Below are 115419 nucleotides of genomic sequence, written 5' to 3' on the forward strand. Positions count from 1 at the left end.
TCTTCTGAGTCTAGCATGCAAATATGTATTTTTCATATAACATTATCCTTGAAGTCAGGCTAACTACATCATGTGCTCAACCAAAAAAAATGGTCTTTTCAAATGCCATATAACAGAGAGGCAGGAGAGTACATAAGATTTTCACTTCCCTGACTTTCCTGAGCTGTAGCCAGGTTGACTATAGCTGTTGAACAACTAAATCCAGTTGATTGGTTATTTTCTAATGTGGAATGAATGTCTAGACATTCTATTGTACAAAGACATAGAAGTCATAAATCATGCTTTCCAAATTTATGCCTAATCCAAGCTGGGACATAGAGCTAAGACATGTCATGAAGATAAAAACTCAAAAAACCCACAGCAAGACTGCAAGGACCAAAATGAACATGAGAACATTTCATTATAGTCAGAGTTCAGTGCCTGGGTTAGAAAGAATCAACATCCAAGTACATGATGGGAAGATTTAACAATACAGCAGTTTATATACACAGGATTTAGTTTGGAGTTGGTTGTCCAGACAAATCCACAATGTGCAGGGGTAAGTAAGCATCAGGACAAGGGAGGACAGTGTAACTCCACAAGGGCCTTGCTCCAAAACTATGCCTAGACTTTCATTTTCTAGTGTTGAGTGTCTCTAAGACTGGACAAGGAGGATGCTGAGAGGTTGCAGACTCCTTCTATAGAAGGAACAGCTCAGTCTCTGTTCTTCTTTAGCTGAGAAAAGAGACTTATAAAGCACAACAGATATTTTGAAATACTCAAAGGGATCTCACACAGAGGAGGGATTAAATTTATTCAGAGTTGTTCCAGAGGGCTAAACAAGATCCGATATATAGGAGCAGTTAGTTAGGGGGTGGGTGAATTTAGCCTAGGAGGAGCCTGCTTTAATGATTAAAGCTGTCCAAATATGGAACAGGCTGCCTTTGCAATCTCCATCGCTTTACAGATGGGCTGTAGAGGGTTGGGAAGTTGGCTGGGGCCTCCTTTCCAGGTCACTCTTTTTTTTACTGGGACTTTTCTGTCTGCCTAGCTTTTTAAACTAGCCTGCCTATTACTAGCTAATGTCCTCCTTTATTAATTCCTTTGAGGTTCCTTGATCAAATCATCCATCATTCTGAATCATGGTTTCTCTTCTTTTTCCTCTCCCTGTCCTCAATTAATTGAAAATAGCTGCAACCTTAGTATACAATAGACTACTTGCAAAACCCATTCTTACTTTCTTTTTTAACCTTGTTCATGAGTAGCATGTGTAGTTCAATGCACAAAATAAATTGAACATAAGTTTATTTCTACATAAGATAAACTTGCCCTTTCTGCCCTTGGGAGGCTGGGTTTATGCTAAATTTTGGCAACTTATAAATGACAAGTTTCAGAGACACCCACAGGTTGAGGAACCAAGTGCATAAATGGTATGTGACATAGTAGGGGCCAACTCCAAGCTAAAAAAAAAATCACAGTTTCAGTTTAAAGGAGTATTCTAACCTCCAGTAGATAACAGACTTGCAAAGAACAGTCTGGGAGGTGATGACAATGTGGTAACAGCACCAATGTGAACTTCCACATCACTCTTCTCTGAGAAACCTTTAATGCCGCCTTGCTTTTATTTGTTAAACCTGACTAACTTTCATGGCCATTCCCATGAAGCAAGTAGTTCAGAGGCCCTCCTGTTTATCTCGCAAATTGAAAATCAATGAACTTGGGTTCAGCAAAAATTTGTTGAGGCTCCTCCCATGGCAAGGCCCTTTGCCGGTCACTGATGGGTCAGGGTTGGTGGGACTCATTCGTTCCAACAGGAGGTATTCAATAAATGATGAAAGTACACCAGGGACCATCCCACATCCTGAGGATGGACAAGATAGACAAACCCATAGTTTCATGGAGCTTGTACCTTAGTAAGGAGAAACACACAGTGAACAGCTAAACAAAAACACAGCATCACAGATAAATGCCGTGAAAAAAATAAAACAATGTGATGGATAATAAGGGTGACCAGGGGAGGTGGCCACTTTAAGTAGTCAGCCAAGATATCTGAATGATAAGATGGAACTAGGCACCTGACAATCCCGAGAAGACCACGGAGTACAAAAGCCAATGTCCAGAACCCTGTGAGAAGCTCATGACCACACCAGAGGTGCTTACAACTCCAAGCATCCTCACAGCCATGGAACAGAGACCCAAAGTCAAATGGCCAAGATAATTTCCACGCTAGGATAGACAGCGATCCTCCCGCTTGTAGTGCTTCTATTGTTGCTGAAAGAGATGAGGTGAGGCAGAAGCAATGGTTCTGACCTGGTCTTGGAGGGAAAAGAACCAGCAGCCCTCCATTACCACACCCCCAACATGCGATCACGTGTCCCTCCTGGAGGAGGCTCCAAGCCTGTGACCTAACCAGTTTCCACCTTGCTTCTCTTAGCGCATTGCCATACACTAGAATTCTGTTTGTTTATTTTGTGTAGGGTTTTGTTGGTCCTTTTCCAAGTATCAATCAAAACTGCATGCCAGCCTCCACTCCTTGGAAATAATTAAAATGAAACGACGTGCCTGATTTTTTGAGCTGGGTAATGTACTGTGATTTGCATCTGTTGAAGGAATTCATCTTAAGTCCTGAGACTGAGCCATTTGGGACAACTGAGGTGTTTTTTCTCTGCTTTGGCTCATGCCTATGGTACACTATTGCCAAACACAAAAGCAGACGAAATGCTTCATTCTGCCACACACTTCCTTAAGAAAGTCGTTCTTTGTGATGCGAATATGTTCATCTTTTGTTCACGAATACAACGCAAAGGCCCCTTCCCCTGTCAAATAATCTAACTTTACGTAAGCAAAATGCCCTTTATTTTGCTGTTACCTAGGTTTTGCACGGACCTCTGGAGCCAGTCATCTGTGGTTTAAGAATAGGCTTTGGATCAAAGTCCTCCTTTCTCCTAGGGGTAAAGTGGAACCTTGATTTGAATGCCCAAGTGAAGCACCTCCTAGCACAATTCTCGTTATTTGGCAGTTACGGTGGTTCCGCCTGTGACTTCTAGGCTGTGTGGGCTATTCACATTAAAATCTCCTCCCTGCCCCCGCCGCCCCCAGTGGGAGTCCTTGGGTCGGAGCACAGACCCCGCTGGGGAAGGGGTGACGTTGGTGTGCGGTGGGGCGCTCGGCTGGGGGTGCGGGACGCGGGCGGCGTGGGAAATGAACTGCGGGATCCCTCCCCTCACTTCCTGAAGGGGGCTCTGAAGGAGACGGATTAGGATGCAGAGCGCGGCCCGCCAGGCAAGGGCTAGGGGACGGGCGAGCCAAGGACACCAAGCCGAGCGGCGCTTCGGGAAGCCCAGTGCGGACCGAGCTCCCGGGTTCCTCCGCCTCGCCTTCCCCGCCACCCACCCTGACCCCAGGCCGACCCCGAGCGGCAGAGAGTTCTCGGGGCAGCGAGCGCGGGGAGCCCACCGTGAGCCCTCGACCTCTCTGGGCTCTACGTCCGTAGGCGGGCGGGGAGGGAAGACCGCGAGCCCCCGACTCCGCCGCCGGCCCGCGGGCCCGGGCGCCACTGCGCGGGCGCGGCGCCGCGCGCGCAGGCCTCTATCCGGGTTCCTGGGGGCGGTGCGCGGGAGGGGGCGGGGCGTGCGCGGCGGCGTGGGCGCGAGTCGCGCGGGAGGAGGGAGCGCGGGGAGGGGGCGGGGCCGTGCCGCCCGCGCCGCGCTGGGCCCTCTCGGCCAATGAGCGGCGTCCACATGCCGCGGCGGCGGCTAGAGGGGAGGCAGCGGCGGATAAATGCTATTAGAGCAGCCGCCGCGGAACCGTCCCCGACGCCACCTCCCTCTCTTTCGCCGCAGTTTCCTCCGCCGCTGTCGGGGGTGCGGAGCTGAAGGAACAGGGCGAGCGCACCGTGCACGGCTAGCCGCCCTCGCTCGTTCCGCCCTCAGGGGTCGGCCGGGTGCCCCCTCCTCCGGCCCGGGCGGGGCCGCGAATCACCTCGGGAGAGCGGGGAGGGGGCTCGGGGGCCGCGGCCTGCGCTCCCAGAGGGCGGTTGAGGGCGAAGGAGGCCCTCCCTTCTGACGACGGGAGGGAGGGTCGGGAGCCCCCCACCGCCCAGCTGAGCGCAGGGCGTGCGCCGGCGAGGGCCGGGCAGCCGGAGGGGCGGTTGTCTGGGGGAGGGGGCGCGGGGTGATTCAGCGCCCGGCGAGGCGGAAGCGGCCGCAGGAGGAGGAGGAGGAGGGGGAGAGGCCTGTCCGCGCCTGGGCGCCCGGGGTGGCACGAGCCCACGGCCTGAGTGCGAGGCGGAGACGAGGAGGCCGCGGGGACTGGAGGCGAGGCCGGCCGGGCCCCCGCAGCCATGGAGAACGCGCACACAAAGACGGTGGAGGAGGTGCTGGGCCACTTCGGCGTCAACGAGAGCACGGGGCTGAGTCTGGAGCAGGTCAAGAAGCTCAAGGAGAGATGGGGCTCCAACGGTAGGTGGCCGGGGCCGGGGCCGCAGGGGCCTCGCGCAGCCCGCCGCGGGCCCCAGAGCCAGGGAAGATGGCTGACCGGGCTCCACCTCGTGGGTCTGGGCTCCGCGCCCGCCGACGGCTGCAGGCGGCGGGTCGGGCCCGCGCGCCGGCCCCGCGGGAGACGGACTGCAGGCCGGGGCGCCGGGGTCGTGTCTTTGCCTGCTGGACCCCGTGCCTTGAGCCCTTGGCTTTCCCCGCACGCAGCTGGCTCGGCGGCTTGTCACCGGCAGCAGCCGGCCCCGCCGGAGGGAGGGACGAGTCTCCTGCAGCTCGGTCGAACCCTGCGAGACATTTTCTTGTCCCCAGCCAGTTTATATGAGGCGTCGTTGCAGTTGAGAGAGCCTCCAGCCGTTCTTGCACTACCCAGAGTTACACATCTGGCAGAAGTCATGACCTGGCTGAGATGACCCCTTGTTCAGTAGATAGCGATGAGATTTTACGCTTCGGGAAAGACCTAAGATGCTGGTTACAACAAAAATTGCATATTTTCTTGGGGGTACCATTTGGTGTGGTTTCCTTAAAAATGGTTGAGGGGTTCATCTGTCTGAAGACGTATCTACGTCTTTCGAAGACAGTGGTAATTTTAGCAATTCTCTTTGTAAAGGCAATGCTAATTTTTTCCCCCCCTTCTTGACACGTTGCCTGGCGAATTTCTACGTTCTACAGAGTTACCGGCCGAAGAAGGTGAGTAATCTTAACATGTTCTTTTTTTTTTTTTTTTTTTTAATCCCTTTTGTGTGCTGATGTTAGGATGACATTTACAACAAATGTTTGTTCCTGACAGGAAAAACCTTGCTGGAACTTGTGATCGAGCAGTTTGAAGACTTACTAGTTCGAATATTATTGCTGGCAGCGTGTATATCTTTTGTAAGTATAAAGAAACTTATTTTCTCTCCAAAAAAGTAGAGACTATCCCAGAGATGAAAAGCCAAGAAATAAATGGTGTCTATTGGGTGAGAACATTATATTTAGAGATTTAAATGGTATCTCCCATTTTTAAAAAAAATTAGATAGTTGAAAAATCTAAACAAAACTCTTGGAGCCATTTATGTGCAGAAAATTAATGTCTGGCGTTTACAGTGCAGTTAGAACTTGTTCCCAAATGGGCCAGGGTCTTAAAAATTTTTGTGTTTTATCAGATTTTTAATATCAAAAAGTTATTTATCAGAGGGTCTTTTCTGTTTGGGATTCTCCCATTGTGTAAGATCATACTAAGATGATTTGGGGCCCTTTGTAGTCTGTAAATAGAACTTAGAAAAGGAATATTCCAGTTGCTCTCCCTTCCTGGTAATGGCAAGGTGACAGTTGTTTCTGACAGTGACAAGAATGATGACGGCAGTGATGGCACTAGTGTTGACCAAATTTGGTCACTGACCTTTAGGGTGGTATATTTATCTAAATTGGACCCCTGTCTTAAATGATTCCTAGGTAGGGAGAACAAGGTTCTGTATAGTTGGTTCTAGATCTTAAAAGAAAAAAAAAAACCCTTGTTTTTTCTTATTCTGTGAGTGGTTACCGACGAGTCCTGTATGGTTGCTAAGAAACTGGTGAAATGCAAAGAACTACAGCAGAAAAAGGGTGATGGGCTGCTGAGGATATTTCTAGGTTATTAACATTTTTTTTTGTTCAATATTTTTTACTGCATTTTTTCTTGGGCAGTGGACTTCTTGGTAGTTTTCCTAAAAATGGTCATGACTAGGACACAGATGTTCCTAATCCTAACAGCATGAGATGACTTTTGTTCTCAAATTACAGTATTTTATTCTTGTAATAACCACGGTGGGAAGTGAAATTCACCCAGTGCACTACTTTTTCAGGCTTCACAAAATTGACACAGCTTCAAGGTTTCATTTTTGTAGGTTTGTACATATTCAAGCCCCAGGAATCTACCTTAGTCTTCAATCTTTCTTAGTCTTGAAGTCTTACCAAGTCTTCAATAGTCTTCCATGAAGGCTATTTTGAGAACTAAGTAGAAAGGAAGCAGTGGGCACTCCTTTAGGTGAGGGGGAGAAATTGGCAAGAGGTGAGCTTTTTGGAGTAGTACTATATACAGATTCTGACCTGAGACTTTAATATTAATCTATCATGCCATGTTGGCTAAGTGATATGTAAGTGTTAATAATAATTCAGTCCTCACGAATCTTTTCTCTGGTTTTCAATGAAAATTGAGAGTGTTGTAGCAAAGCATTAAGCCTCCTAAATAACTCCATACTTCTTACATGTCTGTCTGTCCTTGGTTAATTCAACACCACCCACTCCTCCCTCCCGCATCCCTCCTAAATGTCTGCTGCTTTATCAATTAAGATAAAGGAGTAGAGCTTTTTATCAGTTTCAGTGCATTGTCGTGGGGCAAAACAAATAATACATTTGGAGTAGTATAACGTTTATGTTTAAGCTACCTGCATAATTCTGAAGTATCCTCGGCTTTGATAGTTAAAATACTGGGGGATCAGTAAGGTTATCAGAGACATCTTAGAGGTAAATCACCTGGTATATTCAAGGTAGAGATAAATTTTTATTGAGTTTTCTGTGTGTGTGACTTAAGGCAGCGTTGTAATAACAGTAGCATTATTTCCTGTGAACAAGCTACTGACTATTTGGGTTGTATAGGATCTCTTTTAAGTTGCCAGTTTGAATGACTTTGTATTAAAATTTGAATTAGTGATGTATATGCTTTTATTTTGAAGTAAGGAATTTGTAGTTTCTAAGCATTTTCAAGTGGGTTTTAAAAATAATTGCTCTAATTTTATCATAGGGTAGGATGTTGGGGTTTTATAGCTTTTTAGAGCTATATTTTGGAATTGAAATATGAATTACTTTTTTGGTAACTACTTGGAGTTAACGCTCAGGAAATGAACTGTGTGACATTTTAATTTTGTGGGTTGCTAAACAGAAATAATAAATGTTTAGGAAATACTGTCGCTTAGTTTGCTCTGACTTGTTTGATCAAGACATTTTGGATATCAAACCTGTTTTGTTGATTTTCTTCATGTGGAATTGGCACTATTACTACATTGTTCTTGACCTTTTCATTCCTCATTTATCTTTCAGAAGGTCATGGAGTCTTTTTTGTGATAGTCAGTTTATTCCTATTTTATAGGAAAATCATGGTAGAATATTCATGTTCTTTTGGAGAATTGAAGAGATAGTTCCTACAACATGTACATACTATATCATCCAGTTCTGCTCAAGTTAAAAAGAAATACTAGGCTTTAGTGATTTATTCCAGATAGCAAACTAAGTGAAATGTTAACTTTAGGAAGCTGCGTTAATGCTTTATACTCATGACCTGTAGGGATAAAGTTTAATTGCAGTATTCACCAAATAGAAATGGTTTTTAAGTTTATTTGGATTGGAAGAAGTAAGCTATAATCTCTTCCACTACATATGAAGTAACTAAAATTCTTTAATTTGACATTCATGACCTTTCACTTTCCCTTTACCTCCTCTTTGGTTAAAACTTTACCCCTCATTTAATATATCATGGTTGCTTACTGGAATACTTGTTCTTTACTCTCTTTCACTGCTTCATTGGGTATTTATTGAACACCTGGACATGCATGGCACAGACAATGGGGATACAGCATTTGAACAAAATAGTCTCTTAATCTGGAGCTGACATTCTAGTGGAGACAGATAATAAAGAAGTAGAATGTGTAGTCTGTTGGACAGTGATAGTGCTATGGAGAAAAAGCAGAAGGATAAGAGTATGAGGAGGTGAATATAATTTTCACATAGGTTGGTCAGGAAAGTCTTCCAAGAAGGTGACTTCTAGAGAAAAGACCTGAAGGAGATGAGTAAGAGGGCCATATTTGCCTCGTTGGAATCCATCAGATCCTCTATGATAACAGTTTGCAAAAGTTGCTCTGCCTTCCATCCCGTTTCCCCACCACAGCTACTTGCATTGACCCTAAAATGCTGCTCAAACTTGCTTAGACCAAGGCACTTCTCAACTTGTTACTTTTATTTAAATAGTTGGTCTTTCTTTCCTACTGGACCCTTTAAAAGGGATTCTTCATTTCTTTTAGAACCTGGGTTAGTGATTTTGATATAATAGATATTTGAGGTGAACTTGTGTTCGTAGCACTTTGAAAATTCACGAGGTCTGCTTTCTTTGGTTTTCTTAGAACAATATAGTCAAGTAGTATTTTATATTTTGTAATGATTTTGCTTTTTTCCCTGTGTTTTCTTTTAACTTCTTAATTTTTTTTTTTAAGGATAAATGAGTAGTTCACTGGTGTAACTAACTTATTTAGAGCCTTTCTTTAAAATGTTTTGAAAGGTGAATGTGAATACTGGGTATTAGGTGTCTGCCTTTGGCTCAGGTCATGATCCTAGGGTCCTAGATCAAGTCCCGCATCAGGGCTCCCTGCTCAGCGGGGAGTCTGCTTCTCCCTCTGCTCTTCCCCCCTCCTCATGATCTTTCTCTCTCTCAAATAAATAAAATCTTAAAAAAAAAAAAAAAGTGAATGTGTATGTTTTGTGTGTATGTTTTTAAGAAGATTGTATTCTCAAATCTAAAATCAGTATTTTTTTTTAATTTTTATTTATTTATGATAGTCACACAGAGAGAGAGAGAGGCAGAGACACAGGCAGAGAGAGAAGCAGGCTCCATGCACTGGGAGCCCGATTTGGGATTCGATCCCGGGTCTTCAGGATCGCGCCCTGGGCCAAAGGCAGGCGCCAAACCGCTGCGCCACCCAGGGATCCCTAAAATCAGTATTTTTAAATAAGGTTTGTGTGTGGGTCAGAAGAGAATATAGTCTAATTCATACTTTTGTTTTTAATGGCTGAAAGAATTTTTGTTTCCTACCCCAGACAATTGTCGTAACATTTATTGATAGTTTTTTCTTTCTTGTGAAATGTTTAACTTCAGTTTCCTCTTTAAAACTTTTTGATGTAAATTTCTCCATCCATTGAACAAGTATTTGAGTACCCAGTGTCCTTGCAAGTTTCTAGGGACACAAAGAGGAATGCAGACAGGTGCCCTCAGTCTTAAAAATGTGCTTATGATCTCTCTCGTGTTCTTTTTTTGGATCTCATTAAGAGCTCAGTACCTTATCCCAACATGTAGCTAAGGTAATAGAGTCACGGAACCATGACTGTCTCCCACTGGAACACACCTTTTTACCTTGGATAAAAGTTTGCTTTTGCATCTCCTGGTTGTCCTGTCAGAAGTTACTGTGATATGCAGAGATAATAAGTCTTACAGACAATTAGAAGATGGTCTCTGCTACCCTATTGAAGCAGTCTGAGTTGTAGTTGAGTATTGTTAGTAAGTGATTACCTTGAATAGGATTGGCAAGTTTGAAACTTTGAATTTTCTGGATTCTATAAACTGCAGAAGACAAATATTGTTACTATATTAATAGTGCAAAGCAAAGAAGAAACACTGTGCCTAAAACCCGCTGTAGTTTTTTTTTCTTCCACTTCCCTTTGATAGTGTTGATGAAGTTGGTTACTTTTTGCTCTAGGTGTTTAAGTTTATTTACCACCCTCAGTCTGGTACCATAGAGGTTCTGTGAGATTTTCATTGACGCCTCTGTATAGTAAACAGTGAGCATGGTCTGTGTACCAGAGACTCTTCTAGGCCTCTGGGGATAACGGTAGTGGACAAAAGGCAATACAAATAGGTAATCATTTATGTTCAACTTATTCTTGGTGAAGATTTCTAGAAACATTTACCCCCATATAAATATATTTTGTATAACTTGATAAACTGTAATTATGAACTGTCTATAATAATGCTAATAAGGCATCTTTCATTTTGGTAGTAATATGTCTGTATGCTCTTCTTCACTCCCTTTCTCATCTTCTGGGATCTTTCATGTGTAAGCATCATCCCATGGACATTGGAGGTTTCCTTTCAATAGAACAAACCATGAAGGACTGCATAATACGATCTGAATGTGTTCAACTGGATTGGTTCTTACCAGTTAACGAAATACAGATTGATGTTCACTTTGGGTTGTAGCATTTTTTTTTTTTTTTTAAGATTTTATTTATTCATGAGAGACACAGAGAGGCAGAGACACACAGGCAAAGGGAGAGGCAGGCTCCATGCAGGGAGCCTGACATGGGACTCGATTCCGGGTCTCCAGGATCAGGCCCTGGGCTGAAGGCGGCGCTAAACCGCTGAGCCACCTGGGCTGCCCTGGGTTGTAGCATTTAATTATTTGGGTTATTTGTGGTTTCAAAATAGACATTTTAAAAAAAATATTCAGGAAATTGATGGTTGTTGATTTTTTTAAATAGGTTCAGCACCAGCCTTTCACCCATTGCCCACTGGTTTTTCATCAAGCAGTAACTAATATACTTGTGGAACCTTCAAATAATTTTTTTGAACCTTCAAATAATTATGAATGCCTGGGTTTCTGACACATAAACATTTGAAGTTTTATAGTGGGAGAAAAGGTTACTGCATTGTACAGATAAGTATTTTTACATGATTGGTAAATTCTACTTGTGTAAAGGAACCACACGTTTTTTTAAAAAGTAGAGATTGGCTCTGAGAGTCCTATCACTATTGCTGTAGTCTTCCCTTTGCTCCAGCTGTTAGGGGATATAACTTTTAAGTTGTTCCTTAGGCCTAGTTGCCAAGAGGGAAGTTCATACCCTCTTTAACAAGGTGTGAAGCTTATCTTACAATTGCTAATGCCTCACTGACCTTTTGGAAAGGTCCTAGTTACTCAGCAAGTTGAGCGATTTTTCTCCCCCAAGAGCTAATTAAGTTTTTTATTTCTGATATGCTCTCCTTGGCAAAATGTTTGAAAGGCTAGTATCAAGCCAGCTGTGATCTTGCATCTATCAAAATTTATAACTTCCTAGAGAAGTTTTCATTTTGGCACTAGGCCTGGCCTTAACACCAGGAATGCCCTGTTGAAAGCTTGTGGCAACATTTATATTCGTTATGGTTTTCTGCTTGTTGTAGTTCAGTAGCTGTCAGTGCTCATTGCTACCTATCCGGACCAGTCCTGGTGTCTCCTGGTTTTTTTTGTTTTTTTTTTTTTTTTTTTTTTTTTTTTTGCTTCTCAGGTTGATATTTCTTGTTCATTCAACATTCCCTTATCTTCCTTGAAAAATTCACGTTAGGCCTTGCCTTACTCACCTCTCTGATTGTTTACTATTTGTGTAAAAGTTCACTTTATACTATTCCACTCAGCATAAACATAGATGGTTTCATTATTACCATGAGTCCTATCTGACTGTATTAAAAAGTATCAAAACCAGTGCTTTCCTTGTTTACTAAATAGTTCTTTTAAAGAAAAGACTTTTGTGAAATATGCAGACATGTTCAAGCAATATTAAAAAACAAAGGCAAGGGAATCCCTGGGTGGCTCAGAGGTTTTGCACCTGCCTTTGGCCCAGGGCGCAATCCTGGAGTCCCGGGATTGAGTCCCGCTTTGGGCTCCTGGCATGGAGCCTGCTTCTCCCTCTGCCTGTGTCTCTGCCTCTCTCTCTCTGTCTATCCTAAATAAATAAAAATAAATCTTAAAAAAAAAAAAAAAAAAAAAACAGGCAAATCTTATCCCACATTGAATCATTAGATATGTTTGAAATCCTTTCTCGATTGGCAGTTTTTCACAAAAATTAGTTTTTAACTATTTAGAAGGCTGTTTTACCATGTTCTTTGTCATTGTTAAAGATTCGTTTCTTGGGTTCTCTTACCACCTTAAGTTTGCTAAATTATGAAGTTTGTCATGGCTCTCTTAACTTGTAGCTCTTACATCCTGACAAGGTTATGGTCATGTGAGCTAGAAATTAATTTTCTGGTCATTTTTCTTGGGCAGTGTTCTGTATCCAGTTATAAGTAACATTTGTGGACTTCTGCCATCTCTGAAGTGCTGTGTTGCTATACTAGATGTCATATGGAGGATAACCTTCAAAATAGATTGCTGATCACAGAACAACCTTGAGTAATTATGAGATGACCTACAGTGATACCCCTGATAATACCAGAACATTATCAGTACTCTACAATTTTGAGTCCGTAATCAAGTGATCTTTACAGTGAATTTATACCTGTTGGATATTGTTTTATAGGAATATTAAGCAAAAGCAAAGCACAAAGTTGTAGATGATTGCCTTTTACTTTAACAAAATTGAGAATTTAAGTTTTATTTCTTCTGAATATGTACTTGTAAAATGAATGGAATTTATTTCCCAGAAAGTATTTTATTTGGATTTCAAAACAATTATTATGTGAAAAATTAAATTAGCTTTTGAAGGGCATTAAGAAGTTGTATAGTTTTGATTCTCAAGAATTACTCTGAACAGGGGACGTGTGCTGGTTGGTGCTGTCATTACATTTTGCGACCATTTGTTTCTAGAGATGATAAGAAGAGAGATACTGTATATTGTAATTCCTTTAGCACTAGCCACTTTTGTTGTCAAATGGCACTAAGCCGAAAAACACATTACGGTTCTAACACATGCCATTTCTCTTTTAGGTTTTGGCTTGGTTTGAAGAAGGTGAAGAAACAATTACAGCCTTTGTAGAACCCTTTGTAATTTTACTTATATTAGTAGCCAATGCAATTGTGGGTGTATGGCAGGTAAGCAAAAATTCTGCACTGCTAGATTTTAGCAATCTATATAAGTGATTTTAAGCTGTGTTAATCTGTTTTTTTCCCTGATGCATTGACTAAAAATATCTTTGGAAAGTCTACGTGTGTTTTTTCTTTTGTCTGTTTATTTAATGGCAATATTTTAGATGTCTCCTGCACTATATACTATTAAAATTACTCATCCTTCATGATAGCATGGAGTTAAGAAAAATGGGTGAGAGAAGCTGTTTGAGAAAAAACAGGAAATTTGAGAACTAGTATCTGTCTTTATATTTCCTACCTGCTTCCTGTGAAAAATTTCATAAACTGTCATTTTTATTCTCCTTGAAATTTTTTTGTTTTGTTTTGTTTTGTGGCTTTACCTATAAAAATTGTTTTCCCTTCAGAGCATACTCCTGGCTGTTTCCCCTCAGTTGCCCAGGCCTTTCCGACTCACAGAATGGAAGCCAGTTTACAAAAACATAATGGGATTCTTACCCTCCCCTCTTCATGTAATTCTGTTCTGTATATAACTAGTATAACTAGTTAGAGAACTTTAACTTTCCTTTTTTTTAACGATTTTATTTATTTATTCATGAGAGACACAGGCAGAGGGAGAAGCAGGCTCCCCACAAGGAGCCTGATGTGGGACTCGATCCCAGGACTCCAGGATCATGCCCTGAGCCGAAGGCAGACACTCAACTGCTGAGTGAAAATTTGAGCCACCCAGGCATCCTGGATTTTAACTTTCCTAAGACTGTTGATTTGTTTGATTTTTTAAAAAATATATTTTAACAGAGACTAATGCTTCAAATTCATTTTGAGTATTAAAATATAAGTATGGCTATAATCACCCCTTTGAGGACTAAAATAGAGTGTATCTACATTTAATGTGGAAACATTTAAAAAAATCCTTAGTCTTGTTAGAGTTATAAACTTCTGGGGTACCTGGGTTGCTCAGTCAGTTAAGCGGCCGACTCTTGATTTCTGCTCCGTGGATAATGTACTTGAGGTTCTCCCTCTCCCTCTGCCCCCCGGCTGCCCATGCTTGCATTCTCTCTAAAGTAAATAAGTAAACCTTACCAAAAAAAAAGTTTGTAGACTTCTGATCTTGTTAATAAACATGAAGGCCTTTATGTAGTGGGCTCATATCGAAAGATGGTCTACTTAGAAAATTTTATTGTGCTATATTCCTTATTTTAATTTTTTATAAATTTTTATAAATACAGATTTTTAAAAGTTTGTTTATATTTAAGTAGAAATGATCCCCTTGTGAATAATGTAGGAAAAAGACCGTATACAGCATTAGATTGTCCTTCTCAAGCCAATAATATATATTTTCCCACTACATAATTTATGCCAGTTAGGAGATACATACCTTACATACATTCCTGTGTCGTTGTTATGTGATCTTTTAAGGCAAATGGTACCCCATTTGACAAATATGACATTGAGGTTCAGAGTGACTTCTTAAAGGCCATACAGCTAGTACATAGAGTATCTGGAGCTTGAATCCAGGCCCAGACTGATCTGAATTCTGAAGTAAAATTTTACAGCAGTTTTTACAGAACTTTTATATTTATCTTAGTTTAAGAAATAACATTCTTGGGATGCCTGGGTGGCTCAGCGGTTGGGTGTCTGCCTTTGGCTCAGGGCATGATCCTGGAGTCCCAGGATTGAGTCCCACGTTGGGCTCCTCGGCTATTGATAGCCACTCAGGCGTCCCTGTCTATAATGCTTCTAACTTAAATGCACCTTTGCTAATTTTGAGTATAACTGAAATACAGTGCTCCTGGGATATTTCCTAACCTTGAGCAGTCTTGTTAAACTCTACCTGACGTGACCTTGAAGAAGGAGAAAAAGAATTAAAACTGCCACAATTAATGGGAGAGGCAGTCCTGTGAAAAAGTAGTTTTAAATTTGACTAATTGAATAGCAGCAGTGCTTAGAATTTATTCTATCTACAGTATTAGTAGCATTTGAACTTTACAGACTTTATAGCAGTAACATTTTATTAGAATTAAGTATTCTAGTATCCCCGTTAATTATAAGGTGATGCAGATAAATTCTTTAAGCAGAACTGATATGAGGTTGAACTTATTTTTATCACAAGGTTCCTAAATTTAACCTATTCTATACTTTTTCAGGGTTATAAACATTTAAAGTGAGGCACATGCCATTAGCTTTCAGTTTTGAGTCTCTTAATTCGCTTTAAGTAGGTTTTGGGGGTTTTGCAACAGACCATAATTCTAATAAGGTAAAAAATGAGATCACATAGTATTATGCACAAGTTCTATCCAAGTAAAGGTTAAATAGAACTTTATACCATCAGAAGGCAAAAAGTGAGAGAGATGAATCTTTTCCTTTGTGCATTAAGTAACCTCACCTGGGTGTATGTTGTGTAGATTCGCTCCTTGACTTCTAATTCTAATTGCTTACTCTCCAGAAGGAGAGAAAACAAATTTGGCACATATGCTTTTTTTTCTTTTTAACATTACTCATTTTGATCTCTACATCTTGTAATTTGGAAAGAAATGCTGTGTGTAACTAAGTTTTGGTATGTTCGTGAATGTGGTATATATGCCACAGGACTGGCAGTTTTTTGGTTTTTGGGCCAGGCTGGGGGTGGAGGTGGGGGAGATGGCAGAAGGAAAGCTAATCAGGCTCCACTCCCAGGGCGGAGCCCAATGGGGCTCAGTTTCCCAACCCTTAGATGATGACCTGAGCCAAAAGTTAAGTGTCAGCTACTTGGAGCACATGGGTGGCTCGGTCAGTTAAGCTTCTGACTCTTGGTTTCTGTTCAGGTTGTAATCTCGGGGTTGTGAGTTTGGACTCGCCTTGGGCTGCTCCACACTCAGTGCGAATTCTGCTTAAGATTCTCTCTTCCTCTCCATATGCCCCTGCCACCAATGCATGTGTACACTCTCTGTTTCTCTCTCTAAAAAATAAATCTTTACAAAGAAAGGGTGGGGGGTGTTGGACACTTAAACAACTGAGCCACTCAGGCCCCAGGGACTGACAGTTCCTGTGATGAGAGTCCAGCCATTTACTGGTCTTTATTACTGCAGAGATTTCCTAGAATTTGTGAGATGTAACTTGGTTTTCTTAATTCATAACTCCCAACGTGTACTGTGTACTGAAGCACAGCCTAAATAGTTTATAAATCCTCACAGCCCTTGAGGTAGTAGCATTGGTGTCTAAGTTTTGTAGACTCCAAGCCTGTGAGTTGTGTAATTTGTGCACAATCACATAGCTGTTAAGTGGAAAAGCCTTGGGTGAACCTAGGCAGTCCAGCCCTAGACCATTACCTTTCATGTGAGACAGAATCCATTTCAGTGGTGTGACTGAGTCTGGAGACGAGGGCCATGTTATACACAGTGGGCTCGGGGACAATAGTCTGTAACTGCTTTTCCTTGTTAGATTTTATTCCCTGTTTAGGCCTGTTAGGGTGCTTATTAATTCATTTTTTTTAAACATAAAATTGTAAGAGCCTGGTGTTTATTTTATGTGAATTATTTGCAAGTGTCATTACTGTGCATCTCTTGTGTCTTTTTTTCTAAAGTTTAGAAGTCTAAAATTTGATTCCTTGGAATCTTTATAAAAAGGGGGGAGGGCAGCCCTGGTGGCGCAGCGGTTTAGCGACGGCTGCAGCCCAGGGCGTGAGACCCTGGAGACCCTGGATCGAGTCCCGCGTGGGGCTCTCTGCATGGATCCCTCTGCCTGTGTCTCTGCCCCCCCCCCCCCCCCGTGTGTGTGTGTGTCTCTGTGAATAAATAAGTAAAATCTTTAAAAAAAAAAATAAAATAAAATTTGATTCCTTCGGCCAAAATTCTAATTTGCAATGGCAAGTATGTCTTTACTACTTTTATTTATTTATTTTTTTTATAGGAGAGAAATGCTGAGAATGCGATCGAAGCACTTAAGGAATATGAGCCTGAAATGGGCAAAGTATATCGACAGGACAGAAAGAGTGTCCAGCGGATTAAAGCTAAAGACATAGTTCCTGGTGATATTGTAGAAATTGCTGGTGAGTTGAGTTTGTCATTTTTGTTTTATTCTAGATTGTGTATCTGAATGCACTTCATTTTTCAAGGCTCATAATTGTTTTAAAAATCATGCTCATATGTATCAATTATATTAACAGGGTTTGGTGCCTTCCAAACAAATCCAGTTTTCTGAATATTTATTTCAAGGTGTTTGTCACCTCCCTTGATGTTGATAAAGTTTGTTTTAAACAAAGTGTTTTGAACTTACAGAACTTACTGCTTTTGGTGCATGGTAGAGCACTACCATCAGTGAAACTACTACTGTCACCCTCACTTGATTTGACAATTAGTTGCAGTGAGCAATTTGGAATACTTGTTAGGGGTTGCATACTTTTCCTTGTTTTGATTCTTGACACAAATGTTTAGTCATACTTGTAACTATCAAATTAAGTAGATGGCTAAGGGTCATTTCATGGCTCTAAAAAGCTCTGCTTTAGGGCAGCCTGGGTGGCTCAGTGGTTTAGCGCCGCCTTCAGCCCAGGACGTGATCCTGAGCCTCAGGATCGAGTCCCACGTCAGGCTCCCTGCATGGAGCCTGCTTCTCCCTCTGCCTGTGTCTCTGCCTCTCTCTCTTGTGTCTCCCATGAATAAATAAATAAAATCTTTAAAAAATAAATAAATAAAAACTAACAATAAAAAGCTCTGCTTTAAAATACTTCTACATGACACAGAGCCAGGGGTCTCAGCCTGGGTTCTTTGAGTGGGCTTTGAAGAATTTGTGAATCCAGTGCAAGGCCAGAGCTCTCCACAAAACTTAAAGGGATGCGTATCCTCATTGCTCAGGATCAGTGCCATGTTTTTAGGCAGCCCTGAATGCCCAAAATCAATAAGAACAGTCTAGTCTTTTTACTCGAGGGTTTTTGGATTATTCACATTGTCATGGTTTTTCACACCTTGCTGAGCTCTGAATACTTTTTACCAGTTGGCCCTTGAACTGGTGCAGGAGTTGGGGCACTCAGGAATCCATGTCTAACTTTTGACTTCTCAAAAACTTACTGGTAATTAATTACTAGTAGCCTACTGTTGACCTTATGCAGAACATAGTTAACACATATTCTGTATGTTTTATATATTCTTACAATAAAGTCAGAGAAAAGAAAATGTTATTAAAATCATAAGGAAGAGAAAATACATTTATAGGATTGTATTGTAAAAAGCAAACAAACAAAACCATGTGTAAGTGGACCTGTGCAGTTCAAACATGTCGTTCAAGGGTCAACTGTACTTAGTTTCTTTTTGTGAATTGTCTCAGTAACACTTTTACATTGTCTCGTGGTGAAGTTCTTTGTTTTCATTGTCTATCTCCTTTTAATGAAGAGGTTGCAAAAAGCAACATGTTTTGGCCTCTGAAAGGAAATTGCCTTGTCATAGGTATAGTCTCATCCATAATTTTTCTTCTTCCAGAAAAAGAGAAATGTTACCTATATTGAACCAAACACGTTGGTTTCATAGTGTTAACAAAAGTACAACTTAGAATGAAATGTTTGGGCCATTGGGTTCAGTATGTGTTGGGTTTTTGGGTTGGGTTTTTTTTTTTGTTTTTTTTTTTTTTTGTTTTTTTTTTGGTATATGTATATATTTTTTTATTGGAGTTCCATTTGCCAACATATAGCACCCAGAGCTCATCCCGTCAAGTGCCCACCTCAGTGCCCATCACCTAGTCACCCCATCCCTCCGCCCACATCCCTTTCCACCACCCCTCGTTCGTTTCCCAGAGTTAGGGGTCTCTCGTGTTCTGTCACCCTCACTGATATTTCCCACTCATTTTCTCTCCTTTCCCCTTTATTCCTTTTCACTATTTTTTTCCCTTTCACTATTTTTTATATTTGTTTTGGGTTTCTAATTTCATTTTTAAGTAATCTCTGTGCCCAACACGAGGCTCAAACTCGTGACTCCAAGATGAAGAGTTGCATGCTCTACCGACTGAGCTGGATAGGTGGCCCTCACTGGATTTTTAAAACTTACTTTGGCATAAGAATATTGTAAGAATAGTAATAGTTCCCACATAACCTTTACCCAGATTCTTAAAGTGTTAGCATTTTATCACATGTGCATTATCCTCTGTCAGTTGATATCTGCACATTCACACATTTTTGTCTGAACTATTTGACAGTACATTGCAGTATGATGCTTCTTTAATCCTAAATACTTGAGTGTTTATAAAATCAAGGGCATTCTTTTAGTATAAGTCCAGTATAGTTATCAGAATCAGGAAATTGATCAACAAACCTCACTCATATTTTACAATTTGTCACAGCAAAAATAAGAATTAGAGGGGGAATTCTGGCCGTGATACAGAATATAGGTCAGAATGGGGAAGTCTAGAGATTGGCTATTTAATAGTCTAGGCCATTTGATAGTCTAGGCCAGAGGTGATGAAGCAAGAGATCATGAGAGCGGTAGCATTAAGAATAATGAGGGAGGGATCCCTGGGTGGCGCAGCGGTTTGGCGCCTGCCTTTGGCCCAGGGCGCGATCCTGGAGACCCGGGATCGAATCCCACGTCGGGCTCCCGGTGCATGGAGCCTGCTTCTCCCTCTGCCTGTGTCTCTGCCTCTCTCTCTCTCTGTGACTATCATAAATAAATAAAAATTAAAAAAAAAAAAAAAAAAAAAGAATAATGAGGGAGGGCAGCCCCCGTGGCGCAGCGGTTTAGCGCCACCTGCAGCCCGGGGTGTGATCCTGGAGACCCAGGATCGAGTCCCACGTCTGGCTCCCTGCATGGAGCCTGCTTCTCTGAATGAATGAATGAATGAATGAATGAATGAATGAATGAATGAATGAATAATAAATATTAAAAAAAAGAAGAATGAGGGAAAGATTGTGAGTTGATGAATAGTGGCTGTTAAGCAGAAGTGCACATCAGAGTCATCTGGTGATACTCTTTAAAGTGTCTACTGGAAAAAAAATAAAAATAAAAAAATAAAGTGTCTACTGGGTCCTGCCCCCAAATAACTGAATCTCCCCTGGGCGTGGAATTATGGTCATTATAGTTTGACAAGTGAGTCTCAGATTTCAATGCAAAGGGACAGGTTTTAATAACCCAGATGGGTGTAAGGAGCTAACTGGGCTTGGGTTGTAGTGTCAAAGCCACTGACAGGATTTCTAGTTGAGGTGACTGGATGGTGATGGGATGGTAACAGAGTAAGGAAACCTCAGTGGAAAATGGTTTGTCTTTCTGGAAGGATGTTTGTGGAAGGTGCTGTTGCCGATAATGTCACCTACGTTTGTGTATGGGATTCCATTTGACAGTGTTTTCCTATTCTCCAGCTTAATCTGGTAATACACTCTTGAGCCTCTCAAACTAAAACTATTTTAAGAATTTTTGTGCTAGTTAGGCTATTTCAGTATATTGAGTCTATATGAAAAGTTAGAGGGATCCCTGGGTGGCGCAGCGGTTTGGCGCCTGCCTTTGGCCCAGGGCGCGATCCTGGAGACCCGGGATCAAGTCCCACGTCGGGCTTCCGGTGCATGGAGCCTGCTTCTCCCTCTGCCTGTGTCTCTGCCTCTCTCTCTCTCTGTGTGACTATCATAAATTAAAAAGAAAAAAAAAGAAGTCAGAGAAATTACCACCAGAGCATTTATCCTGAGTTTTCATCAGTAGAAGGCAGTGGTAAATAGCGTCAGAGGGAGCTGTAACCTTGACCCTCAAGGCATCTTCTCTTTTGAAGAGATAAAGGTCAGTTACTCTTTTGTCTTTTCTTCTCAATCTTATTGCTCTCCAGGCTTGCCTGTCTCAGTATGTCACCCTGACCACCTCATTAGCTAAGAGAAGCTTAGGAGGCATCTTGGTCCTTCCTTCTCATTCTCTGTCTCTAAGACCATGTGACTCTGTCTCCAAAATACACCCAAATTTGTGAATTTGTTTCCTCAATCACCAGCTCACACTGGGACTGTCCTTGTGTCCTAACTGGGCTCTGGCTTCCTTTGTCACCTTCATCCAGTCTTTTCTCCAGGTGGCAACTAGAGCAATTACCTGAAGGTCCTGTTGTTTACTTACCTGCTAAAATTCTTCAGTGGCTTCCTGATTGCACTTAAAATATAAAATGCTTTTTCACCTAAAAGACCTTGCGTCATTTGACTCCTGCTTGCTTCTGTGATTTCATCTCCTGCCTCTTCCTATGCTCTTAGCCATGGAGGCCTCTATTTTCAGTTTTCAGTTCCACTGAACTTTCCTAGCCTTTTCTGGGAAGCTAGGCAAACTTTATATAACTTACTAATTTGCCCAGTGCACAGATCCTCACAGTGGTGAAGCTTTAGTTATAGCCCTAATCCACCTGAATTTTCTTGCCATTGAAATTCTCTTTCCTACAATATAGTGTTCTGTATGTTGTGTTCGATAGTTTAGGAAGGACAAATAAGGGACTTCTGGGTGGCTCAGTGGTTGAGTGTCTGCTCTTGGCTCAGGGCGGGATCCCAGGTTCCTGCAATCAAGTCCTGCATTGGGCTCCCCACAGGCAACCTGCTTCTCCCTCTGCCTATGTCTGCTTCTCTTCTCTGTGTCTCTCATGAATAAATAAATAAAATCTTTTTTTTTTTTTTAAGATTTTTTTATTTATTCATGAGAGACAGAGAGAGAGAGAGAGAGAGAGAGAGAGAGGCAGAGACACAGAGGGAGAAGCAGGCTCCCTGCTGGGAGTCCAACTCGGGACTCGATCCCAGGACTCCAGGACCACTCCCTGGACCAAAGGCAGGCACCAAACCGCTGAGCCACCCAGGGAATCCCCCAAATAAAATCTTTTTTTAAGAAAAAGGAAGGACAAATAAAGATTGATTCAGTGTATGTAACCTAAGATTTCCAGTCTACTGGAATACCCTTTTTTGCATATGTTGTGGTAAAATGCACATAATATCTAGGTGACCATTTTAACCCTTTATAAGTGTATAGTTCTGTTGCATTAAGCACATACACGTTGCTGTGCAACTATCTCCCAATTATAATCCACCCATCTCCACAACTTTTCATCTTCCCAAACTGACCCTCTCTTCCCATTGATTTCCTTTTACCTCCTTCTCCAGCTTCTGGCAACTATTCCATTTCTTTTATTATTCAAAAACCAATCTGTTTAATATTAAAAGATAAGTTTAAATCCCTCATCTTAAGTGAGTAGACTTATTTGTAACTGTTCTAAGCAATAAATATACTTAAACCCATTCTACTCTCACCTATTTCTGAATCCTTTGTGAGGAGTGCTAACAGTTCTGATAGTTTAGCACTTTTTCTTTCCTGTTCTTTCCCCACTGTACATGAATTGCTAAAAGCATATGCAGTGTTTAAACATTGGGCTCTTGTATATTACTTTTTGAATTCTGACCATTCTGAGGGATGCAGAACAGAGGTGATAATCTAGTTTTAGATAAATGCAAACATTTTATTAAATACTGTTGTCCTACCATGAGGCAGTGAGCACCTTAAGGGCAGAACTATCACACTGACCATTATAATCTTGCTGAGCATATGACAGTCTCTCGGTGAATAATGAATGAAACTTGAAATCAGAAGTATGTGGTAGGTTCAGCTAAAAAAAAAAAAACATGGTTATTATGCAACTTCTATACAGAGCAGATAATTGGAAGTCTATATGCGCACATTCAATTATAGCTAATCTTAGAGTATGTGCCGGATACTGTGCTTGGCTGCAAGTGTTTGGTTCTTCACCAGAGTACATCCTGTATATGTGTGCTGCTGTTCACGCTTTACACTTGAGGAAACTGAGTCTTTGTGGTTTATTGCTTCTATAATAAACTGTATCTCATTGGCTAGAGAATATAATGTATACTCAGTGTACACAAGCAGGTCATATTTTGATTTGTTTGAGGCCCAGGTCACAATTATCTTTAAGCAACTTTATTGAGATATAATTCACATGCCTTAACAGTCATTCTTCTGAAGCATACAATTCTGTGGGTTTTTTTAGTATATTGAGTTGGGGGTCATCATCACTATCTTAATTTCAGAATATTTTCATCCCCTAAAAAAGAAAGCCCAAACCTATTAGCAGTCACTCCCGCTGGCCCCTTTCCCTAGGCCCCAGCAGCCACAATTTATTGTGGATATTGTGTATAAATGGGACCATATAATATATGGCCTTTTGAGACTTTGAGACTGCCTTCTTCACCTGGCATATTGTTCATCCATGTAGCATGGGTCACATACTTCATTCATGTGGGTAATGTATCTCATTGCTTTATGGCTGAATACGCCTTTATTTGGGTATACTACATTTCATTTATCCATTCATCAGTTCACAGATATTTGGGTTGTTTCCCCTTTTTGGCCACTATATATAATGCTCCTGTGAATACTCATGTACAAGTTTTTGTGTAAATGCCTGCTTTCACTCTCTTAGGTACACCCCTAGCCATGGAATTGCTAGGGGGATATGACTACTCTGTTTAACATTTTGAGCAACTTCCAAACTGTTATCCTAAGTGGTTACATCATTTTCCATTCCCACCAGCAACATAGAAGTTTCTCCATATCCTCACCAACACTTGTTACTGTCTTTTATTTATTTTTTAATTTTAGCCATGAAGTGGTATCTTCCCTAATTTCCTAATGGTGTTGAACATCTTGTCCTGTGTTTATTTTCTGTTAGTATGTTGTCTTTGGAGAAATGTCTTTTTAAATCCTTATCCATTTTAATTGGGTTATATGTCCTTTTAATGATCTGTGTTTTATTTATATATATATATATATACACACACACGCACACACACACATATATATAGGGTTATATGTCCTTTTAATGATCTGTGTTTTATTTATATATGTATATATATACACATACACGCATATGTATATATATTTTTTTCTGTTTTATCAGATTTGATTTGCAGGAATTTTTCCCATTCTTGGTTTTCTTGGTGTCCTTTGTAGCATGAACATTTTTAATTTTTATAAAAGTCCCATTTGTCAGTTTTTTTTTCTTTTATTGCTTGTGCTTTCAGTGTCCTGCCTTAGGTCTGAAATCATAAAGTTTTTTTGTTTTGTTTTTAAAGATTTTATGTATTTATTCAAGAGAGACAGAGAGAGGGGCAGAGACAGGCAGAGAAGCAGGCTCCTCTCAGCAAGCCCAATGTGGGATTTGATCCCAGGACCCCAGGATCATGCCCTGGCCAGAACGCAGGCGCTCACCCGCTGAGCCACCCAGGCATCCCCATAAAGGTTTTATATATGGTGTGAGGTATAGGGGTCCAGCTTCTTTCTTTTGCATTTGGATATCTATTTATCTAAGCACCATTTGTTGAAAGACATATTCATTGAATTATCCTGGCACCCTTGTCAAAAATCAATTGACTACATTTTCCACTATGCCAGCACCACACTGTCTTGGTTACTGTAGCTTTGTGTAGTTTTGACATCATTGAGTTTGTTCTCTCTATGTTGTTGTTTTTTTCTATAGTATATTTCCATATAAATTTTAAGATTAGCTTGCTAATTTCCTCAAAACAAAACAACCTGGGATCTTGATAAGAGTTTTGTTGATTGTATAGATCATATTGGGGAATATGGCCATCAACAACATTAAATCTTCCCGTGCAGGAAAATGCCACTTGGGTGATGATGTAGTATCTTTCCATTTATTTAGATCTTTTATTTTAGCATTCTGTTGTTTACAGTGCATAAGTCTTATACTTCTTTTTTTTATTTTTTTTATTTTATGGGTAGTTGTTTTTTTTTTTTTTGGAAGCTATGTGTAATTGGGATTGTTTTCTTGCTAGTGTATAGAAATGCATTTGATTTTTGTCTGTTCTTATATCTTGTAGTCTTGCTGGCATGACATCTTAATAGTTTTTCAGGAGTCCTTTGAGATTTTTTAATTTATAATATCATGTCATCTGCAAACAAATATTTCTGTGTCTTTCCCATCTGGGTGCCTTTTATTTCATGTTTAATTGCCATAGAGACTCCTCAGTAGAATATTGAATAGAAGTGGCAAGAGCAGACTCCTTGTCTTGTTCCTGATCATAGGGGAGAAGCATAGTCTTCTATCATGAAGTCTGATGTTGGGGCTTTTGTAGATGTTCCTTATCATGTTGAAGCCCCATCACAATTTAGTTTTTAGGTTGTCAGTATATTCTTGTTTGCTCTGTTTGGTGGTTGCATATTTATATCCAAACTAGATAGTTTTGTTGAATTACTAGAACCACTGGGTCATTGACCTGGGTAAGATGTAATCCTAAGACATTTACAATGATACATGAAACATTTTGGAAAAACCTACTGTGACTACTTAACCTGAGCCACACAAAATAATGTGTTTATTTATTAAAACATTAACAGTGGGGGCGCCTGGGTGGATCAGTTGGTTAGGCATCTGTCTTCAGCTCAGGTCATGATCTGGTGTCCTGGGATCCAGCCCTGTGTCTGGGCTCCTTGCTCTGTGGGGAGCCTGCTTCTCCCTCTCCCTCTTGTGTATGTGCATTCTCTCTCTGTCAAATAAATAAAATCTTTTTTAAAAATAATATTAAATATACATGTTGAGGCTTTTTAACTTCCACTTTTATTAGGATTAATAATCTGATTGACTCTGCCATTTGGCATTTAACTCAATAATTTGGTTCTGTGAAACCATAGAAATGAACTTGAATTTTAACTGTAGATCTAAATTATTTCTTGGCAGTCTTACTCTCTACATAGCCTGAAGGGATAAATGGAAAACTGTGCTTTTAGACATGATAGCTTTTATACTTTCATTTAAATTCTGAAATTAAGTTTGAAGGTTTTTTTGTTGTTTGTTTTTTGTTTTTTAATGGAGAGCAAGCAGGGGGAGGGGGAGCAGGAGAAGCAGACTCCTGCTAAGCAAGGAGCCTGACATGGGACTCAATCTAGGGACCCCAGGATCATGACCTGAGCCAAAGGCAGACACAACCAATGCACCATCTAAGTGGCAAGCTTGAGGGGTTCTTTGATCATTTAAAAAACTGGAGAATATTGTGAATTATTTTAAAGATGATAGCAAGTGTGGAGTTACTATTTGGATACTTGCAGAAAAAAAAGAGATCTTTTGTAGTCATTTTTTGGATATAGGGTTCATCTCCTAAATTCAGGTGAGGAAGTTCTTTTTGCTAGCTTTTGAACAACTCTAGAGTGGTTTTGCTGAACTTTCTGAAGGCTAGGCTGGACCAGGAGTTTTTTTGAAGGGGGAAGATGTAGGGATTGAGGAAGTTAAATTTCAGATGTTGCTATACCAGCTAATAACCTTTCCAAGGATAAGGGTAATTGGAGTAGACATTTCCAATTGGGTAATTGGAGTAGACTTTTTCCAAGGAGACATTGTGAAAGCATGCATAGCAAATGCTATGTAAACCTTAGAAATATCTAGGGATCTCTGGGTGGCGCAGCGGTTTGGCGCCTGCCTTTGGCCCAGGGCGCGATCCTGGAGACTCGGGATCGAATCCCACATCAGGCTCCCGGTGCATGGAGCCTGTTTCTCCCTCTGCCTATGTCTCTGCCTCTCTCTCTCTGTGTGTGACTATCATAAATAAATAAAAATTTAAAAAAAAAACAAAAAACAAAAAAAAAAACCTTAGAAATATCTAGAATATAGGAGCCAAATAAAATTGCTTTGGCAAGGAAAAGTATGGAGGTATCTACATTTTCGTATTTTGAAGCCACACTACTTTTGTATTATTATCTTAGTGCCAGGAAAATATTTGGGTGGATGGAAACCAAAATTAGTAAAATTGGTTATAATTTTATGAAAAGTGAACATCCATATTTTTAAGCTTTCGGGTTATCTGCTAATCTTATCAAGGTGCCTCAAGCTGTGGTCATCCTAAAAGTCCTCACTTTGGAATTTTAGGGGTTCCAGTGTATGCCTGGGGGGTTATTAACTCTCAAAGCCATTGTTTTTGGGATTGTTTAAAACAGACTTTATGTATGTTGGTAATCTGGAGTTGGTGAGTAGTACAAAGATATAGGTATCCTTAGATGATTTCTGTCCTATAATAAGTATATGTTAGAGCAAATCATATCTTACGATTATGGAAGTGATAGAAATGACACAGTCTTAACATCAAATAGGATTTCCTTTAGCTTCTCAAGAGATTGATTTTATATCCTAAAATGAAAAGTAAATATTCACTAAGGCCAGCAATTTTGGGATTTAGTCAATAAAAAAACTAATTCTTAAACTTGGTAACTAAGGGAAGAAAAATTTCACTTTTAGTAGTCATCTTGCAGTAACAGAAATTAGTAACGTGAGCATTGTTTCCAAGCAGTTGAGGGAAGGAAAGACAAAGTGGTGAAATAGAAAGATGACTGATTGGCAGAAGAACCCAGATAATTCTAATTCTGCATGACACTGGATAAATGAACCTCTGCAGAATTGGGTAATTGGAGTAGACTTTTTTAAGGAGCTTTCTGGCTCTAAAAGATGTCTAGTTCTGATAACATGGCCTTATCATTTGCTACTGGGGCCATGAATCCAAGTGTACTCTTTGCTTTTAGGAAGAAAAGGATTGGAGCAGTCTGACCGAAGAGTCAGCAGACACTTTTAGTCCATAACTGCCAAGCTCCCTAATGCCTAACACAATACCCAAGGCATCATCAGTTCGGTGCTATGAACGGGAAAGTTTGTAAACTGTGTGTGTGTGTGTGTGTGTGTGTGTGTGTGTGTGTGTGTGTGTGTGAGAGAGAGAGAGAGAGAGAATATATAGAGCCTTTTAGTAAATATTTGGGGTTCTGTAGGCCCCATATAGTCTCCATAGAAAAAAAATTTTTTAATTAAGCCTTTAAAATGTAAAAAACATGCTTGTCTTCTGGGCTCTCTCAAAGATTTTGAGAGAGGGCACACATGTATACCCACTTGAACAGGGGGAGGTGTAGCAGGAGAGGGAGAGAATCTCAAGCAGACTGTAAGCTGAGTGCAGAGCCTAACTTGGGGTTGGATGAAGCTCACAACCCTGAGATCATGACCTGAGCTGAAATCGAGTTGGGCCCTTAAACCAGCTGAGCCACCCAGGTGCCCCATTGAGGGCTTTTTTTAAAAAACAGGCCTGTAGATTTGGCCAGTCGCTTAGAGCAATGTTCTCTAACTTTATGTGCATGTGCATTTTGTCAAAGTGTGGATTTTGATTCTGTAGGTCTGGAATGGAGTCTCATTGTTCAGCATTAGACCAGGCTCCCAGGTGGCTCACACTTGAGAAGAAGAGCTCTAGCACAGTAGTTCTTAATCATTTCTAGATAGCAGTCCTTTTGAGAATTGAATTCTCCCTCCCCAAAGACACATTCAAAATCATGCATGCATTTTCAAGGTAGTTCATTTGTCCTTCTTCCCAGAAATCTACCTCAGGATCTAGCTATTTGGTTTTTAAAAGTACACACTCCATATGATCCAGCAATTCCATTTCTGAGTATATATCTGAAGGAAAGGAAATCACGATCCCAAAGAAATATCTGTACCTACATATTGCTTGTAGCATTGTTTACAATAGGCAATACATGGAAACAACCCAAATATCTGTTGATGGATGATGAATGGATAAAGAAAATGTGTTATATATATGCAGCAGAATATTACCTATAAAAGAGAAGTAAATCATGTCGTTTGCAACAACAAAATTGGCCCTTGAGGATGTTAGGCTAAGTAAGTCAGAGAAAGGCACATGTGTGATCTCACTTACATGTAGAATCAAAAGAAAACCCCAAAACTCCTAGAAACAGATCAGACTGGTGTTTGCCAGGGACATCCAGGTGAAAGAATTGGGTGAAGGTGGCCAGAAGGTACAACATTCCAGTTATCAGACCAGTGTTCAAGGGATATAATGTCAAGCATGGTGACTCTAGCTAACAATACTATTTTGTATATTTGAAAGTTGCTAAAAGTAGCTCCTATCACAAGGAGAAATATTTTTAACTGTGAGCTGATGAATGTTAAGTAATTGTAATCACTTTGCAATTTATGAAGTCATTACGTTGTATACCTTTAGCTTATACAGTGTTCTGTGCTGATCTTAACAAAACCGGGGGAGGGGGAGAAGCACTTAAATGATGTAATTAAGTAAAATATTATTTTATTGCCAATTTACATAGTATTGCTGGAATATTGTTAGTTTTCACCTGTTTCTAAAATGATAAAAATGGGGCGCCTGACTGAGTAGATAAAGCATGAGATTCTTGATCTCAAGGTCATGAGTTTAAGCCCCACGTTGGGAGTAGAGATTACTTTAAAAAAAAAATGCTCTAAAATGATTAACATGGATCAGAGAAGTAGAAGCAAAAATGTATGACCAAATAAGGTGGGAACAGGTTTGCTCTCTTGCCTTTTCCCCCATATGGAGTTGTTTTTGCAGTGAGAAGGATAGGAGAATGGGGCTAGCTAGAGGTGTAGATCTGAGCCTCTTCATCCAGATAGTGTAGAAATCATTATCTTAGTTGTTCTGTAAGTCATAGTTCTGTTTCACAGTCAGAGATGTTAAGTTCTTAAGAATTTTTACATAAGCAGGAGAGCAAATAGTCTAACAGAAATTGGTCCAGATGTATTAGAAGTAGAGTTTTGAGACCTAGGGCCATTCATTCATCAATCAGGGCAGCTGAGACTTGAAGCACCTGAGAAACAAGGAACTCAGGAAGGTCTCCCCTGACCATCAGATCACTATGGACTGGTTGATCTTGAAGCCTCATCTGAATCTCCGGGGCTGGCATTTCCTGATTTCCTGTAATTACCTCCTCCCTGTTCCCCCATGACTCAGTGGTAGTCATAGTACCAGTAAGTACCAACTCCATTCATGTCACTGTGATTAAGATTTTGGAAAAATTAGAAGAAACCACCTGGTTTAGGGAACACATTTCCTAAGTGATACAGAGCTTCCAAGATCACCAGATTTGACTATGTAAAAATATAAAACAACTTTGATCTTGAAGATAAAAGAATTTTGAAAAATAAAGCACTGGGTATTACCAATGGTCATAAAAATAAAAGATTGTGAAATGAAGAAATTCCAAGAATTGAATTTAGTGGGATTATATGTTTGTGAGAAAATTCTGCTTCTATGAATCTATCCTCCAGAAGTAATCTCAGTGCACAAAGATGTTCAGCATATAACAGTATAATAGGAAAAATAAAAAATGCCTAGATGGCCATGGAAATGGTGACTGATTTAGTATGTAGTGCAGATGCAAACCCTGTGACCTTGAGCAAGTTCGCTTGTGCCTCATCTCTAAACTGGGAATGAAGATAATCACGTGAAGGTTGTCAGTAAACCATAAAGACCAAACCATAAAGATTGGTATAGAGTAAATAAGCATTCCCCACATTTTAGTGGGTGTTATCACTATGCAGATATTAAAAAAGCATGAGAGAGATATGTACGTATTAATGTAAAAGTTTGTGATTTCTCTTTTAATAAAGTTTTAGTAAGTGTTACAAGTAGAGAAATGTATAGGAGAGAAAGATGTTATTTGGATGATGATGTCTATTTGGATAAGGAGACTGAGGAACGGGTTTTCACCTCTTAAAAATAGTCTTTACTTTTGTAATAATGAGAAAACTGTTGGTGGGTATGCCGGATCTGTGTGCTGTAAGCTTGCTTAGTGATGGGCTTCCTCTGTAGCATCTCATGAGCCCTTAGCTTAAACGTCCAAAAACTGGAACCTTGGCTCTTTAGGACCAGCTGTGCCATTTTTTAATCCATTTTATTAAAAAATATTCCTTATTACAAGCTAAAATATACTAGTCTATTCTGTACGTTAGTTTTTCACTTTGTAGTCACACAAAAGTTTTATTCCTCCTCCCGTGATACTGTTAGGGAGGTGAGGGTAAATTCATGGCCCTTTTGGAAGTGGAAAGAAACTTAAACGACTTGAACTTGGAGCTGCTGAGCTTGTCCAGTCACACATGGCAGTTGTTTATGGTGGAAGGGGGAGTCTCGAGTGCTCACAGTGTGGTGTGTGCTAAAGTTTTTATTTCCAAGTTAGTTTTAGCTCTTTCAGCTGTTCATGTAATTATTTTCAAACCCTTTGCCATCTTGATGATTTTCTTTGGTGCTCAGACTTAAATGCCATTATGTAAATGGAGTCTGGTTGATATTCTAGACACTTCTTGCTTTTACCATCTAAGGACAATTCTTTGGCAGCCTTCATTGCCTTACCAGCTAAAGCCCTGGTCTCACATGTGCTCTTTCGACTTCACCTCTAATCTCTGCTAGCATATATGGGTTTGAGCCAGGGTGGAGGGGTGGGTTTATAGTCTAAATGTAGAATTTAAGTAACAATGCTGTTGCCTCATTCAGCTCAGCCAAGTCTGAGATCTCTTTGGTCCTGACTCTTTATTGTTCTTTGCTTTGTGACATTTTTCAACTTGACAATCATCCTAAGTCTATGATGCTTGTTTATTAAAGCAAGTAATGGTGCAAGTACTTCATTCATTGACAGATATTTCTCTGGTGTCCACCGTGCACCAGCACAGGGCTAAGGGAATGGTGACTGAGTGTGTGCCTTTTTTTTTTTCTTAATTTTTTTTAAACTTTAAAAAATTTTTTTAAATTAAAAAAATTTTTAAATTTATTTATTTTTATTTTTTATTTTTTTGAGTGTGTGTTTCATGGAGCTTTTGGTGTAGTAGGAAGACTTTGCGAGCATGACTACTGAGCATGTGGTGTAAGCGTCTTGGGAAAGGAAGGGACGTGCTATCTGGGCACATGGAATGGGGATGGCAGCCTACAGTGAGAGTTTGCAGAAAGCCTTGTGGGTGGGGTGGAATGGGGTGGAGGGAAGAGCGTGTGTGAAGACTCAGAAGGAACTTTGAAGAATTGGAAACCATTGTGTTGGAAGTTAGAGGAAGAGGGGGGGATAGTGGTAAGAGGCAAGCAACAGCCAGGTCCTGGGAGGTGCTATTAACCATGGTTAAATTTGATCTCAATCCTGGGAGGAAGAAGCTATTGAAACATTTTATTTAAGAGTGTTAGATTTTGTCTTTTTTTTTTTTTTTTTTTTTTTTTTTTTGTCCATTTGCATTTTTGAAAGATGAGTCTTCTCATGGGTAATACTCCCAGAAAAATGGACAGGGAGCAAACTTGGTGTACTATGGCGACTTGTGTGATGTTCCTTCCCTGCTCACTCTGAGTCCTGGAGAAAGCAGGCAAGTGGGCTTCACAAGTGAGGAATTTCCTTCACTCTGCCTGACTATAAAATCTATGACTCCATTCAGAAGCATAATAAAAATGTTTGAGTCATAGTGAAATGTTTAAGTAATTTAGATTAATTCTATTATAGCTTGCTTTTCCTAGGAGCCAGTTAAACTCAAAAATAATAGTGATACTTAGGAGATAATTTCTGATCTTATTTACAGTTTTTCCTTAGAAAAAATTTGAAGAGCTGGTAGAAATTGTTACAATAAGTTAAGAATTTTCCCCCCCTACATATAACCAATTCATAAAAAGGCCTTTTCTGAGGGGCACTTTGGGGTAGCATAGTTGGTTAAGCATCTGACTCTTGGTTTTGGCTCAGGTCTTGATCTCTGGGTTGTGAGATGGAGCCCCAGGTCAGGTTCTGTGCTTAATGTGGAGTCCCCTTAAGATTCTCTCTTCCTCTGCCCCTTCTTCCCCTACCACTCCCCTACACTCTATTTTATAGAACTCCCTATAAAATAAATAAATCTTTTTTTTAAAGGCCTTTTCTGAGTAATGCTGATTTTAGTAATCTCTATACCCAGCAGGGGCATCACAGCCCAGAGATCAAGAACCACACATTCTACTGACTGAGCCATCCAGACACCCCCATCAGTATTCATTTTTGATAAAATATGTAACATCATTTAAGTACAACAGCTTACAAACATTCTTTCCTAGATTTTAAGATAAGGCTTTCTCTAAAATAAAGATTTCTGAGATGTAGCAGAGTAATTTCTTTGACTTGTATTCTTGGTGATCTAGCACAAAGTATACATTGAGGATTTTGTTCAGAGTGGAAATCCCTATCGTGGTAGCAGATTAAAGAGCTATGGACTTATGAAGCCAAGAGCTAAATTTGAAAAGTGTCAGATGTTAAACAAATGGGAGGTATTTATAATAGAGTTTATTCTCTTATTACACCACCAGAACCCACGAGACAGGGAAAAAATTTCAGAGGAAAAAATTGCAGAGCATCCCCTTGGCAAGAGTAAGAATTTTCCACTACCACTTGCCCTAAGGGCATTGACATGCCGCATTGGGGAAATATTACTGGGTGCAGTCATCAGGAACCGCACTGCTGCTCCTCACTCACAAAACCCTCTGTCTGAAATGTGCAGAAGCCTGAAGACAAAGGAAGATTATGCCTTAGTTTGAAAAGTACCTATTGATTTGCTTCCTTAGCGTGTGCTTCCTAATAGATTCAATCCTAAATTGACTCTTATAAGCAAAAAGCACAGAGTCACACAGCAGGTTAAAAGAAGTCTTTCATTAATTGAAGTTCCTTAGGCAAGACCTCTTTTACTTTGAGCTTCAGTTTCCTATAACTAAAATGAGGACATGGGTTGAATAGGATGATGTGAGGGTTTTTCTAGCTAAGAGAATACTAGAACATAGCAGGTTTTTAGGACCAGTTTGGATTGATGCTGCTTTATGGATTTATACTACCTTTCCACAGGGATCAGGGTTTTGTTTTCTTTTCTTTTCTTTTTTAAATATTTTATTTATTTAAGAGATAGTACAAGCAGAGGAAGGGACAGAGGGAGAGGGAGAAGCAGACTCCCTGCTGAGCAGGGAACCTGATGTGGGGCTGGATCCCAGGACCTTGGGATCATGACTTGAGCTGAAGGCAGATGCTTAATAGACTGAACCATCCAGGTGCCCCAGAGATCAGTTTCAAATGGAAACAAATTAAGTTTGAAACTTTGAGAGAGGGACGCCTGGGTGGCACAGGGGTTGATCCCGGAGTTCCAGGATCGAGTCCCGCATTGGGTTTCCTGTGAGAAACCTGCTTCTCCCTCTGCCTGTATCTCTGCCTATCTCTTTCTCTCATGAATAAATAAATAAAATCTTTAAAAAAAAAAAAAAAGTTTGAGAGAGAGCGAGGGCTCTTGTGAGTGAGCAGGGACAGAGGGAGAGACTCTCAAGCCAACTCCATGCTTAGTGTAGAGCCTGTTGTGGGGCTCAGTCTGACAACCTTGAGATCATGACCTGAGCCAAAATCAGGAGTCAAGATGCTTAACTGAGCCACCCCGGTGCTCCCAATGTAAAAATTTAAGGTAATAAATTTCTCAGGTGTTGGGGGACTTAAGGTCTTCTAGGTCTAAAACTGGCATATTTGGCACATGAGAAATAGTACAAAACAAACAAGCTGTTCTGAATAAGCCCTTCATGGGATCTGTAACCTAGTTATGCTTGGTAGTGGTGGTTGTTTTTTATTTTTTTAGTGTTCAGAGAACTTTTTAAAAGGTGGATTCGTTGACCCCACCCCAAATATATTGAACTGGATTCTTGAAGAACAGGTCCTGAGATTGTATAGTTTGTAAATGGCTCCCAGATGATTTTTTTTTTAATTCCTAAATATTTCATTGCCTCCCAGTAGAATGGCTGTTGTCAGTTGGAAGAAATGTTGAGAAAAGCTTGAGGTCAATTTTTTTTTCTTTTTTAATTTTTATTTATTTATGATAGTCACACAGAGAGAGAGAGAGAGAGAGAGGCAGAGACACAGGCAGAGGGAGAAGCAGGCTCCATGCACCGGGAGCCCGACGTGGGATTCGATCCTGGGTCTCCAGGATTGCACCCTGGGCCAAAGGCAGGCGCTAAACCGCTGCGCCACCCAGGGTTCCCTTGAGGTCAATTTTTAAGGGCTTCCCAGGTCATTTGTTCTACTAGCATTTGATATCTGAGTCATTCCTAAATATTTGGCCAGCAATTAAATGTGTATCCGTACAATTTCTATACAGCAAGAACATGACTTTCATATATTTAAAATAGACCTTTGGGACAGGGGCGCCTGGCTGGTTCAGTCAGTAGAGCATGCAACTCTTGATGTCAGAGTTGTGAGTTTGAGCCTCATGTTGGTTATAGGGTTTGCTTAAAAGTAGTCTTTAAAAAAAAAAAACCTTTAGGGGGCTGCCCAGGTGGCTCAGCAGTTTAGTACCGCCTTCTTCCCTGGGCGGGATCCTGGAGATTCGTGGCAGGCTCCCAGCAGGGAGCCTCTGCCTGTGTCTGTCTGTCTCTCTCTCTCTCTCTGTCTCATAAATAAATAAAATCTTAAAAAAAAAAAAAAAAAAAAAAAAACGGGCTGCCCAGGTGGCTCAGTGGTTTAGCGCCGCCTTCAGCCCAGGGTGTGATCCTGGAGACCCGGGATCGAGGTTTGCGTCAGGCTCCCTGCATGGAGCCTGCTTCTCCCTCTGCCTGTGTCTGTGCCCCTCTCTCTGTGTCTCATGAATAAATAAAATCTTTAGGAAAAAATAAATAAATTAATTAATTAATTAAATAAAATAAACCTTTAAGGGGAAAATAGCTGGTTTTATTAAATAATGCCAGTATAATTTTTAATGCATATATGTGGTTATTGATACTGCCGTAAACTAATAGCTAGTATGTTGACCATGTTACCCAGGAAAGAAATTTAACCTTGGTATTTATTGCCTCAAAGATATGTTCCACCCATTTTAAATCCAAATCCTCTGAGCTTGCAGTGAAACACAGAAAAATAAATGCCAAGGTACTTCTTTTGAGTCCTCTTATAGTTTATCCTCAGTTTGAATATTAGATTGACTGGCTTTAAATGTGGTAGGTATATAAGACTACAAGCCCACACTGAGCTCCCTGCTCAGATGGGAGTCTGCTACTCCGTCTGCCTCTCCACCCTCTTCATGTTCTCCCTTTAAAATAAGTGAATTTTTTTAAAATGTTGGGGCTCTTGGGTGGCTTGGTCAGTTGAGCACCTGCCTTCCGCTTGGGTCATGATCCCGGGATCCTGGGATCAAGCCCTGCTCAGCAGGGAGTCTGCTACTTTACCACCACCACCCCACCTGGACTCTTGAGCTCTTTGCTTTCTCTCTCTCTCTATTCTTCTCAAATAGATAAAATCTTTTTTTTTTTTTTAAGAAATATTCTGCTTTTAAATTGTTGATATGATCAGCTGTTGGAGGGCATGTGTCATAGTACTTAACAGATTGTGGAGACCTCTGTGCTGCTGTAGATCTGTGACATAAACTGCCTCTGACAGCAAGAAACATTTTCAAGTAATATTTACATTTAGGGTCATATGTTTGTTATTGAACCTTATATTTTCATGTTCAAGATCATGATCAAATTAATTATGACATCCAGAAATAAAATATAGTAAAAAAATTTTAATGATTTCAATTTTTCATTTTGATGGGGCATTTTAGCGGTTGTAGGTCACTTAAGTCTCATATATGGTTTATTGTAGTAGGAGCAGAATTAAGTGAAAAATACACGTTTATTCATTCAGGGTGTATTGCAGTTTGTTGCATAAGCATTTCCAGCAGGAATTTCACCTTAACTTAATGTGTCCCTGCAGTCAAATGCAAGGATGATCTTTGCCTCTTGAGATTATATACTGACAATCTGTTTCTGGGCCGCTTTGTGAGCACATATCCTAGTTAGGCTACAGGGTTGTTTAATGAACTGGAGCTCAATAAGCAATCATACTCTTTCTAAACTTCAGAGCTCTGAAATGCAGGAAAATTAAAGCTAAATTGAAGGTATAACAAATGAAATAAATCTACTTGGACAGAATGGCTATTATGCCAGTTTATATATAACCAGTGAGAATTAAAATTAAGTATGTAGAGTAAGCATAGAAAGTGAACATTTGATTTAAGAGTATGATGTGCAGGAGCACCTGGGTGGCTCAGTTGTCTAAGCATCTAACTTTTTTTTTTAATTTTTTAATTTTTAAAAAAAGATTTTATTTATTCATGAGACACACACAGAGAGGCAGAGACACAGGCAGGGGGAGAAGCAGGCTTCATGCGGGGAGCCTGATGTGGGATTCAATCTCAGAACTCCAGGATCATGCCCTGAGCTGAAGGCAGACACTTAACCACTGAGCCACCAGGCGTCCCCCAACTTTAATTTCTGTTCAGGTCCTGATCTCAGGGTTGTAAGATCGAGCTCCACATCAGGCTCCACGATTTTCTCCCTGCCCCCCACCCCCTCCACACACACACCTATACACCCTCTTTAAATAACAAAACAAGGGGATCCCTGGGTGGCTCAGTGGTTTAGCACCGCCTTCAGCCCAGGGCATGATCCTGAAGTTCCAGGATCGAGTCCTGCGTCGGGCTCCCTGCATCGGGCTCCCTGCATGGAGCCTGCTTCTCCCTCCGCCTGTGTCTCTGCCTCTCTCTCTTTTTAGCTGTGTCTCTAGATAAATGAATAAATCTCTTATTCAGATTTATTCATTTATCTCTCTCTTTCTCTTTGTCTCTCTCTCTCTCTCTCTGGGTCTCTCATGAATGAATAAATAAAATCTTAAAAGGGGGGACGGAGAATCCCTGGGTGACTCAACGGTTTGGTGCCTGCCTTCGGCCCAGGGCCTGATTCTGGAGTCCCAGGATCGAGTCCCATGTCAGGCTCCTTGCATAGGGCCTGCCTTCTGCCTGTGACTCTGCCTCTCTCTCTGTCTCTCTCTGTCTCTCTGTCTCTCATGAATAAATGAATAAAATCTTTATAAATAAATAAATAAATAACAAAAAGCTATGTGCAATTCTAGGGGAGACTGTACTTGTTCTAATTTTTAACTCTCCCATGTATCAGACTTCCTGTTACCTTAGTTACCTTTCAGAAAATCAGGGAAAGCTATTGTACATTTATTTTAACTTCCAGTTGTTTTGATACTGATATGTATGTATTCAGCAATATTTGAAAGCCTACAGAGTGCTAGATGCTGTTCTCAAGACCCATGTAAAACACTGGCTTAATCTGTTCCTTCATCTGCACTGTTTACTCTATACAAATTAGAGATGTGGGCCCTTTAAGAGCTGCTGTTAAAGGAGCTCTTTGGCCCAGGGAAGAAGACTCCATTGATTTACAGTTGCTCTTGAAATTGCAAGAGATTTATTCATTTATTTGATAAATTTCAAAAGGTACTGAAGGGTACAAAGTGAAAAGTCTCCCTCCATTCCATACCCAGTTACTCAGCATTAAGATATTTGTAACACCTTCTCAGAGGTATTTCCTTATATGAATGATAGCTCCATTATAGGTGATTCTTCGCATTTATGTTTTTCCCCTTAATATACAGTATATATTTTATTTTATTCTGTTTTCTTTTGTTTTATTTTGCTTATTAGAGAAAGACAAGAAAGCACAAGCAAGGAGAGGGAGAATTAGATTCTGCTGAGCAGGGAGCCGAGTGCGCAGGGTTCAGTCCCAGGGCCCTGGGATCATGACCTGAGCCCAAGGCAGATGCTTAACCAACTGAGCCACCCAGGCTCCCCAATATACAGTATATCTTAGAGGAAATTTTCACTTTAATATAAATGGAATTGTTTCACCTTTCTACTGTTAGTAAAAGACTATGCTGTGACTAAACCTTTTCTGCGGAGCCTATCTAAAGAGTATATTTCTTGTAGTGGATTATGTGGGGTAAAAAGATTATGCTTTGTAGTTTTGATATATATTGCCAAATTGCTTTCCAGAGATTTTGTAAGTTTTTTCTTCATACTCAACAGCAAATAAGGGTGGTCACAAAGTCTGTAAGCAGAGTTGAATTATAAACACTGAATGGACTATTTCTTTTACACAGAATATTTAGTGATGTTACATGTATTTAATTTGTCCTTGTTAACAGTGCACTAACACTATACATCCTTGCAGACTTGGTGCATTTTCTCAACTCTTGTTGATTGTCAATTTGTTAGTTTAAAAGTGATGTCTGTAGTTTTCTCATTCCTCTTATGAGTGAGATTTATTTAGTATCTTTTTAGCCATTTGTATCTACTCATGATATTTTAGCTCTTCTGATGATAAACCATGGCATAGACAATTGGTGCTCCTCACCATGCTGTGTGTGTGTGTGTGTAAATGTGTAAAGGATGTGTCCCTGGAGGTTTTCCCAAGCATTATTGTCTTCCTTCCTGTGTAATTCATGTCTGGTATCCATATAGCAAAGGTGTTTATGACCTTAGAGAGAAGTTGATTATCTTGCTTAATTTAACAGATTTTTATGTATTTGTGCTGTATATAAGCTATGTATTTTCTTTAAAATTGTTTTATTTGGAGACAGATTCATTTCTATGAAACATGAATTGAAAAAGTTGCTTATTTTAGTTACCTTTTTTCTCCCCAATTAGTTGGTGACAAAGTTCCTGCTGATATAAGATTAACATCCATCAAATCTACGACTCTAAGAGTTGACCAGTCCATTCTCACAGGTAAGTACTATTTGTTGGAAAGTCCCTAAATGTTGAAGTCCCTGTTCAGACCCCTTGCTGAGTCAGTCAGCTCCTGCCCCCACTGTCCCTTTATGGGGTTTCATCTTAATCTTCTCCAAGATATTTATTTCTTAATGCTATAGAAATCAGGCTTTTTTTTTTTTTTTCTTTCCTTAGTGTATCAGATTTAAAGGTATTTTAAAAACAAACTTGGCTTTCATCCCATAAAACCTCTCTCTACTTTTAATTTTATAAAAAATTATCTTTCACCAAAAATCTATTGTGTTTACTTTCTTAAAAAAAAAAGTTACAAATTCCTATATTAGTAGAGGTAATAATATTAAGGTTGTTGCCTGTTCTGTGGAAAACGAATTAATTATTTAGTTCCATCCCCGGGCAGGAGAAAGTTTCCAGAGCTGTAATTTTTTTCATTGGAGGGATGCTAATCTTGCATCTAACATATTTTGCAATGATCAAATGTACAATTAACAAAAGTTAGCACCCCCCAAAATGGTGACTGTTTTACTGCCCAAAGTTTGCACACTTAGATTTGAGATTGGAAGATTTTTCCAGTTTTGTTTGATAAAGGCAGTGTTAGGGTGGAGGGTTCTTAGTCACTGGAAGTAAGGTGGTCAGAAGATTAACTTAAACACAATACTAACCTGAACTAAATAGAGTAAATAGAAAATCCAAAGGTAATCAAGATTTATCTGATTTTCAGTTTTGAAAAGCAGCTGAAGTCCTAGGAGGTAGTGCTCTGAGTAAACTGGGCTCTTTTATTGTTTCCTCTATGAATAGCTTAGTTACTGAAACTCCCTAGCAGCAACAAGCTAAAAGCTGATTGAGCCATAAAATGTTGGGAAACAGATTAGGTGTGGTGCATATAAGATTTTCATAGTGTGCCTACAGAAATAACTAGCTTTTAGACTTTTCATGAAATTTCTACAGTGGTTTATGTTAAACATATCGTAGTTTCAGGCTAGATTGAGGAACCAGGTTTGTTTCAGATATGTAGAGTGGAGTTGGCTACCTAAAATTTAAATGAACAGGGATCCCTGGGTGGCGCAGCGGTTTGGCGCCTGCCTTTGGCCCAGGGCGCGATCCTGGAGATCCGGGATCGAGTCCCACATCGGGCTCCCGGTGCATGGAGCCTGCTTCTCCCTCTGCCTGTGTCTCTGCCTCTCTCTCTCTCTCTGTGTGTGTGACTATCATAAATAAATAAAAATTTAAAAAAATAATAATAAAATAAAATAAAATTTAAATGAACAGCTGGAGCCATATTTCACATCACTCAGACCAACCCCAATTATATATTTCATAAGTGATGTTAAGTAAAGTTGAAACCAAGCTCAACAGGACATTCTAAAAGTTCTAAGAGAAGTAGTCCTTTATATTCCATGTGGTGTTTTTAGTACAATTGCTGGTTTCTCAGTTTTATTTTCCTGAAACAATGTCTGATCACTCATCACCAATACAGGTATTTCTTTTGTTTTTTTTTAAAGATTTTATTTATTCATGAGAGAGAGAGGCAGAGACATAGGCAAAGAGAGAAGCAGTCCATGTAGGGAGCCCAGCGTGGGACTCGATCCCGGGATTCCAGGATCATGCCCTGGGCTGAAGGCAGGCGCTCAACCACTGAGCCACCCATGTGTCCCTCAAGTATATTTATTCTTAACACAATGAACGTACTAGATACATTATACATATAATGAGGAGCATCTATTGGGAAGCCTGTTTTTGTTCATTAATGCCAGACATGAGAAATGAAAATACTGCTTTAGAAATATCTGCACCGGGACACCTGGGTGGCTCAGCGGTTGAGCGCCTGCCTTTGGCTCAGGGCGTGATCCTTGAGTCCCACATGGGGCTCCCTGCGTGGAGCCTGCTTCTCCCTCTGCCTGTGTCTCTGCCTCTCTCTCTCTCTTTCTCATGAATAAATAAATAAATAAAACCTTAAAAAATAAAGGAATAAATATACTTGGACTTTTTTTTGAAGTGTTAGTGTGTATATGTAAGTTTACAACAAGTAAGCATAAATGTATATTCACAATATTAGAGTATAAAGTTGATACCTGAAAATAAACCAGATTTGAATAGTTATTCTGGGAAATAAAGGCAGTTGACTGGAATTTTATTTCAAAATTAAGTTTTAAAAAAATTAAGTTTATTTTGAAATTGTATTGATTTTAATCCTGACCTTCTTTGCTCTGAAATTAGTTTCTATTTCTAAATTTTACTAGTTTTCTCCTTTGAGCTAATTGGATCTTTTATCTCATTTCCTGAGAGTGGTAGTAGCATGAGTTGGATGAAGGCCCAGGCTCTAGGTGTGAATTGCAGAGACCTAACCATCCCTTCTTACAACCTGCTTAGGTGAGTCTGTGTCTGTCATCAAGCACACTGACCCGGTCCCAGACCCACGGGCTGTCAATCAAGATAAAAAGAATATGCTCTTTTCTGTAAGTACTTACATCAAATGCATTTTTATTGGGAGACATTCTCAGAGTTTAAAATCTGCAGGGTTTTAAGTTTGTTTATTTTTAGGTAATCTCTACACTCAGTGTGGGGCTTGAACTCTACAACCCCAACCTTTGAATCAAGTGCCCCGATGTCAGTTGTTTTAATTAGCAGGTTTTTGAGGAGGAATAAAAGATTAGGTCAAACATCTTTAAATTTTTTACCTATAAACCTAGAAAAGTAGATTTGTGTGGGAAAGGCTTATTAGCCTATAAAAGATGTCTAAATGATGTGGGTGATACCTGTATGTAGTTCATAATAAAAAGGTGTGTGTTTAGAGAGAGACCAAATGTGGTATACCATTAATAATCGGTGAGGATGAAAAGTAAAATGGATGTTCATTGTACTACTTCAGTTTCTCTCTTAAAACTTTTTGAAATAAAAAAGTTGAGAAATTTATAGATTTTGCTTGTTTGGTTCTTGTTTTTTAAGATTTTATTTATTTGAGAGAGCACAGGAGCAAGGGGGGAGGGCCAGAGAGAGAGGGAGAAGCAGGCTCTTGACAGGATGGGCTCAATACCAGGATCCCGGGATCACATCCAAGGCCGAAGGCAAACGCTTAACCATCTGAACCACTCAGGCACCCTGCTTGTTTGGTATTTAAAATGATATTTCAAGTGGTAGGTTTTTGTGGGTTAGTGTGGGAGCCTAACCTCTCATAGTAATAAGCAAAGTGCTATAGAATTACTTTGGAAATAATGAAATTATATCATGCCAACACTAGGAATTAAAGTGGGATGGAAAGAGTAGTGCATTTACTTGATTTCCTTGATTTTTTTTTTCTTTGAATACTGATGCTTGAGTTAAGATCCTCAAGGTAGCTCATGGTACTGGTTCCCCTGCTTATTGTGGGTGATCACAGTAGACGGGTTGAACTGTTAGAGCCAGCAGTAGAGAATGCTTAGGGTTGAGGGTCTGTATGGAGTTCAAAAAATCAGGAACACACAAGGGTTAGAGCACTGTTCAAGCCCAAAGTTAGTCTGCAAGCCACTTTCAGAATTGTGAATAGAGATTCCAGGGGGATCAGGGTAGAGCTGCTCTGGGTGAGTGGGGACCACATGAAATGAGAGTCAAAGAGAACTAAACCATGCCACCTGCTTTATCAAAGTCGGATGGCTGATTCTCTGAATAGCAGCCTGTAGGAAGCCCAATAGAATACAAAAGAGTTTGGGTGCTCTGGTCAAAACCCACACGAATCTGAGTTTGCTAGTCAGTGTTTATTTAAGTTGGGTGTGGTGTTAATCATATAACCAGTTTTCTCTACTTCTGTCATAGGGTACAAACATTGCTGCTGGCAAAGCCATGGGAGTGGTAGTGGCAACTGGAGTGAACACAGAAATTGGCAAGATCCGGGATGAAATGGTAGCAACAGAGCAGGAGAGAACCCCACTCCAGCAGAAACTAGATGAGTTTGGGGAACAGCTTTCCAAAGTCATCTCCCTGATTTGCATCGCAGTCTGGATCATAAACATTGGGCACTTCAATGACCCAGTTCATGGAGGCTCCTGGATCAGAGGTGCTATTTACTACTTCAAAATTGCAGTGGCCCTGGCTGTGGCAGCCATTCCTGAAGGTCTGCCTGCTGTCATCACCACCTGCCTGGCTCTTGGAACTCGCAGAATGGCTAAGAAAAATGCCATTGTTCGAAGCCTCCCTTCTGTGGAAACCCTAGGTTGTACTTCTGTTATCTGCTCAGACAAGACTGGTACACTGACAACGAACCAGATGTCTGTGTGCAGGGTAAGTGCGAATGACTTAAGACTTTGCTGGTGATGGTTATTGGTTCATCCTAAGAATATGCCCTTATGCCGTCAAAATCTTAGATTTGTAATTTGATACCTTTTTAAGTGCTTTTAAAAAATAGGTTGTGTGTCTAGCCTGAGCCCAAGGTAATCTAGTGCCCCAGAGGAATTAACTAATTTCTAAAGTTAATTTGTGAAATAAGGGGTATCTGCGTGGTTGTTATGCTTATATTGGGGAAGGTGACTAGGCAGTCTGCAAATGTGTTAGGTGACTATGCTCCTTTTGTATTCCTGCTCCTCTGTCCCTGAGTGCATGTATGTTACTGGATCAGCCTTAAAGGAAGAGAATTCTATAGAACAGCTAGTTCTCTACCTACCTGCCTAGCTAAACTTGTAACTGGTATTTCCATAACACATTGAATGAGACATGCTTTCTTGAAAGGTAAATAATTGTCTTTAACTTGCCTTGTGGTGGGGGTCCCTGGGTGGCTCAGAGGTTTGGCACCTGCCTTCGGCCCAGGTTGTGATCCTGGAGTCCTGGGATTGAGTCCCACGTCGGGCTCCTTGCTTGGAGCCTGCTTCTCCTTCTGCCTGTGTCTCTGCCTCCCTCTCTCTCTCTCTCTCTCATGAATAAATGAATAAAATTTTTTTTCACTTATGTTTTTTAATCTTTAAAAAATAATAATAATAATAACAACTTGCCTTGTGGTTCATCCTTCCTTCCTTAGGTTGTTTTGACCATCATTTGGGGGATAAAATAAGAAACTATTTAAACTTTCCCTTAGTACTGGGTGTTATTCTATATGTTGGCAAATTGAACACCAATAAAAATAAATTTATAAAAAAATAAACTTGCCCGTAGAAAAATAGTAACTACAGAAACACTGATATGTCTGGATTATGGTCTTTTCAACCACTTTGTACAAGTCAAAGTATAATTTTCCAGAAGGTATACAACTCATAAAAATATTGAATCAAAGATTCTGTTTGGATTGTCAAATAATGAGGGAATCAGTAAAACTGGTTATAAGAGCAGTTGAGGGAAGTATTCAACATCAGTGTAGAATTGCTATATATATATATATATATTTTTTTTTTTTTTTTTAGATTTTATTTATTTATTCATGATAGTCACACAGAGAGAGAGAGAGGCAGAGACATAGGCAGAGGGAGAAGCAGGCTCCACGCAGGGAGCCCGATGTGGGATTCAATCCCGGGTCTTAGGATCGCGCCCTGGGCCAAAGGCAGACGCCAAACTGCTGCGCCACCCAGGGATCCCAGAATTGCTATATATTAGATTGCAAAGAGGTTAATATCCAATAAGGCAGTAAAACTCAGGTTATCTTTCCTACAGGACACATCCACAACTTCATGTAACATGAGCATTTAATAGTAAATAGCACAGTGGGGGATACCTGGGTGGCTCAGTGGTTGAGTGTCTGCCATTGGCTCAGGGTGTGATCCAGGGTTCTGGGGTCAAGTCCTGCATTGAGCTCCCCGCAGATAGCCTGCTTCCCCTTCCCCTATGTCTCTGTTCTGTGGGTCTCTCATGAATAAATTAATTAAATCTTGAGGATCCCTGGGTGGTTCAGCAGTTTGGCGCCTGCCTTCAGCCCAGGGTGTGATCCTGGGGTCCTGGGATCAAGTCCCACATCGGGCTTCCTGCATGGAGCCTGGTTCTCCCTCTGCCTGTGTGTCTGCCTCTCTCTCTCTCCTCTCTGTGTATTCTCATGAATGAATAAATAAAATCTTTAATAAAATAAAATAAATATAAATATAAATAAAATAAATAAAATCTTTAACACAGTGGAACGGGCTATATTTTTCTAGAATGCTACATCTTTGAATGAGCCTGTTAAAGGAATGCTTCTGAATGACATTGAAGGGTCAGGTAGACATCCTCTTAGCCTTAGCTCTAGGTTTCGAATATTTTTTCACATTAGAATTTGATTTTCTCTTAATAGTTAAACCCTCTGAATCTTTATCTTGCTAAATTGAAACTCACGATGATTTTTAGATACATAATCCCCAGTCCCTACCCCACCCCCAAAAAAACACTGTAGTAGTCCAGCTCCTGACCTAGAATGAACGGACAGGTGTTTTGTCTCTTAAGTGGTAAGCTGCTAGTCTGTACTGGGTGTCACCAGAAGTGTAGGGTTTGACTTGGCTACCTAAGTTTTCATTCCTTGGAACCAAAAAAGGTTGCATAAATTTGGCTAATAGGTAGTTGGCAACTAATTTCGAACTGTGGTAGCAAATCAGATTTCAAACTAAGAATAAAACAGAGTCCGCAGTAAAAAATTTTTGTTTTTATATTTTTCCTTAACTGGTTTGATTTAAGATGTTTTCTTCTATGAAACCGCCTAGCCTGCCTCTTTGTTCTGTTCTCCCTCTGACAGAAAGCTGATGCTAATCAGTATTCTCCAGGAGGTTTCTTGCAGTGGGTTGCATAACTGCCCTTGACCTAGGAATACTTTCATCATGCAGTTCCTAAATGGTTTACTTGCTCACAATCTAAAATGCCTATGTGCATTCAGATTTACTTAATGTGGATTAGAATTCTGAATGTCTTAGAATATGTTGGACTTTGGGGATCCCTGGGTGGCGCAGCGGTTTGGTGCCTGCCTTTGGCCCAGGGCGTGATCCTGGAGACCCGGGATCGAGTCCCACATCGGGCTCCCAGTGCATGGAGCCTGCTTCTCCCTCTGCCTGTGTCTCTGCCTCTCTCTCTCTCTCTCTCTCTGTGACTATCATTAATTAATTAATTAATTAAAATTTTTGAAAAAAACCTTCAAAAGAATATGTTGGACTTTGATATAAACCTAGAGTTTCACTTTTGGGGGATCCCTGGGTGGCTCAGCGGTTTAGCCCCTGCCTTCAGCCCAGGGCGTGATCCTGGAGTCCCAGGATCAAGTCCCACATCAGGCTCCCTGCATGGTGCCTGCTTCTCCCTCTCCCTGTGTCTCTGCTCCCCCCACCTCCCCCGTGTCTCTCATGAATAAATAAGTAAAATCTTTTTTAAAACGGGGGGTAATATAGAGTTCACTTTTTTTTTTTTTTTATAGAGTTTCACTTTTTATAAACCATATCATTAAATGGCATGACAGGGGCTGCCCAGGTGGCTCAGCGGTTTAGCACTGCCTTTAGCCCAGGGCCTGATCCTGGAGACCCAGGATCGAGTCCCGCGTCGGGCTCCCTGCGTGGAAAAAACTAAGGCCCTAAGAAGTTAAGTGACATATCTGAGGGTCATGCAACTTCTAATAAAAGGCTTAAATTGGATTTTCTTATGGGAGAGATTGATAGTTAAGCCCAGTCCTCTCTCTTCCACTTAATAATTATATAACCTTGAGCACATGCTTTAACCTCTCTGGTCCTTTGTTCCTCTTCTGTAAAATGTCAAACATCTTTGGAAGGAGCCATTTGACAAGCTTCCTTTTTTAGGTGTTGTATCTGTTAGAAAAAATGTAGGCGTCAATGATCTTGCTGCATGTGACCTTGGACATGAATCTTTTCCTCATTTGACACCGGTTGTGTATGTTTGAACTAGAACCTTTTTTATCAGGTGTCATCACAGTTTTAAATCCCATTATATACTTTTTTAAAAAGACATTTTGTGTGTCTTGTTCATGGCCTTAGTTCTGTTCCAGGGTTGATTTGTATCTAAGTATACTTTTGAAATGAAGCTTTTTGGGCAACTGGCTAGCTCAGTCAGAGCATGCAACTCTTGATCTCAGACTGTGAGTTCAAGCCCCATGTTGGGTGTAGAGGTTCCTTTTTTTTTTTTTTTTTTCAAGATTTTATTTAATTAAGAGAAAGAGAGCAAACAGAAGTAGGGAGGAGAGGGAGAAGCAGGCTTTCCCAGAGCAGGGAGCTCAACGTGGGGCTCGACCCCAGGACCCTAGCTAGGATCATGACATGAGCCAGAGGCAGATACTTAACTGACTGAGCCACCCAGGTGCCCCATAGAGATTACTTATAAAAAAAAAAAAATGAAACTTTTTGGGGACCCCTAGGTGGCTCAGTTGGTTAACTATCTGACTCTTGATTTCGGCTGTGGTCATGATCTCAGGATTGTGAGATCCTAGCTTCCAACTGGGCTCTACTTCTGCCCCTCACCCCCTGCCTCCTAAAAAAATAAATGAAGTTTTGGAATTTAAAAGTTAGTGAGGGCAGCCTGAGTGGCTCAGCGGTTTAGTGCCGCCTTCAGCCCAGGGTGTGATCCTGGAGTCCCGGGATCGAGTCCCACGTCAGGCTCCCTGCATGGAGCCTGCTTCTCCCTCTGCCTGTGTCTCTGCCTCTCTCTGTATGTGTCTCTCATGAATGAATAAATATTTTTTAAAATAAAAATAAAAAATAAAAGTGAAATTTTATATATATATATATAGCGAATTTGTGAGGCACAAAAAGTTATTTTGAAATAACTGATTTTGTTACTGAATAGGAGTTGAGATGCTCTGAAAGATATGTTTTAAATTTTTAAAGCATTACATGGCTCTTTTTAACTTGAGTTTGATATTTTTTTAATTTATTGTAGAATGATTTGATATCCTTAATTGTTCATATTTCAGAGGGATTTTGATGTGATAAAATATAGTTAAAAGGCATTTTGTGTTTTATGAGGTTTTATAGTTTCAGTTTGCATAAAAACACAAATTTAAATCTGAGTCTTCTAAAGTGGGCTTCTGAATTATGATTGAAAAGCAAACCAAGGGGAAAAAAAAAAACCTCATCTTTAAGAAACTAGCTCATGTCACTTTATTCTATAAAATTAACAGTCCTTTTCTAAGTGTGCTTCTGTGTGTTTTGTCTTGGTAACATGAGTTCATTCAGCTCTGCAGCCTCCTGACTGTATACATGGGGTTATGGACCTTCATAGAAAATGAGCTATTGCCACAATAAAAATAAGTGGGAAGGAGGAGAGAAGTAATTTGTCTTATTTTACTCAGGGAGTGTTTATGCAGCTCTGAAATGTGAGTTTATTCTTCCCAGGCTTTTACTATTAGCTCTCAGGCAGGACTACCTAATACTACTTTCTCAGCCAGCCTTTTGAAATTTGGAATTCTGAGCACTCTGAAGAGTGCTACTGTGTCTATGGAATTGACTGCCCCAGAGTCCTCATAACTCACTTGTCATGAGGGTTGTGTTCTGTGTCTTTGGTGCCCTTTCTGCTGCTTATTCAGCACATTAGTGATGCTGTTTCTCAGACTCTTGGATGGATGCGGGAGGCGATCTTAACTATTTGAGTCTGGTTGGAATAAGGGACAGCACTTCTGATGCTGAACTTCAGTTCATGAGATTTGTTAAGATTGTTTTCCTCAAAGAGGAATGCTTTTTGTCAGAGCAAAGATGATTTTTTTTCTTCCACATTTTTATACCCTTTGAACACTCGTGCCTTTGTTCTGTAGATGTTCATTCTGGACAGAGTTGAAGGTGATAGCTGCTCCCTTAATGAGTTTACCATTACTGGATCAACATACGCACCTATTGGAGAAGTGTGAGTACACCTGCCTAATCATTTAAAGGATCCATTGTGGCACTTTGGTACTTTATAGATTGGCAGTGTATCTACAGATTTTTCTGAATGTGGCTCATGTTAGTTACTAGAGTAGTACTTTTTTTTATGCACACTTTGAAAAAGAAAACAGGGTATAAGTCCTACTTTTTTCATTTTTATTTAGCTCATCTGTGGAGCCCAGTTTTTCATGGGGTGTTTCTGTTTGTTTTGTATTGATACTTATGGTGGAAGAATTTAATTAAGAACTTCTGGACTTTACTGATTGCTTCTTGATATCAAAGACACATTCTTTTATTGTCTCTAGTAGTATCAGATTTCTAAGAGCCATCACTCAAGTTCTTTGGAATATTTGCCAGGCTGTTGTCCACAAAACTATATAGCATAATGAAGTAAAAATCAATAGAGATGACCACACTGTTCTAAAAGTGTTTTCTAAAAAAAAAAAATAAAAAAAAAAAAAAATAAAAAATAAAAGTGTTTTCTTTTGATAGGCATAAAGATGATAAACCAGTGAAATGTCATCAATATGATGGTCTTGTGGAATTGGCAACCATCTGTGCTCTTTGTAATGATTCTGCATTGGATTACAATGAGGTAAGGCTCCGTATAAATGGGAAAGTAGACCTGGCGGTTCTAGTTCAAGGGTGGGGTGGGTGGAATGAAAATCCAGCCTTCCTTCCTCCCTTTGGAAAGTAAGGGTTCCTGGTTTTATTTCCTCTTTCCATTTTATCCAAGTCAGTGTGACCTAGCCAAAGAAAGCTGAGAGCCTTTCCTATGTCCTCTGACTGCTCACTGTAGTCATTTTCCTAAGAACCAGAGTGTACGTAGTACATTCTGCTTTGGTCTGGCTACTATACACGAAGAAAACCTAGGAAAGGGCATGTTTTCCCGAAAGTATAGGGTATTTGTCTATTGTTTTTGCGGGGGTGTTTGTTTGTTTGTTTTTTTAAGATGAGGACTGTTATGTCCTTGATAAACTGAAGGTTAGAGGGTTGTTTTGATGACAATAAAATTTAGCCAACAGAAATGCTCTTTCCCTTCTTTTTTACTTATATAATAATATGCTGGCTTCTATCTAAAAGATAAGGCAGTCTCCAGCAGAACCCTGGCGTGAACTCTGTAAAATGGTAACACACACTGCCACATGCTCTTTGTAAGCTCTGTTTGAATTAATATTGTGACTAGTGGCTTCTCATAGTTAAAGGAAATAAAAAGCCTAGTTATAGGGGCACCTGGGTGGCTCCGTGGTTGAGCATCTGCCTTTGGCTCAGGTTGTGATCCTGGGGTCCTGGGATCAAGTCCCACATCAGGCTCCCCACAGAGTGTCTGCTTCTCCCTCTGCCTGTGTCTCTGCCTTTCTCTCGTCTCTCATGAATAAATGAATAAAATCTGTAACAGAATGACTTAGTTATATTAGAATAAGATAATGTGCTTGGAGTATATTTTTAAGTATGTGTCCTGTGTTCCAGAGTCAGATAAAAATGGCCCCTAGAAGAATGATGTAGTGAAGGAGAAAGTTGTCCTCTGATGGGAAGTCTTTATTAATGAAAACCTTATTTACTACTTTTACACTTTCTATGCTTTTAACCAATACAGGCGAAGGGTGTGTATGAAAAAGTTGGAGAAGCTACAGAGACTGCTCTCACATGCCTAGTAGAGAAGATGAATGTATTTGATACCGAATTGAAGGGTCTTTCTAAAATAGAGCGAGCAAATGCCTGCAACTCGGTCAGTATTTAAGCTTGGTATATTGTCCATGCTGCCCCTTCTTGCTACCCCCTCTCGTAGACAGCTAAGATACATGTACCTGATCTCCTTAAACTTGTGGCATCTCCTTCCTCACATTCACTCTCAAGTCCAATGATTTGGCTATCTAAAAAAAATAGGAGGGATCACTAGATATTTTCCAACACAATTATCCATGCCCCCAAGGTCTGCCTTCTCAGAGCTCCCAATGTGGGAGCGCACGGTCCTTGCTCCCAGCAGAGCCAGGCTGCTCCTCGCACAGTGAGAGACCCACCCTCTCTCCTATACTCTCACTCCCAGATCTTTATCAGCACAGGATGAATAGTAGTATGGTTTTTATCATAAAACTTTCTTTTGACTTTATTTCCCCCTTTAGCACCCTGCTTTTCTCTTCTAGTAAAATTTCTCAAAGCAGCCATCTTAATGTATTCTCTTGTTTCACTTTTCCTGTTTTCTCGAACCCATTCCGCTCGAGCTATTTAAGCATTTTGGTGAACACACCAAGTCTCGGGCTGTGAAAGGGGCTTCAAGACCAGCCAGTCCAGTCCGGCACTTACAGGCAGGAAAAGTGAGGCCTTCTGTGACTTAGTGCAGTCTCCCAGGGTGAGGCAGAATTAGACTTATGCTCTAGTATCCTTTTTTGCATCATTTGTCTCCTTTATAATAACCATCCTGAGGATGCAAAACTCACACCAGAATTAAGGATATAGATTTCCACTAAGTGTGTCAGCTCACAGCTCACAACTAGCGATCATAGTCACTAGGGCCTGGGGCGGGTCCTATGGCATCTTGCTCCAACAAAGGTGGCTTCCATAACACAGGAGAAGTCCAGTCCCCTTGTTTCTGAGAGAGCTCACCCCCTGACGTCAGCCTGGGGTTGGGTGGTGGGCCTGGCAAAGCCACACTGCCTGACTGCTCTGTTATTAGTTGGTGTGACTAAGTCCCTCAGAGGCAGCTTTAGCTTCACAGAGACTGAGGGTTAGAATTGTTTGATTCTAGATCTATAACTACTTGATGAAGGGAAACAAGTAGTATTATGGAGCTTGAAAGTGGTACGTTAACTGTCAGAATGACCACAAATAAGGGTATGGCTCTCTGTTCTCTCATCTGCAGACTAATAAGCATTTTCTTGCTCCATGGCTGCCTTTGCCTCATTTTTTGTCTGCAGCAGAGGGGGTGGTGTGTATGTCAGAAACGATGGTCATGGGGCTCCTTCACTGAAAGTTCCCAGACCTGATCCCATGCCAATCCCCAGCCCCCAGAAAGGAGAAGTGTGTTAAAGGTGAAATGGGGGCAGCCCAGTGGCTCAGTGGTTTATTGCCACCTCCAGCCCAGGGCCTGATCCTGGAGACCAGGGATCAAGTCCCATGTCAGGCTTCCTGCATGGAGCCTGCCTCTCCCTCTGCCCCTCTCTCTCTCTCTCTTTCTCTCTCTCTCTCTCTGTCTCTCTCATGAATAAATAAAATCTTAAAAAATAAATAAATAAAGGTGAAATGGGCCTAGTGAACCATCTGGAAATAACTCCTGCTCTGGACCATGCTAATACTGGAAGAAACGGCTTTGTGTCTGTGCCTGTCCCTCATATATCTGGTACCTGCCTGGGTCCACACCTTAGAATCTCTACATGTTCCTTCAGTCTTCCTAGAGCATTTGGTACAACAAATGCTGGAAACTAAACACATAATATATGCAGTTGAGGTGATGCAGAATTCAGTAATGGTGTTTTTTTTGTGTTTTGTTTTTGTTTTTTTTTTGCTTGAGGCCGCTCTGGCAAGAGGGTGGCTATAGTCCGTCCACCCACCCTGGCACAGAAGCCACAGACATCAGTCCACTCATCACTGCCCACACTGGATGTGGGGGTTCTTGGGGATTTCTGCAGCTGTCATTAGCTTAATGTCTGAGTGGGAGGTAGGAGAAGATCAGGGTAATTCAAATAAAGGCAGAAAACCATAAATCATTTCAGTGGATACAGAAAAGCCATCTGATAAAACTTCTGTTCATGATGAGAATTCTGCAAATTTCACCTTCAAGCTGATGGTGCATTTACACAGAGCCTATAGTAATGTCATACTTAATAGAAACAGAAAAAGTTCTACTTTCCCTGTTTCTATTCAGTATTGTACTGGCAGCTCCAGTCCATGCAGTAAGGCCAGAAAAGTCAAAAGTATAAAAATCAGAAACAAGAAGTATACACTGTAGGTAACGCGGTTGTATACACGATGCAGATCTGACAACGTCTCAATCTGAAGGGTACTTTATAGTCGTCATTTACCCAAGCTGTTGCTCTCTCCATCCCTGAAACATTCCCTCCCGGGCCCTCTGCAGACTCCCTTGGCTGAATTGTCCATCTCCCACCAGGGGTAGGGAGACCCCAGGGCCCATCCTCCACCTTCCCTGTGTGCAGTTAACTCCCATGAGGTCTTTGGTCACCGTGCTAGAGTGAAGAGTGGTGGCCGCTGGCTCCCTGAAGCTCTTCAGAATAAAGAAAACAGCAGCTCTTCCAGGTACTTAGTAGCCACACTGGACAGCCACATGAGTAGCTCTGATCGAACATTCCCACCATGGTGGGAACTTCAGCAGTGCTCTGGACCACCTATTTCTGCCCCCAGTGGCCATGACTTCTTGGATTATTTGTACTAAGTGGTGTTCCTTATCCCCTGCTAGCTAATTCTTAATGCAACTGCCAGACCTTGAAACCTCCCTTGTCTTCTTCCATTTTCACTTGTTATAAAATGTCATGAAGTGATTCTTAACATTCTATAACCAGTTTCTCACCTCTTTTTCTTGTAAGTTTTTCCAGCTGCTCAGCGTGGAGGCTCCTTGAGTACACCAGGTCATGCCAGCCTGTACCTCTGTGCTCTTGGCTCAAATAGCCCTCCTGTTTTTACTCAAACATCCCTTCTGTTTTTGCTCCTGTTTCTTCTGACCATTTATGTAAAATTGCAACCTGAACATACAAATTTTCCATCCACCTTCCCTGCCTTATTAAAAAAAATTTTTTTTTCGGGCAGCCCCAGTGGTGCAGCGGTTTAGCACTACCTGCAGCCCGGGTGTGATCCTGGAGACCCAGAATTGAGTCTGTCCGGCTCCCTGCATGGAGCCTGCTTCTCCCTCTGCCCCCCCCCCCCACCCCCATGAATAAATAAGCAAGAAATCTTAAAAAAAAATTTCCTCCCCATAGCACTTTGTTTACATTCTAGTGCGTCTTTCCCAAACTAGAGGGCATGTATAAGCTTCAGGAGGGGGAGAATTCCACTTGTTTTTGTTCATTGTCTATTGCTAAATCCCCAGTGCCTGTCAGGTAGTAGTTGCTTAGTGAATACTCAGAAACGGGCATCTAGTAGCATTCCACGTTTGTTGTCTTATAGGTCATTAAGCAGTTGATGAAAAAGGAATTTACTTTGGAGTTTTCACGTGATAGAAAATCAATGTCAGTTTATTGTACACCAAACAAACCGAGCCGGACTTCGATGAGCAAAATGTTTGTGAAGGCAAGTACGGCACATTGCAGTTGTGATATTCTCACCAGGATTAACATCCTGGGTGAGCCCAGTAAATAAGATTGTTGACCTCAGTCTGTAACATTTCCAGGGGGCTCCTGAAGGTGTCATTGACAGGTGCACCCACATTCGAGTTGGAAGTACTAAAGTCCCTATGACCCCAGGCGTCAAACAGAAGGTCATGTCTGTCATTCGGGAATGGGGTAGCGGCAGCGACACACTGCGGTGCCTGGCCCTGGCCACCCACGACAACCCTCTGAGAAGAGAAGAAATGAACCTTGAGGACTCTGCCAACTTTATTAAATATGAGGTTAGCTGATGCAAAGTTTCTTCCCCCACGCCCTGCACATTCATTGTGTTCAAACAGTGCTCCTTCAGTAAAAGGTCAAATGAGTCTTGCTTTTGCCAAGAAAAAGGTGTGGTTATTTGTTTTTCTGCAGGTCAGATGCATCACCATTCCAATTTAGCTTGCTGCTTCCAACACGTGCAGTTAACAGTTTAACACAGGTCTCTTACCTTCAGGGTGGAACCCTTTAGACTTGAGCTAAAGAAACTTGTAAAGCCTATTCTGCAATTCCCATGTAAATGAAGATGTTTTTTAAATTGGGAATGTTTTTTAAACATTTGTTAGTTATTAAAGGTCAAAATATCCAAGTTGAGAGATTTCTCCTTATCTGCTCATAGGATTCCTTCCTCCCAGGTATGTGCCTTCCTGAAGCACTGCCTGGAAGGAGTAAGGCTAATTTTGGCACTTGGGCCACTAGAGTAGCCACCACTAGAGTGCTCTTAGTCCTTGGTAGGTGTTTTTCCTGATTTCAAAGGAGGATTGTCACCAGAGGTAAAGGATGATTTGGTCACAAGAATGCAGTATTTCATCCTTTCCGATTAATTGGAATTCATATTCATACTATTCCTCAGTGGATTTATATCTGTATGAATTTTAATCTTAGAGAAGAGTCACCATTACATAATTTATCATAAGAAGACGCAGAGACCTTTCCTCTTAGTGTGTGACTGGCCATTGTTGACACTAAGGAAAAGACTGGAATGTCCTGTTTAAGCGCAAGGTGATTCTTTTGCTGTAGACCAATCTGACTTTCGTTGGATGCGTGGGCATGCTGGATCCTCCAAGGATTGAAGTGGCCTCCTCTGTAAAGCTGTGCCGGCAAGCAGGCATCCGAGTCATTATGATCACAGGAGACAACAAGGGCACGGCGGTGGCCATCTGTCGGCGCATTGGCATCTTTGGACAGGACGAAGATGTGACGTCAAAGGCTTTTACAGGCCGGGAGTTTGATGAGCTCAGTCCTTCAGCCCAGAGGGATGCCTGCTTGAATGCCCGCTGTTTTGCTCGAGTCGAACCTTCCCACAAGTCAAAAATTGTAGAATTCCTTCAGTCTTTTGATGAGATTACAGCCATGGTGAGTACCTTTGGGCTCACACTACACAGACACAGCACATTGTGATTTTTGACTGTTAAATTTTTAGTACCAGCTCCCAGATTTGGAATATCCTGATTTCGGTCACAATCAGGGTTCTTTGTCTAGGGTTCTACCAACCCATAGTTGGCATGCTGTGTGTTACCTGTAGGGAAGGCTCTAAAGATGTAGACGTGTGCCTTCTGAGTCATTTGTGGAGAAATACATGGTGACACCCAGTCTTTGTCTTGATTAAAGTATACAGTTTTCTAAAAATTAAGAGAACTCATTTGTGTTCTATCACCCAATCTTCAGATAACCCTACCTGAAATTAGATGGTACTGGTCAAGCATTAAAGCTGCCTGTTGGTGGGGCATTTCTAGTATTTTTCCTCTAGTGTGATTCTTCACCCAGACACATTCATGTTTTGTAATATTTGCTTTCTGTTGTAAAACCTTAAGAAAAAAAGATGTTACTTGAAAGCAGATATTACAGATACACTTCCTTCCTCTTCTCCTCTCCCAGAGGGAACCACTGTTCTGAATTCAATGTTGGGTGTTTAGTAAGCTTAAAAAACACCCATGGAAATGATAGCTTTGTAGACAGTATTTAGTATTTTTACATGTTTGTGACCTTTGTAAATGGCATGTTATGGTTTCCACCTTTTTGCAGTCTACACCTATTCTGAGATTTCTCTGGGTGGATGCGAGTGCTGCATCGTAACTGCCATGTGGGTGGTTTTGAGTTTTGTTTGGTAAAAAAAAAAAAAAAAAAAAGTCATAGAGATGAATTTTTTTTTTTTCATAGAGATGAATTTTAAAGTCTTCTTTGTTTCATTTCCCAGGTTAAGAGTGTTTTGTGATGCCACTTTGTAAAAATGATAGTTCACTATGTCTGTGCCCAGAGGCCCCCAGCTCCATTCCTACCCCTTGCTTCAAGATGGCTGAGCCTTTTTCAGGGATGTGTGTGTGAGGTGGCGGCAGGTCTGTGTAAACCACTTCTCATGTTCCTTTTCAGACTGGGGATGGTGTGAATGATGCTCCTGCCCTGAAGAAATCGGAGATCGGCATTGCCATGGGCTCGGGCACAGCAGTGGCTAAAACTGCCTCTGAAATGGTCCTGGCGGATGACAACTTCTCCACCATCGTGGCTGCTGTCGAGGAGGGGCGGGCAATCTACAACAATATGAAGCAGTTTATCCGCTACCTCATCTCCTCAAATGTGGGGGAGGTTGTCTGGTGGGTCCCTGTGAAAGATCCCTTGTAGTCCTTGGTCTAAAATCAGGCCTTGGGATGACCAGTTTTTCAGATTATTGTTCATATGGCAGCAGCTTTGGTCTTTGGTGGGAAGGTAGAGGTTCTTCCCACCCGAGAGGGCTGTCCTGCAGCTACTCTGATGTGTAAAGGATGCTCTCAAAGATAGAAATGAGTTTAACTATATAAAGTAACATAAAATTCTTGGTTTTCTAACATTTTACTTTAACTCGAAATTAGGACAAATGTTTTATGGTGGCCAGAAAGTAAGTTCAAGCAGTCACTGTTATTGTCCATTGATATTTATTTATTTATTTATTTATTTATTTATTTATTTATCTATCTATCTATCTATCTATCTATCTATCTATCTATCTATCTATCTATCTATCTTGTGGAGATGAAGAACGTGCTAATGCTATATAAGTAGTTTCCAAAATAATCTGGGGTCTCTTTCTTTGGGTGGAAACAGTATTTTCCTGACGGCAGCCCTTGGATTCCCTGAGGCTTTAATTCCTGTCCAGCTGCTCTGGGTCAATCTGGTGACAGACGGCCTGCCTGCCACTGCCCTGGGGTTTAACCCTCCTGATCTAGACATCATGAACAAACCACCCCGGAACCCGAAGGAACCTCTGATCAGTGGATGGCTCTTTTTCCGTTACCTGGCCATTGGCTGTGAGTACAGTTTTTATATTGTGTTTTGTTTTGTTAAGATTTTTATTTATTTATTCATGAGAGAGACAGAAGCAGAGACATAGGCAGAGGGAGAAGTGGGCTCACTCTGGAGAGCCGGATGCGGGATTTGATCCCAGGACCCGAGATCACAACCTGAGTCAAAGGCAGATGCTCAACCACTGAGCCACCCAGGTGCCCCTATATCATTGATTAAAAAAAAAAAAAAAGTTCATGAGCCAAGATGTTGTAAATTCATCCCTTAAAACCACTTTTGTATCCCTGTATTATGTTAGCAAAAAATGGAGTTTAATAAACCACATACCACTTTACAGGAAAATTAGTTGTTTTAGTTATCCTTGTCATTCCTTAGGCTGTTATGAGATTTTGAGATTTAACCTAAAGGGCAAAGGGATACAGGGGTATCCCTGAGTCGGGGTCAGGCCTTATATCACCAAGCTATGAAACTAAGCTGCATTCCTCTTAAGTAGAGCAGGGAGATGTGTGTTCATCCGCAGTGCTTGGGAAACACACGGGAGCCCCAGCCACAGGTCAGGTTCTATATACGCCATCTCTGTTGACCTTGTTCTCCTGTCCCAGCTGTGGGTTCTTATCCTCACTTTAGAGCATAGGAAATGAGGCCCAGAGAATTAGAATAACTGCCCTGGGGTTCTATAGGAAGGTGGGTTGTTTATTTAATACGTTCATAGGATTTAAAATTCCAAAAGCACTCTGTGGCATAAAGTGAGAAGGTTCTCAGCCAGTCATTTCCCCTCCAACACTGAATTTCTCTTGTACCCTCTGGAAGTATGCAAGCAAATAGATCTATTCTATACACTTACTTTCCTAAGTATTGGTGTGCTATACGTACATGTGTGCTGAACCCTATCTTTGTGTATTTCTTCCTATTTTGAGGGAATTGCCATGTCATTGTCTATATAGCTGCCCTCAGCTGCCTCCTGTTCTATTGTAATTGCTGAGTTGGAGTATGAACGCGTGCATTTTGGTAGATGCTACCCACATTGGGACCATCTTTGTGGTGTCAAGTCCCTGTGTTCTCTACTGCCCTGTTGCTCTGTAATAAACTTGATCAAATCAAAACTAATTGGTTAGGGAGCAGTGGGTGCGGTGCGGTGGTTCCACAGTCGGCTTCGGGCTCTGGCATGTTGTTTGCGTGCTGCAATAACTGCTCTGGTGGCATTTCCACAAAAAGGATCTGCCAGGCCTTTGATGGAGCAGATAAGGGTATAACTGGGGGCATCATTTTCCCTAAGTCATGGGTGGTGTGATCTGGTCCTCCAGCACAGCAAGGTGCTCTGTGGAGGACATGTTAGCCCCCAGGTAGGGGGGAGGGGCCTGGCTAGCGTAAAGATCCAGCCAGTTCCCATAAGGGCTTTTTCTCCCAAATGCTGGAAGAAAAGTTGCGTAGTTTTTCTGTACTGCAGACACCCCTCCTTGCAAACCCACCATCTAGCTGCTTTGGCTGATATGAGTGAGCAGTTGCTAGTGGCAGCGGCAGACTCTCCTGTACCACAGACGTACCAGATCTCCTCTCTGGAGAGTGGCCCCCAAGGTGGCACATGCAGTGAGAGCTGTGGGCTGTAGACCCCGCCTGTGTCTCTTTCCAGGTTATGTTGGCGCTGCTACCGTGGGTGCTGCTGCATGGTGGTTCATTGCTGCCGACGGAGGACCAAGAGTGTCCTTCTACCAGCTGGTATGTGTCTGCCTTTTTTCTATCTTAGAGGCAAAGTGTTACAAGGTTGTCTTTGTGCTTTTTGTGGTTAGGTGCCTACCAAATAATCCTAATGCTCAAATAATAAGCAATTGCATCCAAAATTATTCTGAAGGACCAGGGCTTCTCTGGGAGATGGGGTGAGACCTTGTGTGGGTCTGTGTTCTGGGCTTCCTGTGGAACAGGCCATGGACCTTGGAAATGTACTTGGCTCATCAGGAACTTAATTGGGCATTTGTTGCAGAGCCACTTCCTACAGTGTAAAGATGACAACCCGGACTTTGAAGGAGTGGATTGTGCAATCTTTGAATCCCCGTACCCGATGACAATGGCGCTGTCTGTTCTAGTAACCATAGAGATGTGTAATGCCCTCAACAGGTCAGTGAGTCCTCAACAAGCTGGGGCAAGAGCTCCGCCAGCTAGCGCACTGGGGAACTGGGTGTCGTGGTTTATAGATGATTGCAGAGAAGCTCCTCCCTCCCAGAAAGAAAGAAAGAACAAGCAGCACCAGTTTTAAAAGCTTCAGTCGTCATCACCTCCAGGAAGTAGTGGGAGTGCTTAACCACATGTTCCTTATGAGACAGTGGGGGCCAAAAATAGGGCCTTCAGTGCCCACAGGGAAGGCACTCTTGCCTTTCAGCAGCAAGACAAATGGTATCAGCCAATTAAGCCAGTGATAAAAATGGAAATTTTGAAATAGCGTCAGCGTCAAGGGCAATTGAGAGCAGCTTTGAGTCCATTGAAATGGAGTCTGCTGTGCGAAGCCTAGATTTTAAATTGGAAGTTTGTCCTACATCTAAACATTCTTCCTTTAACTTTGCCACAGTAGAAACTTCACTCGGTAGAATTAGGTCAGTGGGCAATGCCAGATTAGCTGTTGCCTCGTTGAACATCATTCAAAACAGTTTTGGGCACTCGTGACAAAGGCCTTTGCCTTCTGGGTCTGCACATCTCATGTACCTCTCTTTGTCCTACAGCTTGTCCGAAAACCAGTCCCTGCTGAGGATGCCCCCCTGGGAGAACATCTGGCTGGTGGGCTCTATCTGCCTGTCCATGTCCCTCCACTTCCTCATCCTTTACGTGGAACCTTTGCCAGTAAGCGGTCGGGGGCCACAACTGAGGCTGGGGCCTAACTACCTGTCCCACAAGTCTGGGAGCTTGACAGAGCTTTTTTTGTGTTTTAGCTTATTTTCCAGATCACACCGTTGAATTTGACCCAGTGGCTAATGGTGCTGAAAATCTCCTTGCCTGTGATTCTAATGGATGAGACACTCAAGTTTGTGGCCCGCAACTACCTGGAACCTGGTAAAGAGTGTGTGCAGCCTGCCACCAAATCCTGCTCGTTCTCGGCATGCACCGATGGGATTTCCTGGCCATTTGTGCTGCTCATAATGCCGCTGGTGATCTGGGTCTATAGCACAGACACTAACTTTAGTGATATGTTCTGGTCTTGACTGACAGTTTTACATAAAGAAGATGTTTAACTTAATCAATTAATTTTTTTATTGTTTAAAGCAACTGTCTATTTCTGCTGAATTTTCACATGAACATATTGGCTGGTGAAGGAGATTTCATACTCTAGATTTTTTGTTTTGCTTTTCTGACTCCAGTGGGGCAAGATTTTCCTTTTTTATACACATAATTAAAGTGTCCATTGACATGTACAGAGAACTAACACTATTTTATGCAAATATTTTTTTGTAGATGAAAAAGCATGTACAGTGTTCTGTTTAATACTCATCCTTGTATAAAAAAATATAGTTGAGCCAGCAGACATTGTCAGCAAATTAATTGGCAGCAGATTTTAGGAAATGAATGTGTGTGTTTTTTTTCTAAAACTAAATAGCATGTATTGTGTTTTTGCATGATCATCTGGATTTAATCTGAGATCACAGTCTAATTTTTATTCATAAGCCAATTTTTCTGCACTGGGCAGAGTACTGCTACCTCAGTCAGTATTTTTTGGTTTGCCACCCCCTCACCCCCCAGCCCCTGTTCACTCCCACCCCCACCCCCCCACCCTGCTCGGCTGCTTCTCCTGTAGGGTTCCGATGGTTCTGTTTACATCAGTCTTAACAAGAGGTATGCCTGTTCTCGCTTGTGCAGAAAACATTGTTCCAGATTCAATCGACTGGGTTCATGTCCCCCCATGTAGTTTTTAAGGTTATTTATTTAAATGTCTAATGTATTTTATTGTAACAGACATTGTTTTGCCAACATTGCCTATTTCAGTGGCACTTCACAATCTAGTTTAAAAAGGAAAATAAAACATTTTAAATGGACAGAAAAATAACTGTCTTGTTTTTAACTTTTAAGTGGCTTAGCTTGAACTATCAGATGTGTTCAATTTTCTCTTAAGTTCTTAGCTCAGAACTTGAGTTTTACTGTGCTCGAGGGGAAGGTGAATTGTGTTCTGCTGCATAGGTAGCTGTAGGAATTAATGTGTAGGCGCCTGTTGTCACCCATGATACTTTTTTTGCAAGTTTCTGCTGGCCTGTTTTAGCCTGGTGTAGAGAACATAAGGGTGTGTGTGTGTGTGTGTGTACGTGTGTGTGTTTTTGTAAAAATCTGTAAATAGCACATGACCAAATGAACATATTGTATAGAACTATTTTTATTTGAATGTGGCACTAATGAACACCATGGTTACTATGATAAATGTTTGTGCATGTTCGAGATCAGTCTTACCAACAGTGTGTAAGTCATTAACTGTCCTAACTATGGTGTTTTCCTCCAATGCCTTCCAACATCCATCAACTAACGTGAGTATTCCCTAGAATCCTGATGCTTTAGCCTAAAAGTGACTGCCACCGAGTGAGCTAGCTGTGTGACACTAACGAAAAAGCCCCTTGTGTCATGCACTGCTGTGCTCTGTGGCTGTCTCCGAGAGCAGCAAGCATATGATGTGTGGTACCTGTGCACACGTGGGGTGGGTTAGCTGACCCGAGGTGTGATGCCTTTAGACTCCACGGACAGGGACTCAGCCGGATGTTGATGAGGGCCTGGTAAGAGAGAAAACTTGTTTTGCTTTGGTCCAGCTGACAGGCTGAGGGAATGCTGCCTTTGCTAATGCCAAGATGAGGATTCTCAAAAACTTGTGGTTCTTTGGTGTTTACTAGCTACAAGGACTCATCCCAAACCTTGCTACCTTGTTCAATAAAAAGTAAAATCCTAGTGAAAGCAAATAATTGAACCAGCGATTTCCTACATCCATAAGTTTGTCTCAAATAGGCTTTTTTCACCTTTTGGGTCCTCTTTTGCATCTGAGACTTGTCTTCTCTTTCTCCAGGGTACATTATAGCCCAGTTATTAGGGCATGGCTCTGCTAGCAGCCAACCAACCTAGTCATGAGCCAGAGTTGAAGGAGGCCTAGGCAGCAGCTCCCTCCCTGTGGGGTCTGTTTTTGTGAAGGGACTGGGGCCACCCCTAAGGTGTAATAGAAAGGCTCGGTGTTTGGGGAAAAGTTCATGGGTATCAAGCAGGGCAGGGGGCTGTAAGTCTCAGCCTGACACCCTGAGGCCACTGAGGAAGGGGGGCTGGTTTGTTAGGCAGAGAACATAGCAGGGAGGAGGGTTGGTTTTGCTGCTTTTGGCATTAAAAAGATGCGGGTCGAGTGACAAATGCAAGACATGCACGTTGACTGCAAACCAAGGCAGGATGTCGAGCTCCCAGGTGTGCTGTTCAGTGGAAACCAGACTTACCCAACAGTCCGTTCCTCATTCAGTTCCTTGATGCCTCAACAAAACAAGCTGAATGTGGTTTGCTGCTGTTGGAGACACGCAAGCCCCTAGAGGAGCCTGAATCGGTTGTTGTCTGTGGCTTCCCATCTTCAGGCCCACAGAGGCGGCTTGGGTACCTAATGCCTTCAGCCCGGGCAGCTGGGAGCACCCCCTTGTCGGTTCTGCTGAGAAACATGCCCCCTTGAGCACCTCACGGCAACCGTACTGTTGTGGACACAAGCCTGGCCTCAGGCCTCCTGCACTGAGGGCCACGTGCCCAGACCCTCACCCGGCACCTGCAGGAAGGCACAGGCAGCCTCTGCTTTTGCCACCATCAGGACTAGACAGGGCAGTGTCCTTTACAGACTCTACCAAAACCTGTTCGCGTTCCTGCTGATGGGCAGGTAGGCCTTGCACAGCTTTTTCGATAGGGCTTTCCTAGAAGACGGTGATCTCCCCTGTCCCCACACTGGGAGCCCGCTCCACCACTCATTTGGCATCTGCACAGAGCAGGTGACCTGTTCCTGCAGAGCAAGCTGCCTGAGCTCCCAGCCAAGCAGGGCAAGTGCCAGCCTCCCCCACAAACAGCTGCTACCACATCACCCTCAAACCTCGGGGCCTGAATGTCCTTGAGGTGGCAGACGTCAGGAATAGAAGACCACAAGCTTTAGCTCAGTGTCCTACCGCCCAGAGCCGGAGCGGTCTGCAGTGCCCACGTCATCTGTTGCCTTTTTAACGTAACCACCAGTTTTGCCAAAGCCCCCACCATGCAGCTAACAGCGACAATGGTAATCCCCAGCCTTTCCTCTTCAAAGAGGGTGGTGATGAGAGCAGCTCCTCTTCTAGGACTGGGCAGGGCTAGCCCCCTGGGAGGGAGGCGGGGAGGGAAGGGAGAGGGAGGAGCCAGAGGCTTCACACTCTGCCACACTGCTCACCTCTCCTTCACCTTCTTTACCATCTGCACTGCTAACCAAGAACTTACCCTCCTCTTGCCCATCTCCCTGCTATTACATCTGAAGCAATTATGTGTCTGCCTGGTGGGGTTCTTCTGTGAGCCAGGGTGGCCTTTGCTCTCTAGCTGGATGACACGAAGGGTCTGTTGCCAAGCCAGTACTTCTAGCTGCTATCCTATGTAGGCAGTGCCTCAGGGACAGTTAATCAGAAGTGCTGGTCTTGAAATCTTACAAGATCAAACTGTATATTCCTTCTCACTATTCCTTGTCACTATTGATCTTAAGTAGTTATTCTAACATTTCTTCCCCATAATTCATAAAGCTGATTTCCTCTCTCTTTCCTTTTCAGCAATACTGGAGTAACTGCTTCCTAAACCATTTTGCAGAAATATAAGGGTGTTCGGTTGCGTGCATGTGCGTTTTTAGCAACACATCTACCAGCCCTCTGCATGATTGATGTTGGGGGAAAAAGAAAAGTAGAAAAAAAGTCCCCAACTCATTGTGTGTTATGTGGAGGAAACGTGTATTACCAACGGGTTTAGCTTTTAAATCAAAATAATAATTACAAATGTACAACTTAGCTTAATGAATCAGAAAGCCTCTCCAGAGAACTTTGGTTTCTTTGCTGCAAGAAGAATGAGGTTCCAAAACCTTATCTAAGAACTTAGAAGCCATCAGCCAAGTCTCCGTGTTTCTCTGTGCAAAATGTCATAGTTTATATAAATGTACAATATTCAATTGTAATGCATGCCTTTGGTTGTAAGTAGCCAGATTTCTCTATGGTGTCATTTAAACATGCTACTTTTTAATTGGCCCTGTACAGTTTGCTTATTTATAAATTTATTGAAAACACTACAGGTGTTGAAAGGTTAGAATGTAGGCCTCCAGTTCATAACTTCAGTTATTTTTTTTTGAGTGTGCAAACAGCTATTTTGCACTGTATTAAATGTAACTTATTTAATGAAATCAGAAGCAGTAGACAGATGTTGGTGCAATACGATATTGTGATGCATTTATCTTAATAAAATGCTAAACGTCAGTTTATCACAAGCATGTTTGACTTTAGACTGTAAATAGAGATCAGTTGTCTATTTCTGTGCTGGTAACAAGCATTGCACAGACATGGTTTCAGGTAAATAAATCTATTCTACGATAAGTTCACAGTGTGGTGCTGACTGTTCTCCGGTGGGAGGAATGGGTGATGGGCACTGAGGGCCTCCAGCCCTGTACCCTAAAGGGTTTTGCTTTCTGGTGGGGGAAGGTCTTAGACTTGACATTCTGGGGAAGAGGTCTGCTCATGTGTCACATGATCTGTAAAAATAGTCTGCCCCAAAGTATAGGGAAAACTGTCTTGTCATTGGGGTTTTCAGAGAAAATCAGATGATTTTAAAAGTAGTCAGCAGCTTGGTTACACCAGTGGAAAGATGCTTCTCCTACTGTTCCGATGGAAAATGCAAAATTCTACACTCCTACTCTGAATAGATAAAAACAAACTAGAACAGCTGCGACAGATACCAGAATTCATCCATTTGATGGTTATTTAGTGTTTATCTACCAGGCGTGGGTTTGGGGTGGGGCATTTCTGTTTTCCAAATTTCCTAAGAGGATTCTTTTACCATTTAAAAAAAGGCAGCAAAAAAATAATAAAAAATAAATTTAAAATAAATAAAAAATTTAAAAGGCAGCGAGGCAAGGATAGATGATTCTATAAATTTAATAACAAAAAACACAAATCCTAGCAACAGTAGAGATGGAAGAAATATTTTATAACATGCAGAAAAATGAACCAGAAGTATTGACACAACCAGAATTCCACTCACCATCCACCAGTGGCCCACTACTTAACACTGTCGAAGGTCTCTGCGATCAGGCAATAGATGGGCCGATGCCTACAAGTGAAAAAACCCCAAGAGTCTTACTGGATCAATGGTAATCTCTTGTTCTTAAGAAAGTTTAATAATTTAGGGGGAGATGACATCTTGAGGTAATACATAATTCATATGTTAATGATAAATGAAAATACCAGCAGACATTTTAGTCAACATGAACGAAGAAAAAGAATAGCAGGAAGTATAGCAAACCCTCAAACCTAAAGCTCCAGTCATAAAAATGCACAGTAAGAAAGGTGGCATTTCAGCATAGTTAAGTGAAAATCAGAGTGTTCACTATGTGGCTGGTCATCTTGATATAAATAAGAAGATGTGTGGCCCCACTGGCAAAATCCCAGTGAGGTAGCATTCATGCCCATCAGCTGACAGATGGGCCCTGTGATACCAAGGAGGTGGAAAACTAGCCCTCGTTACACTGCAGAATAAGTAAGTAGCTCCAGCAAACGTATGGATGCCTCACCGTGCAGCCCAGTAGTGCGCCCCTGCACCCACCTTAGTGAGTCCTTCACATGTGCTGGGAAGAGTCACACACACACGTTTATAAAAGCATCAGAAACAACCTAAGTGAACAGCAGCAGCAGAAAAGTGGGTAAGTGCCTATGAGACAGGTTTAGATCACTTGGCAGCAATGAAAACAAGTAAACTGGAACTGCTAATATCGACAGGAATCTCCCTGCACAGTGGTGGTGTATACAAAGCTCAAAATCTGCAATAACAACAAAAAACATTTAAGTGCTACATATGTGGGTGTTCATTATGCCTGTTTGCATGTCTGGCTTTTTTTTTTTTTTTTTTTTTATAGAATACCATCAATGTACTAGGAGAGGACATGGATGATATGGATGATGACAAGCCTTTCCAAGCAGGACACAAAATCTCAGGAGAAAAGGGATAAATTGACTGTAAAAAAGGTAAAAATTTGGAAGAAAATACACCTCTAGTGTTAGGAAAATAGATTTGCTGTACCTGACAGCAAATTCCCTTCACGTGAATGGCAAAAATCAAAGGTTGATGGATACTCCTCTCTCCCTTGCAGCTGGCTTTAGAAAACTCTATTCATTCTGATGGTGAGCATGTCAACTGGCTCAGCCTTCAGAGGGCAACTTGAAAAATCACTCAGATTTTTAAACATCCATACCTTTTTTTTTTTTTTTTTTAAGATTTTATGTATTTATTCATGAGAGACACAGGCAGAGGAAGAAGCAGGCCCCATGCAGGGAGCCTGACGTGGGACTCGATCCCAGGTCCGCAGGATCACACCCTGGGCTAAAGGTGGTGCTAAACCGCTGAGCCACCCGGGCTGCCCAGATTTTATTTATTCATCAGAGACAGAGACACGCAAAGAGAGAGGCTCCCTGCAGGAAGCTTGATGCAAAAAAAAAAAGGAAGCTTGATGCAGGGCTCAATCCTGGGACCCCGGGGATCATGACCTGAGCTAAAAGCAGATGCTCAACTACTGAGGCACCCAGGTGCCCCTAACATCCATACCTTTTGATAAGCATTTCACTTTAGTGAAATCCTCCCACATATTCTCAGAATCAACATAATCCTGCTGTAGGATTGTATAGCAAAAAATTGTAAATAGCCCAGATGCCCATCAATAGGCAAGATGTTGAATAAGCTAATCATAAATACCACTGAATATCATGTAGCCTTCAAGAAACAAAAGGTAGATCTATGTGAACCAGCAAGGAGTGATACCCAATATATGTTGTCTGCCAGTGAAACATTCAAATGCAGAACAGTTTGTATAACATTTCATCATTCGTTTTTTAAAAAACAGGAGGAAGTTGGTTTCCAATAATGATGGTTACTGAGAATAACTGTAATACCATGATACAGATGGTGGATGGTGGGAGCTGGTTTTCTCACTGTTGGGAGTGGGAGGTTACAGATAAGCAGGAGTGAGGAGGCTAGGATGATTCACATGGTAATGAATTACAGTTGGACATACCAGCATAAATTCATGTTTCATTTAATACTGATACAGATGATCCTATAGAGAAATATTTCTAGTTATGTGTCTATGTCCTTGAACTAAGGACTGAAAGGGCCAAGAAGCAAGGACACTGCAGTAGCAACAAGCATACTTAGTTTCAGGTTTCTAATATTCTCCAGTGAAAGGAGTCACATCTCCTCAGAGAAATGGCAGATTCCAGAGCCAGGGCAGAAAAAGAACAATACATGCCTGGGGAACACTGAGTGTCAGGAAATGCAGAAGTACTAAACAAAAACCAATGATAAAGATGGGGTTATAGCAAAGGGACAGAAAAGCCGACTGCAAAGACTTTTCTGAATGGCCAAAACTAAAACAATTTCAGCAACAAAATAAAGGGGTATTGGATTATAATCCAAAGTATAAAATAAATATCCTTGAGTCTCCACTGACATAAACAGGAGAGACTAGAAATCTCCCATGCAGAAGAAATCCAGGTAATTTCTGTAGATAACCCTCCCTTCGGGGAGGTGAAGGCATAACTCCCGTTCCTTAAGTATGAGCACTGCAGAGTGACCTCCTCCCTAGAGTACATGTAAGTATGGATGGGAGAAAGTAACCCACAATGGAGAAACCTACAGACACTACCTCAGCCAAGTGATGTCATTTTGAGAGCATGTACCCTTGATCTGAAGTGATGAGAGTGGCATTTTACCTGTGGTCTTCCTCTCCAAAACACATAACCTCGGTCTAATCAAAGAGAAAACGTCTGATAAATCCCAAAGACACTCTGCAAAATACCTGACTGTTATTCCTTAAAAGTACTGAAGTCATCAAAAACAAGGAAAATCAGAAACTATCACAGCCAAGAAGAGCCTAAGGATACATGACAACTAAATGTACTCTATGGGATCCTGGAACAGAGAGAGGCAAAAACCAAAGAAATCTGAATGAACTATGAACTTTAGTTAATAATAACTTAGATATAGATCAAAAAACACCCCAGCTAACTTTGTTTAGAGGAAAATAAATATACTTGAAAATCTGCAGGAGATGGAAAATTATAAGTAAATATATAGAGCAGATAAAAAAAATCAAATGGAATCCTAGAAATGAAAAGCACAATCACCAAAATTAAAAACTAGGTGAATTGATGTGGCTTCAGAGTGGACAAAGCAAAATAACGAAGTGGAAGATAGATAAGAAATTAACCAGAATACAGAGGCAAAAACAAAAACAAACCTGGAAGATACGGAAGAAAGCTGAAAATACCTGGAAGATAGACTGAGAAAAGTGACAAAGCCAAACAGAAGGTATTATTTGAAGAAATGATGACTGAGGATTTCCTAGAACTGATAAAAGATAGCAATCCACAGATGCAAGAATCCCAACAAATCCCAAATAGGACAAATTATAGGAAATCCAGCTGTGGACATGGTATAGTGAACTCCATAAAACCAAAGACAAAGAGAAAATCTTAAAAGCAGCAGAGGAAAAATAAATAAAGCCATTCCTTTACCTTTATAGGAGTGATACTTGCTGGCTTTCACAGGATCAATGGAGGCCAGAAAATGAGTGATGGCTTCATGGGCTGAAAGAAATTACTCGCAACCTAGACTTCTAAACCTGGAAAAAAACATACAGTATTTAAAGAATCAAGGTAAAATAAAGATATTTTCAGACAAACAAGAACTGAGAGCTCTTCACCAACAGACTCACACTAAGGAAAATTCTAGGTGAGCTCAGAGGTAATTGCTCTAAATGGCCTGGGGTCTCTGTCACCCAGGAGCACAGTAAAGATACTGGCCAGCTTTGGATGTAGATAGACTACAGACATGTTGCTTTCCTCCAGTAAGCAGAAGACAGACATAGACAACACTAACAAATCAACAAAAGGAAAAAAATGAAAAATAGGATAATAGAAGCTGACAGCAACCCCAAATATAGCTAATAACACTCTAAGAATAAACTAGACTTGTTATTCCTGTTGTGCTATCTCTGATAGATTTAAGCATGACCCAGATATTCCTGTTTTGAAAAACAATCCAGGCTTCTAACGAGATTCCCTGAAGCAGGAAGAGACACAAACATGCCCAGCAGTCTGCTACAAACTGTTGGGAAAACAAAACTCATCACTTTTCCATCAGAATTAGTAGAAATTATAACGTATATTTTGTAATTTCAGGAACTATTCAAAATGACTTAAGATTAAGAATATACAGAGTTGGACAGCCTGGGTGGCTCAGCAGTTTATCGCCACCTTCAGCCCAGGGCCTGATCCTGGGGACCCGGGATCTAGTCCTGTGTTGGACTCCCTGCATGGAGCCTGCTTCTCCCTCTGCCTGTGTCCCTGCCTCTCTCTCTGTCTCTCATGAATAAATAAATAAAAATCTTAAAAAAAAAGAAAAGAATATACAGAGTTTAACACTTCTATCTCTTTGACATTTATAAATCATTATCTGTTAAACAGTTTTCACTGAGAATTAAAAGTTTGCTTTTTAAATAAACTCTGCTGATGGACTATATGGTTGCAAAAAGTAGGATGGTGTGCACACATAGACTTGGGCAACTTAAGATTTGTTCTAGAAAAATACACAGAAAACTATTAACTGCAGTCACTTCTAAAGAACTGGGAGAAGAAAGGCAGACTGAGCCTTTTACCATATGCCCTTTTGAAAACTGTGACTCTAACTTAAAAAATATATTAGATCCTCTGATACTAACAATTTTATAGAAAGACAAAGAACTAAAAATATCCAAAGCACTGCTAAGGATAACATGAGGGGGTCTTACTTCCAAATATTGACAATTTGTATAAAGCTGTGGTAATTAAGATAGTGCGGTGTAGGTGCTAGGACAGAAAATGTATTGATGGTACAGAAGAGTGTGCTCAGAGACCGATGTGCTTATCTGGAATACCTGACTTGGGACACAGCTGGCTTCATAGGTTGATGAGAGAAGCAGTTTTGCAATAATTGGTGCTTATGCATGTTTAAACATAAATGAAAAAAATCATTAAAAATAGACCCCTAGGGATTCCTGGGTGGCTCAGTGGTTTAGCACCTGCCTTTGGCCCAGGGCATGATGCTGGAGACCCGGGATCGAGTCCCATGTCAGGCTCCCTGCATGGAGCCTGCTTCTCCCTCTGCCTATGTCTCCGCTTCTCTCTCTCTCTGTGTCTCTTATGAATGAATAAATAAAATCTTAAAAAAAAAAAAAGATCCCTACCTTACACCATACAAATGGGAGAAGAAATTTTTGACCCTGAGACACAGATTCCTTAAGAAAATAGAACTATAAAGAAAAAGATTCATGATTTAACTACATTAAAATTAAGACCCTATGTTAATCAAAAGATACTATAAAGAGAATGAAAAGTCAAGCCATAAACTGGAAGATTCTTGTCACTCCCATTCTGAATTATATCTAGAATATACAGAGAACTCCTGTGAGTCAAAAAGAGAAAATAACTCAAAAGAAAAGTAAGGAGAGAAAAGGAATTTCATAGAATTTAATTTTTTTTAAAAGATTTTATTTATTCATGAGAAACACACAGAGAGAGGCAGAGACACAGGCAGAGGGAGAAGCAGGCTCCACGCAGCAGGGAGCCCGATGTGGGACTCGACCCCGGGTCCCCAAGGATCACACCCCTGGCCAAAGGCGGTGCTAAACCGGTAGGCCACCAGGGCTGCCCAAGAAATAAAATCTTTAAAAAAAAACAGGAACTGAAACATCCATCAATGGAACAATTAGTAAGATAGGAGTGTTCTAACCACACATTACCCACTAGAATAGTATATATTATTATTATAGCAATGAAACTATATCACATAGCAATGAAAAATGAAGTATCCTACAAAATACCTGACCAGTCCTTCTCAAAACCATCAAGGTTACAAAAACAAGGAAAGTCTAAGAAATTTTCACAGCCAAGAGGAGCTTAAGGACACATGATGACTACATCTGATGTACTATCCTGGAAGGGATCCTGAAACAGAAAAAGGACATCAGGTAAAAACTAAGAAAATTTAAATCAACCACAGGCTTTCATTAACAATAATGTATCAAGGTGCTTGGGTGGCTCAGTTGGTTTATCTGCCTTTGGTTCAGGTCATGATCCCAGGCTCCTGGGACTGAGTTGGGAGTCAAGCTCCCTGCTCAGTGGGGAGTCTGCTTATCCCTCTCCCTCTACCTTATCCCCCCACTCCTGCTCTCTAACAAATAAAATCTTAAAAAATAATAATGTATCAATCTTAGTTTATTACTTACAATCAATGTACATATTAATATAAGGACACTGTGCAAGGTAATCAGAAACTATACTATCTACTCAATTTTTCTGTAAATCTAAAGTGTTCTTTTTCTTTTTTTTTTTATAAATATTTTATTTATGGGATGCCTGGGTAGCTCAGCAGGTGAGCTTCTACCTTTGGCTCAGGGCATGATCCTGGAGTCCCGAGATCGAGTCCCATATCAGGCTCCCTGCATAGAGCCTGCTTCTCCCTCTGCCTTGTCTCTGCCTCCCTCTCTGTGTCTCTCATGAGTAAATTAATAAAATCTTAAACAAACAAAAAAAATATCTCAGGGTTAGGGGATTGAGCCCCGTGTGGGGCTCCAGGCCCAGCGAGGAGTCTGCTTGCGGTTCTCTTTCCCTTTCCCTCTGCCCCCATTCCCACTCATGCTCTAATAAATAAAATCTTAAAAATGTCTATTAATTAAAACAGGAATGAGTTCTGGCAGCATTAACATGGATCAATTTTTAAAATAACATTAAGTGGGGCACCTGGGTGGCTCAGTTAAGCATCTGCCTTCGGCTCAGGTTGTGATCCTAGGGTCCTGGGATTGATCCCCATGTCGGGCTCCCTACTCAGGGGGCAATCTGCTTTTCCTTCTCCCTCTGCTGCTCCCCTCTCTCTCATGTCCTTTCTCTGTCTCTCTCATAAATAAATAAAATAAAAACATTAAGATACCATGGAAAAACAAACACGACTCCATTAAGTTCAAGAACAAGCAAATAAATGTGTTTTTTAGGATCAGACATGGTAAAACCAAAACAACTGAGTAATGGCATTTTTGTACAGGTGAGAAAAATTAGTCCACTCACCACTTGTCCAAAGTTCACATACTTTCCAGGGTCAGAAAATAAAGGAAGTGTAAAGATAAAACAGTATAGCGGTTGCCTCTGACAAGGAGAGCCGGTGGAGGATGAAAGGAAAGAGAGAAAGAGCTGATACATCTAAGCACACAAGGGACTTCTGGGATTGTGAAGCATTCTATTTCTTGTCCTGCGTGGAGGATACATGTGTGTTCTATCTGTGGTTCTTTAAACACTACATGATGGGGCAGCCCCGGTAGCCCAGCGGTTTAGCGCTGCCTTCAGCCCAGGGTGTGATCCTGGAGACCCGGGATGAGTCCCACATCGGGCTCCCTGCATGGAGCCCGCTTCTCCCTCTGCCTGTGTCTCTGTCTCTCTCTCTCTGTGTATCTCTCATGAATAAATAAATAAAAATATTTAAAAAAATAAACACTACATGATTTCATATACTTCTGTATGTCTGCTATACTCCACAAATTTGCATTTATTAAACAATAAAAAATATTTGTCTGGCTTCTGGGCAGGTTGTGGGCCTAATGCATTGGCAAAATTAGGAGGCTGCTCTCCTGGACCTCCCTAGGGGTCTCCACGTGGCCCTGACCTCTGAGGTAGCTCCCCTCGGATTCCTCTAAGCTGAGGGAAGCTCCCTTCCTGGTCAATGTATGTCTGGCTTGAATATACACTCACATGCCGGAAAAAGCTCCAGATGGGGGCTTGCAGAGGGGTTATCTCTGTCCCTTCCTGTCACATACCACCAGGCTCAGCAAAGCAACAGCATAGGAGTGGGAAGCAGCCTGGGCCTGTGAAGTATTGGGGGTCAGCTTCAGCCAGTCAAGGAAGAGGCTTCACTCTGGGCACCACCCAGGCTGGAGGGCACAGGCCTCTCTCAGGACAGATTCCTGCTTGCCACCACTCCCACTCAATTCCTGGACAAAAACCCCCACTGCCCCAGGGGACTGATAAGGGAGATGGGTCAGTGGGCCAAGTAGGCTGAGGTCATGGATGGAAGACATCTGTCTGCCCCAGGCCCATACAAAACCAAATCTGTCACTGAGAGGGTCTCAGGGCAAATCTGTTGACCCAGCACCAAGAGGGGTCCAGCCTGCAGGTCACTGATCCTGTTTAGCCCTGGGAGGCTCTTCCTCTCCCACCCAGGCCTTGAGGGCCCGCCACAAAGCCTCCCACAAACAACAGGGAGATAGAACAAAACTGAGTTATCTTCCAAAGGAACATGGAAGCACAGACAGGCTAAGAGACCTACCCATGACCCCACAGCCAGTGACAGGACATGGACCTGACCTGAGGCTTCCACCTAGTGACAGAGAGGCCCTCGCTCTCCTACTGGAGAATAGGACTCCTCCAGTGGGGCACTGAAAGAAGGATGGGGACTCAGAACACAAGTAGCCAGCAAACACCCCCACAAACCAGAGACCTCATCAAGCACCTTGCCCTCGAGCAAGACAGATCTGATCTCAATCCAGAAAACACTCCCTAACCTAGATCCAGGAAGGGCTGCCCTATGGGGAAGGGGACCCAAATCCCAAAGGCCCAAGAAGGTAAAGGCAGATGCCTTGGCAGACATGACCAGAGCCCACCACAAGCTCTCAACTCCAGTGAGAGAAGCAAGTGGGAGTTTCAGGGAGTAGGGAGCTCCTGGTTCATCCTTAATCTGAAGCCAATAAATGGACTGAATCCCTGGGTGGAATGGGATGGCCAGGGAAGGCCGCATCAACAGAAGGGGAGGCCACAGGGCCAGCCTTGGCTTACAGATTCACTGAACAGAGAGAGGACCACCCACCTTACCAATTCCAAAAAAGATTATGCACTATCATTCTGATATTCTCCTCCTGGGAATTTGCCCAAAGAAGGAAAAAGCTGTGAGTAGAAAGGAGGTCACCCGAGGGCTGTTTATAGAGACACTGGAAGACTTAAATGACAAACCAGAGCTGCTTTGTGATGATGTTGCCCTTGACAGTCTGGCTGGGAACCTTTAAATGCAGCAGGGCTGAGGACTTTAGTCCATGTTCCTTTTATGCCTCAGGTGAATAATGTTACAATGTGATAACATAGCAAGTCTTGCCTTGTGGCCTGGTGCAGATGATCGCTCAAATAGTAGCTCAATAAAATAGAAATGATAGGAGTATTTATCACATATAAGACTGGTAAAAAAATAAACAAAACAAAAAAACACTTGACACTGGTATGGCTCAGAGTGCAGGAAACAAGCTCTTGGAGAGCAATCTGACAGCATCCATCAAAGCCTTAAATGGGCATACGCTGAGACCCAGAAATTACACTACAAAGAACTTGCCCTGTGTGTCCTTAGATTATGCCAAAATATGTTGACAGTGCAGACTGTAATAATTATATACAAAACTGGAAATAAGTGTCCAGCAACAGCAGAGGGATTACAGAAACTGTTCCATCCACAGAATGGAATTCTGTGGAACTGTCAAACAAGGAAGAGCACAGACACCCTCTGGCAGGAATTTCAGTGACAGCATGACTGCTTTAGTGTAACTTTCATATACAGAGCATTAAGTGAAAGCTCAAAACTATTTTTCTAAAGGCAGTACCAGAACATTTAGTTTGTAGACAGGCACTGGGATTCAGTAGATTGGGAAGTAGGTACATTTTTAATTGTATACCTTTGAATTTTTAAAATTATGTGTACATTTACACAACACATAATTACATGTGTTAATGGAGCTATCTGGATGACAGGACAAGCCATTTCTTTACTGGTTTTCATTTGTACACATATACATTTAAAAGTGTATATATGGGGCAACCTGGGTGGCCCAACAGTTTAGTGCCACCTGCAGCCCAGGGCCTGATCCTGGAGACTTGGGATTGAGTCCCACATTGGGCTCCCTGCATGGAGCCTGCTTCTCCCTCTGCCTGTGGCTCTGCCTCTCTCTCATGAATAAAAATCTTTTTTAAAAAAGTGTATATATACTTGTACATATACGTGGTTGCATGTGTTTATATGCCTATATATATAAAACTCTATACATAAACAAAATTTATCATCTTAACCATTCTTCCGTTTGGTGGCATTAAGTACATTCATATTGTTATACAATCATCACCACCATCCATCTCCAGAACTTTTTCAACTTTCTAAATGGAAACTTTCCTCTGTTAAACATTAATTCCCTATCCCCACCCTGGCCCTTGGTAACCAACATTCTAATTTGTCTCTATGAATTTTGGTTTCTCCAGGGATCAAGTGAGCAGAAGCATACATTAGTTCTCCTTTTGTGACTGGCTTGTTACACTTAGCATGTCCTCAAGGTTCATCCATGTTGTACCATGTAATAGAGCTTCCTTTTAAAGGTTGCATTGTATTCCACTGCATGTGTGTGTGTGTGTGTGTGTGTGTATATATATATATATATATATATATAATCATTTTATCCATCCATTCATCCAACAATAAACACTTGGGTTGTTTTCATCTTTTCACTGTTGTGAATAACGTTGCTATGAACAAGGGTGTTCACGTATCTGTTGAAGAACCTGCTTCAATTCTTTTGGCTATGTACCCAGGAGTGGAATTGCTGGGTCATAAGGTAATTGTTTAAACTTTTGAAGAACTGCCAGACTGTTTTCCACAGTGGCTGTATCATTTTACTTCCCCACCAACAATGCATGAGGGTACTTTTATTTTTAAACTGTTTTAATGGCTGCTAAGGAGACAGACTTGTAGGCTTTCTGGCTTGTTCCTGGTGTTGCTGATACTGTGTGATTTGTGAAATAAAGGACATACTCTGTGTTGTCAACACCTGACATCTTCCACGGTAATCTGGAAAAACCCCATACACCCTGGCCCTGTCTAGTGATGCCACCTGAGCAGCTCAGAAGCATCTAGACAAAAGAAGCCTCTTATTGTGCCCCAAGAGGGAAATTGATGGCTGGTGCACCACCCCCACCACCACCATCCACTGCCCCATGGCAGAGAGCTCCAAAGAAAAGTGGAAAACCTTAGAGAGGCACTTACCTCAACGGGCCCTCCCAGTGCCAGGGATTCCTGGCTGGCATGGCCAAGGCCATGGTCCCCAGAGGCCATGGTGAGGTGCTTGTCAAGTCAGGCCTCACTGCCTGTAGCCAACAGAGAATGCAGTCACCATGCAGCAGGCAGTGCCTTTGGCCTCAGGGCTGGTCAAGCAGGTCCTGCGCATGGCCTCAGAAGACCTGGTCAGACAGCTGTACAGTGAGGCCCCCACAGGCCTTCTGGGGTCAAGCCTATATAGTCTTTAGGACCCTCAAATCCCCTCCCACAGGTTTCTCAATATCTAGACTATGAAATACCTGCATCAGAATACAAAATCAAGGTGGGAGTGATTGAAGATGTAGACTCCTGGGCCTGGGCCCTGGATTTGGATTCAGGTTTGATGCTGTGCCTGGTAATCTGTATCATTAAAAAGCATGTTGAAATGTGAGAATTACAGATTTTGGCAAAACCTGGTCTCATTCTGATGAAGAACTCACTGGCAGAAGCATGGTTCCCAAGCTAAGGCTGGCAAGGAGAGCTTCTGACATCAACCCAGTAGGGGCCCTATCTGCTAGGTCCCTGGCACACAGTAAGGATTCAGAGTGTGAAGACCCAAGCGAGAGGGCAGGGAACACCCTTTCTTAGGACCCTGCCTGCCTTCTTAGCTTTAGGATCTCCAGGAGAAAAAGGCAAGAAGGCTTCAGAGTGTTACCACCAGTCCCCAATTCCTGATGGAAAAACTGGCAGTCTGGCATATACCGTTAATGGTAATGGAATACACAATGGGCACCATACTGAACTCCTTATGGGCTTATTCCACCCTCAGCCCAGAAGTTATGGGAGCTCAGGCCACAGAACCAAACTACCTGGCCCCTGATCTGTAGCTCTGAAGTGGGGGGAGCATGGAGTTTTAAAGAATCTAACCTGATTCCAAACTGCTGCTATAAACAAACTGGAAACAGCTGAGGGTAAAGGATAGTAAGAAGTGAAAACATTCCCTTCCTTATTGGTGTGTGAAACTTCAGACACCAGAGAGTACCTGTGGTGACTGTAGGCACTTGGGAGCCCCTTCCTTGTCAAGATGCTTCTCTCCTAGGAGATGGCTCAATGGGACAGCCAGAGAACTGACCAGCCTGATTCTGTCCCTGCTTCCTGGGGCTCCCTGCCCTTGAGGTTTTTTTGTGAGACCAAGTGATAAGCAGCAAAGCCAGGTGAGATCTTCAGCACCCTTCAAATCATACTCCTCTCAATCTCTGACGTAAATCAAGTGTCTTCAATTCTACATCAGGTGCTCTAAAAATGTAGCTTCAGTTGCCTCCTAAAACCCGGTTGTGACCATATCACCGTCAGGGTAGATATGCTACAGTTGTAGTGGGAGGAGTCAGATGGATCCAGCCCAGGATGTTGCTGGGATGGAGGGGCCTGGGATGATCCAGAGGCTAGCAGAGGGCTGAGCACCAGCCCAGGAAAGGGGAGAAACATGCTGGTGCTGACAGAAGGTAATACACAGGGCCTGGGCCCCAAGGCACATCATGACCCCACAAGCATCTTAGGGGTAATAGTGACAAGCCTGGCATGCAGCAACATGTAGGCTGGGTGTGGCTAGGCTTCCTCCCCAAGCCAGGGGAATGGCAAAGAGGTTTCACCTTTTTTTTTTCCCCCAGTGCAGTGACTGATAATGGCTGCTGAGAAGAACCCGAGGCCATGAAGCTATATCCAGAGGAAGCAACGAGGCCCACAAGCGGTGTCCTCCCGGCAGTATGCTCATCTGGGAATGACCCCAACTGCTAGCTGGGCTCTTTAAACACTGCTGATCACACGGTGCTGCCCAGGCTTTGCGTCTCATACCGAAAGATACTTGAAAATTTTTGCCCATTTGAAGTTGTAGTTATCAGGTGTTCCAAGCTCCTAAAATACTGCACACTTCCATTGTTTTTTTACACTTTTGGACAGAACTTTCCAATTATATCAAAATCACATTTTGTACCACTTTTGTGTAATTTTTAGTGAGATTTTGAGGTTAAATATGCCATTCTCCCCACCTTCACCTCCAAATTAAGGATATAGTGAAAAGCATGGCATCTTAAGAAACAAGGGGGAACAAAAAAAAAACAAAACAAGGGGGAAGAGGGTAGGTGAAATCTCCCAGCACGAAGCCCAGGGATTGCGCCCCCTGCTGACCCTGTGACAGAATGCTGAAACCAGACTTGTTTAGTGCCCTTGACAAAACTGGGCAGAACCAGCCATAATCAGGCCAAAGATGCTCTCCCCCAGGGGAATTTAATCAATCAAAAATGCAAACAGATGAACCAGCTCAGTGTTATCCCAAGTTCCCAATCCTCCTGCCTCCCAACACTCTGGGAAGAAAGGAAGTATATTTATGGCAAATAATTCTGGGGCTGAATCAATGCATTGTGAATCAGAGACCCAAAAAAAGGTAAGAATCTATACAGGGTTTCCATTCTGATCAACCCAACACCATTACTGTACAAAAAACAGTTTTATTAGTTAATTACCCCAGGTGTGCCTCTGTTCATGCTCTAGGTCACACCTGTTTCTCAGATCCGGCCCAGGCTCATAGGCAAGTTACCAGATTAGCAAATAGGAAAATTGTTCTGCAAAATAGCAATTGTCAGCTTAAGGCATTACTAACATTGCAGAAGGGAGCAGGTTACTAAGGAAGTTTGGACAGCTCAGGATGATGATTTCCGGAACAGGAAACCCTCTCTGAAAGGGCCAGCCCATGCTGCTGTCTGACATGGGAGAGGACACTCTTGCTGTGTGACAGATCACTCCTTTAAACTCACCCACAATGTCACAGACAAAACACTGTCTATTCCTCAAGCTTCAGATTTAGAAATTAGTTATATAAAAAGCACTCTGTCCCAAGAAGCCCTGGCACATCTGCAGGCCTCCCAGAGAGCTCACTCGATCCTCCCTGACTGGAGCAGGGGAGGACAGAGATATATGGAAGGTTGGTCAGGCTCAGTTTTTAAAAATGAATTCACTACTAGAAATATGGAGCAAGAGGTAGAGACCCCTGCTGCAATTACATGCGGAATCATTGTCCTCCCAGAGAGCGGGCTCCTCCGGTCCACGGAAGTGCTCAGAGCAGGGCAGGCCAGTGTGGCCACAGAGCTGCCGCCTGCCTCACTGCATGCCGAACCACTGCTCCTGGTCAGCCCACTGGGCCGCCTCACTGTCGCTGCCCTCCAGGTCCCCTTCTTCCCCACTCCCTTCCATGTCGTCCACATCCTCCTCCTGAGTGGCATCCGTGGGACTCTCCTCCTTCTCCATCTTCTGCATCCCCTCTAGAGACTTCTGGTCATTGGGGTCCAAACTAGGGGACAACAAAACAAAGGAGAGGCCTGAATCTCTGCCTTGCTTCTTGCTGGCTGATGCGTCATCTCCCTGGCACAGCAGTGAAATGACCACCCAGTCACAGAGAAACTGCTAATGCCTGGCCTCTCCAAACAACTCTGGTTCCACAGGCAGGATCGAGGGACTCCACCACTAGAAGTGAAAAAAGGTATCTTGTCCTAATTTTTAGCATTCTCAATTTGAGTTTTTCTCCACATATTTCTTATACATTTTCAAACTTATTACCCCAGCATTCTGCTAGAAGAAGATACTAGGTAACACAAATGAAAAACCAGCAAACAATCATTAATAGACAAATTCAAATGTAATTTAACAGCGTCGGATTTTTAAGCTACAAAGTTACAAAAAAATATTTTTCTGTGAGTGAAGTTGATTCATGTTTTTATGATATAATTAACCATATCAGCATTTCAGTAGTCAAGCAAAATTATCATGCTTACCATGGAACACATTTGTCAACTACTAGGTTAGACTCCAGGACCCAAAGCTACCCCTACCCAGGCATTCAAGTTTAGCACCTAAGAGTCCTAATACATGCCCCAAACCCCAAAGTTCAGAGGCTCAAGAACATTTAGCTTGGCTTCTAAGCAATTCTTCCTCCTGCCCCTGTAATTATTATCAAGGCCAGGAGGTGTCCAATCGCTAGCAAATTTAACCTCTAATGGGTCCTCTGTTCCTACTTACACAACTGCAGATTGATTCGTAAGCTCTTCTCTGAAACCCTCCATACGGCTCTCACCCACACCCAGGGCTCCCCACCCTTGGGACTCCCACTTTGCTTTCTAGAGACTGCTAGAAAGAACTGTATTTATTATTATGTGGCATCATCCAGTCTACATGCCTGAGACTGAGAGCTTTCGGAATCACAGCATACGCAGTGGTTACTGAGATGCCAGATGCTCAACTGCTGAATAAGTAAATGGATGCGAACAGACTCAATTAGAGACAGGCCTTCACCGTAACCTTCCAGACACACAGACAACCCTCAAAGAAATCACTTCTATATTAAACAGTAAGAATATCACTATTTATTTAGTATTTACTATGTACCAGGCACACCACTAAGAGCTTTACACGGAATAATAATTTAATCCTCATGGAATCATTCAATACCTATTAAGGTAGATATAGACATGGAAACTTGTAACTTGCCCGAGATAACAGGTGAAAGTAATATTCAAACTTCAGAGCTTAGGTTCTTTACTACAGTAGGTAGAAACATGGGAAAGTACTTACAATACTTTGATTTGAAAAAGCAGAATATAAAATATATACTACATATACCCTATAAAAATATGTTTATGTGTGGGCAAGACCAGGAATATGATCTACACAAATGAAAACAGATGATATAGTGATATGGGCTGGTTATGAGTGAAACAGTTTTTTAATGTTACTTATAATATACTTTATGAAATTTCTTTAAGATATGAGCTCACAAATAACTCTTCTAATCATTACTATAATTACTCTTTTCAATCATGGGCACAAACGTGTATGTTTCCAGAACTCCTGTTACACAGTTCCCTGCCTCGTCTTCCCCTCATTGACCTTCCCCCCCATGGGAGGCTAAGTGCCTACCTTAGTGCTATACTATATTGGTCCATTGCCTCCTGATACTCATTGACAGCTACAAGGAAATCTCCTAGGATCCGATGCAGGACACAGTCACTCTGATTAGCTAGTGCGTTCCTCAGCAAAGCAATTCCATCTTCATATTTCTGCTCTCTGCCTGCAAAGAAAAAGATCCTCATTTTCCTTCTTACACAACATTTTGAAAATACACTCCCATCCCAAATCATATACACAAAACCACAACACTCACAATCTAATAATCTCTTTGTAGATGTCCTTAAGAGAACAGTGGTATGGCAGGAAATAAGAATAAGCTCCTATGAATTCTTATTCCATTAAGAAATGTTCAGCTTGAGTGGTGTTTAGGTGGCTCAGATGGTTAAGCGTCTTCCTTCGCATTAGGTCATGATCCCAGTCTGGGATCAGGCCCCACATTGGGCTGCCTGCTCAGCAGGGAGCCTGCTTTTCCCTCTCCCTCTGCTTCTAATAAATACAATCTTTTTTTTTTTATTAAGATTTTATTTATTCATGAAAGACACACACACACACACACACACACACACACAGAGGCAGAGACACAGGCAGAGGAAGAAGCAGGCTCATTCAGGGAGCCCGACACATGGGACTCGATCCCAGGTCTCCAGGATCAGGCCCTGGGCTGAAGGCGGCGCTAAACCACTGAGCCACCCAGGCTGCCCATAATTACAATCTTAAAAAAACAAAAAAGAAAAGAAATGTGCAGCTTGAGTTCTGATTTTTTAAAATATACTCTTAACCTAAGTTCAAATAAAAAGCCAAAATGCATTTTATTTTCCAAACTAGCCCAAACCCAGGACTTCATCATGAATCAGGACTAAAAACACCAAAGCTAAAAGGAAAATCATAAGCAAATTCAGATGGACTGAAAAACAGTTCTAGCCGGCTAAAACTAGTTCTATTCAGGCCAAACTAGTACAGGACAACCAAAACAGATGAAAGTGAGCTAAACAGGTACGAACCAAGTATAGCTGGTTTGAACCACTCAAAGAGTAGTGCCAATCCAAGTCAGTCTAAGATAGCTACATTTGGTTGTGCTAAATATAAACCAATTCACATGGGCTCAAACCTACTGTAAAAGGCACACACATGCCTGGTTATCTATAACCAGCTAGGACGAGGAAATCCAAATGACACCAGGTTTAATACAATTAACAAAAAAGGGAAGTAAATAAGATACACTTACTAAGTAGTTCTGCTTTTTTCACCACAGCCTTAATGTAATCCGGCCTTTGGGTCAGGGCTTTATCTAATAAAGTTTTGGCTTTTTCCTGTGTCACTGGGTCTTCAAGACAAACAGTAGCTAAAAGGGTAAGGGTCTGTGCATTTGCTCCTAGAGTTTTGTAAACGTTGTTAGCCATTACCATTGCTTCACGAATACTGTTTGAAGCTAAGTAACATTCAATGAGACCTGAAAAAATAGAACAGAAAGTTCAACCACATTACCATTCTAAGCAATGCTTCCACCCGGACAGCCTTCCAAATTGCAAACCTTCAAAGCTTCAGAGAAAGGGCAGGCCAGGGGAAAACTGATATTAACTGGAGAGCATGTTGATGGAGTAAGAAATGCTCTTCCCCAGAGCACTTCAGGGACGTGAAAAAGGCTGCATGTGCTGCAAAGGCACCTTTAGTTAGCAAAGGAAACAAACATGCATAAGTAAAATGAAGCAAGTAGGCAGCTCAGGGTGGATGTTAGAGCAACAAAGATGACCCTAATCATTCCTTGAGATAGAGATATTAACAAAACAAAGTTCCACTGCCTCCTAACAAACTAATTTCTGGTTGTGTTCAGTCCCCTTTAGTTTCCGGTTGTGTTCAGTCCCCTTTAGTCCTAGAACTAAAGATATGTGCAGCTTTTCTGCACATTTGGGAGCTGCGTGGGAGAGCTCCTACAATTCCAAGTGAATGTCCAGTTCTACAAAACTACTAGTTTAGTGTAGTTTCTACTAATGGACTTAGGGAGCAACCTAAGGTGAAATGACAACTTTTCATTTTAAACATAAAAGTTGGGGATCCGGGATCCCTGGGTGGCGCAGCGGTTTGGCGCCTGCCTTTGGCCCAGGGCGCGATCCTGGAGACCCGGGATCGAATCCCACGTCGGGCTCCCGGTGCATGGAGCCTGCTTCTCCCTCTGCCTTTGTCTCTGCCTCTCTCTCTCTCTCTCTGACTATCATAAATAAATAAAAAAATTAAAAAAAAAAAAAAAAAAAGTTGGGGATCCTTGGGTGGCGCAGCGATTTGGCGCCTGCCTTCGGCTCAGGACGCGATCCTGGAGACCCAGGATTGAGTCCCACATTGGTCTCCTGGTGAATGGAGCATGCTTCTCCCTCTGCCTATGTCTCTGCCTCTCTCTCTCTGTGACTATCATGAAAAAATAAAATAAAAAATAAACACACATAAAAGTTATCTCGGGCAGCCCCGGTGGCGCAGCGGTTTAGCGCTGCCTGCAGCCCAGGGCGTGATCCTGGAGACCCCGGATCGAGTCCCACGTCAGGCTCTCTGTATGGTGCCTGCTTCTCCCTCTGCCTGTGCCTCTGCCTCTCTCTGTCTCTGTCTCTATGAATAAATAAAATCTTAAAAAATAAAAAATAAAAAGTTATCTCAAAAGACATTTGCTGATGTTTCCCTAACCTAGATGGAAAATGCTCCATCAGATGCACTAATAAGTACATAAAGACTGGCAGCTCCTGCCTCTTATCATACCCACAACAAGATGTCCTCTGGGGACATTTCAGTCAACTCTCAATTCTTCTTGCCAAGAACTTGAGAACAGAGGAAGTACTTTTTGACACAAAGCTCTCATCAAAACAGAAAAACAGCTTAAACCCCAAACCCACACAACCCTGGCAGATTTTCTCTGCGTACTCCTCCACCTCAGCAGCGTTTATAATATATATGCACATAACAATGGTTACTTAACTAGAAATTCCCTAACTCTTTAGGCCAATATGCTGGACTCAGAATATGGTTGTTTGCAACTACTTATTGAGCAGTTTTATTTCCCTGCTAAAGCCCTCGCTGGAAGTTCAAAGGCAATGGAAAGAATGCTCTTCACTAATCCAGTGCCTCCACCAATAAAGAAGCTCAGCTGAAGGTTACAAGAAGCACCAGAGAGCACAGTTACCCTGATTCAAAACTCCAAATGGTAGCTTGAGTGCAGGCAGCCCATGAAGCCTCACTGGGCTGGGGAAAGTCCTCCACCCCAATGCCTCTAACCATCCTCTGTCTAAGCACTGTAGAGTCATTATTCAACTGCATTCCTGGGCTCTTGTGAAACAGGCATGCACCAGAAAGGAACACCATGATAAAAGCAGCTGAGAGGCTAAGAAGTTATGCTTCAGGATCAAAAATTTAATCTGGAGGGCGCCTGGGTGGCTCAGTTGGTTAAGTGTCTGCCTTTGGCTTTACGAACAAATCCACAATATGCATAGTTCTCTATCTAAGATTTGTTCTTTACCCTCACTTCCAAATTTTCTCAAATCTGAACTCCTCTTCCTGTTAAGAGCAAGTCACTCCTAGACTCCTGAGTTTATTTTTAAATTCTTATAAAAATATGCTTTGGAGGAACTGCATCTTATAAGATCTATTTTAACATCTGTGACTGAGTCACCAAATGTTGCTGAAGCTGGCACGGCTCCTTTGAACTCCTAGGGTCAGTTCACAGGAACTTAAAATAGTACTTAACAAAACAAAGTTTGACCCTGATCATGCCCACTCAGGAGGTCAAAATGAACTGACTAGTTCCCACAATCAATACTGTCATATGGATATGAAGTTACCCTAAGAGTAGTATTTCTAGCCCGAGGTAAAACAACTGCTAAAAAGAAGAAAGACATAAGCAAGCAATCCAGCAGAGTGCCAGCACAGATTCACATTAAGGAGTGGGCCATGTTTGAGAACTAAAACAGGACAAAAAAACCCTACCAACTACTCCCTCACCAAAAGCCAGGAAAAGAGAATGAAAAAAATATATTCTGAAGATCCAGGAAAGCCTTAAGTGATTTTTAAATGCCTAATGCAGCAATTCCCAAACTTGTCCACACATTAGCATTACCCGGTCTCTTCAAAAAATACTGGTGCCTATCTCCCAACTGCAATATTCTGATTTACATAATACTGGAATGAACTGGCATCAGGATTTTTAAAAGTACTCCCAGACGACTATAACACATAACAGAGTTTGGGAACTGCTGGCCTAACAAAACCTTCCATCTGAGGGCACCTGGGTGGCTCAGTCAGTTAAGCATCCAACTCTTGATTTAGGCTCAGGTCATAACCTCAGGGTCATGAGATCAAACCTTGTACTGTGTGTGGAGTCTACCTAAGATTTCTCCCTCTCCCTCTCTGTCCTCCCTCCCCGCCCATGAGCACATGTGCTCTCTCTCAAAAAAACTAAAACCTTCCATCTGAGTGTTAATGCTACATACCTATAGATCATACATTCATCTCTATTTTTCATCTTACCTTCATAGCAATCTAAACGACAAGGTGCAAGCCGTATAGCCTCCCGAAAGTGGATTATTGCTTCTTGGACTCTGCCCATGTTTCTAAGTGCTGCTCCCTTAAGTAGCAAGGCTTGAACACTATTACTGTTCAGCTGAATGGCCTTGGCTCCTAAATACAGGGCCCGGGAGTAGCGTTTGCTATAAAAACTATGACACCTGGAGAAAAAAAAATGAAACATTACCTGAGAGAAAATAAAGAAACTTCATTCAAAACCAAAGAGAAGGCCCTCTATATGATTCTTATTACAAACCACACTTACAGCTTTAACTTGAGATATTAGCGGGGTATGGGGAGGGGCACAAGTCGCAAAAGCAGAAAAATCTAAGTATTTTTAAGGGGAAATTTGATATGGAAGGGAAAAAAATCTGGTATCTGGATATGTTACATGTGAGAGATATTCAGAGAATTTGCAAAGCCATGATAAATAACAAAGCAGCAGCTTCTGGCCTTCAATGATGGCTTCCAGTGCTGAGCACAATGCACTATCTCAACTGATATTTACTCCATGAAAATCTGAGAAAAGAGACTAAGAAAGGTAACTAATGTGTCCAAAGTCAAAGACCTTGATCTGAATCTGATTATCTTTTCAATCTGTGTTTTCAACCTATATGCTATCAATTTCCCAAAGAATGTACTGAAAACTGGAGAGAAAAGAGAATGCATAAACATACCCAGAGACCACCCAGGGTTCTGCATGCTGATCAGAAATATTGAAAAGGCGGCAGCCAAGATTCTCCACATCCTCTAGCCGCCCTTCTCTTGCCAGGAGGTAGCCATATACATCCATTCCTGGAAAGGAAGAGGATTTTTAAAAAGCAGCAGGTGTCCTTTATTAAAAGAGCAAGAGCCTGGGATCCCTGGGTGGCGCAGCGGTTTGGCGCCTGCCTTTGGCCCAGGGCGCGATCCTGGAGACCCAGGATCGAATCCCACATCAGGCTCCCGGTGCATAAAAAAAAAAGAGCAAGAGCCTTCATCAGAACCCCCACTCAAGCCTCAGTTCCAGCATGGTCTGGGCCCTTTCCACAATCATGAGCTCCTCCCACCAGCATTCACACTTTCCTACAATAGGGCTATTAAAGGAGCACCTGGACAGCTCAGTTGGTTGGGCATCTGACTCTTGATTTTGTCTCCTGTGGTCATGAGATCAAGCCCCACATTGTGCTCTGTACCCAAAGGGGAGGGGAGTCTGCCTGAGAATCTCCCTCACCCTCTGCCCCACCCCCATGCTGGCTTGCTAGCACTTGATCTCTTTCTCAAATAAATAAATAAATCTTAAAAAAAAAAAAAAAAAAAAAGACCATTAAAAAGACAAAACATCCAAAAAGTTTAAAAAGCAAAAGAGTAGAAGAACCTACAACTCACAATTTTGAAAGCCAATTATCTTTGGGAACTGTTTGTCCCTATAACCTGTGACATGATGTGCAGTTATCCTAACTCATAACCAGAAAAAGCCCAAAAAAGGCATCAAATAAGTTCTTTTCTTCAAGAGTGCACACTTAATATGCAGTTAGTCTCAGAAAAAGTAGCTTATTCCAGAAAAAGCATCTAGTTCTTTCTGGCCCAGCGGATTTAAGATCACCCTTACTCTGCTTATTCTTACTTGTGTTCTATAAAAGGGTCCCTGCTTGCTGTCACCCATCTCTTACCACCATCTCCCTCATTCCTTGTTATCTCTTCAGACTCCCAGGAAAACGTCTCTCTTGCCAAGATCACTGCAATACTCTGCTGGCCCCTAAACTCGGCCTGAGCTTTCAACTCCAAGCTGCTAACTACTGCCAGACTAGTATTTCTAATACACCATTTTCATCATGGGCACAGGCAACTGAGAGGAGAAATAAGCACTGGGCAGGAGGGAGACGTTGAGCAAACAATTTCATCTTTCTGCATCTGTTTTCTCATCTCCCTGCTCTGTAGCCTTAAGAGTCTACAGGACTAAAAACTGTCAACAGGCCATATTTTTCTCATGGCTTCTTTTAGGACTTTATAAGCAGATTTCAGCCTATCAATACCTTCCCACACTCACTGCCAGTCACTGGATACTCATCCTTTGGAAGTCCCTATGGCTCACCTCTTCAGTTACAATCTTTGAGATCAAGGATTTTGTGTTGTTGTTAATTCCTAATTACTTCCTTTAATCACCTCAGTCCTCTCTTAATGCCTGTTCACTTACTTGCTTTTAAGTATACTAAGGTCACAGTAAAACTAAATCCCCTAAAAGGATATTATGGTTTTGGGGATGCCATCCAAATTCTGTCAGGCACACCATAAATTTATAAATCATAAGGAAGGGCTATCACTCCTCCCAAAAGAAAAAGAGCCAAATAATGATCTGCCTGGAGATGACACTTGAATTCAAGCAAAAACAACTGCTTAAAATGGAATTACTCAAGTGTTAAGAGGCACGTATTAGGACCTAAAAAAAGTAAAAGGCTACTGAAATAAGTTTCACAATAGTTCTATGAAAAATGGTATTAGAGTATTATGGTATATTGTCTCCCTTTCTTTTCTTTTTTTTTTTTTTTTTTAAAGATTTATGATAGACAGAGAGAGAGAGAGAGAGGCAGAGACACAGGAGGAGGGAGAGGCAGGCTCCATGTCGGGAGCCCGACGCGGGACTTGATCCTGGGACTCCAGGATCACGCCCTGGGCCAAAGGCAGGCGCCAAACCACTGAGCCACCCAGGGATCCCCTCTCCCTTTCTTTTCTGATCCTCCCCACTACAGCCACTTCCACCATGCTTCAAAAATTACTTACCTTTTATCAGATAAGGATCCAACATCTGTGCCTGTTCAAACTTGAGGACAGAGTTTTTATTGTCTCCAGCTCTAAAGTACAGATCTGCTAAGCTTCCCAACAGGTCCACGTTATCTCGCAATAAGGACTTTTTCTCTAGTGAACTTCAAAATATTAAACATTGTTTAACATGTATTATGAATCCTCTTAATTTCAGAATCTCAATGACAGGTATATAAGCACTATTTTCTTTTGTGTATATTTAACATTTTTCATAATAAGAAACTTTTCAAATAAACTGTATAGACTAGCTTTTCTTTTTCTGAGCTTATGATTTAAAGAAAGTTACAGAGGATAACAAAGCCAATATACAGAATGAAGCAGAAATCTCTGTCATTACCCAGAAAGAACTTTCTGGTTGCAGGTTTTCAGAGGACAACATGGTGCTAAATGTAATGTCATTCAAAAGTGACTGCTACTTATTACTCAACCAAATGATTTTACAGAACAAAAAACTCAGTCCCTTATCCTTGGACTTTACCTGACTAGAAAAGAAAATCCCAGTTCTAAAGAGGCAACCCAGGTCAGATGCTGCAATCTATGCTTCTGGGACATTCAAAAAGATGTTCTTCCAGGTTCAAGCATGACAACTAAGGCAGCCAGCTTTGCAAGGGTTATCACTTTTGCAAATACAGAGCTGAACTTAGTCAAAGTTTACATTTAACAGGTCCTCACAGCAGAGATTATTACCCTTAGTATCGTTAGGTACATTAAGAGACTAAAAAGCAAGCCTGAGGACAACAGGCTGAGAGATAAACATCTCATATTTCTATTTTGCTAATTTAGATACATCAGACCTCCATACAAAGGGCCTCAAGAACACTGAATTAACTTTTTTGGCTCTCACCAGATAGTATTGATTGCTCTCGAGTTGTCACCAGTGTGCACAAAAGCATATGCTTTGATCCACACAGAGAGCCAATCCAAGTTAGGCACAGTCTGGATCACGTTCATTGTCATCGATGCCACCTCTGCACCTTTTACAGAAAGGGAAAGCAAACCTAATCCAACAGAAAACAAGAAAAATGAGGTGAGGCATAGCATCCCTCTTCCACAATGCAAGAAGCAATAGGCTACACTTCCCTTTGGCTACAAGATAATTCTATCCCTATTCTAAGCAAGATGCGGATGACAAAACAACCATAGTTTAACATTTCTTGATCTGTTAAAAATACAAAACAGTAATTTACTGAATCATGAATCACTCTCTGGAAGTTAGGCACTGGCAATTTTTTTTTTTTTAAACTTTACTTTTTTAGTAATCTCTACACCTAACAAGGGGCTTGAACTCATGCTGTGAGATCAAGAGTCGCAAGCTCTTCTGACTGAGCCAGCCAGGTGCCCTGGCATGTACAAATTCTAATGTAAAGAGTACAAAATTCTAATGTAAAGTAAAGAGTGCAACTATCACCTCAGAAAGTAACAATGCATAGACACAGGCTAAGAATGATCTGCACCTAGTATGGCATCGAGGGCCAACGGGCACTGCCTCAGCACTTCCTTATAGCTGGTGACTGAAGGGCGCTCCTGACCAGCCTTCTTATACAGGTTTGCCAGCATCATGTTTATCTGTAATAAACAAAAACAAAAGACAGTAAGATAAGTGTATATTGCAAAGAAAATATCTCACCACCAATTAAGTCCTGATTTTTTATTACCAGCTACGCTTCTACTTTTTACTGGAAACTACCCACAGCCATGTGAAAATAAAGACCAATCCCATTCTTCAAACCAAACAGGAAATTACTTCCTTCGCTTTTCCTATGTCCTCCCATCTCTAAGAGGAAAGTCAAATTCCTCTCACTTACCCAACCAAAAGGCCCCATACTATCTGTACCAAAGATGCTGCCTTTGGAAATGGGAATAGTATTTAAGAAATGTTACAGGGGATCCCTGGGTGGCTTAGCAGTTTAGCACCTGCCTTCAGCCCAGGGCGTAATCCTGGAGTCCCGGGATTGAGTCCCGCACTGGGCTCCCTGCATGGAGCCTGCTTCTCCCTCTGCCTGTGTCTGCCTCTCTGTGTGTGTCTCTCATGAATAAATAAATAAAATCTTAAAAAAAAAAAAAAAAGGGAAAAAGAAATGTTACAGAATTCTAATTACCTTCATTTTTTCTTGCTCTTAAGACAGAAGATGAACTACCCTAGAAGTGCTCAAGTTGACATATTTTAAATGCAATTAATATCAAGACATAAGGAAATGAGGAATTCTTAACAATGTTTGTTAAGAAAAATCAGATAAATTTCCCCAAAAAAAGAAACAACAAAGAGTTAAATACTTGGCTTTTCTCTGACAATTATTCTAGCTGCTAAACTCTAGCCTTTCTAACTCTGAAAGCATGGACACATCAAAGTAATGCTACAAAAATCAACCCCAATTGACCTCTAGAGGTACAATGATCCAGAGATCAACTACAGCATTTAAATCCAATAAATGCATTTTTTAGCACAATTCAAGTATGTGACTCAGTAGAGCTCTTTTAAAATAACCCTTTCTAAAAACGCAACAAGGATAATTTGAGAAAACCTAAAAGTTCCAAAGAACGTAGAAGTTACAGGGAAAAATAAATGATCTTCTTAATAGTACAGAGAGAAAAAAGGAACATTACAATTTAAAATTAATAGATCTTGAACAGAGCAGTGTTTGCCTAAGGAAGCAGTCAATGTGAGAACACACACAAAAAAGCCAATCCCCAATCTCTCCAGTTATTTGTAGCCTCATATGCCAGATATTTACTTGAGTGGCTCTGAAGATGAAGAACATCTGTTCCATTATGACTTACGTATATAAAACAATCTGTATGGCATTAATCCATACTGATGATTCAAGTAATGAAATAATGAAATACTAGAAATAAAACTTTATTTGGCCTCAGCTTTTCCATTTTAGGCTATGTTGAAAATGCAAAAGAAAATACTTAAAGGAAAACTCCAGTATTAATGTCAACACTTGAAAAGAATAAAAGGTTAAATTTAAGATTCTTTCTTGACTGCTTGTTTTTAACAAACTATGACTGACCATCTGTCTCAACAAATATTAAAATTCCCTTTAACCACCTGTCACTTCGAACAAATGAGTTTTGAGTATTACCTATCAGAAAGTCAATTATTTTAAAACAGATCCTTACTTGGGAACATCACAAGGCCACACTCTACCAGTTATAAACACAAGCAGTCATCTTTCTCTTGAAACTGAGTGAGAAATTGTATGTCAATATGTTTACTCTTAAAAGTTGAAGATTTACCAAGTTATAATAATCTCACACTGGAATTTTCCTTTAAAATGTGAAGAAATGTGTGGTGGTGTTTACCATACATTAACAGACGTTCATTTAGACGTATTTTGACTCACTTCCTTGTCCATTACACAGACTGAGAAGCCAGTTAACTCCCTAACGGACAAGAAAGAAAAACTGTAAATATTATAGGTTTATGTTTGAGGCACACATCTTTGTTTGTTCCTGGCTACAACAGCTCTATAGAATGAAGGATATGTACTCCTGACAAATGTGGAATCCTCTAGTCTCTCTTAAAATGACCCCAAAGTGTTGGATATCACAAGGTTGAGCTTATTTGCTATTACTCATTTTCAAAAAATGTCCCCAACCCTCAAGTTATTGAGTAAATTGTGGTATATTTCCAATAAGAGAAGGAAAAGGTATCATTCAAAGTTTATAATCAAAATGGCATCTTCTTCCAAAAGGAAGACACTCTTCACATATACAAAAAAAAAAAAAAAAAAAATGTACTTGGGGTAAGACTTTCATACAGTATTAGAAAACAATTTAGTATATAGCAGCCAAACTTATTATGAGACAAGTTAGTCTATAATATGCTTCCAAATGTTTTTAACAGCATAAAATAAACTGAGGAAATAGCTTAGTTTTTAGAAAACTCAGAAAATAGTAAATAAATCCTCAATATAAACAGATGCTTAAACACATTTTCATCAAGTTTGATTGGTTACTTTTAAAACTCAGCAACACTTAGGTGAAAAAAACCTAATATATCACTGCTTAGATTCCTTATGGCAGGAGGATGTACACAGATATCTTACATATAAAATTACTCATCATTGTTAAGCATAAGTTGCACAGAACAGTTCTTCAATGAAGTGAGGAAGACAGGTAACATGAAAGTATATGTTAGAATATTAACTACTGATGTAAATTCAATACTAAGAGCAAGGATTCTCATGGTTCTTCTAAACTGGACTTCAAAACAAACTGTAATCAAAGATACCCAATATAATACTCCTTAAGGAATGATATTTTAAAAAGTATTCTTTCATATATAAACTTTATTTTTCCAAAGTCAGCAAAGTATTATTAACCTCATTTTACAAATTAAAAAAAAAAAAAGTTCAGATTGGTAACTTGCCCAAGTTCACACTACACAATTCACAGCTTATATGCCCTAAACTCAGACAAGATACCAGATCTCTTGATTTTAGCTGAAGGTGTTCTATAGATTATACTGCCAAATCAAACACAACTATATATTCTATATACAAATAAGTATATAAAGATCTTGCAACCTTGGATTTTTAAAACAAAGGGATTAATAAACTCATTCACATTATTAAATGGGGATACCTACAGAAAGCAAAACATGAGGTTCTAAAAAAAATACTATTGCTACCTAGAAGCATTTGCAAATTATTATTTCCTAAGGTAAGAAATACCAAAGAATAGCACTTGTTGTATTCTCCAGCTACCATTTTCATCAGTTGAATTTTCAGGGTTTCATAAGAAAGTAATTCTTATCTCTCTGAATCTCATCCACTCCATTAACAGGGAACAAAGTGAGTCAAGAGTAAAATGTTCAGATGGACTCCCTAAGGCATGGAGAAAACATGGAGGAAGTAGGTTGGAAGGACCAGATAGAATATTATGTAACAAATTGTTAATGCAACTTACTTTGGGAGTTCTCTGTCTTGAAGGGATCCCATCAAGAATAGCAATGGCATCTTTATCTTGTTTTAGCATTGTATAACATTCAGCCATTTTGTATTTCACTTCAATCTCAGATGGAAGACACTAAGAAGCAATGAAGACATCTCTTCAAAATACTACTTCAACAATATGGCAGTTCTTTAAAATGTTATAAAGTTAGCATATGACCCAGCAATTCTGCTCCTGTACATACAGCCAAGGGAACTGAAAACCAGGCACCTGGGTGGCAGTTAGGCGTGTGCCTTCAGCTCAGGTCATGAACCCAGGCCCTGGGATGGAGTCCCACTTCAGACTCCCTGCTTAGTAGGGAACCTGCTTCTCCTCTCCATGCTCCACCCCCTGGCTCATGTTCGTTCACTTACTCTGTCAAATAAATAAGATCTTTGAGAAAGAAAGAAAACTGAAAAACTATGTCCATACAAAACCTACACACAAATGTTCAGGTGCCTGGGTGGCTCAGTTGGCTAAGTGTCTGACTCTTGATTTCAGTGCGGGTCTTGCTCTCAGGGTCATGAGTTTAAGCCCCGTGTTAGCCTCCATGCCCAGCATGGAGCCTACTTAAAAACAAAACAAACAAAATTACCTGCACACAAATGTTCACACCAACATTATTGATAGACAAAAAGTGGAAGCACTGTCTGTCAACTAATGAATACATAAAATATAGCATATCCATACAGTGGAATACTTTTAAAAGACTTATTTATCTGAGAGAGCCAGCACGAGTGGGGAGGAAAGGCAGAGTTAAAGGGAAAAGCAGGGCAGCCCTGGTGGCGCAGCGGTTTAGCGCCGCCTGCAGCCAGGGCATGATCCTGGAGACCCTGGATCGAGTCCCACGTCAGGCTCTCTGCGTGGGGCCTGCTTCTCCCTCTGCCTGTGTCTCTGCCCCTCTCACTCTCTGCGTCTCTATGAATAAATAAATAAAATCTTTAAAATAAAATTAAAAAAAAAAAAAAAGGGAGAAGCAGACTCCCCTGCTGATAGGGGGGAGGGGGAGTTTGATCCCAGGACCCTGAAATCATAACCCAAGCCATGGCAGATGCTTAACCGACTTAGTCAGCTAGACACGCCATACATGGAATATTATTCGGCAATAAAAAGGAAACAAAGAACTGATTCATACTATACCATGAATCAAACTTGAAACATTATGCTAAAGTAAAAGAAGACAGGGACACCTGGGTGGCTCAGTGGTAGAGTATCTGCCTTTGGCCCAGGGCGTGATCCTGGAGTCTTGGGATCGCATTGGGCTCCCTCCAGAGAGCCTGCTTCTCTCTCTGCCTATGTCTCTGCCTCTCTCTCTCTCTCTCTCTCTCTGTGTGTCTCTCATAAATAAATAAAATCTTAAAAAATAAAGTAAAAGAACACAGACACAAAAGGTCACATATTGTATGATTCCATTCCAATGAAATGTCCAGAACAGGCAAGTTCATAGAGACAGAGGGACAGTAATTTCCAGATGCTGAGGAGATAAAGGCCTCAGAATTTTCTAAGGTGATAAAAATGTACTAAAACGGTAGTGATAGTTGCACAATTTTGTGACATTGTATATTAATTTTTTTTTAGATTCCTTAAAGATTAATTATAGAGAACAAACTGACATCTACCAGAGGGGAGGGAGGTGAGAAGGTGGGTTAAATAGGCAATGAGTCTTATGGAGTACACAAATGATGAATTACTATATTGTATACCTGAAACTAACATGATACTATATGGTAACTAACTGGAATTAAACAAAAACTTAAAATAAAAAAATTTTTTAAATGTAAGGTCAAAAAAAATTCCTTAAAGATTACATGTATTTAATTAAAAGGTTTAGCACGGTGCTTGACATACTGAGTACTCAAAAAGTTATCTACTTCTATGAATGACTCTACATGGATAATATACATGACTTCCATTCAGTATCAGAAAACAGGGCAGCCCAGGTGGCTCAGTGGTTTAGTGCCACCTTCAGCCCAGGGCCTGATCCTGGAGACCCGGGATCGAGTCCCACGTCAGGCTCCCTGCATGGAGCCTGCTTCTCCCTCTACCTGTGTCTCTGCCTCTCTCTCTCTCTCTGTCTCTCATGAATAAAGAAATAGAATCTTTTTTTTTTTTTTTTTTTTTTTTTAAGAAATAGAATCTTAAAAAAAAAAAAGAAAACAGGGATCCCTGGGTGGCGCAGCGGTTTAGTGCCTGCCTTTGGCCCAGGGCGCGATCCTGGAGACCCGGGATCGAATCCCACATCGGGCTCCCGGTGCATGGAGCCTGCTTCTCCCTCTGCCTATGTCTCTGCCTTTCTCTCTCTCTCTCTCTCTCTCTCTCTCTCTCTCTGTGTGACTATCATAAATAAATAAATTAAAAAGAAAGAAAGAAAGAAAGAAAGAAAACAGTGAAAATCCTGGGGTGTCTGGCTGGCTCATTTGGTGGAGCATGCAGTTCTTGATCTTGGGGTTATGAGTTTGAGCCCCACATTGGGTATAGAGAGTACTTTAAAAATATAAAATAGGGGCACCTGGGTGGCTCAGTGGGTCTTGATTTTGGCTCAGGTCATGATTTCAGGGTTGTTTTTTTTTTAAGATTTTATTTATTTATTCATGAGAATACACAGAGAGGAGAGCTAGAGGCAGAGAAACAAGCAAAGGGAGAAGCAGGCTTCATGCAGGGAGCCTGATGTGGGACTCGATCCAGGGTCTCCAGGATCACACCCTGGGCTGCAGGCGGCGCTAAACCGCTGAGCCACCGGGGCTGCCCTGATCTCAGGGTTCTGAAAAAAAGCCCTGCATCAGGCTTACCACTCAGCAGAGAGTCTGCTTGTCTCCCTCTGCCCCTCCCTTCATTCTCACTTTCTGTCTCTCAAATATATACATCTTTAAATAAGATAAAGAAAACAGAAAATCCTGGCAATCAGCTCATTAATAACAAACAAACAAAGCATAAAGAGAAAATGAGATGAAAATCAAGAGGCTTAAAAAACTACATTAATATGTCTTTTTTCAAAATGTGAGAAAATACAAAGCAGAAAAACCTGACTTATAATTTCACTCCCTGTTTATTCCACTGACATTCCTTTCATTTTACTTATTTATATCTTTATTAACATTCCTTTTAAATGTAGCATGCACATAGTTTTTTTTTTTTAATATTTTATTTATTTATTCATGAGAAACAGAGAGAGAGGCAGAGACAGGCAGAGGGAGAAGCAGGCTCCATGCAGGGAGCCTGACGTGGGACTCGATCCCGGGTCTCCGGGATCACACCGTGAGCTGCAGGCGGCGCTAAACCACTGCGCCACCAGGGCTACCCCATGCACATAGTTTAAACTTAAAGAGAGGTTCAAACTGCAAGGTGAGAAGTTTCCCTCTTCCTAAAGCTTTCCACTGTTAAATTGCTTTCCTTTGGGGATCCCTCAGTGGCTCCGCGGTTAAGCGCCTGCCTTTGGCCCAGGGTGTGATCCTGGAGTTTCAGGATCAAGTCCCACGTCAGACTCCCTGCATAGAGCTTGCTTGTGTCTCTGCCTGCCTCTCTCTCATGAATGAATGAGTGAGTGAGTGAATAAATCTTAAAAAAAATAAATTGCTTTCCTTCTAACACACAAAATATTTCATGCATATTACCCATATGTGTATGTTAGGCATATACCAGGATATATTTATATATCTATAAACTATCTCCTTTAAAAAGAAAGCATTGAAATACGTCTTCAAATCTTATTTTCCTTACTAATATATATAGTTCTTTCTGAATCAGCATGTGCAACCCTCTCTCATTTTTCATCTCAGTAATAGTTTCATCACATTTCCTCTTATGGCTATGCTCTAATTTAACTAGACCCTACTGATGGAACACTTAGGTTTCTAGTTTCTTACCATTACAAACTGCTGCAATAAGCAGCCTTAGTTATGTTATATACCCTGCAAACCTTCTGTGAGTCTATTAGGGTTAATTTCTAGCAAGTGGAGGACTGTCAAATTGGAGGATGCTGCGAAATTACAATTTTGTCCTTCATTTACTTAATTATCAAGCTACTGAAACTGCAAGAATTCTTATTTCCCATAAAGTTCCCTAGGTACCCAAAATCCTTATAACTGAGTTACATTTTTTTAAAAAAAGATTTAAGTTATTTATTCATGAGAGACACAGAGAGAGGCAGAGACACAGGCAGAGGGAGAAGAAGGCTCCATACAGGGAGCCCGATGTGGGACTCGATCCCAGGTCTCCAGGATCAGGCCCTGGGCTGAAGGCAGTGCTAAACCACTGAGCCACCCGGGCTGCCCATTCAGCTCCCTTTTAAAATTACTTTTTATTTTTCCATCTTCTACATCTAATCAGCAGTCTTATAAATTCTTCTAGTCTCTCATTCTCCAAAAAACAAATAAATAACACTTCCAACTCCATTTACCTGACTTTGTGGAGTAGATGCAGAATTACCAGTTGAAGGTCTCACTTTTGAAGTTTTACTTAGGGCTTTCTTCTGCTGTAAAGCCATGGTATACTTACTCACAGCATTCCGATATTCCTTATCATGAAAGAGAGAATCTGCATGATACACCAAAAGCTGGTACTTCTGAGATGGGGAGAATAACTCACTAGAAAACAAAGAAAATATACCCCCTACATGGGTTATTTTGAAATGTTAGATAGAACATCCTCCTTAGTAACCACATAAGCCTAGCATAAAGTCTTATGTAATGAGTTTACAACTGTCATCATACCTAGTCCCTAAAATGAGAAGCATGAGAATTGTATTCTATGTTAATATGGTCAACACTTCCAGGCAACTGCTTTAAATTGCCGTTTTAATATGCTTTTCTCCTTTATTTACTATAAATGCAATGATACTTCTAAATCAAATTCAACAATATACAGATATACAAAGAAAAATGTTCTACATCTTCCCCTCCCCTTCTTCAGTCTAAACCATCTTATTTTTTTTTTTTTGAGAGAGCAAGAGCAAGAGCTCAAGTAGGATCAGTGGGGGGAAAAGAGAGGAGAGAATCTTAATCCTGGTGCAGGGCTCAATCTCACAATCATGAGATCACAACCTGAGCTGAAATCCAGAGTTGGACACTTAACCAACTGAGCTGAGCCACCTACGTAACCCCCACAAGCCCTCTTAATTTAATAGTTTGATATGTATCCATATTTTCTTTTATTAACACCAATTTTTACAATATAGACAAAGGACAGAAATCACAATGACTTAACCAATACTATCAAAGAAGTGTTGAAGAATCTGGAAAAATGAAACCTCACCACTATGAAACACTTTTAGAAAAGTGCTGAACAAAAAGAGGTTTCAGAGCAACTGAATACTTCAAATACTGAAGATAGGAATATTAAAAACCTGAAAACTGAAGTATGGGAATAGGATAAGCCAATGGGATAAGAGTGGGATAGAAAGAGGATTAGCCTCATTTGAGGGAAGTTTTTTTTTTTTAAGATTTTATTTATTTATTCATGAGAGACACACAGAGAGAGAGAGAGAGAGACAGAGACACACACAGGCAGAGGGAGAAGCAGACTCCACACAGGGAGCCCGACGTGGGACTCGATCCCCCATCTCTAGGATCCACCCCTGGACCAAAGGTGGTGCCAAACCACTGAGCCACCGGGCTGCCCCCCCCCACCATTTTTTTTTTAATTCTACATACAAAAGTAAATTTTACTAACACTAGAAGAATTTTTAAATTTTTTTAAAGATTTATTTATGATAGAGAGAGAGAGAGAGAGAGAGAGGCAGAGACACAGAGGAGGGAGAAGCAGGCTCCATGCCGGGAGCCCGATGCGGGACTCGATCCCGGGACTCCAGGATTGCACCCTGGGCCAAAGGCAGGCGCTAAACCGCTGAGCCACCCAGGGATCCCCACACTAGAAGAATTTTTACTTCCTTGAGTCTCAGGGGTTTAAGGACAGTGCAAATGAATCAGTATTTTTTAAAAACATTTTCATTGACATTGAACATTGTTCGCAAGCAATTTAACTGCCTACAAGCTGGCCACCGTTCTTTTTTTTTTTTTTTTTTAAGATTTTTTATTTATTTATTCATGAGAGAGAGAGAGAGAGAGAGAGAGAGAGAGAGAGAGAGGCAGAGGGAGAAGCAGTCCCCATGCCAGGAGCTGGATGTGGAACTCCCGGGTCTCCAGGATCAGGCCCTGGGCCAAAGGCGGTGCTAAACCACTGAGCCACCAGGGCTGCCCTGGCCACCATTCTTAATAGGAAACTCATCTATTTTTAATCTTCAATTTCTCACACACACACACACCCCTGCCCGGACTCCTGCCAAATTAAGAGGAATTTACATGTCAAATTTACAGGTCAAAGCTTTAGCCATTTAAAATAAAAGCAGTCAAATCTGTAAACAGTTAATCTGTCAACAAATGAAGGATATTCATGAATAGGTACCAGAGATTAGTGTTGCCAGGGGCTGGAGGAAATGGTATTAAGGGTGCTTACTAATAGATATGGGGTTTCTTTTGGGGATAATGAAAATGTTTGGAATAGAAAGTGGTGATGGTTGTACAAGTCTGTGAAGATGCTCAAAACCACAGAAATGTATTCTTTAATAGTATGTCAGTTTTATCTTATTTTTAAATCTTAAAAAAGATAGCTAGTCTGAACATTAAATATAAAGTATAAAATTACAAAGAAAATTCAAGGACTAAAGATATAGTCCAGATAACTAAGATTTCTTCCAACTGAGATTCTTTGTATTTACTGAGAAATAAGGTTTGGTAGAAAATACTACTACACTCCTAGGAAGCATTCAGATATTTATATATTGTAACACATGCCTACTTATGCAGCCATAAATTATCTTTGGAATGATGCATGAGAAACTGGTAATGATTGTTGCCTCTGGAAAATGGAAATGGTGGGGTGTGGTTCAAGATTCAGGGACAACACTTATGTGCATAACTCTTCCATACTGTTTTAATTTTTCTTACCATGTATGGTGTCAATTCAATAAGAACATTTAATAATACATGGTAAAGGGACGCCTGGGTGGCTCAGCAAATGAGTGTCTGCCTTCAGCTCGGGCATGATCCCACAGTCCTAGGATGGAGTCCCACATCAGGCTCCCTGCACAGAGCCTGCTTCTCCCTCTGCCTGTGTCTCTGCCTGTCTGTATCTCATGAATAAATAAATAAAATCTTAAAAAAAAAAAAAAAAAACATGGTAAAGGTCAGGATTTAAGCTGACCTCCCTGAAGCTAAGAAACTGTCAGTTTAATCTAATAGAAAGACATATGGGCTAAGCTGAGTCAGAGGATTAAACTGCTTCAAACTATCCTGTAACATCCTCAAGAACCAAGAATAATGACTAACTGGTGCATAAATTCCCAATGATGGAAAGTGTGCCTTGGCCAATCACTGAAAACCAACTGAAAGGCTCCAGAATAAACACAGAAGGCTGAAAGAAACCAGGGCTCCTCACTGTCAACACTAAGTGGATGGTGGTGAAATGATGGTTCTCACGTAGTGAGGTCCAGAAGCACACTAATGGAAATAAAAGAGACCAGCAACTACATTACAGGCACTTAAGGGACTTTTCCTTTCTGACTTAGACAGTTTCTAGAGTAGGCCAAATGCAAATGGGTCCACCCTGAGTAGAAAATTCGATTATGCCACTTAGAAGGAGTAGACTGTGGTAGGTCAGTCTGAAAATTTTAGTCAGAGGACTGAAGCCTAGACATGGTGGCTCCCCCAATTACCAAATGTGTGAATTTGGGCAGTTTTACCTTCTTAAGGTTGTACAGACTTCCTTAGCACATTCAATAAACACATGAGTGCTCACTGCACACAGGCACTGTGCTGACCTCCTTAGGTGTTAAGTGATGCAGAATACTGATCTTAAAAAAGTTCTGGGGCACATGGGTGGCTGGCTAAGTTGGTTGGACATCAGTCTGTGGATTTCCACCCTGGTTATGATCTCAGGGGTTGTGACATTGGCACGCAGGTGGACTCTGCGTTCAGTGCAGCTTCTGAGTGTCTCTCTCCCCCTTTGCTCCTCCCCTGCGCTGTCTCTCTTAAGTAAATAAAGGAAAATAAAGTCTTTAAAACTTCTCACCACAAGGGAAAAAAAAAATTAACCATGTGGTGATGGATGTTAACTAGACTTATTGTGGTGATCTTTTCACAATATAAGGATACAATTATCAAGTCTTTATGTTGCACACCTGAAATACGTCAATTATATCTCAATTTAAAAAGAGTGATGCAGAATGTAAAACAGGGCAAAGGGATAGAATAGTGAGGGTATGGGACAATTCTGACGGTTACAGAAGCTGTTCCCCAGGAGGGGAGATGTGAGCTGAAACCTGACTGAGGATACAGATCTCTGACCTGAGGGCTCCAAGTGAAACAGCAAATGCGAACCCCTGAGTTAAGGAGGAGCCTGGTGGGTTCAAGTAACAGAAAAAAACTGCCTGCAAGGCTGAAGTACAGTTAGCCGAGGGCATGAGATGAGAAAAATGTTTGGCCTCGGAGGCCACGGGAAGCAATTTTAATGTAAGTACAGTGGATGAATGCAAGCAGGGGAGCAACGCGCACTCAAGGATGGAAACGGCCCTGGTGCTGTTATCCGTCCAACGGCTCAAGAAACGACTCTGAAAACCAGAAAGAGGCACTGCGTGTCCTTACAAGGGCGCCACTTCCATTCATCAGAGGAGTCTCCCGTTTTAGAGGCCAGAACGTGGATCCTTCTAACACACTCAAGGGGAAAAAATTCCATCTCGGATGGGGGACGAAGGTGTAAGACCAGGCCTGTTGGAGCTGCGGCGAGCGAGAATATGGGAAAGAGCTGGGAAGAGAGCCGGGAAGGGAGGAGTCAGCCCAGCGAAGTGACAGTCGCTGTGCCCGGCGACAGGTGCCTCGGGAAACCCTCCGCTCCCAACTTTCGGGAAACCCCAGCCAGGCTCGCCCTCAGGGCCTCCGCCTTCCATTTCTCGAAGCAGCCGCTCGCCACATCTCCCTCAGGGAGCTCATCCCAGCGTCTGGTACAGCGCAGAGATCGAGTCAACTCCACTTTGTGTTCCTAGATGGGCTCCGCCCGACGATGCGGTCGCTGGCCCCGAAACCTCCGCTGAGGCCCGCGTTCGCTCCTTCCCGCCAGTTCCCAGGCCCCCGCAACTCCCGCTCCCAAACCGGCGCCGCCTTCTCCTCAGCCCCAGGCCGCTCCCCGCCTCAACTCACGGGTTGTTATTACTCATTGTAAGTAACAAGCTGCTGAGAAGCCGCACGTTAGAGTGCAGCCCCGCGGCCGCCATGTCTCGCACGTGGTCTATCACATTCATCCTGCCCGGCAAAGCCGCGGGCAGCGGCGGCAGCGGCGCGAAAAGCCGGTAGAAGCTCCTTAGGGAAGACTCCAAAATGGCGGTCTCACCGGGGCCCATGGGGTCCACAAGTGGCACCGCCCCCAGGAAGATAGGCAACTACTGAAGTGCCTGAGCAAAAAAAAAAAAAAAAAAAAAAAAAACCCACCAAACAAAACAACTCCGTTCCTTCCCCAGGCACCCTTATGAAGAGGAATGATTTGGTTTTGAGGTTGATTTTGGTTTATTTTGTTTTAACAAGTTACGTCATCATTCTAACCTGCAAAATTTATTGAGGGCTTACAATGGGCTGGGGACAAAAGGCACTTGAGTATGAATACATGCTCAATTGAAATAAGATAACTCGGAGAGAAATTTGTGTCTCAAAAATGAATAAAAACGGATGGACACTTATAAATAATAAAGTTGAGGGAATCTCCCACAGCAGGAGTTAAATTTTTTAGCCAGGCGCTAGGGGCAGCCCTAGCTGCTTTTACAGTCGGGCTTGCGCACTAGGCTGAAGGCACCACGCCCCCTTCTCTCGGTATAATGTGTACCTGCTGGAGCGAGGCTTCGCCCTCAGGGTAGCATCCTTGAGTGCAAAAGGGACCCTTCTTACCCTAAGAAAGAACTCACTTAGCTCAGGGTGAATAAAGGCTAGGTTGGGTTTTAGCCATTCTAATATCTGTGTAGTGGTAACTTACTGTTCTACTTTGCAATTCCCTAAAGAAGGAGGTTGAGCGTTGTATTTCCTATCTGTAGATCATCTTTGGTGAGTTAGCTGTTCAAATTTCTAGCTCATTTTTTTATTTGGGTTGTTCATAGTTTTGGGTTTGTTTGTTTGTTTGTTTGTTTTTTCCATTTAGGAAAGTTTTGTTTACATAATCTCTACACATGGGGCTCAGACAGCCCCGACATCAAGAGTCGCATGCTCTTCCAACTAAGTCAGCCAGGCGCCCCTGGGTTGTTCATTTTCTCATTGTTGAGTTTGTTTGTTTGCTTTTAAGAGTTTATTTATTTGAGAAAGAGACAAAGATAGCAACAGAGAGCACAAGCTGGGGAGGAGAGGGAGAAGCAGATGCAAGGCTTAATCCCAGGACCCTGCGGTCATGACCTGAACCTGAACTCAGACACTTAACTGACTGAGCCACTCAGGCGCCTTTCTTACCATTTAGTTTTCAGGGTTCTTTGTATATCTTGGATAACAGTCCTTCATCAGATACATGTTTTATAAATATTTTATCCCAGTCTGTGATTTGTCTTCTGATTTTCTTGACTACCCCCTCCCTGTTAGGAAAAAATTACTTTCAGTAATAATCCTGAAATGAAATGACTAGTAATGGCCAGAAAAGAAAACAGTGAAAATAGTATCTTATTGAACTTTAAACTTAATCTAAATGATGCTAGGGACAACTGGGTGGCCCAGTGGCTAAGCGTCTGCCTTTGGCTCAGGTCGTGATCCCGGGGTGCTGGGATTGAGTCCACATCAGGCTTCCCGACAGGGAGCCTGCTTTTCCTTCTGCCTATGTCTCTGCCTCTCTCTGTGTGTCTCTCATGAATAAATAAGTGAAATTTTAAATAAATAAGCTTGTGGTCCATTGGAAAAAATAATAAAGATGCCAGTAACATTTTTAATTAAAAATAAAACCAGGGAGGGGATCCCTAGGTGGCTCAGCGGTTTAGCGCCTGCCTTTGGCCCAGGGCGTGATCCTGGAGTCCCGAGATCGAGTCCTGCATCGGGCTCCCTGAATGGAGCCTGCTTCTCTCTCAGCTTCTCTCTGCATGTCTTTCAGGAATAAATAAATAAAATCTTAAAAAATAATAAGATAAAAAAAATAAAACCAGTATTACAGTACAAAGAGTAAAAGATTAATACTTTTAAAATTACATAAATGTATTTTAAGAACTTTTATCCTACATATTGGATTAGCAAATAAATGAGTGATACAGTTTCTGCAAATTTGTCAATGGCTGTCAAAACTGATCCTCTTTGCATACTCATGTTTCATAAGCAGTATAAACAGATTTGTTGTTTGCTGGATCACAACCATGAAATGACATGGAGGAAATATAAATTCATACTATTAAGTGAAAGAAGCCAATCTGAAAAGGCTACATACTATGATTCCAACTGCCTGACATTCTGGAAATGATGAGACTGGGGACAGTAAAAAGATCATTGGTTGCCAGGGGCTGGGGGAGGGGAGTGGGGGAGGAATAGGTGGAGCACAGTGTATTTTTAGGGCAGTGACACTTCTATATAATACTGTAATGGCAGATATGTTATTACACATTTGTCAAAACTCAGAATGTACACAGGCAGAGAAACCTAACAGTAAGCTATACACTTTGGGTGATAACGATGTGTCAGTGTAGGTACATGAGTTGTAACAATCTACCATCCTTGTGTGGGATGTTGATAGTGTGGGACACTGGGTAAGTGGGGGATATACTGTCTGTATATCCCACTCAGTTTTGCTCTGAAACTAAAACTCCTCTAAAAAATAAAGTTTACCCCCCCAAAAAGAAGAAAGAAGTGGAGAGGATGTAAAAATTGACCTGTTCTGGGTGTCAAACATGCTAGATAAACCACTGTATCTAACACACTTAAGACAGTGACTTGCAGGGCAGCCCCGGTGGCTTAGCAGTTTAGCGCCGCCTTCAGCCCTGGGCGTGATCCTGGAGGCTCGTCCCACGTTGGGCTCCCAGCATGGAGCCTGCTTCTCCCTCTGCCTGTTTCTCTCTCTCAAATAAATAAATAAATAAATAAATCTTTAAAAGAAAAAAAAAAAAGACAGTGACTTGCACACAGTAAACACTATATAAATGTTTGCTTGTAAAAAAATGAAATAAATAAAAAATAAATAAATGTTTGCTTGTTATACTATTTTCTACACTTGAACTATTTCATAATTAAGACCACATATAATAATTGCTAAAAAGTGAAAAAATTAAAATGTTCACCAACTGATGACTATATAAACTAAATGTGGTGTATCTGTACAGTGCAAACCTATTCAGCAAAATAATAATAATAATTAATAATAAAAAGAACAAACTACTAGTAATAACATAAATAAATCTCAGGATGCCTCGGTGGCTCGGTGGTTGAGCATCTGTCTTCAGCTTGAGGTGTGATCCTGGGGTCCTGGGATTGAGTCCCACATCGGGCTCCCAGCAGAGAGCCTGCTTTTCCCTCTTCTTGTGTCTCTGCTTTTCTCTGTATGTTTCTCATGAATAAATAAATAAAATCTTTTAAACAAAACAAAACATGATGAATCTCAAAACTTTATACTAAAAATAAAATCACACGAGGTGAAAGAAGCCACACAGAAAAAATTACATAATTTCTGCCTCCATTTAGGTTGTTTTACTGTTGATTTGTTTCAATTTGTATCTGAGAAAGATCAATTAGATCAATTCTTGCAATTGGTTGATATGTCTTTTAAATTATATAAGTTCTTCCTCTCTTTTTTCCCATTGCATTTTATTTATTTTCTTCCTTAAGATTTTATTTATTTATGAGATTGAGAGAGAGAGAGAGGCAGAGACACAGACAGAGGGAGAAGCAGGCTCCATGCAGGGAGCCCGATGTGGGACTCGATCCCAGAATTCCAGGATCAGGCCCTGGGCTGAAGGCAGTGCTAAACCACTGAGCCACCTGGACTGCCCCGCATTTTATTTCTTGAAGAATGAAGCTAGTGTTTAAACCCCTGAGACTGGATAAGATCATCAAGAGGGTGAGTGCAGTTAGAGAAGAGGTTTGAGGGACGCCTGGGTGGCTCAGTGGTTGAGCATCTAGATGCCTTTGGCTCAGGGTGTGATCCCGGAGTTCTGGGATTGAGTCCCATATCAGGCTCCCTGCATGGATCCTGCTTCTCCCTCTGCCTGTGTCTCTGCCTCTCTCTGTGTCTCTCATGAATAAGTAAATAAAATCTTTAAAAAAAAAAAAAGGTTTGAAGACTGAGCAGTTGATCAACAGGTAAATATCTAACAATTGGGGAGGTAGGAACCATAACTTGTAGCTTTTGCCAATTTTCATGGTGTAAATACTTTTACTATGGCTAATTGTAAGGTGCCAATAGTCTAACAATCTGGCACTATTCCTTAAATATAACAATTTCTTAAAACGTAACTGGCTTCAGTACACATCCCTCCATTAAATGGTCAGAGAGAAGAGGAAAAACCAGCAAAAGGGACTGAGAAGAAACAGCCAAATGAGGTGGAAAGGAAAGTAAGACAGTGGTGTTCTGGAATCCAAATGAAGAATATGTTTTCAAGAAGGTGGGAATAATCAATTGTGTATACATAAAGTGCCAGTGAGAGATTAAGTAAAATGATGAGAAATGGCCATCAGATTAACACCATGGAGGTCACTGATGACCTTGAGAGCATTTTCAGTAGGGAAGTGGTCAAAAGGGCATGGGAGGAGATAAATGTGAGAAAGTACAGATAGTTTTTTGTTTTCTGTAGAGCAGTGGTTCTCAAGTGGGGAGGATTTTGCCTCTAGGGTACAATTTGGTAATGTCTGCAGAAAAAAAAAAAATTTTTTTTGAGGGAGGGTTGCAACTGGCATCTGAGGGTAAAAACCAGGAATGTTTGCTAAACATTCTGAAATGCACAGGACAGACTCCCACAATGAAGTGGAGGAGAAATTTTAAAATTTCAAGTCTAAAATATCAAAGTTGAGGTTGAGGTTGAGGAGCCCTTGTTGTGAAGGAAAGAAATAGGTGGTAGCATGTGGGAAAAATAGAATAAAGAGAGAATTTTTAAAAAGGAGAACTGGGGCAGCCTGGGAGCTCAGCGGTTTAGTGTTGCCTTCAGCCCAGGGCCTGATCCCGCAGCCCCAGGATCTAGCCCCAGAACGGGCTACGTGCTTGGAATCTGCTTCTCCCTCTGCCTGTGTCTCTGCCTCTCTCTGTGTGTGCCTCTCATAAACAAATGAATCAATTATTAAAAAAAAAAAAAAGAAAGAAAGGAGAACTAACTTGTTTACATAGTAATAGGAATGAAGTAGAACATATCCCTGTCAAAACAGCAGGAGAAAAGTGGACAATTTCTTTTTTTTTTAAGTTGATAATTTCTATAAAGAAACAGTGCTAAAACACACCCATCCAGTTGGTGTGTTTTAGCACTCACAGAAAGAGTGCACAAAGCAAAAATATTTATAGAGAAAAAGAGGTAAGAGAGAATCCTCTTTGGAAATATTTTATAATCCTTTTTAAATTATCCCAAAGTAAGATAGAATCATGGTCAAATTCATTAACCTGATAAAAGTCAGATCACGCTGGGCCATCTGGGTGATGCCATTGGTTGAGTGTTTGACTCATAGCTTCTGCTTGGTGATCTTGGGATTGTGAGATCAGCCCTGCATCTGGCTCCATGCTCAGTGGGGAGTCTGCTTGGGATTCTCTCTCCCTCTGCCCCTTCTGCTCATTCTTTCTCTTTCTCTCTCTCAACTAACTAAATAAATCTTTTTATTTTATTTTATTTATTTATGATAGTCACACACACACAGAGAGAGAGAGAGAGAGAGAGAGAGAGGCAGAGACACAGGAGGAGGGAGAAGCAGGCTCCATGCACCGGGAGCCCGACGTGGGATTCGATGCCGGGTCTCCAGGATCGCGCCCTGGGCCAAAGGCAGGCGCTAAACCGCTGCGCCACTCAGGGATCCCAATAAATCTTTTTTAAAAGTCAGATCATACTGATTTTAATATTATTTAAAGACATGTATAACATTAAACTCACTTGGGACACTCAAGAGATATAACCAAGGGGACCAGGCCTCGTTCTCATGGAATCATCTTCTAAAATGATAATTTGGGAACTAGAGAGGACATTAGAGGTCATCTCACTTTTCATCTCCATTTTATTGGTGAGGAAACTGAGGCTCTGGGATGCTAACGATGTGAGCAGATACACAACTAGCCCTGAACTTTTAGGTAAGCCACTTAGATGCTGAATGATGTGGATACCACCATGGATACCATGGAATGTTGAATCAGATACATCAGAGGGACAATTTATAAATGTAAATATTCTGCTCCACTTAAGTTCATCTCTAAATGTTCAGCAGCCTCCTAAGAATGAAAATCTTTCCCAGCTGCATTAGACATTTTTCTTAGATCTGTCTTTTGTACAAGGCGAAAAACACAACACTTGTAAATTGCTCTAAGGGAAACATTACTTAACATCCCTTAAGTGTCTCCTGGCAGTGACAGCCTTCTTTTCAAGTGGAAAAGTAACTTCAGGTCAAAGAATTTGGAGGGAACACATAGGGCCATCTTTCCAAATGATTTTCCCCCTTTTCAGTAAAAGTGGCTAGTAAGGGGGTATTCTGGGGCTCTAAAGTGTCCATTTTATGAAATTTCATAAATAAAATGGTCAGATAAGTAAGGCTAGAACAAACTCATTCAAACACAAATGCAAACTCAAGAGGGCTTGCCCCAGTCAGCGTTCAACTGCCATAAAATAAAGTTTTCTGTGGATTTTAATACTATTAACAACCCCCTCCAAGAAATTCCTCCCTATGACTCCTATGCTTTACTGATCAACCTTTCATTCTAACTTTAGACTGATTCTTTGCTGATTCCTTCTGTCTTCCTGATTCATGAAGATCCCTCTGATTTGTCTCAGGGATCAGACTCTATTTCCCAGTTCCACTAGATGTCTTTATTTCTATAACTAATCTTTCACATACATTTGTATTTCCTGCTGGATTTCACCCAGGCCATCGGATGCCCCCTCAAATTCAGTGTGCTCAGAATTATTTTTTTTTAAGATTTTATTTATTTATTCATTAGAGACACACTGAGAGAGAGAGAGAGAGAGAGAGAGAGAGAGAGGCAGAGATACAGGCAGAGGGAAAAGCAGGCTCCATGCAGGGAGCTCGACGTGGGACCTGATCCCGGATCCCCAGGATCAGGCCCTGGGCTGAAGGCGGTGCTAAACCGCTGAGCCACCCGGGTTGCCCCAGTGTGCTCAGAATTAAACTCATCTCCCACTTCCTTCCCAAGGACTCCAAGCCCAAGTTCTTGGGACAATCCCAGTTTATGTCTGTTGTCCCAAGAGAATTAACCATAGCATGCTCTTTTACACTCAAGAGTTTGGATAACAAATTATATCATCACCCAACCAATTTTCATGAAAGGCACTGCTATTTTTCAAGTCAGCTAGACTCAAAACTTCAACCTAACCTTTAGCTGCCAAGTCCAATGTATTAAAATCCTTTTAGAGGGCAGCCTGGGTGGCTCAGCGGTTTAGCGCCGCCTGCAGCCCTGGGCATGATCCTGGAGACCTAGGATTGAGTCCCACGTCGGGCTTCCTGCATGGAGCCTGCTTCTCCCTCTGCCTGTGTCTCTGCCTCTCTCTGTGTGTCTCTCATGAATGAATAAATAAAAATCTTTTTAAAAAATCCTTTTAGAATGTCCCTCAAATCTCCCCTTATTCTTACATTCCCAGTAACACCCACTAAGCCCTTACCTCAGGACTACTAATAAAGCTTCTTACTCTCTGGTATATACCTCTCCCATCTCCCTACCTTCCAATCCATCTGGTATAACATAACTAACTCAATCTTTTTGTTTTGTTTTTTCAAAGATTTTATTTATTCATGAAAGACACAGAGGGAGAGAGAAAGAGGCAGAGACACAGGCAGAGGGAGAAGCAGGGCTCCACGGAGGAAACCTGATGTGGGACTCGATCCCGGGACTCCAGGATCATGTCCTGAGCCAAAGGCAGACGCTCAACCGCTGAGCCACCCAGGTGTCCCTTATAACTAACTCAGTCTTATAAAAATCCTGATTTTATCTTCTCCTAACTCTGCTTGAAAATTTAAATGTAATAATTCAATGAATATTTCCTAGGTATTTGCTATGTGAGAAGCAGTCTTGGCCCTCGAAAACCTTCATTCATTTAATATATATTGAGTGCCTACTGTATGCACCTCACCTCTGTAGGCATTGGAGTGCAGTGATGATAGGCATGGCCCATGGCCCATTCAATAGCAATACAAGACACACAGATAATGGCTTAGAGAGAACTCTTAAGGGGACATGTAATGAAATTGCAAATGAGTAATTTTTTTGAGCACCCTGAGGTACAGGAAATTGAACAGATACCTACACCCTGATGTTCATTATTAATAATGGTCTAAAGGTAGAGACAATCTACCAACAGATGGATAAACACAATGTGGTCCATCCATACAATGGTCAGCCAAAAAAAGGGATTGAGTTCTGATACATATTACAATATAGATGAATCTCTAAATCATCAAGCTACGTAAAACAAGCCAGTCACAAAAGAACAAATATTGTATGATTCCTCTTGTATGAAATACCTAGAATAAGCAAATCCAGAGACAGAAAGAAGATTAGAGGTTACCAGGGGTTACGAGGAAGGGGAATGGGGAGCTATTGTTTAATGGGTACAGTTTCTGTTTGAGGTGATGAGAAAGTTTTGGAAATAGCGGTGACAGTTGCACATTATTAGTGTAATTGATGCCACCAAATTACACACTTAAAATGGCTGAAATAGAAGATTTTTATGTTATATATAAAAATTAATGTGATATGCTAAAAACTATTGAATTGGATGCGTTAAGTGGGTGAGTTATATAAAATTTAAATTATATTTCTTTTTTTTAAAATTTTTTTATTTTTTTATTTTTTTAAAATTTTTTATTTATTTATGATAGTCACAGAGAGAGAGAGAGGCAGAGGGAGAAGCAGGCTCCATGCACCGGGAGCCCAACGTGGGATTCGATCCCCGGTCTCCAGGATCACGCCCTGGGCCAAAGGCAGGCGCCAAACCGCTGCACCACCCAGGGATCCCTTAAATTATATTTCAATAAAACTTTTTAATTTTATTTTTAAAAAGATTTTATTTATTTATTCATGAGAGACACAGAGAGAGAGAGAGGCAGAGAGAAAAGCAGGCTCCATGCAGGGAGCCCAATGTGGGACTTGATTCTGGGCGTACGGGATCATGATCTGAGCCAAAGGCAGATGCTTGACCGCTGAGCCACTCCGGCATCACACAATAAAACTTTTTTAAAAAGCACCTTAGGGGCATCTGGCTGGGGAGGTCAATTAATTGTCTGGCTCTTGGTTTCCTCTCTGGTCGTGATTTTGGGGCATAAGTCCAGCCCTGTGTCAGGCTCCAGGCTTGGGGCTCTCCACTGAGGGCCCAGTCAGCTTTGGACCCTCTTCCCCTCTCCCTTTGTTCCACCCCACCCCCAACCTTGCTCACTCTCTCTCTCTCAAATCAATCAATCAATCAATCAATCAATCTTTTTTTTTTTTTTTTTTTTTTTTTTTAACAAAGAACCTGAGAGGCACTGAGAGTTGAAAAAAATATCAACCTTCTCCCTGGGGAAAAAAAAAAGCACTTGAGAGCCAAGTGCAGAAACTGTGGAATGATTTGGAAAGAAAACAAGAGCAGGAGAAGTGATTGTTGCTCAGGCAAATGGTTCTCATTGTGGTAGATAAAAGCAAATGGTGTCCTGGTGTGGAGAATCTATCGGGTTGTCTTGCTAATAGGATAAAGTTTATTTATTTATTTTTTTTAATATTTTATTTATTTATTCATGAGAGACACAGAAAGAGAGGCAGAGACACAGGCAGAGGGAGAAGCAGGCTCCATGCAAGGAGCCCGACATGGGACTTGATCCTTGGTCTCCAGGATCGCACCCTGGGCTGAAGGCGGCACTAAACTGCTGAGCCACCCAGGCTGCCCGCTAATAGGATAAAGTTTAAAGGTATGAGCTTGACCCTGGCCCTCAAAAATGTGAGACATACATCCTGCTAAGACAGCTGCTTCTCTATATTCTTCTCCCTAAGGTTTCCTTCACGGCAGGCTTGGTCATGCCGTGTAGCTGGCTCAGTATACCTTTTTCTCATCAGGCCTGCCCAATGTAGCTCACTTGTTCTAAGGTCAGTGCAATGCCATTTACATGAAATCTTCTCCAACTGACCTTAGCAGTATCAGCCTGTCCTTTCTCTGAGCTTCTATTGTGTTAGGCAGTCATGCCGATCTCTGCATTTCTTGGTTCTATCTTGTTATACACATTTCTCATCAGATGGCTAAGATCTAGGAGAGGAGAGTTCATATTTACATTTCTTGTACATACTTTCAGTAGCTGGCACAGCAGAACAAACAGAGGAACAGAGCAATCTCCTGATCTTGTTGCCTGAATGCATTACTAAAAGTTGCAGTGTAGCAAAGTAACCATCTTATATATTTTTTTTAATTTTTTATTTATTTATGATAGTCACACACAGAGAGAGAGAGGGGCAGAGACATAGGCAGAGGGAGAAGCAGGCTCCATGCACCGGGAGCCCGATGTGGGATTCGATCCCGGGTCTCCAGGATCGCGCCCTGGGCCAAAGGCAGGCGCCAAACCGCTGCGCCACCCAGGGATCCCAGTAACCATCTTATAATGGCAAAGAGGGGCAGCCCTGGGTTCAAAAAGACTCAAGTTTGGGCAGCCCCAGTGGCGCAGCGGTTTAGCGCTGCCTGCAGCCCCAGGTGTGATACTGGAGACCCAGGATCGAGTCCCACATCGGGCTCCCTGCATGGAGTCTGCTTCTCCCTCTGCCTGTGTCTCTTCCTCTCTCTGTGTGTCTCTCATGAATAAATAAATAAAAAATCTTAAAAAAAAAAAAAAAGACTCAAGTTTAATTGCCATTTCTGTCAATTTCCAGGTGTGTGGGTTTGGTCAAGTTACTTAATTTCTGTACACTTCAGTTTCTTCATCTGGAACAGAGGAGAGTACTTGTATCTGCTGCAGCATTTCTTGCAAGGGTTAAAAAGGATTTTAAAATGTAAAGTGTTTAGTGCATTGTCAGATTACCTGTAAATTGGAGCTGCAGTGTAAAAGCAAAGAGGAAAATCATGACTAATGATTTATCTCAAAATCAACACAGAACAGATGTAACCGTAAAATTACACTCTCCTAATGGAATGCTTTTCCAATTTCCTATAAACAAAATGAAGGGAGAAACAAACCAAATGGCTTTTGGTATAATAGTATTACATCCCTTTCTAGACACAGCTCTGAACTCATTAAAGTCTTCAGTACTAATAATTTTGGAGAAAAGGAAAATGGGAAATAATTCTCATAAATCTTGTTCAAGTATTTCCATTTAATATTTCTACACATATGACAGTAATTAGTGGCATATTAAAACGATAAATGTAAACAGGATGCTTAAGTAAAGACAAGGTTACTGTTGTCCTTAGCCTATTTTTGGCTAACGTTAACTAATGTTAATTTTTTCTAATATTTGATTTTTTTAATCAATCTGTTTTTAAAAAGTAGTCCCTTCTCTGCCCCCCGTTTTTTTTTCTGCCCCCCGTTATTTAGGTAACACATAATGTGGCTGATTTGTATGTATGTATGATGTGGAAGGGATAAGTCTTTGTAATTTTGCATCTGCCCAAGATAATCACTGTTAATGGTTTGGTTGTATGTACTCTCATAGTTTTTCCTGGAGTACGTACAATTAAATCAATAAGGATGGAATCACATTATAATACTGTCCCCCCGCCCCCTTTTTTTTACTCAATGAAGTATACTAAGATATCTTCTTATGACAGGATAGATAGAATCCTATTTAAAAATTTTTTAAATTTTATTTATTTTTAAATATTTTATTTATTTATTTATTCATGAGAGAGAGAGAGACAGAGACAGAGACACAGGCAGAGGGAGAAGCAGGCTCCATGCAGGGAGCCCGAGGTGGGACTTGATCCCGGATTTCCAGGATCAGGCCCTGGACTGAAGGCGTCACTAAACTGCTGAGCCACCCGGGTGCC

General features: G+C 41.4%; 2 protein-coding genes and 1 long non-coding RNA gene across 9 annotated transcripts; 1 reads left to right on the forward strand and 2 right to left on the reverse strand.

Moving 5' to 3' along the window:
- The first annotated feature begins 3713 nt into the window (after window positions 1–3713).
- ATP2A2 (ATPase sarcoplasmic/endoplasmic reticulum Ca2+ transporting 2) lies at window positions 3714–65299 on the forward strand. 4 transcript variants are annotated; one of them, XR_012019197.1, is made up of 21 exons: window positions 3714–4439; window positions 5145–5162; window positions 5263–5345; window positions 12929–13033; window positions 16913–17051; window positions 39299–39379; window positions 41750–41835; window positions 43169–43633; window positions 49041–49129; window positions 49642–49744; window positions 50747–50878; window positions 54265–54387; window positions 54488–54706; window positions 55482–55817; window positions 56832–57052; window positions 57540–57742; window positions 59368–59453; window positions 59716–59849; window positions 60449–60566; window positions 60656–62233; window positions 64493–65299. XR_012019197.1 is itself a non-coding variant. In XM_072802482.1 (21 exons), the coding sequence occupies exons 1-21, from the start codon at window positions 4322–4324 to the stop codon at window positions 64504–64506; spliced, it is 2994 nt and encodes a 997-aa protein (XP_072658583.1). In that variant the 5' UTR covers window positions 3714–4321; the 3' UTR covers window positions 64507–65299. The 4 variants fall into 4 exon arrangements, 2 of the variants coding, with proteins under 2 accessions (XP_072658583.1, XP_072658584.1); XM_072802482.1 differs by having other exon boundaries at window positions 60656–60776; XR_012019198.1 differs by lacking the exon at window positions 5145–5162 and having other exon boundaries at window positions 3720–4439.
- A 540-nt stretch (window positions 65300–65839) lies between these two features.
- LOC140619290 (uncharacterized) lies at window positions 65840–71969 on the reverse strand. Its single transcript, XR_012019200.1, has 3 exons — window positions 71833–71969; window positions 69488–69594; window positions 65840–66032 (listed from the first exon to the last, which is right to left on the reverse strand). It is a non-coding gene; the product is annotated as an uncharacterized lncRNA (long non-coding RNA).
- A 7572-nt stretch (window positions 71970–79541) lies between these two features.
- ANAPC7 (anaphase promoting complex subunit 7) lies at window positions 79542–103684 on the reverse strand. Of its 4 annotated transcripts, none has more exons than XM_072802484.1 (11): window positions 103481–103684; window positions 98689–98875; window positions 94269–94388; window positions 90809–90920; window positions 90199–90352; window positions 89313–89455; window positions 87230–87347; window positions 86517–86713; window positions 83239–83463; window positions 82023–82173; window positions 79542–80400 (listed from the first exon to the last, which is right to left on the reverse strand). In XM_072802484.1, exons 1-11 carry the CDS (start codon window positions 103678–103680, stop codon window positions 80211–80213), a joined length of 1797 nt encoding a protein of 598 aa, XP_072658585.1. In that variant the 5' UTR covers window positions 103681–103684; the 3' UTR covers window positions 79542–80210. The 4 variants fall into 4 exon arrangements, with proteins under 4 accessions (XP_072658585.1, XP_072658587.1, XP_072658586.1 ...); XM_072802486.1 differs by having other exon boundaries at window positions 98689–98900; window positions 103481–103659; XM_072802485.1 differs by lacking the exon at window positions 83239–83463.
- Window positions 103685–115419: the final 11735 nt, after the last annotated feature.

Source organism: Canis lupus, chromosome 27, assembly GCF_048164855.1.
Source record: "Canis lupus baileyi chromosome 27, mCanLup2.hap1, whole genome shotgun sequence".
Taxonomy (NCBI): domain Eukaryota; kingdom Metazoa; phylum Chordata; class Mammalia; order Carnivora; family Canidae; genus Canis; species Canis lupus.

Bases quoted from the DNA above. Each gene is read 5' to 3' on its own strand.
- ATP2A2 (XM_072802482.1), top strand. From the start codon at position 4,322: ATGGAGAACGCGCACACAAAGACGGTGGAGGAGGTGCTGGGCCACTTC. The intron at 13,034-16,912 runs GTAAGCAAAAAT...TTTTTTTTATAG, and splicing joins CAATTGTGGGTGTATGGCAG to GAGAGAAATGCTGAGAATGC. The intron at 39,380-41,749 runs GTAAGTACTATT...CAACCTGCTTAG, and splicing joins TGACCAGTCCATTCTCACAG to GTGAGTCTGTGTCTGTCATC.
- ANAPC7 (XM_072802484.1), bottom strand. From the start codon at position 103,680: ATGGGCCCCGGTGAGACCGCCATTTTGGAGTCTTCCCTAAGGAGCTTC. The intron at 90,921-94,268 runs GTAAGTTGCATT...TGTTTATTACAG, and splicing joins CAAGACAGAGAACTCCCAAA to ATAAACATGATGCTGGCAAA. The intron at 82,174-83,238 runs GTAAGTGTATCT...TTTTCTTTGCAG, and splicing joins GAAAAAAGCAGAACTACTTA to GCAGAGAGCAGAAATATGAA.